This window comes from Eptatretus burgeri, chromosome 17 (assembly GCF_056783735.1).
Source record: "Eptatretus burgeri isolate ZD-2024b chromosome 17, Ebu_testis_v1, whole genome shotgun sequence".
Lineage (NCBI taxonomy): Eukaryota > Metazoa > Chordata > Myxini > Myxiniformes > Myxinidae > Eptatretus > Eptatretus burgeri.
In genome coordinates, this window is record NC_140977.1 from 14103396 (window position 1) to 14247574 (window position 144179).

At 40.6% G+C, this 144179-nt stretch overlaps 3 protein-coding genes and 1 pseudogene across 7 annotated transcripts in view; all 4 read left to right on the forward strand.

Annotated features, from left to right (window-relative positions):
* The first annotated feature begins 4914 nt into the window (after positions 1-4914).
* LOC147009361 (uncharacterized) lies at positions 4915-49850 on the forward strand. Its single transcript, XM_085862185.1, has 4 exons — positions 4915-5079; positions 8363-8501; positions 41305-41387; positions 49590-49850. The coding sequence occupies exons 2-4, from the start codon at positions 8399-8401 to the stop codon at positions 49707-49709; spliced, it is 306 nt and encodes a 101-aa protein (XP_085718311.1). The 5' UTR covers positions 4915-5079; positions 8363-8398; the 3' UTR covers positions 49710-49850.
* Positions 49851-55349: 5499 nt separating this feature from the next.
* On the forward strand, positions 55350-56872 carry LOC147009362 (uncharacterized; annotated as a pseudogene).
* Positions 56873-70568: 13696 nt separating this feature from the next.
* Positions 70569-90911, forward strand: LOC147009363 (uncharacterized). Of its 3 annotated transcripts, none has more exons than XM_085861861.1 (3): positions 70569-70699; positions 72626-72764; positions 88854-90911. In XM_085861861.1, the coding sequence occupies exons 2-3, from the start codon at positions 72662-72664 to the stop codon at positions 90749-90751; spliced, it is 2001 nt and encodes a 666-aa protein (XP_085717987.1). In that variant the 5' UTR covers positions 70569-70699; positions 72626-72661; the 3' UTR covers positions 90752-90911. The 3 variants fall into 3 exon arrangements, with proteins under 3 accessions (XP_085717987.1, XP_085717988.1, XP_085717989.1); XM_085861862.1 differs by lacking the exon at positions 70569-70699 and adding an exon at positions 70733-71054; XM_085861863.1 differs by lacking the exon at positions 70569-70699 and adding an exon at positions 77616-77711 and having other exon boundaries at positions 72634-72764.
* Positions 90912-124019: 33108 nt separating this feature from the next.
* Positions 124020-144179, forward strand: part of LOC147009364 (uncharacterized) — a 23232-nt gene continuing 3072 nt past the window's right edge. The window contains exons 1-3 of one of the 3 annotated variants that reach the window (XR_015052853.1): positions 124031-124404; positions 125920-126058; positions 131601-132278. Coding sequence is in view for 2 of the 3 variants with exons in the window: in XM_085862123.1 (XP_085718249.1) it covers positions 124248-124289; positions 125920-126058 (181 nt within the window). In the remaining variant the exon portion in view is untranslated. Of the gene's footprint in view, positions 124405-124468; positions 124694-125919; positions 126059-131600; positions 132279-144179 lie in introns of those variants that run through there. The other 2 variants (XM_085862123.1, XM_085862124.1) reach the window with 2 other exon arrangements.

Here is a 144179-nt window from a genome sequence, read left to right on the forward strand (position 1 = left end):
AGCTACAGCAACTCCTTGGGTGTGGTAACCATCAGATCGACCAGACCAATAGTAGGTGTAGCCACCCACCATTATCTCGCCGCCATCCGGTCTCCGAACCTCAGAGAGAGCTGCAATCCCGATATCCAAACGCTTGAGCTCAGATGATAACAGAGACAGGTGATCATCCTCTCTTCGGGATAGGACATTCCAGGCACCCACCCGAAGGGACCACCTCAGGTTAACCCAAGGAGACCGCCGTCTGGTGGACGACACCTCAGCACCACTCCGACACACTCTCCCGCAATCTGACCCAGGGATGTTACCCCGTGGTTTCCCTCCTATCATCAAAGATTGGGGTCCCGAAGGCTTTGCCCCAATTCCGTCATCCGGTGAGCTGCCCTGCGAAGGGAAGCTGCACAGGAGGTACTCCCACGGAGTGGGTTTTCAGATTTTTTTGCGTTTTTGCGTTTTGCGGAATGAAGGGTTTTACGGTGGCCGGAGTGCAAATCCTGCCACCAACCTCCTAATAAGAATTGACCCAACTGCAGGAGGACGTCCGCAAACACAGTTGGGCACTAGATATGGATGGCCGTTGGCTCACAAGGAGCTCCTCCTCCCTTTGACAGGTTTTGTTTTTAATCCTGCTTGGTGTCCATATCCAAACACCCTCTGATGCCCTGAGGGTAGTTCCCATTCAATGCCCTTTAATGATCCTTGATCCCCTTCCGCCCAAAGGGCGGAGGAGCTCCTTGTGAGCCAACGGCCATCCATATCTAGTGCCCAACTGTGTCTGCGGACGTCCTCCTGCAGTTGGGTTACTTCTTATTAGGAGGTTGGTGGCAGGATTTGCACTCCAGCCACCGTAAAACACTTCATTCCGCAAAACGCAAAAACGCTAAAAAATCTGAAAACCCACTCCGTGGGAGTACCTCCTGTGCAGCTTCCCTTCGCAGGGCAGCTCACCGGATGATGGGATTGGGGCAAAGTCTTCGGGACCCCCAATCTTTGATAGGAGGGAAACCACGGGTAACATCCCTGGGTCAGATTGCGGGAGAGTGTGTCGGAGTGGTGTTGAGGTGTCGCCCACCAGACGGCGGTCTCCTTGGGTTAACTCTGAGGCGGTCACTTCGGGTGGGTGCCTGAATGTCCTATCCCTAAGAGAGGATGATCACCTGTCTCTGTTATCATCTGAGCTCAAGCGTTTGGACATCGGGATTGCAGCTCTCTCTGAGGTTCGGAGACCGGATTGCGGCGAGATAATGGTGGGTGGTTACACCTACTATTGGTCTGGTCGCTCTGATGGTTACCATACCCAAGGAGTTGCTGTAGCTGTGTCCAATAAGCTGACCCCAATGATAATTGAGGTAACACCGGTCAACGAGCGTATTATGAGATTAAGGATCTGGCTACTCCTTAGGTGTCATTTCCCTGGTCTCTATTTATGCTCCGACTGAGGCGAGTGATCTTACCGTGAAGGATGCATTCTACGCCACACTCGAGTCTGTGGTTGATCAGTGCCCCAGACGAGATACACTTCTAGTCTTGGGGGATTTCAATGCATCGACTGGAACTGATAGGGATGGTTATGAGGTGTGTGTTGGTCCCCATGGGTCAGGAACTATGAACCAGAATAGCACTAAGTTCCTTGACTTTGCAAGAAGTCATGGACTTAGGGTGGCTGGTTCATGAGCCAGCGTCACAAGCTCATCGCTGGACTTGGTATTCCAACGCTGGCGGTGTGGCAAAGGAGATTGACCATGTCCTCATTGACGGTCGTTGGAGGATGATCCAGAACTGCAGGGTCTACCGGAGTGCTCAGTTCCTCAATACTGACCACAGGCTTGTTGTAGCAACTCTAAAGCTGCACCTTAAATCCTGGAGAATGGTACCATCCCAGCCTAGGCTGGATGTTGCCAAGCTCAGGGATGAGAGAGTAGCTGAGGAGTTTGCGAACAGGCTGAGTGGACACTTGGGGGGTCTGGGTGCTTTGGGGTCCTGAAGAGTTGTGGAGCACTCTTCAAGACCACCGTCCTGATGTTGCCGGTGGATGCCTTGGAGTTCACCGCAGGGCAAAGAAGAATTTTGTCTCTCAAGGGACACTGGATACCATTGACCAGAGTCGCAGGGCCAGGCTGAATGGCAGAGCTGAGCTGTTCAGGGAGCTGAGGCGTAAACTGCGTGCACTGAGGGTGGACAAGGAGGCCTATGTGCGAGGAATCTGTGAGGGGGTAGAGCATCACCTGTGGACAGGTGATTCTCGTCCCGCTTACAGGGGAATTCGCGCATTACGCTCATCCAAGCCCATCCCTCGGAGCACTGCAGTTCGAGCAGAGAGTGGTAGGCTCCTGACAGAGCAGTCTGGAGTGCAGGCTCCGCTGGGCCGGTTACTTTGAGCGGTTGTACCAGGCTGATCCCCAACTGTCGAGTTGGACGCCACGGGTGTTACAATCCCTGTTGCTGACCCTCGAATCAACTGTGGTCCACCATCGCTTGTGGAAACACGGGCTGCGGTGAACCAGTTGAAACGGGGCAAAGCTCCAGGGATCTGTGGCATCCATGCTGAACTTCTCAAGGCTGGTGGAAATGCTGCACTGCTGCCGTTGCATGCAGTTTTGTGCTCTGCCTGGAACACAGGCATCATCCCAACTGACTGGAAGAGGGGCCTTGTTGTCCCTCTCTGGAAAGGGAAGGGTGATCGCCAAGACTGCAACAACTACCGAGGGGTGACGCTGCTCTCAGTGCCGGGCAAGGTCTTTGCTCGGATAATTTCTTGATAGGGTTCGCCACCATCTGCTTGAGCACCAGCGTCCAGAGCAGTCAGGCTTTACACCAAAGAGGTCAACGATTGACCGTATCCTTGCTCTTCGTGTCCTCACTGAACGCAGACGAGAGTTTCGCAGGGGCTGCTTGCAGCCTATGTTGATCTCTGTAAAGCGGCTCGATTCAGTGAATCGGGATGTCCTCTGGAGGATTCTTGGTCTTCGTGGGGTGCCACCGAAACTGATCGATCTGATGTCTGAACTCTACTCTGGTACTGAGAGTGCTGTGAAGTGTGGTGGTACCGCCTCTGACTTATTTCCAGTTGTTACTGGAGTTCGTCAGGGATGTGTACTTGCCCCCACACTTTTCAGCACTTGTAGGGAGTGGATTTTTGGGAGGATGTCGGAGAGAGATCAAGTTGCGGTGCATCGTTTGGCAATGTCAAGATCTCGGACCTTGATTTTGCAGATGATGCAGTCATCTTTGCGGAGACTTTAGACATCCTCTTGGGGGCCCTCGAGGTGCTGAATGAGGAGTCGGAGCCGTTGGGATTACGGATTTCTTGGGTCAAAACAAAGATCCAGGCTTTCGGTGACATCTTGGATGCTGCTGTCCTGTCTGTGTCTGTTTGTGGTGAGGATGTTGAGGTCGTGGATAGATTCACTTACCTTGGCAGTGATATTCATGTCTCCGCAGGTTGTGAGCCGGAGGTCAATAGACGTCTGGGTCGGGCCTGGGGAGTCATGGATTCACTGGATCATGGGGTGTGGCGCTGCCGGTACCTGTGCGGGAGGACGAAAGTCCGAGTCTTCAGGTCCTTGGTGCTTCCAGTCTTGCTCTCTGGATGCGAAACTTGGACTGTGACCAAGGATCTGAGACGGAGAATTAATTCCTTTGGTACCAGGTCTCTTCGAGAATCCTTGGTTATCGCTGGTCAGATTTTGTGTCCAACGAGCGGTTGCTGAGAGAGACTCGGATGATATTTGTTACCTGCATAGTCCGTGAGCGTCAGCTGCGGCTGTATGGACATGTGGCTCGTTTTCCTGACGCTGATCCTGCTCACCAGATTCTCTCAGCGAGGGAGTCTCATGAGTGGAGGAGGCCAGTGGGCCGACCACGTGCCTCATGGTTGCAGCAGGTTGACCATCATCTCAAGGAGATGGGGATGGGCCTGGCATCTGCCTGGGGGATGGCCAGACGGAGGCCCCTGGAGTACCGGCGGAAAGTGGACGCAGCGACGCGCTGTTCTGGCACATGCTCCCATACCTGACCTGACCTGACCTTCCCAGTCACCCATGCTCTTCTCATCTTCTCTGTCTGGGCGCTCATGGTCTCTCTTCTTTGGTACATCTGCATTGTATGACAAAGCTTCCACCTTGTCATCACTTAAAACTGACTTTGCACTTTCTCCTGGTGACACAGATGAACACTCCGTTGGTTCTAACGAAGCAGTCCTTGCTTCACCGCTTGGCAAAGCTATAGGGATTGAATACGCTTTGATGGTAGGGATAGGGAGATCATCTGTTTGAGCTGCTGCGGTTGAACTGTGCTCGACTTCGCTGTCTACATCTACTGTGGACGTTGTGGCAGCACTCGAGACCTTGGTCAGTGCAGGTAATGCCTTCGTCACTTGTAAGACCGGTACACTTCTGCCTGTCTGTCACAACAAGAAGGGGTTCGAGAGTGTCTTTTGATGCTTGAGTGGTGGTTCTTTCATGCAGAACTGCTGCCTTTGACGCATCAATCATTGAGTTTGATGAATCCTTATTTAAATTGTTGTTGGTTTGTCTGGATGTCCTGTGTTAGCGACAGACGTCTCAATCTCATTTAACTCTGACAGGTCAGGAGAAGCCACAGAATCATTCTTCTTTTCCATACCAGGCTTGTTCATGAATGATCCATCTTTCTGTGCACTCCTCAACAGGTCTTTGAGTGCCATCTGGCAGAAAAAAAATTTCCCATGATATACAAGTCCTTGGCGGCAAAAAATAGAATTGTGGTAATTCCAACAAAAGCACTACGACTACGACTACGACTACGACTACGACCTTTCTGTGGCTTCCCTTGTATTACCAAGGGGGTGTATCTTCTAGCTTGGCTTGTCGAACCTTCTTTTTCCTCGTTTTCTGCACCGTTAGATTTTTTGTGTAGAATGATTTTAATAAAATTATCGGCTGATAATACACGTTAGTGGGGATGAGATAACGATCGGGAGGGATTCGAGACATGTGATGTATAAAAGGTTTAGTGAAGAAGAAGAAGAGTCGTGTGTGTACGAAGTGTGGATCCGTGTTCCCGGGACTCGCGCAGAGAACGAAACATTTCCTGAAGCGAGTTGTGAGTGGAGGAAGTTTTGTTTTGTGAACATTTCTGGTTTTTAAACATCTTCGTGAGTAACAGGAAATTAGTGGTACAGATTATAACATGTTTCTTCGCTAAATGTCAGCGATCACCAAGGGTAACCACGTGCACAATGGGGGATTCGCACCCTATTCTTGACATCCAAATGTTGAAGATTCGGCGTCACTTAACAGCACCGCCGTCTCCGGGGTTATAACGCCGGCTGGTTCGGCACAGGTTTCGGGTCACGCGCCTCGAATCGCGATACCAAAGTACACCTGGGCCGTACCAGTTGGGGAAATAGACCCCGGCTACAGACTGGGTTTGTCAGAGACCGAGCGTAGTCTGCCAGTCCGTGGCCCGTCTGGTTTTATATACAAATCGAACAATTGTTCCTCAGCGCGGCACGAATAAACTCAAGGCGCAACTTTCATACGAATCAGCCAGATTTATTGGGGACACATCAGGGAACACGACACAAGCAAAGCATTCACGAACGTTATAATTTATCTCTAACCCGCTCTTAACTAAGGAGCTGCGGTTTCGGGTTTTGAAGGGTGCCCTAGCGAAATAAACCTTAGACAACATGCAGACAAGAAACGGAGTACTTGGTGATGCCTCATGGACGAGAGAAAAAGTGTCGAAGGCACGGATGTGGCTCGTGAGAAGCCGATGTCAACGGATTCGAGCACCCAAGCTTGAGCACGCAGCGTTGCAAGATGGTGCTCGTTCTCTTATCGGCACCGCTTGCGCACCAGCATCGGCGTGTCCGGCCCCCGTAAGGTTGACAGCACAAGAGCGAAAGATCCACGGTGTGCTCCAGCTGGTTTTTCACAACGTCCAGCATACAAATCTAGGCCTGGCCTGCTCACCAGATTAGGGCAAATCGGGGTGTTGGGCTCCGCAGGTGGATCGACGGGATGGAAAAACGTGTCGACCCATGCCGGGAGCAAAGACAGTCAGAGGCTCCGTGGTTGGATTCAGGATAAACCTGGGGACGACCTGCACGCTGGGTCCATCGCCGATCAAGTCACTCCTCATCAAGCAGATCACAGACTCGACACTGGGCAGTTGCTCTCGAAGCAGATCGCAGACTCCACACAAGTCGTTTCTTCCTTGCCTTCCCGGGGCTCACTCTCCTGGACCGCCTCCGGGGACACGCGATTGGTCCATCCCTCGAGTCCGCAGCCGCTCTCCACCAATGGGCTGCCGACACGCCTCCCCGACTGACACTAGCAGCCTCTCATCCAGCAGAAGGAAGACTGACCTCATGCAGTTCCTCCCTTGCCTTGTTTGGGGCTCCTCTTCTGGACCGCCTCCGGGGACACGCGATTGGTCCATCCCTCGAGTCCGCAGCCGCTCTCCACCAATGGGCTGCCGACATGCCTCGCCGACCGACACTCTCAGATCGCTGGGCGGGGCTAGCCAGAAGGAGGGAAGGAAAAAGAAGCAAGGCGCCTCTCGGTACACCACCACTGCACGAACAATGGACAGCGTGCTACACCTCCCGGCCCACATGCGATGTCCGATTACCAAACAACCTGGCTAAACATGCATTTAAGGGGGGATCTGGGCTAATCCTATATTTAATAACCCACTAAGGGCCCATTTCCACAACAGTATTAACACATCCTCTGTCCTTGTATGTAAGGCCTTCTCACCATAGAATGTCTACATTTCCCTGTGCTTGCCAAACGAATAGCAGGGTTTGACATTTGGTTGTGTACGTGTGGTGTGTGTGCGTGTGTCTGCATTTTAAAAATTCATTTTCTTGGCAACCGTGGGTCTGATTGATTTTTACCAAATTGATTTTACCTGATTGATTTTACATGATTTTAGATTTAACCTGATTTTACCAAAATCTGATTGATTTTACAAAATTTTACCAAAGAAGTGCCGCTGCCTGTGGATTTTTTTATTCATAATTATGACGTCATAGGTCACGTGGTATGGACGCCATCTTGGAAAAATGTTCCACCTCGATATCTCCCGAACCGCTCAATGGAAAAAAATTGAAACATGGCTCATTGCAAGTACTCCCAATGGGGAATAACATATGTTGATGATGATGCCATTGGTGCCTTAATTGTGACCATAATTTGACAAGTACAACGCTTGATCTGATCCGAATGAAAAAAAATATTTACTTCTGCAACTTAGTCCGATGGACACAAAATTTTCAGAATATGAGCGGCTCCTCCTGAAGAATTTTTTGAAATAATTATGACGTCATAAGTCACGTGGTACAGATGCCATCTTGGAAAATTGAAAAAAAGTTCAACCTTCATCTCCAAAACTGCTCCATGGAAAAAATTGAAACTTCGCTTATTGTCAAGTACTCCCCTTGGGTAATAATACATGTTAATGATGTCATCAGTACCTTAATTATGACGTCATAATTCGACAGGTAAAACGCTTGATTCGATCAGTATGAATTTTATTTTTCTGCAATTATTGGTCCGATTGACGTGAAATGTTCACCATAGGAGCACCTCCTCCTGCAAAATATGTTAATGATAATTATGACATCTTAGCTCACTTGGTACAGGTGTCATCTTGGAAAAACTTCGCACCTCCATATCTCTGAAATCACTTCATGGAAAAAAAATTGACACCTTGCTCATTGTCAACTACTCCCCATGTGGAATAAGATATGTTAATAAAGATGTCATCATTGCCTTCATTATGACATCATCATTTGACAAGTACAACACTTACCCAATGATTATGAATTTGTTTTCTCAGCAACTGTTGGGCTGATGCACACAAAATTTTCACCATTGGAGCGCCGACTCCTGTAAAATATTTTAATGATAATCATGATGTCATGGTTCATGTGGTACAGGTGGCGTTTTGGAAAAAAACAAAAAAACGTTGCACTTCTATATCTCCAAAACCATTAACTGTGCTGGGTAAGTATTCTATGAATACCATCTAGTTCAAATACTGCTGAACAGGCTCAGATTTTATATCAATATCAAAACATTTGTACATTTTATATGTAGCCAAATCAAAATTTGCAACATGGAATACAATTACAGTATTGGCTGAAGAACCTGCAACATGGACAATTTATTTTTGCGGGGGGGTGTCAAAAGGTGCGCATTTGTGTGAGATGCTGTAACTGATTTAGACAAAGGATAAGGTTTCAAGTGCAGCGGAAGTTCACATGTAGTTACTGTGTGGGATCAAGGTACTCATGGTGGAGCAAACATCCTGAAGAGTGGTATGTTTACTGTACTCTCTCGTTGGCTGATGGACGAATTCCTGTCGTGTGCAGCTGGAATCAGAACAGCCGACTGTGCTCGGGTGTGAAATGAAGGTTGAAGAGCTGGAAGGATTTCCTGATATTCTACAGATAAAAATTGAGGATGAGTATTCCTTTTGTCTGGAAGAGGAGGAAAGTGACCAGCTGAATGGTGAGTTATATGATCTTCACTTCTTTACTTTGTTTAATTTAAAATGTTTTATTATTTTTGTACAAATATGATAGAGGCTCATGAAATACCAAGAGCTGAATGGAAAGGGGGAAACAACAACAGCAGAGTGGAAGGACACGTCGGTGTGAACAAGATGCACACAAGTTGAATAAAACACCAGAAGAAGAGGAAGTTGAATGCTTGGAGGAAAGACAAAAATAACAAAACAACCACCAAACAAATGTAAAGAGGTGAGGGAGAAGGGGAAAAATCAGAATGACTGGAAAAAGGGATTGTTTTGGAATGAAATCCCTTTTTCCAAATGAGATTTGCCAGAATTGAAGGACATGTTCCACGTCTTTTATCAGCTTGTGATTCCATCAATGTCTGAAATGAGGGAAGAGGCTGTGACTTTTCTCTCTGAAAGATGCCATGGTGGAGGGTGAAGACATCAGCAAACAGATAATGAGGATTTTCTGGAGAGTCAGAGAGAATGTTGGTGAAGAATCGGACTGGGCCCAACACACTGTCTTGGGGCACTCCAGCCTTGACAGAGAGAGGAGTTAAAGCATTCTGTCGGGAGGCACGTGTTTGCTACGAGAGTTGAGGAAGTCAGTAAGCTCTGTGCGGAGGTGGTCTTGGATTCCATAGGTGGAGAGTTTGAAGAGCAATGTGGTGTGCCAGGCTGGGTATGAAGTTCGAGATATGTCTCGAGAGATGGCCATGATCTCTTGTGTGACATTGAGGACCTCCATCCTGAGTAATTGCCTTGTGTTGGCTTCATGGCTAGAGTGGTGGACTTGGGATCCTTGGGTCCTGAGTTCAAATCCTGCTTGGCTGTTGAATTGATACCAGGTGGGGTTGACAGCCTGTCATCCTTCTGAAGTCGTCAAAACGAGTACCAAATTGCTGGTATCCTTTGTCGGAGTGGCGACCTGTCCAGGGTTGTGCCCAATAGCCAAGAAGATTGCTTAGGCAGCACCAACACTCTGTACAGAGTAAGGTCCCAATGGATGGAGCCTGATTTGGGAGAGCAGAAGCAGCGTGTCCAGGTTCGAGGGACCCAGTGTGAATCTGAACTTTTAAACGAGTGACTCTGTATTTTGAGCCATGGGTCTATCCTCCAGTGAAAGAGAATTTATCTCTTGAGGTCAACTGCACACGATGAAACGGCGACGTGGTGTGGAATTAGTAAAACCGTTGCATGACGGTGGATTATTCAGGCATGCACATTCGCCTCTGCTCGGGGTCTTGGAGACAATTGGTCTCCGGTGCTCTCATGCTGTTGTTTGGGAGTCCGAGTCCATTACAATTCACTTGTGTTAAAAGCCCAAATAACATCTCTCACCTCTCATTGGAGGAAACACCCAATTGGCTCACACCTTGGCAATGATTCCCAGCTGCCACTCGGATGAGATAGTTAATCAACACTCGACTATTCTAGTCAAAGAAAGCTGAATAAAGCAACCAAGATATGCCACACAAGATATGTCCTTTGCTGTTTCCAGCTCTACCTGAACTCTTCAACAGCTACAGCCATATTGAGGGAGCAAAAGTATGAAAACTCCAATGTTCCAACCTCACCTCAGCCGCTGAACTGGTTTCATTACTTATTGGTGAATCATCAACAACAGCGTAGATGGAACGCTGGTTCTTTGGAGGAACTCAGGAACTTCAATTTTTGTTTCGTGTGCAACACTTGGCTCTTGGTTTGCAGCATTGTTGAATGTCTGGGTTTGTTCCTGATGCAGGTTTGATTCGGATTATAAAAAAAAATTGCTTATGGTTGTGGGATAAACTCGCCGACTCTTTGTGAAAAAACACCATGGGATCATAAAGTGTCCATTAACTAATGCCAGCCAGGGTTCGAAATTCGGGTTGGCCCCGGTGCCAATGTCCACCAAAGGCTTCGTCAGGCCACAAAAACCTCCAGCCGAGGTGGCCCACCTGGCCACTTGTATCAAAATCCTCAAGATATGCAATGCTTACTTATGAGAGGTGTCTTGTATTTCCCACTCTTCGGCCATGCACTGGCTTGCTCCAACAATACAGAATTGAACTTTGATATGGAAGCAAGGCCGCACTTGCAGCGTGCACGCATCACATTGTTGGCCGCATGTGGTGCAACTGCGCAATGAACAGCGATTATAAGCAGGGATTCATCCAATATTTTAAAATTTGATTCTCCACTGAGTATCTGGAGAAATGGTTTTGTACGAACGAAAAACACGAGCTGTAACAACCACCTCTTCTTCCTCTTTGCTCATTTGTTCTCCTATTTTGTTATTTTTGTTCAATCTTACAAGTTATGATGTCATAGTTTATAAACTTGATTTTGTACACTTAAATTTTGAAATCCGAGTATATCAGTTTGCTTAATGACCATGGAGAGCATTACTTACCGACATGAGTTGAGAAAACCTTCCATCACAAGCCTCTGTTGTGGTATTCGTCCAATTTTGAACTGTCTTAGCATTTTTGCAGTACAAATTTAGTTTTGTGTTTTGTGTTGTTTTTTTTTCACCGTGCATGAGCGCCTGTGTGCCAGTTATGTGAACCCATGGATACAGTGAAAGAAATCATTGTATCGTGCATGACTTCTTCGTAGCTGTCTAATTATAGTAGAGATTGGAATGACCCATTTAATCACATGGTGCTGAGACTCCATCTCAGAGAAGACGTGGACTGAGGTTTCCATCATATGGTGTTACTTACAAAATGTATCGAACCTGAAAAAGAAACTAGCAGAAAAAAGGGAGTGGGTCAAACAGGAATACAAACTTGAGAAATGGATGAGGAAGTCTCGACCGGATTGGGGGCGTTCCATGTCAAGTGTACACATTTTTCAGCGAAATTTTGACACATCATCTCAGATTTCACTCCGTTTTTTGTGCACGTGTTTGTATCCACAGTAAAACATTATGTATCAATTTTCAGACCTGGGGGCCCATCGGGGCCCATTTTAAGCCCCCCCCCCAATTTGGGTGCTCCCGGTTGACCCACAATCTTCCAGTGGCCATATCACAGGTTGTAGTGGTCAGATTTGGATGATCTTGGTGTCAAAATGCTCGTAAAAGCGAGATCTTTCGAATCGCGTAAAGTAAAATCACTCCGAAAGAGTAATTCAAAAAGTTATAGTTTGGGGCGCCCTTTTACCTTGGTCCCCCACTCCCCCCCCAGCGAAAACGATGATCCCAATTTTTTTGTGTGAGAATACCCCTTCATATACTCCAACACCTCAGCATAAATGAAAACGGGATCTCAATGGGTTCAAGTGTGATGATGGTTTTATTGTTCGGGGTCCACATATCACTAATTCTTGATTCGACATTGGGCGACGTTTGCCATCATCGTTCCAATGACATCACCTGCTGGCAGGCGACTTTATGTCTGAAATTGACAATCATTATCTCTGGACTATTATATATATATATATATATATATATATATATATATGTATATATATATATATATGTATATATATATATATATATATATATATATATATATATATATATATATATTAGTGTGGTCCAAAAACAGCAAAAAAAAAAAAATTCAGATGTCTCCCCAAGCCTTAAAGTATTCCACAATGATTCAATAACGCGCATAAAAAAATTAAGTTGGTCAGAGTTGATTTAGAGGTCGCTCCATATGATGACTTTTAGTTTCATGAGTTGGTTACATTACGGTATGGTAAGGTACGATTATGGGTACTTCTGGATGTCCGAGGTGGAAATGGAGTGCATTTTCGAACTCTATGGGGTCGATTTACTCTAGGAAATGACTGCACCGATCTTGAATTCACTACCATTTCGAAAATATGACCTAAAACAAGATTTATCATTACTGGAGTTGAGTAACTAATCCTACTCATTTCGATATTTTCTCATCTATAATGAATTTGTTGTCCGTCTCAACATTTCTTTGAGTAAATCGACCCCACTGAGTTCGAAAATGCAGTCATTTTTCACCTAGAAAGTACAGAAGTACACGTAATCGTATCTGACCATACCCTAATTTTTCAATCAATGGAATTACAAACTATTAGAATATTCGTCTCATTTTACCAAATACCACTATCATCTCCGCCTCTATTGCTGTTTTTTCTAGCCGGTCCAACATCCAGTGTTTTAGATTCAATGATTCACAAAAAATATGTTAGTTATTGATTTAGTTATTATTATATCAAATTAGGGTATGGTTCGATTCACTCTATGAGTGCATAGAGTTCGAAAATGCACTCCATTTCCACCTCGGACATCCAGAAGTACCCGTAACCGTACCTGACCATACCCTAATTTATTCAAGTCATGAGACTAAAAGTCGTCATATGGAGCGACCTCTAAATCACCTCTGATGAAGCTAAAAAAATTATGCGCGTTATATGATCATATTAGAATAATTTTAAGCTTGTGGAGCAACATTCTATTTTTTCGACTTTTTTGGACCACCCTAATATATATATATATATATATATATATATATATATATATATATATATATATATATAAATATATATATATATATATATATATATATATATATATATATATATATATATATATATTGTTGTAGGTTTCCGCCGCGTTCGGTGTGTGGATGACCGTTTTAGCCAAATTGCGGTCACGCGCCCACCGAAGGCCACAATCCAGTCGTGGCTTTCCGGACCAACCCTGGAATCCAGCCACGGATGCCTTAACGCATCATAAGCTAGTCAATTATTCTGTCCACGCGCTACAGGGTCAATCGCCGAATTGTCGATATACCTAACTATTCGCGTGGACAGAAATACCGAGAGTTTATACCTCGATGGGACCTGTATGAAAACGAGCCGCTTAAGCATGCTCGTTCTATGTGCGAAGCCAAGCGGTTTTAATTCGCCGAATCCCGTCGGACCAGATTATCACGTTTGTCGGCCTTAATAGCCAGTTGACATCCCGAGCGCATCGTGGCGGTCAATGGCAGAAAGTGAGCAGGTTGACATTCAAACAATGGGGCATTTATTTTCAGTAGGCATGCAGTCAATGAATGGGGGAATGGGGACGAGACAGGAGCAAAGCCTACAGCCGATGCCTATTCAATCATGTACACAATCATGCACTTAATCAGTTCAACTTAGGAAGACAAAGCGCCACAGACTTTCATCCAAAACCAAAGAAAAGAATAGGGCTCGTGAGCCTTTATTTCAAACTCGGAGGCCTGGTTGACCGAGGGACTTCAAGAGGCTGGGCAGGTTACCTGGCTGCCCCTGGTGGCGACTCGATGGTCTTTGGATCGGCGACCCTTGGTGTCTCTGTTCGGTCTAGTGCGTCGCGAACATGCCAGTCCCTTGGGCGGCTTGACGAGCAGCTTGAACGGCTGCTTGGTCGGCCTCGGTGGCCCGGCTTCGGTGTGGCCCATTTCTGGCGAGCCTGGCTGGCGACGCTTTGGAGGAGCGAACGGGTCTCTTGCTCTTTCAGAGTTTATGCTCCTTTAGACCCTGTTCACTCCTCAGCGTCGCGCACGGTACCAGGGCCGTCTGCCCGGACCCCCATGCTCCGCCGCTGCTGCTAGCTCCGACGACTCCAAGCTCCGATGCTGCCACTCCCACCAGCCCCGACTCCCGACTTCTGATCTCCACCGGTGAACAAGCCATGAACAACGACGAACAACAACAAACAACCCTGAGTTCCGCCCTTATATCGGCCAGTTCCTTGATCTTTCACCCGAGGCCAGGCTCCGCCCACTGTTCGCCTCCGACCTGTCACCCCTGGTGAGCCTCACCCCCAAACCCCAAGTTTGTCGTCACGCGTGGGTTTCGCGGAAGTCGCTCTGTGATCCAGTTATGCAAATTAGGTTCGCGCCTCGGCGCACAATGGCGGCTTGAGCAGTGGTGGCGGTGGGGAGCGTTGCTTGTCGATGGTGAGGAGTTTTTGTCAGATCTTTCGAAATTAAAGACAGAGAAAGAATAACGGCTACCTCAAAGATTCACAGCCCGGCACACGAATAATACCCTTTACACATCGGTGGGGGAATCTAACCTGAAAAACGTACTTATCGAGATAACTGATCTTCGGGGAACCTGAATGGTGTTCTGTGAATTTCCACCACCGTAACTATATATATATATATATATATATATATATATATATATATATATATATATATATATATATATATATATATATATATATATATATATATATATATATATATATATATATATATATATATATATTTATATACAGTATATTGCATCATTTGCGAAAAATTATTCTGCCTATTGTGTCTATTGATTTTTAAGTGTACATTTTTTGTTTCACCATCATCGAATTAAGTTATAAATAGGCTAATCTCCGTTTTTGCATATTTTGCAGTAAGCATGGCGACTGAACAGTGGAAGGAGTTCCGAAAATAATGTTGCGAGACGTTCAGCTGCCATAAAACGAAACAACGCAAAGATCTTCGCAATGTGTCAAATGATATGTTGATGAAATTTTCTTCAAAGGTGAAAAAGATGACAGAATTTGTACTTCGTGCAGAAAAAAACTTTCTCAGTTGTCACTAGAGCGTATTGAAGAATCATCTTCGACCAGTTCGAAATTATCATCAGAAGATACTATCGAAGGCATTGCAGAATCTATTTCGACAGATATTACGAGGAGGTTTTTCAGCGAGAAGCAGAAGTTGACCTATTAAACCAGTCGTTATCGATGATAGGCGAAAGCCCATTCGACAAACGAAAGGCGGAAAGGAACCCAGGGTACGTTCCTGAAAAGCGAAGTAAAGTGGAAGATTCTGTGCGAAAGAAATTAGAACTTGTTGCTGGACCAAGCACTGCGGAGAAAACACAAAATACAGCATCAAAATGTGATGAAAACTGCATGCCAGAGGTGGTCAAAAGCCTGAAAGAAAAAATATGTTGTTTCGAGCCGTTCAGAATATTTGCTCGGAATATGAGCATCAGAGGGATGATGACTGAATTCAGTTGCTCCCAAAGAATGGCTGTGCAAGCGAAAAATTTAGAGAACGAAAATGGTATGCTATCATCTCCAAATCTCAAACAGGGTAAAATATTGCCTGACGAAGTGAAATCCGCCGTAACCGAATTTTACCGAAGTGATGAAGTCAGCCGAATAATGCCGGGGGAAAAAGGACTGTGTGGTGGTCAGGAATGAACATGGAAAAGACAAAATTCAAAAGCGCCTGGTGCTGAACAATCTCAAGTAACTGTTTCAGAAATTCAAAGAGAAGAACCCTGGCTTGAAAGTTGGATTCGCGAAGTTCGCCGTGCTCCGTCCCTCGGAGTGTGTCCTGGCGGTTTCAGGTGGTACACACAGTGTATGTGTATGTACGATACATCAAAATGTGAAACTCGTGATGTTTGGTTCCAAAATGCCATAGATAGCCGAACTTCCTTGCTATCATCATGTGATGGCATGCATAGTTTGTAACCCAGCACAACCGGCATGTTATTTAAGAACTTGTGAAAGTTGCCCATCAATTGAAGACTTCAAAACTGAGCTACTGAGTGCTTATGAACGAGAGGATATTGATGAAATTCAATTTAAACGGTGGACATCCACCGACAGATCTGAACTGAGCTCCATAGACCTCCCTTTGGAATAATTCATTAATCAATTCTGTGAACGCGCGGTGAAAGTAGTGAGACACGACTTCATTGCCAAGGCTCAATCTCAGTTTCTGAAAAATAAGAAAGACGAAATCAGTGAAGGAGAATTTGTCATTATTGGAGACTTCTCAGAGAACTATTCGTTTGTCGTACAGGATGCGGCCCAAGGATTCCATTGGAACCGCTCTCAAGCGACAATTCACCCCTGGCTTTACTATACTAGTTCAAATCGGACGAGAGCAAATTAAACCACGATTCGTTCACGATTATATCAGAATGCAATACTCATGACGTTGTCTCAGTCCACCTCTTCCAAAGAATGCTCATTGAACACTTGAAATCTAGCTTTGGAAATGTAAAGAAACTTTCCTATTTCTCAGATGGTTGTGCTGGCCAATATAAGAATTGCAAAGCCTTCATAAACCTATGTCGTCACAAATCAGAGTATGCTATTGACGCCGAATGGCATTTTTTTGCCACAAGTCATGGCAAGGGCCCTTCAGATGGTGTGGGAGGTACAGTCAAACGAGAAGGAACATGTGAGAGCCTCCGTAGACCTTACGACTCAACTTATTTCTCCAAAAGATCTTTTTGCCTTTGCTGAAAAATGGTTTGAATGAAATGAAGTTCGGTTGCGGGATCCAAGAGGCGTACGATGAGGAAGAACGAAATCTGGAAGAAAGCGGCCAAAACCATAGCTGGAACTCAAAAACTTCATGCTTTCATCCATATTTCTGAAACTGCTCTTCAGGTACGCTAATTCAGCCTTAGCGAGGAACACCGTATCGAGTCAGCTGTTTCAAAATCTACACCAACTTTTAATGGGAAACTCTCAGGTTATGTCACAGTGCACTATGATGGAAAATGGTGGCTTGCCTGCATCATGGAAGCCTTTCAGGACACTCATGAAGTGAAAGTGAATTTTCTTCATCCAAACGGGCCCACAAATATTTTCTTTTTTCCTGACATTGAAGATCACTGCATTTTAGACATTTCTGATATACTTCTTTCCGTAGAACCAAAAACTGCTGCAGGTAGAACCTACACAATCAGTAAAAAAGAAACACAGCTGTCAAATAAAACATTGGTGGGCAAAAAATCTTGACTATAATATGCGAGGAAAAACTCTGACTCATACTAGTATCGCTTCCAGTTCCTGCATGTGCATGTGGAAAATTTATGTACAATATACTGATATGTGTGTTGGAAATCTTGTGTTCAAATATTGTTCTATGTATTGTGGCGTTTTGTGTGTCCAGCACCCGAGTCCCCGAACAATAAAACCATCATCACACTTGAACCCATTGAGATCCCATTTTCATTTATGCTGAGGTGTTGTTGTATATGAAGGGGTATTCTCACACAAAAAAATTGGGACCATCGGTTTGGCTGGGAAGCGGGGGCCCAAGGTCAAAGGGTACCCCAAACCATAACTTTTTGAATTACTGTTTCGGAGTGATTTTACTTTATGCGATTCGAAAGATCTCGCTTTTACGAGCATTTTGATACCATGATCAGCCAAATCAGACCACGACAACCTGTGATATGGCCTCTGGAAGATTGTGGGGCAGCCGGGGGCACCTAAATTTGGGGGGCCCCTAAAATGGGCCCCGATGGGCCCACAGGACTAAAAGTTGGTATTTTGAATTTTTTCACCCAAGTGAATAAATGACCAACATATGGGGAGAAAATGAGGTATTAGTGTCGGGAGGGTGTGTACACTCGACATGGAATGCCCCATTGGGAGAGAGCGAGAATTTTGACTTTTGAGACAAAAAAACAAGTCACATGTTTGATCACAGTTGTGGTTAATTTGCCAATCAATGCAGGTTTGGGAGAAAACTTTCTCTATTTTGGGTTCTCTATATTTTTCTTGGCTTCTCTCTTTTGTTTGTTGTGATTTTTGCGAGTTGTGAAATTCCCACTGAAGTTGTGGTCGCGTCAGAAGCATCTTGTAACATCGAGGCAGTTTCTTCTGACCGTTATGCTTAGATATCGTAATCCTTTGATACGACATTGTTCCCGTGGGGAAATGTTTTATTTTCTCTCTTTGTGGAAGAACTTGAGTTGATGATTTAATGCAACATTTATTACCCTCACCAAACGAGAGGATATTGCAATTTGTGTCTGTCTCTCTGTCTGTGTCTCTGTCTGTCTGTCTGTTTTTGTTTGTCCGCACAGAACTTTTGTGTTTTTCTCCACAACCACTTGTCGGATTGAGACTAAATTTTCACCATATGTGCGACTACTCAGGTGGAATGTTCTCATGATAATTATGATGTCATAGGTCATGTGGTGTGGCAGCTAGATTGGAAGAATGGAAAAACTTTGTACCTCTGCATCCATGAAACCGCACCAAGGAAAGAATTGAGACTTAACACCTCGCAAGTACTCATGGGGAATGAGTATGACGTCATAGGTGCCTTGGTTATGACATCATAATTGCATACGGAGAATGCTACATCCAATCAGGATGAAAATTTTTGAGGGTCATCTCGGGATAAAATGGTCCACACAAACCTTTTTGATGACATCATTGGTCATGTGATTTGGCAGCCATATTGTTCAATAAAAAGATTTTTAAACCTTCAAAAATCTTTGAAAGAGCTGAACAGGTCGAGGCGAAACATTTCACAAATGACCGCCTTTCCATGAGGAGCAAAAGTTTCACAAATATGATATCATAGGTCACATAGTTTGGCAGCAATATTGGATTTCCCCTAAAACATAAAATTCTTCTCCAGAAGGGCTGGACAGATCGAGGGGAAACTTCACACAAATGCTCCCCAAGGCATACTTGTACAAATTTGGTAAGGAATAATTGAAAATTCGCCTGGTTTGACAGCCATATTGGATTTAAGAAAAATATTGAATGATGTTTTCTCTGGAACCACGATATCATTTGACGTGAAACTTCAAAATTATGATGTAGTTTTGATGGGGAATACATGTTTTAACTTTCAACTTAATCGGACACATGTTCTGGCAGCCAAAATGATTTAATTTTTTTGAGCTGTGTTATTTTGGGGGTTTTTGATTAAAAAAAATTATATTATTATTTTTTGAATAAGGCTGATTTGGCTGTGCTTGGATGGGTTTGAGGGTAGAGGAGTAGCAGCTGAAATGAGAATCCTATCCAGGTTCCTCCTGATGACTTCATCATTGTTTTTGCTTTTTGGGGTTCCTTCTGATTACTCCAATGCAGGACTGTACCTAGTTGGTGTTCCATTTGATTTGAATTTAGTTTATTTCAATCCAATTCTAAATTCAATTCAATAATACCAAAAAACATCATGGGTCAGGGTCAAGTGTCAGATCAAAGCGGGTTTGCATCAAAGCGGGACGTCTTGTTACCCGGTCATCACTGCCAGCAGTTATAAAGTGCTATTTCTAATTATGTCTCTTATTAATTACGACACACACTAATACATGAAGGCCACACAAAATACACCACACAAAACAAGTCCTGGTGAGGTGGGTCTGCAATCTCTGATTGCTCTTTTTCTTGTTGAGCTATTTTAATGGTATTGAATTCACAATATTGCCAATTGTATGTGACACAAGACTGCCTGCATTTAATAAAAGTTACTTTTTCCAGATTTATTTGTGAAAGTGGAAGTTAAAACCGACCATCACATTAATGTCAACCTTGTCAGGTCAGGTCAAGTATGGGCGCATGCACCGGAGCAGCGCGTCACTTCGTCCACTTACCGCCGGTACTTCAGCGGCCGTCATCTGGCCAACCCCCAGACAGATGCCTGGCCCATCCCCTATCTCCTTTAGATGCTGATCAATCTGCTGCAACCATGAGGCACATGGTCGGCCCATTGGCCTTCTCCACTCACGAGGCTCCCTCACTGAGAGAATCGGGTGAGTGGGATCAGCGTCAGGAAAATGAGCCACATGTCCATACAGCCAAAGCTGACGCTCACGGACGATGCAGGTAGCAATTCTCATTTGAGTCTCTCTCAGCAACCGCTCGTTGGATACAGAGTCCGATAGCCAAGGATTCTGCGAAGAGACCCGGCACCAAAGGAATTAAGTCTCCGTCTCAGATTCCTGGTCAGAGTCCAATTCTCACATCCATATATCAAGACTGGAAGCACCAAGGACCTGAAGACTTGGACTTTCATCCTCAGGTACTGGCAGTGCCACACACCATGATCCGGTGGATCCATGACTCCCCAGGCCTGAGGCAGATGTGTGTTGACCTCTGGCTCACAGCCAGCAGAGACATGAATATCACTGCCAAGATAAGTGAATCTCTCCGTGACCTCAACATCCTCAGCACAAACAGGTACGGACAAGATAGCAGCATCCCAGATGTCATTGAAAGCCTGGATATTATATTTAACCCAGGAAACACGTGATCCCTGTGGCTCCGACTCCATTCAGCACTTCTTGGGCCTCCAAAAGGATATCTTGTGTCTCCACAAAGATGACTGCAACATCTGCGACATCAAGGACAGATATCTTGACATTCCCAAACAATACACCGCAACTTGATCTCTCCGACATCCTCCCCAGAATCCAGTCCATACAAGTGCTGAAGATTGTGGGGGTCAGTACACACCCCCTGACGAACTCCAGTAACAACCGGAAATAAGTCAGAGATGGTATCACCACATCTCACAGCACTCTGTCCCAGAGTTTCATTCAGACATCAGATTGATCAGTTTTGGTGGCACCCCATGAAGACCAAGAATCCTCCAGAGGTCATCCCGATTCACTGAATTCAAACACTTTACAGAGATCAACATAGGCTGTAAGCAGCCCCTGCCGAAACTCTCATCTGCGTTCGGTGCGGACTCCCAAGAGCAAGGATACCGTCAATCGTTGACCTCTTTGGTGTACAACCAGACTGCTCTGGATAGTGGTGCTCAAGCAGATGGTGTTGAACCCTATCAAGAATTATCCGGGCAAAGACTTTTTCTGGCACTGAGAGCAGCGTCACCCCTCGGTCGATAATGCGGTCTTAGCGATCACCCTTCCCTTTCCAGAGAGGGATAAGGCCCGTCTTATCTTCCAGTCAGTTGGAATGATGCCTGTGTTCCAGGCAGAGCACAGAACTGCATGCAACGTCACGGGTACAGCATTTTCTCCTGCCTTGAGAAGTTCAGCATGGATACAATAGATCCCAGGAGCTTTTTCCCATTTCAACCAGTTCACCACTCTGTGTTTCCCCAAACTAAGGTGGACCACAGTTGATTGGAGGGTCAGCAATAGCGATAGTAACACCCCTGACATTCAACTTGACAGCTGGTGGATCAGCCTGGCACAGCCGCGGAAAGTAACCGGTCCAGCGGGCCTTCACTTCGGATTCCTCTGTCAAGAGCCCACCACCCTCTGCTCTCACTGCAGTACACCGAGGGATGGGCTTGGAGGAACGCAATGTGCGAATTCCTCTAAGTCGGATGAGAATCACTTGACCACAGGTGATGCTCTACCCCCTCACAGATTCCTCACACATTCGCTTCCTGTCCACCCTAAGTGCACGTGTAGTTTTACGCCTCAGCTCCCTGATCAGCTCAGCTTTGCCATTCAGCCTGGCCCTGTGTTTCTGGTCATTGGCATCCAGTGTCCCTTGAGAGACAAAATTCCTTTTTCGCCCCATGTTCCAAGACATCGACCGGCAACATCAAGGATGGTAGTCTTGAAGGCACTCCACAACTCTTCAGGATCCGTCAACGCATGCAGACCTCCCAAATCCCCACTCAGCCTGTTTGCAAACTCCATTCTCATCCTTGAGCTTGCCAACATCTAGCTGAGGCTGGAATGGTACCATTCTCCTAGATTTACGCTGCAACTTCAGAGTTGCTGCAACAAGCCTGTGGTCAGTATTGAGGTACTGAGCACTCCAGTAGACACTGCAATTCTGGATCATCCTCCAGAAACCATCAACGAGCACATCGTCAATCTCCTTTGCTACATCGCCAGTGTTGTGGATTTTTTAAACCCACCTTGTTGTGATCGTTGTCCTCCTGAAGGATTCTTCCTGGCCGATTGTGGAATCCTATTTGACTTCAGACAGAGTTTAACGTTTGTCCGATTTAGTTATAAAATCCTGCATAAACCCCATAACACTGAAAACCGATGTCCACACAAGTCCTTCCTTGTGAAACAATTTATTTTCTAATTATACACCATACACTTTTCACCCTCATACAATGAACTAAAGAATCCCCATTGATTGCAATATTCTTTATCTTCCGTTTCATTTATTCTTACTTTAGTTAACAGTTAGACCAACCCGATTCAATTCACTTCCTCATTACATCAGAGAGTTTTATTCTAACTTGGTACTTGGTCAGTTCCAAGGAGCACAAGCCACTGAGATTGTAATACTTTCTCAGTTACTTGCACTGAAACAATTTTACATTTCAAAGCATTTTATACTTTCATGAGAGAGTGGTGGGGGCTATTCAACCCAGACTGCAGACGTGTCCTTTAGACGAAAAGCCACGTCGTATATTTCTAAGCAAATGTTCGTTTGTTATCAGCTCGGTCACTCTGCTCCAGAACAACACATTTCTTAACATTTAGGGCAAAAGTCTTTTGGCCAGAAATGACAGCCAATTCAACTTGCAGCATAAAAGTTACATTTCTAAAACTCCATTTGTTACAATTTAGAATACATTAACATAAATTTTTACCCCACACTCCCCCGTTTTTTTTTAAAGAAAATTTGGATAATTTTTCTTGCACATGATTACCATGTCCCATTCCTTAAGGAGAAAAGATTTCCATTACTCAAGTTCAATCAACAATGGCCAGTGAGTGCTCATATCAGAAAATGAGTGAGTTTCCATTTAATTTATGGCCTGTTCATCAGCATGTGTCACACATTGAAAGCATGCTACCCGAAGTCAGAAGATAAACAGGTCAGGGTGTGGATAGAGCAGCACCCAACAGGAAACACAATCGAAGCACTCCTTGAGCTGAGGAGAAAGTAGATGTGGGCAAGTACAAGCTTGGGCCGGACACTGGGTTGAAGGAGACGAAAAGGAATACATGTTGTAAACGACTCGCAGTGTGGAACTCCAGGCCTGTCGTACATTGAAGCAACCACAGCAAGTTCATGATGTATTTGCAGAGCGGCAATCGAGAGTGTGGCTGAGAACATTCCTCCACGCAGGCACCACACAACGCCGACGTTAAGACTTTGCTCAACCTCTTCCGCAGTGGGTTTTTTCTTTCTTTTCCCACATTGCTCCATCTTATCTCCTCAGGAAGGGGCATGATCACGTGTTGAATGCTCAATCACCCAAATCTGGGTTCTCCCATCGTCCAATCTTTGTGTGGAAGTTCTTTCCAAGCTTCATTTAGACAAAATCGTACATTTCTGAAAAGACTGCTTTCAACACTCCGAAACAAACAAAGCATCACTTAAACACTAATCAATAAACGTCATGGGCACAGGTATTTCAATAAGACTAACAAAGGTTCTTAAAGAAGCAATTAACTTGCATTATATGTCATATCAATATTTTAATCCCTTTCCTTGTTATTTCCCAAAACAACATGCTAAAATATACAGAAATCCCAGTTGTACGTATGCTCAAAACATCCTTCTCATTTTCTATTTCCATTGACATTTTAAATCTCTGACATTTCTCCATCTGTCCACTTCTCTCTCACCAAAACAGAAAACATGCTGTCATTTTTCCAACTCACATACACAAACCATCTATCACTTCCTCCGACATTCTCAATTACGAATCCATTTTCCTTTATCAAAACAAATAAATCATTTTAAACAGTTGTACAAAAATTGTCAAATCACTTGTCAAATCTGTCATCACGTGAATATCATTTAAATTGCAGCTCAAACACTCTGTCTACACATGCAGCTACACCCTCCCCAAACTTTATCCCAGTTTTGGAGAAAGCATCTTAAACTTCAGACTAATAAACATCCAAACTCTCTTAAACAACTTTTTGGTCAAAACAATCAAATATTTCCTTTTAAAATCCATAATTGAAAAATTAAATCTTCAGCGTCTATCCAATTAAATCATGAATTTACCTTGACTGAATCGATCAAAGGGTTACTCTGGGTTGTTTGCCATTGCCTTCCCAGCACAAGTTCAGGTAACCTCAACATTCGCAGACGAATAAAACTATTTCAACGTCCATCCGAGGGAATCATCAATTATCTGTGAATTGCCCCACGTGCTAAACATCATCAAATCAATTTTAAATCATTCCAAATCATGTTTCTACATTTAAATCACATCTTTTAAGTACAATGGTTACAACTCAGATCAAATCTTCGAAACATTTCTGACACGTCCTCAGAGCTTGCCCAGCACTTAAACCTGCCGGGTTGTGCAATTACAAATCATCACAATGCCAGCGCGAGCTCAACTCCCAAGACTTCACCTTCCGAATACAGTATATCCACATTCACAATTGTTATTTCACAATTTATTCAAAATCCCTATGGTTTTTTAAAAAAAATAAAACTTCAACACTTTTTCCTAAATGGACTTCACTTTAAAGAGATTCAATAGAGAGGGTGCACTACAAACACCAAGGAACAAGGAACAGGAAGTTCTCTCCACATCTTGTGGGAAGAAAAAGAAAAACTCTGGGACAGGCAAAACCCACAGTTCAGCATTACTCTGTCATGGCTTCAACACACACACTAACGAGCATTGCATCTTATTTTAAAGTCATTGCCAACTTCATGCACACTTCGACAAATAGCCGCCATCCTCTTGAATCTGCATATGAATCGAATTTCACACTTAAAGCAAAGACTCGAACACAGACTAAGTGGAAAGACATGCCACCCCCCACAGATCCAGTGGAGGGGGGGGGTGTCTCACACAGTGCAGCTTGTGACCTTCGTGTGAAACCACAATGCCAAGAATGCATAACATGCCATTTCAAACAGACCCACAGCTCAACTCAGCACGAGTTCGTCCTCAGACTGTCTTGCTGAGGTGGTTTTAATTATTTAATTTATTTTATGAATGTCCATCTCTTCACGTTCTATTTGTTGCAATATTATTATTTCTAACAAGACATTCATATATCACATCGTCCAGAAATCTTTATTCTCCAGCGAGCTCACAATTGCATCCAATTCCAATTGAATTGAATTCACACACACAACTGCGACCTTCACGCGTTATCAGCACCAAACCATGGACATCCAGGCTGTTTTATTTCGACTCTCTGCCTGATATTTCTTCCTTTGTTGTTAAAATATCGTCAAAATCCCAACAGAACACGTTTCATTGCAGTTAATATTGGACTCGCACAAGTTTCATTTTTTACTCTCAGCAACACATGCAAATCACCCGCTACGCACCCAGCTGGTCAATAATCTCCTGCATCCTACAAAATTTACAGTCGACTTTCCCACATTTGGGGAAATCGCAGGGGTCACCATTCCCGCCTGAAGTGCAATGGGTAGGCCTTGCCCTGAGAATACCGCCTTACTTAACCGATGGGATATCTCTCCAATCAGGAATCAATGCAAACATATATCTCATGCGTCCTATGCGTGGTCTGTGCCATGTCACTTCGTCATGCTTATTTCATCTGACTCCTCCTCTTCTCCAGCACTTTTCTAAAACAACTACAGTACTTATCGTTTACTTTAAAACGGAATCTCTCCGCCGGATCCTCTTCTTTCTCTCAATAAAATTATCTGACAATGAACTTTTCTTTGTTCGAAATGCGTTACCTGCTGAGAGCGCTCTCCCTTACCTTCGCTCAAGCACTTGTCGTTCCTCCAGGCACTGCCTCTGGCAGATTAAGCACCTCCGGTCACGAGCACTGCACCAACATCGGTTCGAATCCGAGTCACCAGGCGCCAACTGTTGTTGATTTTTAAAACCCACCTTGTGATCGTTGTCCTCCTGAAGGATTCTTCCTGGCCGATTGTGGAATCCTATTTGACTTCAGACAGAGTTTAACATTTTTCCGATTTGGTAATAAAATCCTGCATAAAACCCCTTAACACTGAAAACCGATGTCCACACAAGTCCTTCCTTGTGAAACAATTTATTTTCTAATAATACACCATACACTTTTCACCCTCATACAATGAACTAAAGAATCCCCATTGATTGCAATATTCTTTATCTTCTATTTCATTTATTCTTACTTTAGTTAACAGTTAGACCAACCCGATTCAATTCACTTCCTCATTACATCAGAGAGTTTTATTCTAACTTGGTACTTGGTCAGTTCCAAGGAGCACAAGTCACTTAGATTCTAATACTTTCTCAGGTACTTGCACTGAAACAATTTTACATTTCAAAGTATTTTATACTTTCATGAGAGAGTGGTGGGGGCTATTCAACCCAGACTGCAGACGTATCCTTCAGACGAAAAGCCACTTCGTACATTTCTAAGCAAACGTTCGTTTGTTATCAGCTCGGTCACTCTGCTCCAGAACAACACATTTCTTAACATTTAGGGCAAAAGTCTTTTGGCCAGAAATGACAGCCAATTCAACTTGCAGCATAAAAGTTACATTTCCAAAACTCCATTTGTTACAATCTAGAATACATTAATATAAATTTTTCCCCCACACCAGCGTTGGAAAATCAAGTCCAGTGATGAGCCTATGGGTGCTGACACCATGAACCAGCCACCCTAAGTCCATGACTTCTTTCAAAGTCAAGGAACTTGGTGCTATTCTGGTTCACAGTTCCAAACCCATGTGGACCAACACATGTCTCATAACCATCCCTATCAGTTCCAGTCGATGCAATGAAATCCCCCAAGATGAGAAGTGTATCTCGCCTGGGGTAATAATCAACCACAGACCCGAGCGTGGTTTAGAATGCGTCCTTCACGGTGAGATCACTCGCCTCAGTCGGAGCATATACAGAGACCAGGGAAATGACACCCAAGGAGTGGTGAATCCTTCGTCTCATAATATGCTCATTGACCGGTGTTACCTCAATTATCATTGGAGTCAGCTTATTGGACACAGCTGCAGCAACTCCTTGGGCATGGTAACCATCAGAGCGACCAGACCAATAGTAGGTGTAGCCAGCCACCATGATCTCGCCGAATTCCTGTCTCCGAACCTCAGAGAGTGCTGCAATACCGATGTCCAAAGCTTGAGCTCAGATGATAACAGAGACAGTTGATCATCCTCTCTTAGGGATAGGACATTCCAGGCACCCACCCGAAGAGCCACAGGTTAACCCAAGGAGACCTCTGTCTGGTGGACGACACCTCAGCACCACCCCGACACATATGCCTGCAATCTGACCCGAGAAGGTTTCCCCATGGGTTCCCTCCTCTCATCAAAGATTGGGGAACCCGAAGGCTTTGCCCCAACCCTGTCATCCAGTGAGTTGCCCTGTAAAGGACAGCTGCACAGGAAGTACTCCCACAGAGTGGGTTTTCAGGTTTTTTTCTTAATGCTTTTAGTATGTTTTGTGCAATGAATGGTTTTTACGGTGGTCAGAGTGCAAATCCTGCCACCAACCTACTAACATAAAGATTACCCAACTGCAGGAGAACGTCCACAGACGCAGTTAGGCACTCGATATGGATGGCCATTGGCTCGTAAGGAGCTCCTCCGCCCTTTGACAGGTTTTGTTTTTCATCCTGCTGGGTGTCTTCCTTTCGCCCATATTATACGCCCTCCTTACCAAGATATCATATGCCCTCCTTTCCAAGAAACTAGTTGGGGGAGCCATGGTTTAGTCGCCGACAACCCGACCATGGAACAGGTTAGTGCAGATTTACATGGTACCAATAGCAAGTCAGAGATCTAATCTGACCTGATCTGACAATGTCAGTCTGGACACAGGAGAACCCAATGACTCTAAAGCTTCTTTCTTCAAGAGACATCTCCACGAAGGCTTCTGTCAATGCCTCGACATGTTGTTTCAGACATTTTGATGATGCACTCTGTTGTGAAGACAAAAAGAAAAACCTAAAGTTTTGATTTCATTGCTTTGAGAAATAACCACGATGGGAGATTAACTTCTCAAACATCCATTGTCCCTTTCATCATTTGGTGAAATTAATTAGCCAACAATAATTTACCTTGTTTTATCCTGTTATCTTATATTTGACCGATCGTCAATTCTAATTGGGCTTTAATTGGATACTTTTTGTTGATTTATTTACATATTTACATATGAACTTGTCTCGTGGAAGAGTGGGGGTGACAGAAAAAAAGGCAACAAATTGACAAACAATTTTGGATCTCATCAACTTACAGCATATTTTGACTTCATTTTTGCAATCTTGGTATTTGGTCATTTTCTTGATTTATGCGTTGTTTCGGCAAAAAATAGTTGTGTGTGCGTGTGTGTGCGTGTGCGTGTGTGCGTGTGTGTGTGTGCGTGTGTGTGTGTGTGTGTGTGTGTGTGTGTGTGTGTGTGTGTGTGTGTGTGTGTGCATGTGTGTGTGTGCGCGTGTGTGTGTGTGTGTGTGTGTGTGTGTGTGTGTGTGTGTGTGTGTGTGTGTGTGTGATTCATGAAGCATAACTCTCTCTTTTCTCTTTTCTCTTCTCTTCTGTCTTTTCTCTTCTCTTTTCTCTCTCTTTTTTCTCTCTCTTCTCTTCTATTTTCTCTCTGTCTTCTCTCTTCCCCTCCCTTGCCCCCTCTTGCCCTCTCTTGCCCTCTCTTGCCCTCTCTTGCCCTCTCTTGCCCTCTCTTGCCCTCTCCTTGCCCTCTCCTTGCCCTCCCTCTCTCTTCCCCTTCAGCAAAGCGATAATGGTATGTGTATATCAAGAAAGATGGACAAAGAGACAAAAAGAGAATGGATTTAGAAATAGAGGAATTACAAATTCATTTCATTTACAGAATTACAGAGGGGATTGAATTGCATAGATTCGCAGGAAATAATAAATTACAAAGAAGAATGACATAATTGACCTTTCTCGTGGTTTTAATCTCTTTTTTCTCACATTTCATAACTTAACGGTTGCAGTGGTAGTCGAGAGGGAGGGGTGGGATGAAGTAGGGGAATGAGTGTGGTGGGAGTCCAGAGGGGTTGGGGTGGGAGGAGGGTCCCCCTTTTCCCAGCAACGCTGACTACCTTTCCTCATGTTAAATGAGGTGGTGAGTAGGGTGAATATACTGATTCTGGCTCACTTTTCCCCATGTAAGTGAATGGGGGTATTTTCAGCGATTCATATTTTTTCCCTCAAAAATAAATCCCCTTTTTAGCCCAAGGTATATTTATTTGTCTCCCCTTTTAACCTTGGGGCACTCTATTCAAATAACCAATGCAATAAGATAAAGATTTGTTCAAGTAGCAAAGTCGTAATGTGATTTGTTAAAGGTGATTCTGAAGAAATATCTCAAACATGTAAGCCGAGGGACACTCTTTTTCAAATAACCAATGCATATTGTTTAGCTCACTCATTGAACCTATAAAGATTTGTTCATTCTCAAATTCCTTCAATAGTTTCATTTTCTTTGCACAATAATCCCCATCTAAAATATTTAAAAATAAAACATTTCAATCTTTATATTTTTCAAGATACCCCTTTTGTGTCGTTATGAAATGATAAACTTCTCTTAATGATCTCATCTGACCACCTCCTGAGTTGCATATCATTTTGAGATTGTAGTAAATTATTTTTCCATTGTTCAATTGATAACCATCAAATTTTTCAGTCCATTCAAGGATATTTATTATTTCTTTACATCCTCGAACTTATACTACGAGTTTTTATATTGATTCGCTTATTTGTTTTATCTACCTTTGTTTTAGTTATTTTTTCAAGAAGACTTATTTGATATTTTTCACATTCATTATGTTTTCCATTTATATACCAAGACTGAGATTTTCTCCACTCTTTAGTTTGATTAATACTTGGTTCGACCATTTATATATTGTGAAAAAGAAGGCGGTAGCCCTTAAAAACCCTAACCCATATTGTATTCTATATACTCTATGATTAAATATTCACTCTATCATACAATATCCATGTGGAACACAATCTATTCCATTATCTAAAAGAAATTTCTTATCATCAAAGGCTCTTAATACCTTTTTATTTACTTCTTCACTATATATCTTATGTTTATAACTTCTTATTATATTCATTTTCCTATATTCTTCTTTCTTATTCATCAAACAATTATAATAATTTCGAAAAGTTATTGATTTCTTTATTACATATTTCTTTATTCCCTTTAACCTTTTATCAATCTGATCACCATACTTAAAAGCATATGTCTTTGCTCTCAATCCAATAAACTCACTCATTACTTTTCCACCCAACTCATCCTTAAACTTACCAATAACCTTTTCATTCTTTTTTGAAAATAACTCACTCTTCTTACTAAAATTACTTGTATCATATACTCCAATATTTTTCTTCATATCTTTATAAACATCATCAGTTTTTATATCTGGGATAAAACTATCAGTGTCCATATACAACAATGAAACATTTTCACCATACTCTTTCTTTAAGCCATTATACAAACAATCATACATCAATATCTTTGATAAATCAAGAACTGCTATTCCAATATAAATTGGTCTATCCATTACAATACTTTCCTTTTTCATATGAATAGCAGAAAAGTTCTCTGAAAAAACCTCTTCTCTCTCAAAACTTGGTTTATTTATCAATCGAGAAGCTTCTTACCAAGATGTTGCGAATCTCATGTTTTGTCTGTTTTTTTTTTTTTTTTCATAGTCTTTTTCTTTCAACATTTTTCATAGTCTTTCCAAATACAGCATTATTCATTAATTTATAAAAGTCCCCTTCAAATTTTACTTTTGCATTTGCTCTCATATCTGTATTGAATTGAATATACTTCTCCATCCAAGGACTTTGTTTTAATTTTTAAACTCTATCAATTTTAGCTACTCTCAACCCAGCAGATAAATATTGTCTCAAGTTCCTTTGATGCAAAACATATCCCTCTTTATCATAGAATGTTGTTAATAACTTATCTGTTGATTTACCTTTAATATTAAAACTTTTATGATAATCACTTAACCATTCTTTCTTTGGGGGTTCTTTCTCACATGCAAAAGGAAGGTCTTTATGCTTATTATGAAGATCACTCGGGTACCTCAAATCAACTTCAAAATAATAACCTTCTTCTTCCTCATTCAATTCCTCTTGAGAATAAATAACAATATTCATTAAAGCCTTTTCATAATCCTTTTCTTCCACCCACTCTCATTTACCATAAGGCAGAGATTGAGACATTGCCCATCTATACAAATTATTAGCATCAAAATACATCAAATAATTACGATCTTTTTCACTCTCATAATTTGGAAGATATTTATTATTTGCTTTAGCATATCTTTTTGAACATACTTGTGATATTCCACCTCTCTTAGACTTCTCAATCATCAAAAGCATATCTACATCACTGATTAAATCTATATCTTGTTTTGTCATTTTCAATATTGCACTCCAAGCTAAACCCGTAGCTGTGAAATAGTGGGCAGGATCTTATCCATCACAATTTTTATTTTGACAGAGTGATCTTAAAGCTTCAAACACATCCTCTCCTCTTCTTCTTCTTTTGGCTGGTCCCGTTAGGGGTCGCCACAGCGGATCATCCGTATGATCCACATAGTGATTTGGCACATGTTTTACGCCGGATGCCCTTCCTGACGCAACCCTGGTCGCCTCTTACGACACAGGGATAGGGTACACCTATTTAACCGGGGTATACACCGGCCCAGTACACTGGTACTCATTTCGCCGACCTCGGAAGGATGACAGGCTGAGTCAACCCCCTGGTGTATTAATTCAGTGGCCCAACGGGGCTTGAACTCAGGACCTTTTGGATCCCAAGCCGCTGCCCTAACCACTGCGCCAACACCAGGCTCTAAAGCTTCAAACACATCAGCTAACAATAAAACATCTGTTTTTAGATACAAATCATGATATTCTCCAAGGTTCTTTATCTTAAATATTTTCCAAATCTCTTGTGCGTGTTTATATTCCTTATCACTTATCTCTTCTTCATAAAGGTCATTATAGAAACTTTATTTTGAAGGAAGTTGTGTTTCTTTAAATCTCATAAATGAATCCAAAAATCATAAGGATAAATTCCCTTACTTGTAAGAATTTTCTCTTTACTTTGAATTTCATTCCTTGTTTGAATTTCCTCTCTAGTTAGAATTCCTTCTTTAATCAGAATTTCATCTATAATCAGAATTTCCTCTTTTGTTAGAATTTCATTCATTGTTCGAATTTTCTTTATAATTAGAATTTCATCTTCAGGTAGAATTTCTTCATTAATTTCCTCATTAATTAGAATTTCCTCTTTACTTTGCATTCTCTCTTTAATCTGAATTTCCTCTTCAGTTAGAATTTCCTCTTTTGGAAAGAATGAATTAAGATTTGGAAAAGAGCCCGTGAAGCTGAGATTTGATGCAAGATTGGCTAGTGGTGTTCCCATAAACTTGTAAGAATCTAGAAACCGAATACGAGTGAAAGGTTTTGTGAATATCATTTTTGTAAATGAAATATACTTTTGACTTGTGTTTGTTATAGCAGAAATATTCCCTGGTGTTTTTGAAAGTTCATTTAAAAATAGATGTGTATCATAGTTGGCGCTGTTGTGAAGAAAGACTGGAATAAAAGAAGGTAATTTATACTTAAGAATGGGACCTCTATATTTATATAATGAGTTTATACTTAAGAATGTTTATACTTAAGAATACTTAAGAATGTTTATACTTAAGAATGTTTATACTTAAACAATAAGAATGTTTATACTTAAGAGTTTATACTAAAGAATTTATATAATGAGTTTATACTTAAGAATGGGACCTCTATAATTTCCGGGACCTCTATATTTACCAGTAAGATGACAGTGATCCCTAACTTTCGACTCCTCAATTTCCTCCTCACAAATATGACAGAAATTGTTCTTTCTAAATTATAATTTTTCTTATTCGGTTAATTCCATCGGTTCATTTGTTTCTTTCATTAATTTAGTTCGTCTTATACAATCCTTTTCTAATTGTTTTACAAACTCTTGTGAAGCTTTTTTTCCACTATAATATTCAAGTTTATTATACTTTTCTCCAACAGATGATTTGATCGAATTACAGAAACCACAAGGAATATGTTTTTGATATTTATTTGTATGTGATTCTTTTGGATTAGGAGAAGCAGTATTTATCTTTTTTTAGGATACATTCAAAATCAGCATATATCACAAATGGGTGCATGATAGATTTATTATAATCTTCAAAAGAAATCTTTTCACCAGGTTTAGGCATTGTAATTACAGCTGATTTATGATTACTACAATATTTTGAATGTTGTTCTAATCGTTCTTTTGTATGAAATGAATTAAGACATCGCTTACAAGGATATATTTTGTTTGCTGTTCTGAATACCTGAGAAGAGATTAATCTAGATAAATTATTGATGTATGTATAATGTGACTTGTTTCCAACACTAAAATATAAAAGATCAATGTGTGTTTCTTCATTTTTATAGTTGTTTGAAATTTTTAATACCTGAACTTTATTCTCTCGAGTTAATCCATATACATTAATAGAAAGATTATTCTTTTTCTCAAATTTAGGAATATCTGTTGGTGGCATTGTGAATTTAAAATGTTTAATGTCCAAGGTATTCTCATATTTCATATATTGTTTTACTCTTTCTGAATTACATTTTGGTGGATGAAAGTGAGCAAGAACAGACCAGAGAAAACATTTATTCCCATTCTTCTTAATATTAACAACGACCTTCTTTTGTTTTATTTCTTTTGGTAATTCAAAATAAGAAGAAGCTTTAAGAGGGTTTGATTTTAGAATGTGTATATCTAAAAATATGATTTTTAAAATATTAAATCCACTTCCTGCCACTGTATTATCAATATCCTCCTCTTGTCTTGATAGTTCTTCATAAACCCCACTATTCAAAAAATCTTGAAATGATGTTATAAAATGAAGATCTGTTCTCATTTGAAGAGTTTGTTCTTCATCTTGTCTTTTCATATTCATTTTCACTCCCAGATAAAACTTTAAAGTTTTCATTTCTTTTAATGTCTTTTTAATAACTTTTTCAACATCAGGTTTCACTATTTCAATTGATTCAGCTATTGATGATGGACCGAGTTCTCCAAATTGAAAAATCCTTATTTTTAAATGCCCTTTAAATGCCCTATCAGTGTTTTCAATAAAATAGTCTCCCTTTACTTTAAACTCATTTTTCTTGTGTTTTTGTGATTGAAGGTGATTCTTAGAACTACTTTTCAAAACATCCTTTGAGCAGATATCATAATGTTTTCTTTCTAACTCAAGAGGAGATATTTGTTTGAAAACATTGAATATGTGTTTGTTGGTTTGAAGGTGTTTTTTATAATATTTATATTCGTGATTACAAATATCGCAGGACGTTGTATTCACCATATTTAGATAATAAAACTTTGCTTAAACTAAAATTTTCTTGATGAAAATTTTGTTTAATTTAAAGGTGAATCTGTGCTTAAAACCATTTTATCCTCCAACTTTTTTCACTTAATAAATACAATGTTTCAAGATACAAAAGACAAGTTTCAATCAATCTCTTCATTTGTAAAAGATACTGAGAAATATGTCAAGGATGTAAAATTGAACAAAGATAAATATAACAACTATTGGATAAAAACAATTATGGTGGATAAGATGAGTTCTTCAATTTCCTTCAGTGGAAGGGCTTTTAGTATATCTGGAAGAACATCAATTAAGGTATCTCGAACAAAAGTTTCTCCTCTCCTTCTGGCAAAATATTCAACATGAGAAAAAGCAATGAAACAAGAAAAAGTATCAAAAAATAAAAACCTTATGGATGAAGCTTTAGAAAGAAAAGATAAGACCATCTGTAATATGCAAGGAGAAATTTGTATTTTTTTCAACAACCCTAAAGAAATAAATCCTCATGAAATAAAGGATGTTTATATAACAGGTGAAATGACATTTCGTTCAATTGCAGTTAAGGATCATTTTAAAATTACCTTTAACATAAAAAAATGTAGCAGTTGAATCTGTTTATTAAAAAAAGTATATAGATATCGATGGTAATGTTTTTTTCTCCGAATTAAATATGAGTCAATATTCAACTGAAGATTTTGAAGATTATGAGAGTGTCGAAGATGATATCGAAGATGAATTTCACTTTACGTAAAGTTTTACTTTATAAATATGAATAGTTTACTCGATTTTGAGCCTCTTGAATTCTCCGATTCTCCATATGACAAATTTGAGAATTGTCCTGCGTGTGAAAGACGGGAATTAAACACAGAGTCAAAAGCCTCTAAACAATGTATATTTTGTGATTATCTTCTAATTAATGATAATAAAAAATTTAAAAAGGAAAATAATTCTTTTAGATTTACACCAAAAATGAATTACTTCACAAGATTGATTTGAGAAGTGAATGTAAAGTATGAGGGTGATAACACACCTTTCCTTACAAGGGAAGAAACTGAATGTATTAGAGAAATGTTCAAAGGATTGTTGTTATATATTATTCATGGATGTGATTTTCAGGGAAATATCAACACAAGATATTGCATAAATAAAATAATGGATTATCTTGAAATTAAACCTGAACTTAGGATAAAATATAGAGTTTCTAAAAAAGCCAAAATAACTTAAATAACCTGTTTTCCAATTATATAAATGAATGATTTTTTTTACCCATTTGGGAAAATAAGATAAAATTTAACAATCATAAAAATCTTCCAAATTCATAAAGGTGTCTCATAGTTGGTTCAAGTGGATGTGGAAAAACCTGCTTACTTTTGAAGATGCTCCTGACTCCCAACTTGTTAGATTATGATAATTTAATAATTTTCACAAAGTCGAGTTTTCAACCAGAGTATCAACTACTCTCACAAGGTTTTAATGCTGGTCTTCAAAAAGAAGATATAATCGGTTTATTAAAACTTCAAAAAACCTAAATGATTATAACATTGAAGATATAATTGAACTATTTTGTGATACACAGAGATGTAAAAAGAAATCAAAACCGATAACTTGTATTCTTAGTGATAATGCGGATGATATACCGTCTCCCCAAGACTTGAATAAATCAAAAAAGAACCTCGTTATCTTTGATGATTGTGTTAATGAGAGAAACCAAACGGTAATGGACAGCTACTACACAAGAGGGAGACATTCTTCTTGTAGTTGTATTTATCTTAGTCAATCGTACTTTCAACTTCCTCGTCGTTCCATCAGAAACAATGCTAATACTTTTATTTTATTCAAGTTAAATTCAATAGATATAAACAATTTTTGGAGAGACAATTGTTCTACATTATGTCATAAAAAGGAATTTGGGGATTACTTGAAACACACGACTGAAAAATATAAATGTATTGTTGTAAAACAAGATGAGATATTAAATGATATTTTTCAACAAATAAATGGATGTGAAAGAAAGAGCAAGAAGATTTGGAGAACATCAAGAGTTGGTTTCAAAAGTTGTAAAACAACAGGAAGACAGAAAGAAGAAACGCAGACAAAAACTAACGGGTAAAGAAGCATTTCAAAGAAAACAAGAAAAAAATTTTAAAACCACCTTTAAGAACTTCCCAAGAAAAAATTATAAATGTTCCCACAGTTCCCACAATAAAATATACTCTAAGAAAGCTCCAAATGTTAAAAGATTTCAGTCAAATGACAGAGGAAGAATTAGAGCATATAGGAGATTTAGAATATGATGATGAAGGATTATTTCAACAACTGGAAGAGATGAATCGACCCCCTGATTATATTGTGAATGCTCTTCAAAACAATGAATATTCAGCGGATTCAAAAACCAAAGCAGGGCTCATTCCAACAGAACAATCAGCAATATTTCATCTTGTTCAAGAAAAGGTATTGATATTTAATGATGAATTAAGGTTGTTGAGTTCTGCTCAACCCCCTGTCAAACTAACTCCGAGATTAATGTTTCTTCTCACAAAAGATGGAAGACAAGGTTCAACTGTGAGGGATGAATCAAAGTGTATTGATAAACCATTGGATATGAAAAATAATGATGATAAAGTAAATATTGATCTGCTGAACTCTGTTCCTATGTGCCTATGTGCGAGGAATCTGTGAGGGGGTAGAGCATCACCTGTGGACAGATGATTCTCGTCCCGCTTACAGGGGAATTTGTGCATTACGTTCATCCAAGCCCATCCCTCGGAGCACTACAGTTCGAGCAGAGAGTGGTAGGCTCTTGACAGAGGAGTCTGAAGTGAAGGCCCGCTGGGCCGGTTACTTTGAGCGGTTATACCAGGCTGATCCCCCAACTGTCGAGTTGGACGTCAAGGGTGTTACAATCCCTGTTGCTGACCCTCAAATCAACTGTGGTCCGCCTACGCTTGTGGAAACACGGGCTGCGGTGAACCAGTTGAAACGGGGCAAAGCTCCAGGGATCTGTGGCATCCATGCCGAACTTCTCAAGGCTGGTGGAAATGCTGCACTCGTGTCGTTGCATGCAGTTTTGTGCTCTGCGTGGAACACAGGCATCATCCCAACTGACTGGAAGAGGGGCCTTGTTGTCCCTCTCTGGAAAGGGAAGGGTGATCGCCAAGACTGCAACAACTACCGAGGGGTGACGCTGCTCTCAGTGCCGGGCAAGGTCTTTGCTCTGATAATTCTCGATAGGGTTCGCCACCATCTGCTTGAGCACCAGCGTCCAGAGCAGTCAGGCTTTACACCAAAGAGGTCAATGATTGACCGTATCCTTGCACTTCGTGTCCTCACCGAACGCAGACGAGAGTTTCGGCAGGGGCTGCTTGCAGCCTATGTTGATCTCTGTAAAGCGTTCGATTCAGTGAATCGGGATGTCCTCTGGAGGATTCTTGGTCTTCGTGGGGTGCCACCAAAACTGATCGATCTGATGTCTGAACTCTACTCTGGTACTGAGAGTGCTGTGAAGTGTGGTGGTACCATCTCTGACTTATTTCCAGTTGTTACTGGAGTTCGTCAGGGATGTGTACTTGCCCCCACACTTTTCAGCACTTGTATGGACTGGATTCTAGGGAGGATGTCGGAGAGATCAAGTTGCGGTGCGTCATTTGGGAATGTCAAGATCTCGGACCTTGACTTTGCAGATGATGCAGTCATCTTTGCGGAGACTTTAGACATCCTCTTGGGGGCCCTCGAGGTGCTGAATGAGGAGTCGGAGCCGTTGGGATTACGGGTTTCTTGGGTCAAAACTAAGATCCAGGCTTTCGGTGACATCTTGGATGCTGCTGTCCTGTCTGTGTCTGTTTGTGGTAAGGATGTTGAGGTCGTGGAGAGATTCACTTACCTTGGCAGTGATATTCATGTCTCTGCTGGCTGCGAGTCAGAGGTCAATAGACGTCTGGGTCAGGCCTGGGGAGTCATGGATTCACTGGATCATGGGGTGTGGCGCTGCCGGTACCTGTGCGGGAGGACGAAAGTCCGAGTCTTTAGGTCCTTGGTACTTCCAGTCTTGCTCTATGGGTGCGAGACTTGGACTCTGACCAAGGATCTGAGATGGAGACTTAATTCCTTTGGTACCAGGTCTCTTTGGAGAATCCTTGGCTATCGCTGGTTGGATTTTGTGTCCAACGAGCGGTTGCTGAGAGAGACTCGGATGAGATTTGTTACTTGCATAGTCCGTGAGCGTCAGTTGCGGCTGTATGGACATGTGGCTCATTTTCCTGACTCTGATCCTGCTCACCAGATTCTCTCAGCGAGGGAGTCTCATGAGTGGAGGAGGCCAGTGGGTCGACCACGTGCCTCATGGTTGCAACAGGTTGACCATCATCTCAAGGAGATGGGGATGGGCCTGGCATCTGCCTGGGGGATGGCAAGACGGAGGCCCCTGGAGTACCGGCGGAAAGTGGACGCAGCGACGTGCTGTTCTGGCACATGCTCCCATACTTGACCTGACCTGAACTCTGTTCATTTTCGGGTTAGTCTTTCTGGTAAACGTAGCAAGAATGAGAAGGAGAAACACATTATTCAGGCTTTAAGTATCCTTGGTTCAGGTCTTAGTTTTCTTCCAAATGACCCATCACAATTAGTTAATAGACTGTTATTGTTGTTAGGCAGTAAGAAGGCTGGAAATAACAATTGTTTAAATGAAGCATCAGCCATTTTAGACCAGTTGATGAACATGAAAATAATTAATGAATATCAATATAAAGACATTTTATCTCATATTAAATAAGATGAGAAGCACAATCCTGAGTTTTAATTTCACAACAAGCGACCACACATCTTCATTCCCATACCCACTACAACTTGACACAATAAAAGAATATGAGGCATCTTTATTGTCCATGGAAACTTATAATACCTTATTTAATATAACCGAGAAAATGACAAGTTTAGTTATAATCCGGGAAGTGGATACAAAACGATAACAGTTTCACCTGGAGCATACGAGATTTATCAAATATCTTCCGAAATTGCTCGTCTTATGAAAGAACAGGGTAATGAACCAAAAAATATTGTTATAGATATTCAAAAACATACTTCAAAATCAACGATTAAACTTAAAAATAACTACAAGGTTGATTTCACAATTGATAATTCATTCAGAGAGTTATTGGGTTTCTCCTCAAAAAAGATTGAAACTAATGGGACGTTTTACAGTGATAATGTCATTCAAATATCCTCAGGAATAAATTCGGTGTTAATTCACTGTGATTTGATTGATGGTGCTTATAATGATGGAATAAAAACAAATACAATATTTTCATTCAGCGCATACTCAACCCCAATTGGTTGTAAATTCAATATGGAAGCCAAAAATTTGGTTTGTCTCCCTGTGTCAGGAAAAAAACAATACACAGAGTCAATTTTAGGATAACCGACCAAGATAATCGTATGATTTCTTTTAATGGAGAAGTTATATCCATCAGAATTCACCTCCGTGAAGTTTTCCAATAAGTAAATACGATGGTTATTGTGATGAAACACAGGTTGGGAAAATGTAAAATAATTACAGGGGATGGGATGTTCCTTTCCCCATACTACAAGGGCGAAAGTATTTATCTTGGTAGAGGATACTATAAACCTACGAGACAAAGGGGTGTCGGACATCAATTTAGAGGAGATGGGATAATTGATACTCTAATGGGTATCGATTCAACTATTCTTAAACATACAGACCTAATTGGTTCAACTGCTTCTGCTGTGGGAAATGTAGCAGGTGCTATAAAGAGTATAAAAGATGCCCAAAAGGAATCTTATAAATTACAAGCAATAAAATAAATTAAGAAAGGCAAAACCCAGTTGTCTCCCCAATAACGACAGAAAATAATTCGAATACTTAGATCATCTTTTTTCCGAAATAAATACAAGTATGGAAGCAATTGATAGTATCTATGATTTGGATGATACTATTATTATCTCAAACTCCACTAAAATAGAAGATTACTTCAAGGCAAATGCAAAAACTGGAACAGACTGGAATGCAAATAGTACAAAAAGTTTTGAAATTAATAATCAACTAACCTATTTGAATCTATCCGAAAGTTTCTTGTTGTGTAAATTTACATTCACTAAGGCTGGGAATAACACAAACGCAACACTCGTAAATGATTTCTTCTGGAAAATGTTTGATAGTGTTCGTTTGTACATTGGAACACAAGAAGTTGAAGTGGTTGATTATGTCTCTGCTGTATCTGAAATGATGAAATTTACACTATATTCATTCGGTGATAGAATGGGAAAGGGGTCTGTCGAAGGTTTCATTCCTGATATGTCACCAGGAACAAACACAGACCCTGGATATAATCAAAGGAAAGGAATGTATAATGATGATACAAAAGCAGGTAATAGTTTTACTGTGGCAGTTCCTCTTTAAGGTATATTTGGATTTTGTGATCATGATAAAGTTCTGTATGGTCTTAAAATTAGATTTCAACTACAAAGGAGTGATAATGAAAATAGATTACTTTTTGGTGTTGCTAGTGCTTTTGGTGATCAGAATAAATTTGTAATTGATGAAATGAGTTGGTATATTAGTGAATATACTCCTAATCTTAAAACAGAAGAGATGTTGAATAGAAGACTTAACTCAAAGAAACCACTCGGTGTATCATACCTCAAACGAAGATGTCAACACGTTATACTCAACCAAACCACTTACACGTGGAATTTGGGTGTTCTGGAATGGAAAGCCACGATATCTGTGGATCATTTTAAAAAAGCCAGATTGTGATACTGCGACTGATAAGAATAATGCATTGAGTGATAATGCTAAGGTGAAACAACTTCGTGTTTCTCCAGATGGACCATTTTACCCACGAGATGGATTGGAAATTAATTGGGAAAATTATGATTTTGCTGAAGCATACAAGTCTTACCAAAAGGTGTGTGAAAGTAATGGAAATAAAGAACCTATTTTGGATATGACAGCCTTTAAAAGTTTGTATACAATCTATGCGTTTGACCTGAGTGCTCAAAAGGAAACTATAAAGTCTAATCGTGTGGATGCTTCCCTGCACATTGAAAGAGGAGAGAGTGAAGAAGTTGATACATATTGTTTGCTTTTGGAAGAAACAGAATTGCAGATTAATACAGATAATGGTGTTATGATTAGTCTCACATTCTTTTTTGTTCAATACATGAGTGGCAAAGTACCAACTGGGGTATATGTTAATCAAATCAATCTTCATAAACTATCATCTTGTGTTCAAAATCAAAATAATTGATGTTTTGTTGTGTTCAACAAAGTTGTGTTCAAAATAATACAATTCAGAGAAAAGGAGCAGTAAGAATTGATGTTTTGCTCAGAAGAGAACAGATTAAAATCTTGAATTATACTGGCTCACTTCAAATTAAAATGACAAAACCATTGTTGAAAAAATATTCAACAAGAGAGAAGAGTGGAGGATTTCTCCCATTTCTAATTCCTTTATTTGCTGGTTTAAGTGCGGTTGGAGCATTGACGGGTGGTATTTCAACAGCGGTGAAAACCGCCAACGAAAGGAAGGCTCAACTCTGGGCTCAAAAAGAATTGGAAAGACATAACAAAGAGTTGGAGGAACAAATTAGTGGAAGTGGTGTCATTGTAGATTTTGCTGAAAAACTTGAAGGTCTGCCAGATAAAGCGAGATTGTTAGTTGGAGATATGCTTTCTTCCATTGCACGAGCAGGTGTAAAATTAACGAAAAGAGGTAATGGATTATATCTTTCTAATAAATAAATGAGCATTGATGAGTGGTTGAAAGAATTTGGAAAGAATACAACATCAAATTTACAACTTGTCAAATATTGCAAGAAATTTAAAATTCATAATGTGGTTATTTGTATGAGAGATGAATTAACAAACGTGCCTAAACATACAAAGAATATTATTATGAACTTAGAAGATAATAAGGGGAACGGTTCTCATTGGGTTTGTATTTTTAATAGTCAAGATAAATATTATTTTGATAGTTTCGGTCTTCCACCACCTGTTGAAGTCATAAAATTCTTACAGAATGGTGTTTATCAAACCTTTCCAGTCGAAGAATTAGATTCCAAGTGTTGTGGTCAATGATGTCTGTATGTGTTATTTCAACTCAACAAAAATAAATAATTTAATGACATTATTTTTTATCTAATATAAATGACTTATGTTGGTAAAGATGGTTCTATCTTTGGTGTATCCCAAGAACTGGATATTGATTTATCAAATTATTACACAAAGGCACAGGCTGAACGACATAAATATAATATAACCAAAAATATTAATATGAAAAATGCTTATAAATTAAAAAAATTATCCAACCCCGACTGATGCGAATGACTTGGTGAGATTAAGTGATTTATCACAATATATATCCTGAAATAAAACGGCCGTGTATTCCAAAGATACAGAAGTGTTGATTTTATCTCCAGGTCATACAGAATTCACAGGTCGAATTAAAATAAATTTTCATAAAGAAGGGCGTATCGTTTGTATGAGAATCGAACAATGGGGGTATAATTGGTCATTTAAAATTGACCTAAAAGACCTGGAACAATTAAATCAGTCTCGTAAGGAAGAATATTATCCACTTGGTATAGAGAATGAGTTTTGTGGAGCCACCATTAGTAAACAACAAATAAAAGAATTTAATAAGGGTAAATATAACAATGGTTTTGCCCTCGTTTATATCATGAAAACAGAAAAAAACAGGATTGTCTATAATAAGTAGGGAAATACAAAATGATTTAACTATGGGAAGATGGGGAGGTGTTTCGTGTCATAATATTATTCTAATACATAAATGAAGGCAAGAAGGCTTCAAGAAAATTATCATTTCTGTGTCCAAGCATACCTTCAAGAAAAGGGTATTCGGTATTTTAATAAATATGTTCTACAACATAGGAATGAGGTATTTTCAATAAAAGATTGGCATTATGCTGATGTTGATAAACCGACAACTTTGGATTTAATTAGAATGTTAAATAATGAAAAAATTATAAAGTTCAGAAAACGAAAGGCTCTTTTAGAAATTCAAAAGAAATTTTATTGGTTTCCTGTTGTAAAAAAAATTATTTTGGATACAGGAATAACAAGAAATCCCGATGAATATATGTATGATATTCTATGGGGTGTAAGTGATTCAAGGATAATAAGGGACGAGGAAGTTGAAGAGAGAGAAGAGGAGGAAAAGGAGAAGAGAGAGAAGGAGTGGGAGAAGAAAGAGAAGAGAGAGAAGAGAGAGAAGGATGAAAGAGAGGAGAGGGAGGAAAGAGTGAGAATGAATAAATATGAAAATATGGAAACCAGTGAGATTACAAAAATATTGGTGGCATTACAGAAAATAACTCAACCCACCGAGGAGGAAAACAAAGAATTGACAAGTCTATTAGCAGTATTTTCGACGAGACCGTTGACATCGTTTTCAAGGAGAGGATATTGATGTTAATTAAAGTTTTTTTTTATTTTTTCTTAAATAAATGGAGGAGAGAGTGAAGAAATTTCTACTGATTCTTTATGTTTTAAAAATTAAGATTCAAATGTGCATGTTGGAAACTAAAAAGGTTTTTGCACTCTGTCAGACTTTTTCTCATAAATACATGAGTTATTGTCTCAAATGTAAAAAGAAAACTAATACTAAAAATATCTCATATTTTAAAAGTAAAAATAACAGGGTAATACAAAAAGGTATATGTTCGGTGTGTGGTTCAAAAAAAACCCAATTTATCTCCAAACACAAACTCTGAGGAGATATCCAAGAGTTTTTATCAGGAAGTAAATTTACAACTACTGGAATACCAGGGGAATTACATCTACCAGGGTATTCTTTCTGTGGTCCAGGCACAAACTTGGATAAAAGATTAGATGAGGCAGACAATCCTAAACCATGGAGCAAACCCATCAATAGGGTTGATGAAGTGTGCATGAGGCACGATATTGATTATGGGAATACCACAACGTTGGAAGAAAAACATGAAGCTGATAGAGAAATGTTGTATAATTTGTCTCTGATACAAAATCCAACCTTGAAAGAAAAAGTTGATAGGTTCATTGTGAAGAAGATGATCAGTGCTAAATTGAAACTTGGACTTGGAAATTCAGAAAACTTATTGGCTCTAATGATGTCATTAACACTGAAGAGCAATTAGCTGATGAATTACATAAACCAATATTCACAAAGTTTCAGAGAAGGAAAGTTTATTCCAAGGAAGTTGATTTTTCTGGTCCGCTGATTTGATTGAACTCAATAATGATAAGGGGTACAAGTATGCTTTAACCGTTATTGATTTGAAGAGTAGATACGCATGGGTTGTCCCTTTAAAAAATAAAACAGGTAATACTCTTATGTTAGCCTTTCAACAGATATTTAATTAAAGTTAGAGAAAACCTAGAAAATTGTGGACTGATGAGGGTAGAGAGTTTTATAACAAGACATTTATGAATTTTCTAAAAAATAAGAGTATTACATTATACAGTACCTTTAATGAAGGGAAGGCCGTTGTTGTTGAACGTTTTAATCGTACCTTAAAAGAGAGACTATATAAAAAATTCACACAACTCGGTTCACAACAATGGTCATCTTTTATTCAGGATATTGTGGATAAGTATAATAACACGATTCACACATCAACAAATATGAAACCATCAGAAACATTTACAAAATTAAAACATGAAAAAGAGATTAATGTCAGAAAACCTAAGTTCAATGTTGGTGATATCGTAAGAATATATAGGTGGAAATCTCATTTTGAAAAAGGTTATATTAAACGATGGACGAACGAACTTTTAAAAATTGTTTATGTAATATATATATATATATATATATATATATATATATATATATATATATATATATATATATATATATATATATATATATATATGGTTCCTTGGACTTATAAGATATATGATTTCGAAGGGGAAGAGATTTTAGGTTCATTTTAATCACAGGAATTACAAAAGACAAAGATAAATTGAATTTTTTTGACTCTGCCCACACAAACCCCACCCACATAAACCCCACCTCACACAAGCTCCACACAAACCCCACCCCACACAAACCCCACACAAGCTCCACCCACATAAACCCTGCCCACACAAACCCCACCCACATAAACCCCACCTCACACAAGCTCCACACAAACCCCACCCCACACAAACCCCACACAAGCTCCAGACACAAGCTCCACCCACATAAACCCTGCCCACACAAACCCCACCCACATAAACCCCACCCCACACAAACCTCCACACAAACCTCACACAAACCCCAACACGCACAAACCCCCCACAAGCTCCACACAAAAACTCCACCCCACACAAGCTCCACACACACAAACCCCCCACAAGCTCCATCCACATTCATTATATTCACATAATTAGTGATTAGTTAATTAGTTCCCCACACACAACATGTTTATTTAATTAAAAAATTCTCCACCCATCCACACAAGTTCCACCCATCACCCATCCACCCATCTCTCCACCCATCCATTTATCCACACAAATCTCATCCACATAAGCCTCATCCACATAAACCCCTCCCACATAAACCCTGCCCACACAAACCCCACTGAAGCCCCCACCCACATAAACCCTGCCCAGACAAATCCCACCGAAGCCCCCACCCACATAAATGCCTCCCACACAAGCCCCACCCACATAAACGCCTCCCACACAAGCCCCACCCACATAAACCCCACCGAAGCCCCCACCCACATAAACCCCACCCACACAAGCCCCTCCCACACAAGCCCCTCCCAGACAAGCCCCACCCCCCTCATCCCCCCCGTGCACCCCCACCTTTGACCCACCACCTCCCTCATCCCACCCCTACCCTTCCCCACACATACGGGGAGGGAGGGGGTGGGATGAGGGGGTGATGGGTCGTTGGGGGAGCGCACCTACCCCCCCTCCCTCTCCTCTTCATGTCTTGATTCTTTTTTTGTAATTCAAACTCAAGTAATTGTAGACAAAACAAATATAATTAATCAAAATTGAAAATATTAAATATTCATTTGTGAGAATGTATTATCTTTCCCAGCAATCTTCTTCAGATGTCTTGTGATTTCAAAACTCAGACACCATATTCTGTTTTGAAACAAAAAGTGGATAATAATTAGGTTTTATAAAGATAATTACAAGGTAATATTAATAAGCCTGGTGTTGGTTCTAAGTTCAAGCCTCATTCACCACTAAATTAACACACCAGGAGGCCGACTCAGCCTGTCATCCTTCCAAGGCCAATAAAATGAATTCCAGTGTACTGGCATAACCGCGTCCAAACTAATGATGCAACCAACATAAGGCTACATTCCAAAGAGAGAGTGATATTAATAAAAGAATAAATAAACAAATAACTAAACAATAATTCAGAAACATTTACCTCCAGAAAATCATGTGTTGTACCACATTGCTTCAACAGCTTATGTTGTGTGATCGAGCTGAAAAAAAATAAAATAATGAGTCAAAGGTATAGATGGAGTGACAGACAGAGAGAGGTAGGTCGAAAGACAGACAGAGAGACAGAGAGAGATACAAAGAGACAGACAGGGAGAGATGGAGAGAGACAAACAGACAGGGACAGACGCGTGCGCACGCACGCACACACACACACACACACACACACACACACACACACACACACACACACACACACACACACACACACACACACACACACACACGTCTCACCGTTGGTTTAATTCTTTCGAGATCAGAGGCGTGATAAGACTTCGTACCAGTCATTAAAAATGTTTTTCAATTCTCTTCTAAGATCATTGACGTCTTCAATAAGAGCATTAATTTCATGCACCTCATCGTGATATGTAAACTCCACTTCTTCCAAGGACCTGCCAGGAAAAAAAAATATATCAGGATAATCACGATTTAATTTATAATCAATTGCTTCATCGTTCAAAGAGGAACTCATACACAAGTTTACCAACTTTGTTGTGAGCTGTTTTCTTCGTCGGAAGAAAGAGAGTCCATGTCTCAGTTTTTTACCATTGGTACAAGGTGGCAAAAAGATCAGAGGCTGTGATAAGACTTCCTCTTCAATAAGAGCATTAATTTCATGCACCTCGTCGTGATATGTAAAACTGCTCTTCTTCCAAGGACCTGCCAGGAAAAAAAATTTATATCAGAATTATCACAATTTAATTTATAATCAATTGCTTCATCGTTAAAAGAGGAACCCATACACAAGTTTACCAACTTTGTGGTGAGCTGTTTTGTTCGTCGGAAGAAAGATCGTTCATGTCTCAGTTGTAAAAATGAAATCCCGTCTGGCAGAAACTTTGTCTGGCGAATCACTGATACGGCAACGATGAGGAGATTGCTTAATCATTGGGTGTGGCCACAGGAAATGACACTTCGGACGAGACAGCTTGGAAAATAATTGGGCGATATTTTCTCAGAGTATGAATCATTTTCAAAACATAATTAAAATGCCCTTGAATGATTTTCATTGAACTTATGTTTAAAAGCCTGTTAGTGTTCCGATTTAAAATATAAACATGAGGCCTTGTCTCTCACAGAATAGTTCCTATTTTTTCACAGCATGACTGTCCAAAAACACTTCTCATTTTCACGGCACGAACTGAAAACATTTGAAACAAAACTTGTTTATGGCGTGGTTTATGCAAAAAAATGATATGCAACTCAGGAGGTGGTCAGATGAGATCATTAAGAGAAGTATATCCTTTCATAATGGCACAAAAGGGGTATCTTGAAAAATATAAAGATTCAAATGTTTTACTTTTAACTATTTTAGATGGGGATTATTGTGCAAAGAAAATTAAACTTTTGAAGGAATTTGAGAATGAACAAATCTTTATAAGTTCAATGAGTGAGCTAAACAATATGCATTGGTTATTTGAAAAAGAGTGTCCCGAGGCTGACATGTTTCAGATATTTCTTCAGAATCACCTTTAACAAATCACATTACTACTTTGCTACTTGAACAAATCTTTATCTTATTGCATTGGTTATTTGAATAGAGTGCCCAAAGGTTAAAAGGGGAGACAAATAAATATACTTTGGGCTAAAAAGGGGGTTTATTTTTTAGGGAAAAAAATATGAATCGCTGAAAATCCCCCATGCACTTACATGGGGAAAAGTGAGCCAGAATCAGTATACTCACCCTACTGTGGTGTATCAGGGTGGTAGTGTCGAGGCAGTTTTGGCCACCTTGAGACAGAACTTTTAGTTCAGTGTAAGCTGTTTGTTCAGTAACAAATAAAGACAAGCTTGTGCATAAGGAAGCTTAGCTTGGAGCGGTCGCCAGCAAAAATTTAATTTTACAAAGAGTACATTGAGTATACATGTGATCTTATCAGGGTGTGGTTAATACATCAAAGGAAATTAACAGATGGAACTTTATAAGGTTAAAATCACAAACGCAGGATGAGCTTGCTTCTCGGTGCTTGCTCCAGATTGTCTGGGTGAGTGGAGGAAAGAGGATGTGATTTCTTGCCCTTGCCATCTGGGCCAGCGAATCACTAGATAAGGTTTTACAAGGTCTTTTACGACTACTAAAGAATGTGTACAATGCCTCCCGACTCGCTTTCCCAGCATATATTTGTTAAATTCTTTCTTAAAGCACTAACGAAAGCAAATTGGCATATTAACTCATTATAAGTTCAATGAACAATTCAGTTTCCCAAAGTACATAAGATAATACAACGTCGATAGCACGACAGTTCCAGTTTTTTATTTGTTTTTTTTCATCAATCTTTAACATCACCTTTTTATTAATATTGAAGTATATATTTGAAGACTACTTGGGGTATTGTTTTCAATTAATTGTCTCATAAATTAAAGCAGTTTGTTTCACCCACATTTACAAAAGCTGTCAATTTAAAGGAACAAACACGTGGCTCATCATTGATAAATGGATGAATTAACCCTAAATTATGAATATCATGAGAAGAACCCAAACGTGAACACAGAATAATGTATATTTACATCAAGAATATTTTTTTTACTTTTCTGCAATACAACAAATACATGTGCAAATACAGTTGTACATGTTTGGGTACGTTTGTCAGAATAATATTACAAGTATTGTACAGAATCTGATTTTTTTTTTTTTTGAGGTAATGTGATGTTACATTTACAGGTGGATCCATTGAATCTCCAAGAGAGACTGCAGCGACTTGTGGGAACAGCTCAGACACACACCCGCAAGACCCGCCAACTGAAGCGAGCAAGAGTCCTTTTTACAAACAAGACAAACTGAATAATGAAATGTTTGCAGAGAATAATTTTCACCTGCCACACAAAGGAAAGAAAGCTCAACAAATTTATGGAAAATCGTTCACTCAGTCGTCCACCCAAAAATCACATGTGATAAGTGACACTGGAGAATGCCCACACAAATGCACAATTTGTGGAAAATCCTTCATTTATTCATTTCACCTTAAATCACACATGATGACTCACAACGCAGAACGCCCACACAGGTGCACAATTTGTGGAAAATCCTTCATTTATTCATTTCACCTTAAATCACACATGATGATTCACAACGCAGAACGCCCACACAGATGCACAATTTGTGGAAAATCCTTCATTTATTCATCTCACCTTAAATCACACATGATTATTCACAATGCAGAACGCCAATTCAAATGTACAAGTTGTGGAAAATCTTTCATTCGTTCATCTGACCTTAAAACACACATGATGATTCACAATGGAGAACGCCAATTCAAATGTACAAGTTGTGAAAAATCTTTTATTCGTTCATCCCACCTTAAAAGGCACATGATGATTCACAATGGAGAATTCCCACACAAATGCACAAGTTGTGGAAAATCATATATTTGTTCATTCGACCTTGAAACACACATGAAGATTCACAATCGAGAACGCCCACACAAATGCACAATTTGTGGAAAATCTTTTATTCGTTCATCCCACCTTAAAACACACATGAAGTTTCACAATGGAGAACGCCCATTCAGATGTACAAATTGTGGAAAATCTTTTATTCTTTCATCCCACCTTAAAACACACATGAAGATTCACAATCGAGAACGCCCACACAAATGCACAATTTGTGGAAAATCTTTTATTCGTTCATCCCACCTTAAAACACACATGATGTTTCACAATGGAGAACGCCCACACAAATGCACAAGTTGTGGAAAATCTTATATTTTTTCATCCCACCTTAAAACACACATGATGATTCACAATCGTGAATGCCCGTACAAATGCTCAAGTTGTGGAAAATGTTTTATTTGTTCATCCGATCTTAAAACACACATGATGATTCACAATGGAGAACGCCCGTACAAATGCACAGTTTGTGGAAAATCTTTTTTTTGTTCATCCTACCTTAAAAGGCACATGAAGATTCACAACGGTGAACGCCCGTACAAATGCACAATTTGTGGAAAATCTTTTATTCGATCATCCTACCTTAACAGGCACATGAAGATTCGCAATGGTGAACACCCGTACAAATGCACAATTTGTGGAAAATGTTTTATTCGTTCATCCGACCTTAAAACACACATGATTATTCACAATGGAGAATGCCCGTACAAATGCACCGTTTGTGGAAAAAAAATTTAATCAGTCATGTCGCCTTAAAACACACATGGTGATTCACAATGGAGAACGCCCGTACAAATGCACAGTTTGTGGAAAATCTTTTATTCGGTCATCAAGCCTTAAAAGGCACATGATTATTCACAAAAAACTAATCAATTGGTTTATTAACTACATTATGTTTGGTGGGGTCAGCCAATCTTTATTCGCATGAAATCTCGTGATAAATTCCATTGATTAGTTGTTTTTTGGGGGTCAAAATAGCGGTTCTTAAGAAAGCAAAGTTTGATGTTCATTAATTTTATCCCTCTTCGAGAGATGAATACAGATTTGTTCAAAATAAAGACCGTGCTGTTTATTCTCTATGTTGTGAAGTGTTGTTTTCCACACATCACGAATCCAATGACATTTTCAAACTAGAGGGGGAGCACTCGGTAGAGTGCAAAACCTCCGCCGCCAATACTGCTGGGTCACTTAAGTGAACCTGATATCCTGTTCATTGTAGGTCAAAACGGATCAGACTCTACTGAACCACGATTGAATAAACTAAACTAGATTGACGCGCGTGTAGAAATGCCTCCAAAAAAATCGAATTTTTTTTGAAAATTTTTTTTTGAAATTTTCCAAGTTTTTTTTTCTCTAACAAATTTTTTTTTTTTTGGTTGGAAATCACTTAAAACATGTAGAAATGCAAAAACAAAAATTCAAATATTTTTTCAAAATGGCCGCCATTGCGGCCATATTGGACTTTGGAACAAGTCCAAAATCTAATGGTATGATCCTTGGACCATACCTAATCCCCCCACCAAGTTTCGTCGAAATCCGTCGAGGAGTTTTTCCGTAATACTGTTCACAAACAAACAAACAAACAGACAGGGGTGAAAACAGTAACCTCCGTCCATCTTCGATGGCGGAGGTTAATAAAGCACGATAAACACTTCAAGGACGAGGCAGACAAGGAGGAGTCAATTAAACTGGCCATTGCGATGCACAGAAAGCAAAGCAGTGTCTTTACGAATGTTTGTGTCAGTAAAAATCAAGCTCCAGAGGAAAGTTACAAAATCGTAAAATGTGTTGCAAAACATGGAAAGACATTTCCAGACCGGGAATGAAAAAAAGAGGATTTCTCAGCTGTTCAGATGTTTTGTTCAACGATTTGCACAGTGAACACACGATCTTCTTCAGAATTAAAGACGTATCTATGTCTGCCAGAGCAGCGGAGAAACACATAAGCTAAATGGTAGAAAACGTCAGCAAATAACAGATGGTGGCATTAACAGATGCAATGGTATTTCGTGTCGCAATTGAAAGTGATGACATAAATAACTTACCATGGCCAACGATGTTGTGAGGTTCTGTGACTCAAACAAAGTTTGAGAAGAGGTATGCTGCCTAATACTCATGCATGGCACAGCAACAGGGGGATGTATTGTTGTGGGCCGGGTATCGGCGGCGAGCATGACCGCTAGATGCAGCAGTAGAGTCGGCTCCACCGAACACCCGGAATCCAGATCGTACCTTCCCGATAACCCCGAAGGTACGGGTCCCTTACAGGACCGTGAATCGTCAATAATCAACCGCGTGGGACAGGGTTATTTGCCAATTTCAAAATACCTGGAGGCCCACATGGCGAGCTTTCGAGGAATTCCCACCCTCGACGGAGCTCGAACGGGATGAGCCGTCACCGTGCTCGACCCATGCGTAACCCGAGCGAATGGTTACAGATGTCCCGTCGGTCCAAATGCACCACTACGGCAGCAACGGCCTTTTTAATTCCCCAACACGCTCCGTGCTAAGCCAATGAAAGAAACACAGAAACGAGCTGAAACATTCAACAAAATGGATATTTATTTACAATGGGGGGGGGGGGAGGGAACACACAAGAGCAGAGTTAAACCGACTATGCAATGCAAATAATGTACAGCAAAAGCACTTAACAATTCCTACTTATAGACAGGGCCCACGGACACACACACACGCACACGCAATTCCCCAAAAGAAGATGGACCTCAATGGTCTTTATTGAAGGCCTCCAGCTCAAGGACAGGTGAGCTGGAGACCAGAGCCTGTGCTTGCACCTGTCCACCTCGTGTGGTCTTCGGCGATCCGGCTCGGCGGGACTCGAACCCACAACACGATGCCGCTCCAAGCACCAGGTACCTCGCTCTCCAACTGGACACGCACCAATCGACCAAGGCCAAGGAGAAGATCAGAGGCGATGATGATCCAGCTCGGCGGGACTCGAATCCGCAACACGATTATGATGACCACCACTACGACTACCACGACCCTTCTCCTTCTACCCAGCCTGGGGTTCCTTTTTATTCCTTTTCCCCCCGGGGTGAGGAAATCGCCGTCTGAGGCGCTCTCTACCCTCATTTGACGGGGCGTCATGGGAAAGTCACCCTCTGAAGGAATGTCAACCCTCATTGGCCGAGGTGTCGTGGGAAAGCCGCTCACTGAAGGAATGTCAACCCTCATTGGCCAAAGTGTTGTGGGAAAGTTGCCCTCTGTACGTGATTGTACAAGGGGCACGCCCCTGCCTTTCTGGGCGGAGTCCCGTTCTGAGGCGATGGAAATCTCCGCCCACGTACGTGGCTGGACACACGTAGGCAATGGCGTTGGTGTAAGGAAGCGAGGTGAAGGCGTGTTGTTGTAAACAAATCTCCACAGCGCACACATGTAATTCCCGTTAGACACAGGTAGGGGGACCCTATCTATAAACACATACTTACCAATATAAATGTTCTATAAGGACCTGAATGTTGAGTGCAGTAAGCTTCCAAATCCGTAACTCTACCCCTCCCCCTTTTTACAGACTCGTCCCGAGTCGTCAAATTTTTGTGTGACCAGCATGTGTAAGTTCTCCCCTAGTACGATTTACCTACGGATCCCTGAGTGCGACATTTTTTTCATACATGTCCCAAAAATAAATAACCTTGTGCGCTGTGTAATAGTGCGCTATGATATGTAATTTCGTAGGATTTTTGTGCCAAAATTGATTTTTTTTGCAGTTTTGTCAACTATATGGGGTAAATTAACAGAAAAATTCGGGGTTGGATTTTTTCGTGAACTTTTAGGGTATTTGGAGCGGCCATTTAGGGGGTGACCCCCCAAATATTGCTTGGCCTATATCTTCGCTACTAGACATGCTAACTTCATAATCTTGGTGTCTCGGATAGGGTTTATGAGGGCTCTGAGTTCAATTATGATGGTTATGAGGTCAAGGTCATAGGTCCAAGGTCACCACAGGTCATAAATGGCCTCAAACGGTCAATTAGCCAAAATAATTGAACTATATCTTGTAGTACCACTTTATATATCGGTTTTTGTGGGTGTGGAATTCAATGGTGACATTCTTTTTTTATTGGAGGTCATGATCACGGTATAAAAGTCATGGTCAAGGTCATTTGGGTGGGCAATTGTAATGTATTTCAAGGAATATATATGAAACTCTCTGGGTATACCCATAATTATAATGATAAGTTTAATATCATTAATCAAGTATGATAAGGTACTTACAGATCATATTTGTTTATGGAAATAAATTCCAATTAACAGAACCAAATTGTCATTTCCCCCTAAAAAAGCAGTATCGAATTACATTTCCATTAAAACTTCCTTTAGGATAAATTTCTGTTCATCAAACATAACATTTAACTTTACCATTATAAACTTTCAAATCAAATGATTAAGGATCTACGTATTGTGTTGATCAATAAAAAAATAGTCATTATACATGTATCTTGATGTGTTAGGTCCCTTATGGGACACCATGTATTTCTGGGGAGTTCCCCATTGAACCATGCTGGTGCCAAATCCATCATGCCATGTTTTGGAAAATAACTAGAGAAAAGTGGCTCTCTTGAGAGGTATGTATGCTAAAACTTCCACCTATATCATAATGTAATACCATAGTCTCTAAATTATTATGTTATTTGGTCAAATATTCTATTTAAATTTATACTTTCATTATATTAACTAGTTTGTGTATGGTGGCCTATAAGTGCCATACATTTCTGACTAAAATTATAGCATTAAAACAGAATGATACATATATTCAAGTCCAATGAAAATAACATTCTATGTAATGTAATATTAAGGTAGACTATGATTATATGATATCAAATAATAATAAAAAATGCAAAAAGGCATTCTTAGTTAAAAATTATCAAATCTGTATTGGCAGAATAACTGAATATGAACCTAGTGGTCTGTACATCTTGCCCATTATTTTCTTCTTTATTTTCAGGTGTTTCTCTGTATCACTGTGAACGTGCCCATGCAGTCAAGCTCTGAACACTTTAACCTACTTGAAAAAATGTCCCAACAAAAAGCTGCAGAAGTGAGGACTTGCTTCATTTGCAAGGAGGGAGACTATCAATAAGAAACTTGTTGATAAACATGATATATCACTCGTGAAAGATCTAAAAGAAAAGGTGGTGGAGCAGGCTAATCTAGGTGATGTGAACCTCAAATCACTGGCAGATCATTTCATTCGCCTGTCTGAGTCAGATTTACATAATGTCTGTTATCACAGCGAGTGTTGCAAACCTCTTGCAAACAAGGCCAACTTAGAGATGTGTAGAAAACGTGCTCTTCCCCAAACACCAACTCTTTCTGATGCATCCTCTATCTCTGATGTATTGCCAGTGATTCCAAAATGTGAAAGGCCATCAAAGACAGATAAATCTGAGGCAGCAAGGCCTCTTAAGGCAGAAAGGTGCTAAAGTGCTTCCGAAGGAAAAGAAATGTATATTCTATACATGTTCTTTTTGTCCAAAATCATTACAAGGGCTGCACAGAGTAGTATCAGATCCTATGGGTCAAAGGTTTAGAGAAATCAAAGGGGCTACTGATGATGACTTAGTCAGATTGAGTCTCGCTGAACTGTCAGATCCTGGAGATGCAGCAGCATTAGAGAAACACTATCGTCGAGACTGTCTTAGGTTTGCAGACAGACGTTGCAAGGAACTTGGAGATAGCGATGCATATAGACATGTGAGAAATGTGTGTGATGCTGAATTTGTTGTGTATGTGAGAGATTCCCTAAGTGTCGATGGCTGTGTCCTTAGCATGACTGAGTTAAATGACTTTTATCTTGATCTGTTGAAGGAGAAGAAAATTCATGAGTAGAGAAGTGACAATCACAAGAAGCACTTGAAGGAGTTGATTGAACAGCATGTGCCAGATGTTGAATTTGTTGAGCCTCCAAATCGTAGGCAGAGTCACAGAGTTATGAGGAAGAAGTCAGTGGGCCAAGCTGTTGAGTTTGCAACTGCAGACATAGATGCATGGGTTATAGATCTATCTTGTGCCCTGAGGAAAGAGGTTATCGGTGCAAGAGATTGGAAATTCACAGGTGACTTCAATGACTTTAAAAAACCCCCCTATGCTAGAGTTTGTAAAAAACGCATATCATGTATGGCTCTGAAGCTAGAAGAATCTCAGGACAGCGTGAAGCAGAGGTGAAGAAGAATGTTGATGTTGTATGCCAGCTGATTGTGCAGAGCTCAAGAAGTCAGAAACAAGTCAAGTTGAAGACTTCTCATGAGTTCAAAAAGACAGTGGAGACTACAATATCAATAGGCCAGTGGTAAACCTCAATAAAGGGCTATATTTTAGGAGTTTAATCAACCGGCTTGACACAAAGCTACAACAGGTCTCATATGAAAGATGGTGATCTCAGTAACACATTTAGCCCTGTTGTCCTCATATTTTCGTGTGCGGTCCATGAAAAATATTCACATTTGAAGGATACACCCGTCTGAATATTTGGACCATTTCAGAAAATCACATAATTTCCCATAAACTACAAGACAACTTCAAGACATAAACCACAAGGCATTGTTGGCCTAATGAGAAAGGAGTCTGCACCACCTCGGTGGACAATCACACGACAAAGCTTGGGAGAATATGCATCTGCCATACGATCCAGAAGTGGGACCGTCCACAATGACGACATGGGTCATGAACAAATGCGCCCTGCAGCTCTGAACCGTGATGAACAGCATGTACAGCGATTGATTTGTCATGTCGAAGACAATGTGACACATCCGTTCCGGACCACTGATCATCCAGATGAACATCTTGTGAATATATCAAGTGGTGTCATCGCTTGCAAGGATATTCGGAAGTCCTTGTTGTCTGTCCACGACCTGGGGAAAAGACAGATGGAAGAGTACATCACATAATCTCTTTGCACTGGGGGAGGGGGGGGGGAGGGCAGAGAAGCATGTACCAGCCAATCCCCAAATCCAAACTCAAAACGTTTTCGATTTCCAAAAAGAAAACAAAAATCCTGATTTTGGGTCAGAAAGCATTGGTTGCAATCAACCGGGAAATGGTTTTCCGCCGTGCTTTGCTATTGACTCAAGTCCGCCCTGACCTGAACATGAAGCACGTCCTGAGCTATCCCATTACATCTGTTCCGCCATCTATCTTTCATGAAGATGGCGCTCCACGGAAGAACACCAAAGCAGAACTGGGTCATATTCTCGAGGGTCTAGTCGATGAAGAGCACGAAAACACTGCCAGTGATAATCAACATCGCAACGTGTACATCAGGGATGCTATGGCTGAACTCCATATCCTGGGTGGAAATGGTGGTACGTTTGGTAACTTGGCGCAGTGTTACCTAAACCAGTTGCTTCATTGCATCAAAACACACCACACCCTCATCGACGTTTTCGACCAATATGATGATGTCAATTCTGTGAAGATAGAGGAAAGAATGAGATGCCTTGCTGTTGCTGGTGGATCCCGAAGCTACCAAGTCATTGCTGGATGCCCAGTACCACAATGGACGAAATTTATGGCTCTATCATCAAACAAATCCACCCTGACACACTTCATCTGTAGTCACGTCACGCAACATACACCAGCAGCAAAAGAACTTTCAGATCACCAAGAAAAGCGGATCTATTTGGCTGGTGGCTTCTCTGATTGTTCGCTTACAGCATGCCTTTCATCTGCAGGAATGTATCATGACAGTCAACTCGCATCAATGCAGGAAGAGGCAGATTCTCGGATATTTCTTCATGTGAAGCATGCCAATGATGAGTTCAGACGTAACAATGTGCGTGGGTCCATTACAATCAAATCAGCAGACACTGATGTGCTTGTCTTAGCAGTCCACTACTTTCCACAGTTGCGGGACACTGCCGAAATATGGATAGGGAAAAGAACATCAGCAGGATGCAAGCTTATCCCGGTCCATCAGATATGTTACAGCTTGCTTCCAGAAATGTGTACCCGGCTTCCTGCGTTTCATGCCCTGACAGGATGTGACTCTGTATCAGCATTCTTCGGCTATGGTAAAAAGAAAGCATGGAAAGCTATGAAGACACTGCATCTTCAGAATAATGGTCCACACCTCGAAGCCCTCGCCACTGACGATCTCCAGGAGGCAGTGGCTGCTTCAAGACATTTAGTCTTGGCGATGACCACCACGACGACGACCACGACCCCTTTTTCACCAAGACCATGACCACCACCTTTTTTTCACCACCACTATGACGACCACGACCCTTCTCCTTCTACCCAGCCTGGGGTTCCTTTTTATTCTACCTAGCCTGGAGCGCCGTCTGAGGGGCTCTCCACCCTCATTGGACGGGGCGTCATGGGAAAGTCAACTGAAGGAATGTCAACCCTCATTGGCCGAAGTTTCATGGGTAAGCCGCCCTCTGTGCATGATTAGACAAGGTGCGCGCCCCAGCCTTTCTGGACGGAGTCCCGACCTGAGGCGATGGAAATCTCCGCCCACGTACGTGGCTGGACACGCGTAGGTAATGGTGTCGGTGTGAGGAAGCGAGGTGAAGGCGTGTTGTTGTAAACGAATCTCCGCAGCGCACACATGTAATTCCCGTTAGGCACAGGTAGGGGATCCTATCTATAAACATACACCAATATAACTGTTCTATGGGGACCTGAATGTTGAGTACAGTAAGCTTCCAAATCCGTAACAGTATTGTGAAGACGTTTGTTAATCATTTTGAGGAAAGAGGAATTGACATCAGAAACATGTTTCTGTGAAAACATATGGCACCCCTGTTGGAGTCAGAAAACAGAAGGGATTTGTTCAGGTCATTGAGGATCGAATTGGTCACTCAACGGTAAATTTTCATTGTATTATTAATCAGGAAAATCTTTGTGCCAAGAGCTCAATAATGTGATGACTGCAGTGGTGAATATAATGAATTTTCATGTTGCTCGATCTGCCTTGATGCACATAAAATTTCAAGTTCTGCTTGATGAGGTATACATACAACGATATTCCGTTTAACAGCAATGTCTGTTGGCTGAGCCGTGGAAGGTTTTGGCCTGCTTTGTGAACTGCATCGATACAATCAACATCTTTTTGTAAGAAAAAGGTCAAAATGATCCCGACCTGGATTATAACAAATAGGTCGTGCAACTAATGTTTCTCACTGATATCATTGCAGATCTCAGCAAACTCAGCCTCCATCTGCAGGGTGCAAGCCAAACTGTTATGGATCTTTTTGAAACGTGGAAAGAATTTCTTGCGGAACTTACCGGTTTTTTCTCAGGATATTGACACCTCCACTTTCCGCTATTTCCAACATCTTAAAAAAACTATCGACACATTGTACCATCGGTGTGGACGAGATTGCTGTGTGTGTGTGTGTGTGTGTGTGTGTGTGTGTGTGTGTGTGTGTGTGTGTGTGTGTGTGTGTGTGTGTGTGTGTGTGTGTGTGTGTGTGTGTGTGTGTTTTGTTATGTCTGGCTTTCTTCTTGCGATTATGGTGCAGTAATTGGTCTTTATTTTGATGAGGATGTTATTTCATTTCATTAGAAGGTTGCAGCGATGTTATCTTTTATATAAAAGTGAAAAAGACATTCTTTGGTTGTTTGGTTATGATGCTACTCATCTGAGCTCCCAAGGTAAATCACGAAGAAACTTAGTGGGATCACATCAATTACCATAATACACCTTACTAGTGGTTTTGAACTCATTTTTCTCACATTTCATAACTTACCGGTTGCAGTGGGAGTCGAGAGGGAGGGGTGGGAGAATGTGTGTGGTGGGAGGCCAGAGGGGTTGGGTTGGGAGGAGGGTCCCCCTTTTAATTTAATGTTAATACATCAAAATAAATTAACTGAACAAAGAGAGGCTTTTTGAAACAACAGCAGATGGAACTTTATAAGGTTAAAATCACAAACACAGGATGAAAAGCGGTCTCTTATCGGTGCTGGCTCCAGATTGTCTGGATGAGGGGAGGAAAGAAGATGTGATTTCTTGTCCTTGCCATCTGGGCCAGCGAATCAATAGATAAGGTTTTACAAGGTCTTTTACGACTACTAAGGAATGTGTACAATGCTTCCCTACTAGCTTTCCCAGCATATATTTATTAAATTCTTTGTTAAAGCACGAACTAAAGCAAATTGGCATTTTACCAAATTATAAATTAAATAAACAACTCAGTTTCCCACAGTACATAAGATAATACTGTGACTAATCTGGCAGCCATGAGCACTCAACATTCAGGTCCTTATCAAACAGTTATATCGGTAAGTGTGTGTTTATAGTTAGGGCCCCCCCACCTGTGTCTCATGGGAATTACATGTGTGCGCTGCGGAGTTTCTTTTACAACAAACCTCCTTCACTTCGCTTCGCACATCGCGCCATTGCCCACGTGCGTTCGACCACGTACGTGGGCGGACATTTCCATCGCCTCAGATCGGGACTCCGCCCAGGAAGGCAGGGGCATGCCCCTTGTCCAATCATGCCACAGAGGGCGACTTTCCCACGACACGCCGGCCAATGAGGGTTGAGATGGCTACAGAAGGTGACTTTTCCACGACACGCAAGCCAATGAGGGTTGAGATGGCCAGAGAAGGTGACTTTCCCACGACACGCTGGCCAATGAGGGTTGAGATGGAGGCAGAGGGTGACTTTCCCATGACACGCCGGCAAATGAGGATTGAGATGGCCACAGAGAGCAACGTTCCCATGACGCCCCATCCAATGAGGGTGGAGATCACCTCAGACAGCGATTTTCTCACCCCGGAGGAAAAAGGAATATAAAGGAACGCCAGGCTGGGAGCGTTTGTGGTTGTCGTCGTCGTCTTGGTCGTCGACGTGGTCAGTGTGATCGTCTTGGGGGTCGTGGGTCTTGTTGCTGGCTGGTTTGTCTGGTACTGGGTCATCTATTATTGTAAATAAATCCCCTATTGTTGAATTTACCAGCTCGTTTCTGTATTTCTTTTATTGGCTTAGCACGATGCGTGTTGTGAAATTTGGAGACGGTAAATTGTGCAATCGGCCCCGTGGGAATCGGTAACCATCCGCTCGGGTTATGCATGGTTCGAGCACGGTAACGGCTCGTTCGCTTGAGGCCTGCCGAGGGTGTGGTTCCCCGGTAGTTGGACCGCGTGGGTATCTAGGTAATTTGAAGTTTGGCAAAATAACCCTATCCCACGCGGTGCATTTATTGGCGATTCACGGTCCTGTAAAGGAACCATGACCTTTCGGAGTTATTTGAAAGGTACGACCTCGATCCCAGCTGTTCGGTGGAGCAGACTCTACTGCTCCATCTAGCCGTCGTGCTCGCCACCGAGACCCGGCCCCACAACAATACAACGTCGATAGCATGACAGTTCCAGATTTTTTGGGGGGTTTTTTTCAACAATCTTTAACATCATCTTTTTATTAATATTATTAATCATGGTAGAGAAGAGCTTTAATTCATGTCAAACATGTATAAGAGAGAGAGAGAGAGAGAGAGAGAGAGAGAGAGAGAGAGAGAGAGAGAGAGAGAGAGAGAGAGAGAGAGAGAGAGAGAGAGAGGGGTAAGAGAGAGAGGTAAGAGAGAGAGGTAAGAGAGAGAGGTAAGAGAGAGAGGTAAGAGAGAGAGGTAAGAGAGAGAGAGGCAAAGAGAGAGAGAGAGAGAGAGAGAGAGAGAGAGAGAGAGAGAGAGAGAGAACCCAGGAGAGGGGCGAGAGAGGGGCAAGAGAGAGGGGCAAGAGAGAGGGGCAAGAGAGAGAGAGAGAGAGAGAGAGAGAGAGAGAGAGAGAGAGAGAGAGAGAGAGAGAGAGAGAGAGAGAGAGAGAGAGAGAGAGAGAGAGAGAGAGAGAGAGAGAGAGAGAGAGAGAGAGAGAGAGAAAAAGAATGAATACCCACAATAGTCCAGCTCAATCTAACTATCCCTCACTTGGCAATTTGGCTTGCCTTATATACAATTTGCCCTGCCCCTCTTTTGGGACCATCTGTTTTGATCTTCCATTCGCAGGAAGATCTGTTTTTGGTCATTTTCGGGTAAGAAAACCTAGGGTGACAGGAAGATTATTATCACAGCATTTCTCTGCTCAACAGTAAAGCCAGATATTCAGCTTGGTAGGCAGGAAAGATAATGAATGCTTGTGGCCTTTAACAGGTTACTTTCGACTGTTTAAAAAGTAATTCTGCCAAGAATGGCTGTTTTCAGTGTTGGGAGATGTTCAATATCTCCACAATCGCTCCTCTTTTCCTTTGAAACATTTGAGTAAAAGAAATAAAACAGCTACACAATAATTTTGAGAGATGGAGCATCCATGGATCAGCAGGACTGCAGGCAGCAGTCTTCTTTGAAGGTGGTCCACTCTTATAGTCAACTCCAAGTGGCCCATGATGGTTTGGAGGTTCCCTCTGCACCTTCTAGCCTGGAAAGAGACCCCTACCTACCTCCCAACCGGCCCACCGACACCCAATCCCTCTGTAGAATAGTGGATACATTTCAGCAATTCTAAATTAAGCATAGGTTATGAGGAAGCAGAGTTACTTTCTAAAGCCACTCACACAAGGTTCTTTATGCACAATAGACAAAAATAAATTTTAACTAACTACAGTGTTCTTTATGAACAACAACTAAGAATATAATTTGGCTAACTACTGTGTTCTTTATGAACAACAAATAAGAATATAATTTTTTACTAACTGCAAGCCAGAGTAAAAATAAGAAAGTACAAAATCCCAATATTTGCCAACAAGGCAATGTTTAGATAGTATTTCTTCCGATCCTCTCCATTGGCGCAAGCAATTCGAGACACTCATCCAATGTGAGTTTGAGCACTGGGTTCTTTATGAACGACAAGGAATTCTTTAAACAGTTGTTGTCAATCCTAAAAGCACGAGTGTCTGTACTTTCATATTTCCCCAAAAAATAATACCACCATCATGGTGTCTCGACTAAATTTTAAACTAGGTTCTTCATTTTCTGGGTTTTCTGGGTCTTCAGAGATGGTTGGTCCAGGAAAACTTCATGCACCACCATTGTCGTCACTGTGGTAAATTTTCTCTCACACACGCACGCACGCACGCACGCACGCACGCACGCACGCACGCACGCACGCACGCACGCACACACACACACACACACACACCGATCATTACTTTTATGCATGCCATGATGACAATAACACTGAATATCATAAGGCCAACGATCAATATGTGGAATATCCATGTTCGCCATCCACCAAACACTTCCATTACCCATGATCTGAACCCTTCTTCCTTAAAATAGTCATGGTACTCTGCAGCTACCTTCCTTATGTGTTCCGCGAGGTCACAGAAATATACCATTTAATGATGTCTGGGATTCCGCAAGATTATATATTCGTATCCTTATATCTATCCTTGTCCCAGTTACCCCTTCATGTAACAATATGCTTTGTTTCAGGTGTACAGTTCATTTTGTCCCCTTCATCCCGTGTCACACGAGATGTATAATTGTACATTATATAAGGGCCCTATGTCTTTTCCCATATACGCCTTCCTCATGCAATTGATCCCAATGTTTACCTTTTTCATCCCTGCGTACCCTGTCACAACCCCATTCCTTGTTTCCCCTACTATTAACCTTCCAAATTTGCCCAAAATGTTGATAAATGTATTTTTTTTTTTTTTTTTTTTTTTGTATACCTTGGTCGAGGCTCGTATGAGAGCTAACACACAACTCACAGCAAGGAGGCATGAGACAAGAGGGGTGGGAGTGGAAGGGACAAAACATTGGGGAACAGACACAGGTGAACTGTGGAAGGGAGAGGGATGGGGATGGGACGGGGAACATGGCGAGGAGAAGATGGACATTACAGGGACTTTCAGGAAGGAAAGCAGGAGAATTGAAGGAAGTGGGCATGGGTGGATTATCGGGGGTAGAAAAGATCGAGGATTTGGATGGGGGAAGATAAGAGGTGGTGGTGAACAGCTGTTTTGAAAGCCTGGAGGGAAGAATGGGAAAGAATAGAGTGAGGAAGTTTATTCCAAAGGCGGGAAAAAGAGGAATGAAAGAGTGAAGATGAGCAGTGATTCGTGATTTTGGTAGTTTTACCAGAAGGGGGTTGTTGGCGGACCTTGAGCGCCCTGTGGAAATGTGGTTGGGACAAATCGCAGAGAGAGCAGGGGGCAAGGCTGGAGAGGAGTCGGTAGAAGACAGAAAGACCACCTGACCAACCTGCGGTGATTGAGTGAGAGGCCCAAAGACTCAGCTTCATTGCGGGAGATGCCAATGATCTTAAAAGCCCTGGTTTCGACAGCGTGAAGTCGAGAAAGGTGGGAGGCAGGAGCACCAGCCCAGAGGGGAGAGCAGTACTCCATCAGGCTACGGACAAAAGCTTTGTAAGTAGTCAGGAGCTCAAGAGGGCCGAGGAAGGACTTTGCAGGACGGAGGATTCCCAGTCGGCGACTGGCTTTTGAGGCAAGGTTGGAAATGTGACTTTCCCAGGAAAGGTCATGGCAGATAGTGAGACCCAGAAGCTTGAAAGAAAAGACTTCTTCCAGAGGATTGTTGAGAAAGTGGATGGGGGGGGTTTTGTAAACGGTCCTTTCGAAGAGACATAGTGAGAGTGTGAGATTTGTGTGGATTGAAAGACATGTTCCACGTGTTGGACCAGTTTGTGATTTTATCCAGATCTGCAGTGAGCGAAGAAGCTGCTGCTTGCCGGTCTGAGGGATGACAGATGGTACGGCAGAGGGTGGAGTCGTCGGCAAAGAGAAATAGAGGATTTTCCAGAGAGTCCGAGAGATCATTGATGAAAACCAGAAAAAGAACAGGGCCCAGAACGCTACCTTGAGGAACTCCAGCCTGCACAGGAAGAGGGGATGAAAGAACTCCATTTAGGGCCACACGTTGACTGCGACAGGAGAGGAAGTCTGCGAGCCATGAGTGGAGATGGCCTTGAATACCATGGGAAGAGAGTTTGGTGAGTAGGGCAGGGTGCCAGACTGTGTCAAAAGCACGTGATATGTCCAGGGATACGGCTCGGATTTCCTGTCTGGCATTGAGGACCTCCATCCATTGATGGGAGAGCAGTAGTAGCAGCACATCCAGGGTAGAGTGACCTGGTCTGAAACCAAATTGATGATTGGAAATCAAGCCATTGGAGAAGAGGAAGGATTTCATGTCTGGAAGCAATGATGGATTCCATAACCTTGCTGATGATTGGGAGAAGGCTGATTGGTCTGTAGTTACAGGGATCTGTTTTTGCACCTTTTATGCAGGGCAGTGATGTTAGCAGATTTCCAAGCAGATGGCAGATGACCTTGGGAAAATGAGAGGGTGAATAGAACAGAGAGAGGGTGAGCAAGAGCAGAAGAGCAGGCTTTGAGGACACGTGGGCTGATGCCGTCTGGACCGGTTGCAGAATCTGACTCGAGGTTTGAAAGCAAGCTCTCCACCTTGTCAGGAGAAAAGGATACAGAGTCCAGGGACAGTTGGGTGCGACTGGGTAAAAGGGGTAGAGATAGTGATGGGTTTGGGACACAAGATTTAGCTGCAAACACCGAGTTTAGACATTCAGCTTTATCACGTGTGGAATCAGCAGTGCGGCCATTTGAGGTAAGGGAGGGGATGGAGGGGGAACATACACCAGAAACAGATTTGATTAAACGCCACCAGGATTTTGAGGAGGGAGAGAGGTCTGAGAGTTCAGACTTGAGATGAGAAAGATGTTGTTTTCTGGCTCTCCTGAGGGTAGATACACACTTGTTCCGAGCTTTGTGGAAAGAACTGAGATTGCCCTCAGTTGGGTTTGCTTTCCATGAGGCAAAGGCAAGTTGTTTCAGGACAACTGCCTCGCCACAAGCTTCAGTAAACCAAGGGCGGGAGGAAGGGTAAGACAACTGAACACGAGAGGGGATAAATCTGTGCATGAGGGAGAGCAAGTTTCTTTGAAAGAATTCCCAGGATGAGTTGATGTTTGAGAAAGTAGTGATAGGAGACCAGTCTGTAAGTTTGATGGCTGCTCGGAGACCCTGCCAGTCGGCTTGAGTGAAATGCCAGACTCGACGGCGGTGTGAGGTGGTTCTCTGATGACAGCCAGAGAGATGTCCACTTTAACAAGGACGTGGTCAGAAGAACCAATTGGAGCGAAGGAAGAGCAGCAGATATTGTCAGGGAAATTTGTCAAAATCAGATCCAGAAGAGATGGAGTACCATTGGTTGAGATCCGGGTCGGGAAGTTGACCGATTGAGTCAGTCCCAATGAGTCACAGAAAGCTTTTGCTGACGTCCCATGGCAGGTGAGAGAGGTACCCACACCTGGCCAACTGGCGTGATGACAATTGAAGTCGCCACATAAGAGGAAGAGAGAGTTTGGATGAGAAGATAGAAGATGGTCCATGTTTTCGGAGAGTGAGGTGTAGATGGAGTCATCACTGTTCGGTGGACGGTACAGTACACATATAAACATGAGGTGGGAGTGGAGGGGAAGCTGAAGCCAGAGGTATTCCTGGGGGTGTGGGGGAGTGAGAGCAGTGCAGGGAGAGTGAGGAATAGAGTCTTTGATGAAGAGAGCAACACCTCCACCAGGGACGAGGCTCAGGTCTGTCATACCGTAAGAGGGAGTAACCAGGGAGAGATACTTGGGAGTCAGACACGTCTTGGGAGAGGAAAGTTTCTGTTAGGCAGATAATGTCTGGTTTGTCAGTGGCAACCTGCATGGAAAGATCTGAAAGGTTTGAGCGAAGGCCCCGGATATTTGAGGTCCACACTTTTAATGAAGAGGGTAGGGGAGGAGGCTTTGGGTGCAGGAGGTGGAGGGGGCGGGGGAGGGTAGGGACGAGGGACGAGGGGGGAGGTAAGGAGGGTTGCTGAAGGAGTGTGGGGTATTGCAGAATAGCGAGGGGGAGGGGGCCGAATGAGGAGGGAGAAAAGGCTCTGTGGTGCTGGGAGAGAGGGGACAAGAGACAAGGAAGATGGCAGTTGAGGATTTGAGGAGGGGCAGGGAAGAGATGGACCTGCGAGGGCAGTGGAGGGAGGCAGGTTGGTGGATGAGAGGGGGGGCAAGTTACAGAAGGAAGAGTGGGGGGGATGAAAGGGGGGAGGAAGGGGAGGGGGGAATTTTTGAAAGAGGTGAGAGGGAGGCTTGGAGGGAGAAGAGTGGGATGGTTGCTTTGAGAGTGAGAGTGAGGGGTGAGGGGGTGAGTTGGCACTGAAGTTGGAAAAAAAGAATGGTTGATGGAAAGCGAGCATCCATGGCAAACTGTGGTTTTTAAAAGTTTTAGGTCAGAGATGCGATTTAACACAATTCTTGATGGATGCAATGAAGGCGAATTCAGAGCATGGAGAGAAGAAGCGCTGTAATAGTTGGATTTTTTAGGCAAGGAATGAAGGAGAGGTCGAAATGAGAGCAGTCTGTTAAAATAGCAGAAGAGAAGTGCATTGTGAAACAGTAAAGAGTACCACATGTGTGAGAGAGGAAGATGAAGCATTATAAGATCGTTTTTGTTGTTAATATTAATGTATGAAAGAGTTCAACAGATTAGGTCATGGAAGTGTAAAAAAAAAAAAGAAATCGAGGAAGACGAGGAGGAAGTTAAGAGGAAGAAGAAGTAGCAGAATCGGGAGAAGGTTGTTGTTGTTATTGTTGGGTTTTTTTTTTTTTTTTTTTTTTTTTTTTTTTTTTTGAGATAAGAAAGAGATTAGTTGGGAGAATGGGGGATGTTTGGAAAGTGGGGAGGATAAAAATTGAAGGTAATGGGGAGGATAGAAATTGAAGGTAATGGGGAGAAAAAACAAACAAACAAACAAAAAAAAACGATCGAACACCGAGTGGAACCGGTAGGCCTCAAACCTAGGACTAGGCCTCAAACACCAAGTAAGAACGTCGACAAAAATACTCACAAAATAGCACGATTTTTGAAACAAAACCGAACTAGGAACACACATTAACATGTAGGTGAGAAAATTAAACAGTTAAAACGGGACAAATAACAACCGGAACTTAACTTTGAGAATGTCAGCAGGGAGCCCCGAAGGAGACCTCTTGCCGCTCAAAACCGGAACCGGAAGTCAATTGGTCTGGAGCGGTGTGACCTGAGCTGATAACAGCGAACCTTTGCCTCTAAATGTACGAAGTGGCTTCTCTTCTAAAGGACACGTCTGCAGTCTGGGTTGAATAGCCCCAACCACTCTCCCATGAAAGTATAAAATGCTTTGAAATGTAAAATTGTTTCAGTGCAAGTACCTGAGGAAGTATTAGAATCTCAGTGGCTTGTGCTCCTTGGAACTGACCAAGTACCAACTTAGAATAAAACTCTCTGATGTAATGAGGAAGTGAATTGAATCAGGTTGGTCTAACTGTTAACTAAAGTAAGAATAATTGAAACAGAAGATAAAGAATATTGCAATCAATGGGGATTCTTTAGTTCATTGTACGAGGGTGAGAAGTGTATGGTGGATAATTAGAATAATAAATTGTTTCACAAGGAAGGACTTGTGTGGACAACGGTTCAGTGTCAATGGGTTTTATGCAGGATTTTATAACCAAATCGGACAAACGTTAAACTCTGTCTGAAGTCAAATAGGATTCCACAATCGGCCAGGTAGAATCCTTCAACGATCACAATGGGGTGGGTTAAAAAAATCCACATCAGTACTTTGTAATATCTCTCCACAAGGTACTTTGTAGTATCTCTCCACAAGGTACATTGAAGTATTTCTCTACAAGGTACTTTGTAGTATTTCTCCAAAGGTACTTTGTAGTATTTCTCCACAAGGCACTTTGTAGTATTTCTCCAAAGGTACTTTGTAGTATCTCTCCACAAGGTACTTTGTAGTATCTCTCCACAAGGTACTTTGAAGTATCTCTCCACAAGGTACTTTGTGGTATTTCTCCACAAGGTACTTTGTAATATCTCTCCACAAGATACTTTGAGTATCTCTCCACAAGGTACTTTGTAGTATCTCTCCACAAGGTACTTTGTAGTATCTCTCCACAAGGTACATTGAAGTATTTCTCTACAAGGTACTTTGTAGTATTTCTCCACAAGGTACTTTGAAGTATTTCTCTACAAGGTACTTTGTAGTATTTCTCTACAAGGTACTTTGTAGTATCTCTCCAAAAGGTACTTTGTAGTATTTCTCTACAAGGTACATTGAAGTATTTCTCCACAAGGTACTTTGAAGTATTTCTCCACAAGGTACTTTGTAGTATTTCTCCACAAGGTACTTTGTAGTATCTCTCCACAAGGTACTTTGTAGTATCTCTCCACAAGGTACGTTGTAATATCTCTCCACAAGGTTCTTTGTAATATTTCTCCACAAGGTACTTTGTAGTATCTCTCCACAAGGTACTTTGTAATATTTCTCCACAAGGTACTTGGAAGTATTTGTCTACAAGGTACTTTGTAGTATCTCTCCACAAGGCACTTTCTCGTATCTCTTCACAAGGTACTTTGTAGTATCTCTCCACAAGGTACTTTGTAGTATTTCTCCACAAGGTACTTTGTAATCTCTCTCCACAAGGTACTTTGTAGTATTTCTGCAAAGGTACTTTGTAGTATTTCTCCACAAGGCACTTTGTAGTATTTCTCCACAAGGCACTTTGTAGTATTTCTCCAAAGGTACTTTGTAGTATCTCTCCACAAGATACTTTGAGTATCCCTCCACAAGGTACTTTGTGGTATCTCTCCAAAAGGTACTTTGTGGTATCTCTCCAAAAGGTACTTTGTAGTATCTCTCCACAAGGTACTTTGTGGTATCTCTCCACAAGGTACTTTGTAGTATCTCTCCACAAGGTACTTTGTGGTATTTCTCCACAAGGTACTTTGGTCTAATTCATGTAAATGTGTTATTTTGGTCATTTGTTTTTTCTTCCCCTCCCTTTCTCTGAAAATGTTCAACTTGACCGACTGCAGTCCTGACCGTGTTCTTGCAGGGGTGAGGAGAGTGAGCCACATTAAATCGAATTGTGTTAATTCCAACAAAAGCACGACACCGACGACTAATACTGCTGCTAATACTACTACTACTACTACTACTACTACTACTACTACTACTACTACTACTACTACTACTACTACTATTACCAATACTCCTACTACTACTACTACTACTACTACTACTACTACTACTACTACTACTACTACTACTACTACTACTACTACTACTACGACCTTTGTGTGGCTCCCAATAAATTACCAAGGGAGTGTATCTACTAGCTTGGCTTGTCGAATCTTCTTTTTCCTCGTTATTTGCACCTTTTGATATTTTTGTGTAGAATAATTTTAATAAGATTCTCGGCTGATAATACACGTCAGTGGGGATGAGATAACGATGGAGAGGGATTCGGGACATGTGACGTATAATTAGAGAATAAGAAGAAGAAGAAGAGTCGTGAGGATCCTTGTTCTCGGGACTCGAACAGAGAACGAAACATTTCCCGAAGCGAGTTGTGAGTCGAGGAAGTTTTGTGTTGTGAACATTTCTGGTTTTTAAACATCTTCGTGAGTAACATTAAACTAGTGTTACAGATTATAACATGTTTCTTCGCGAGATATCAGCGATCACCAAGGGTAACCACGTGACGTGACCCGCGATGTTCATGTTTTTCGGACCGTTAAGTGACCAGTGGAGGTTTTAGTCATTTGTGGACCTCATGGATCACAATGGTGGATCAGTGTAGGCCCTGTCGTTATATTAAACTTCGCAATTTAGTGTTTATGTGTCTCTGTGTGTCTGTGGTCGATGTGTTCGGAAGTTAATTATCAAATCTCAACCAAACCCGTCAGGACGAATCGTGTGAGAAGGTAAAGGGTGGATCTACTTTGTTATCCTCACACTCACACCCTCACCCCTCACCCTCACCCCTCACCCTCACCCTCACCATCTCACCATCTCACCCTCACCATCTCACCCTCACTCCTCCCCTCACATATACATATATATATATATATATATATATATATATATATATATATATATATATATATATGTCATGTTTTTCTTGAGTTCCCATGTTCCTTTTGTGCTTTGTTTAATACCACTCACAACAATATCCATTTGTATTAACACATCCTCTGTCCTTGTATGTAAGACCTCACCAAACAATGTCTACATTTCCCTGTGCTTACCAAACGAAAAGCAACGTTTGACATTTGGTTGTGTACGTATGTGGGTGTGTGGGTGTGTCTACATTTAAAAAATTCATTTTCTTGGCAACTGTTGGTCTGATTGACGCAAAATTTAACCAGAGGAGTGTCTCTGCCTGAAGAATTTTTTTGAAATAATTATGACATCATAGGTCACATGGTACAGGTGCCATCTTGGAAAAATCGAAAAAAGTTACACCTTCATCTCCAAAACTGCTCCATGGAAAAAAATTGAAACTTCGCTAATTGTCAAGTACACCCCTTGGGGAATAAGACGTGTTAATGATGTCATCAGTACCTCAATTATGACGTCATAATTCGACAGGTGCAATGCTTTATTCGATCAGTATGAATTTTATTTCTCTGCAATTATTGGTCCGATTGACATGAAATTTTCACCATAGGAGCACCTCCTCCTGTAGAATATATTAATGATAAATATGACATCTTATATCACTTGGTACAGGTGACATCTTCGAAAAACTTCGCACCTCCACATCTCTGAAATCACTCCATGGGAAAAAAATTGACACCTTGCTCATTGTCAACTACTCCCCATGTGGAATAAGATGTATTAATGAAGATGTATTCAGTGCCTTCATTACGACATAATTCGACAAGTACAACACTTATCCAATGATTATGAATTTGTTTTCTCAGCAACTATTGGTCTGATGGACACAAAATTTTCACCAGAGGATCGGCTCCTCCTGTAAAATATTTTAATGGTAATCATGATGTCATAGGTCATGTGGTACAGGTGGCGTTTTGGAAAAAAACAAAAAAACGTTGCACCTCTATATCTCCAAAACCGTTAACTGTGCTGGGTCAGTATTCTATGAATACCATCTAGTTCAAATACTGCTGAACAGGCTCAGATTTTATATCAATATCAAAACATTTGTACGTTTTATATGTCACAAAATCAAAATTTACATCAACATGGAATACAATGACAGTATTGGCTGAAGATCCTGCAACATGGACAATTTTTTTTTGAGGGGGTGGTGTCAAAAGGTGCGTGTTTGTGTGAGATGCTGTAACTGATTTAGACAAAGGATAAGGTCTCAAGTACAGCGGTAGTTCACATGTAGGTACTGTGTGGGATCAAGGTACTCATGGTGGAGCAAACATCAGGAGGAATGGTATGTTTACTACCTCTTTAGAGGTTCACCCACCGTGTACTGTACTCTCTCGTTCGCTGATTTACGGATTCCTGTCGTGTGCAGCCGGAATCGGAACAGCCGACTGTGCTCGGGTGTGAAATGAAGGTTGAAGAGCTGGAAGGATTTCCTGACATTCTACAGATAAAAATTGAGGATGAGTATTCCTTTGGTCTGGAAGAGGAGGAAAGTGACCAGCTGAATGGTGAGTTAGATGATCTTCACTTCTGATGGGATCTGTGCTTGTTTCGTTAAAAATGTTTTATTATTTTTGTACATACATGATTGAGGCTCGTGAAATACCAAGAGAAATATGGAAAAGGGGAAACAACAACAGCAGAGTAGAACGACACATCGGTGTGAACAAGATGCACACAAGTTGAATGAAATATCAGAACAAGAGGAAGTTTAAAGGTGAGATGAAACAGGAAAGTTACAAAACAACCAACTAACACATGTAAAGAGGTGAGGGAGAAGGGGAAAAAATCAGAATGACCAGAAAAAGGGATTGTTTTGGAATGCAATCCCTTTTTTCCAAGTGATATTTGCCAGAATTGAAGGACATGTTCCACATCTTTTAGCAGCTTGTGATTCCATCAATGTCTGAAGAGAGGGAGGAGGCTGCTACTTTTCTCTCTGAAAGCTGCCACGGTAGAGGGTGAAGTCATCAGCAAACAGACAATGAGGATTTTCGAGAGATTCAGAGAGAATGTTGGTGAAGAATAGGACTGGGCCCAACACACTGCCTTGGGGCACTCCAGCCTTGACAGAGAGGAGTTAAAGGATTCTGTCGGGAGGCGCGTGTTTGCTACGAGAGTAGAGGAAGTCTGTAAGCCGTGTGTGGAGGTGGCCTTGGATTCCATAGTCTGAGAGTTTGAAGAGCAAAGTGGTATGTCAGGCTGGGTATGAAGCTCGAGATATGTCTCGAGAAATGGCCATGATCTCTTGTGTGACATTGAGAACCTCCATCCTGAGTTATTGCCTTGTGTTCGCTTCATGGCTGGAGTGGTGGGCTTGGGATCCTTGGGTCCTGAGTTCAAATCCTACTTGGCTGTTGAATTGATACCAGGTGGTATTGACAGCCTGTCATCCTTCTAAGGTCGGCAAAACGAGTCCCAGCATGCTGGTATCCTTCGTCGGAGTGGCGACCTGTCCAGGGTTGTGCCCAATAGCCAAGAAGATTGCTTAGGCAACACCAACACTCTGTACAGAGTAAGGTCCCAAAGGATGGAGCCTGAGTTGGGAGAGCAGAGGCAGCATGTTCAAGTTCGAGTAACCCAGTCTGAATCTGAACTTTCAAGCGAGTTGCTCTGTATTTTGAGCCATGGGTCGATCCTCCAGTGAAAGACAATTTGTCTCGTGAGGTCAACTGCACACGCTGGAACGGCCATGTGGTGTGGAATTAGTAAAACCGTAGCATGATGGTGGATTATTCAGGCATGCACATTCACCTCTGCTCAGTGTCTTGGGAGACAATTGCTCTCCGGTGCTCTCATGCTGTTGTTTGGGAGTCCAAGTCCATTACAATTCACTTGTGTGAAAAGCCCAAATAACATCTCTCACCTGTCAATGGAGGAAACGCCAAATTGTCTCACACTTTGCAATCATTCCCAGCTGCAAATATCATGATATAGTTCGTCAACACTCGGCTATTCTAGTCAAAGAAAGCCGAATAAAGCAACCAAGATATGCCACACAAGATAAGTCCTTTGCTATTTCCAGCTCTATCTGAACTCTTCAACAGCTACAGCCATTTTGAGGGAGCAGAAGTATGAAAACTCCAATGCTACAACCTCATCTCAGCCGCTGGACTGGTTTCATTACTTATTGGTGAATCGTCAACAACAGCGTAGATGGAACGCTGGTTCTTTGGAGGAACTCAGGAACTTCAATCTTCGTTTTGTGTGCAACACTTGGCTCTTGGTTTGCAGCATTGTTGAATGTCTGGGTTTGTTCCTGATGCAGGTTTGATTAGGATTTAAAAAAAAATTTCTTCTGGTTCGGGGATAAACTCGCCGACTTTGTCAAAGACACCATGGGATCATAAAAGTCCATTAACTAATGCTAGCCAGGGTTTGAAATATGTGTTGGCCCCGGTGCCAATGTCCACCAAAAGCTTTGTCGGTCCACAAAAACCTCCAGCTGCGATGGCCCACGTGGCCACTTGTATCAAAATCTTCAAGATATGCAATGCTTACTTTTGAGAGGTGTGGTGTATTTCCCACTCTTCGGCCACGCACTGGCTTGCTCCAACAATACAGAATGGAACTTTGATATAGAAGCAAGGCCGCACTTGCAGCGTGCACGCATCACATTGTTGGCCGCATGTGGTGCAACTGTGCAATGAACAGCAATGAAAAGCAGGGATTCATCCAATTTTTTAAAATTTGATTCTCCACTGAGTATCTGCAGAAATAGTTTTCTACGAACGAAAAACACTAGCTGAGAAAACCACCTCTTCTTCCTCTTTGCTCATTTGTTCTCCTATTTTGTTATTTTTGTTAAATCTTACAAGTTATGATGTCATAATTTATAAACTTGATTTTGTACACTTAAATTTTGAAACCCGAGTATATCAGTTTGCTCAATGACCATGGAGAGCATTACTTACCGACATGAGTTGAGAAAACCTTGCATCACAAGCCTCTTTTGTGGTAGAAGTACACTTTTGAACTGTCTTTGCATTTTTTGAAGTACAAATTTTTTTTTTTTTTTTTTCACCGTGCATGAGCCCCTGTGTACCAGTTATCTGAACCCATGGATATCGTGTCAGAAATCATTGTATCGTGCATGACTTCTTCTGAGCTGACTTATTATAGGAGAGACTGGAATGACCCATTTGATCAATGGTGCTGAGACTCCATCTCAGAGAAGACGTGGACTGAGGTTTCCATCATGTGGCGTTATTCACAAAATGTATCGAACCTGAAAAAGAAACGAGCAGAGAATAGGGAGTGGGTCAAACAGGAATACAAACTTGGGAAATGGATGAGGAAGTCTCGACCGGATTGGGAGAGAGTGAGAATTTCTGTGGCTTGGTTCAGGAAGATTGGGACGTGATGTTCTTCAAGGTGCGCAGGGAGGATTTGGGAGGATCGGAGGAAGGAAACAAAATGTGTTTCACCCCGGGTGCACCAACTTCAAGAAGTGTAATGTACAAAAGCATCAGGAAATTGAAAATCACCAGCACGCAATGGCAAAGAAGAAAACTGGGGAGGCAGAACCTGGAACATCGGAAGCAGGAAAAATGACAACGAAAATGAATGAACGAACAAACAGTGCATCAACTGAAGCATCGACTCAAAAACGCTCATTAATTATTATTAATTAGGGTAGATTATTAATTAGCAGACTGTGGTGTTCTGTCATTACGAGTTATGAGGTTGCTGGTGTGAAAAGCACTGAAATTTGATCGATATGTTGTGTAAAATAGTAATTTAAACATGTATAGTGATCTTTCTGAACTCATTCACTCATCCAATATGATGTGGGCCACCAAAATATCTCTTAATGTGGCCTGGTGGAGCAAAAAAAAATTCAGCGTGACCACTGCTATCAGATGGGACACTTCATATTCATCCAATGGGCGGCAAAGGATGCACAGATGAATTCACTGCATGTGAAAACCAGGATGGCAGTTAATAGTGAGTCTAGGTTTGAACTGAGACGAGGTAGCACAAGGATGTGTGTACATACTTCCCGGGTATCTTGCAGGTTTAGTACTTCAATTCAATTTCTCAACAGATGATTTTTCCAAACCCACTCCTGTTCTTTTCTCCACTTGCTGACTTTTGATCCTTTCCATTCCCATTATCATATGGTCACATGTCTAAGCTTTAGTTTATTCCTTCCATTCTCTGAATTTGCAAATCTGTTAATGTGCCACTCTTTCTCATTTGGTTTTCCATGATGGTTGACTTTTGAGACAAAAACACAAGTCACATGTTTGATCATAGTTGTGGTTAATTTGCTAATCAATGCAGGCTTGGGAGAAAACTTTGTCTATTTTGGGTTCTCTACATTTTTCTTGGCTTCTCTCTTTTGTTTGTTGTGATTTTTGCTCGTGGTGAAATTCCCACTGAAGTTGTGGTCATGTAAGAAGCATCTTGTAACATCGAGGCAGTTTCTTTTGACCATAATGCTTTGCTATCGTAATCCTTTGATACGACGTTGTTCCTGTGGGGAAATGTTTTATTTTCTCTCTTTGTGGAAGAACTTTAGTTGATGATTTAATTCAATATTTATTATCATGGAGAGCATTACTTTCCCTCGCCTTGACAGAGAGAGCAGTTAAAGGATTCTGTCGGGAGGCACGTGTTTGCTACGAGAGTAGAGGAAGTCAGTCAGCTCTGTGTGGAGGTGGCCTTGGATTCCATCGGCAGAGAGTTTGAAGAGCAATGTGGTGTGCCAGGCTGGGTATGAAGCTCAAGATATGTCTCGAGAGATGGCCATGATCTCTTGTGTGACATTGAGGACCTCCATCCTGAGTTATTGCCTTGTGTTCGCCTCATGGCGAGAGTGGTGGGCTTGGGATCCTTCAGTGCTGAGTTCAAATCCTGCTTGGCTGTTGAATTGATACCAGTGGTATTGACAGCCTGTCATCCTGAGGTCGGCAAAATGAGTACCAGCATGCTGGTATCCTTCGTTGGAGTGGCGACCTGTCCTGGGTTGTGCCCAATAGCCAAGAAGACTGCTTCGGCAGCACCAACACTCTGTACAGAGTAATGTCCCAATGGATGGAGCCTGAATTGGGAGAGCAGAAGCAGCATGTTCAGGTTCGAGTGACCCAGTCTGAATCTGAACTTTCAAACGAGTTGCTCTGTATTTTGAGCCATGGGTCTATCTTCCAGTGAAAGACAATTTATCTCCAAACGAGAGGATATTGCAATTTGTGTCTGTCTCTGTCTGTGTTTCTTTCTGTGTGTCTGTCTGTTTTTGTTTGTCTGCACACAACGTTCGTGCTTTTCTCCGCAACCACTTGGCGGATTGAGACTTAATTTTCACCATATGTGCGACTGCTCAGGTAGACTGTCTCATGATAATTATGATGTCATAGGCCACGTGGTGTGGCAACTCGATTGGAAAAATGGAAAAAACTTTGAACCTCTGCATCTATGAAAATGCACCAAGGAAAGAATTGACTTGACACCTCGTAAGTACTCATGGGGAACGATTATGACATCATAGTTGCCTTTGTTATGACATCATAATTGCAAATGGGCGTTCCATGTCAAGTGCACACATTTTTCAGTGAAATTTTGACAAATCGGCTCAGTTTTCACTCTTTTTGTTGTGCAAGTGTTTGTATCCAGGGTAAAACATTATGTGTCAATTTTCAGACCTGGGGGCCCATCGGGGCCCATTTTATCCCCCCCCCCCCAATTTGGGTGCTCCCGGTTGACCCACAATCATCCAGTGGCCCTATCACAGGTTGTAGTGATCCGATTTGGATGATCTTGGTGTCAAAATGTTCGTAAAAGTGAGATCTTTCGAATCGCTTAAAGTAAAATCACTTTTTTACACTTTTATAAAAAGAAAAAATCACTCAAACAGTATTTCAAAAAGTTATAGTTTGGGGCGCCCTTTGACCTTGGGCCCCCGCCCCCCAGCCAAACCGATAATCCCAATATATATATATATATATATATATATATATATATATATATATATATATATATATATATTTTTTTTTTTTTTTTTTTTTTTGTGTGAGAATACCCCTTCATATACTCCAACACCTCAGCATAAATGAAAATGGGATCTCAATGCGTTCAAATGTGATGATGGTTTTATTGTTCGGGGTCCACATATCACTAATTCTTGATTCGACATTGGGCGACGTTTTCCGCCATCGTTCCAATGACGTCACCTGCTGGCAGGCGACTTTATGTCTGAAATTGACAATCATCATCTCTGGACTATTATATATATATATATATATATATATATATATATATATATATATATATATATATATATATATATATATATATATATATATATATATATATATAATGTGTGTGTACGTACAGTGGGGAGAACAAGTATTTGTTGCACTGCCGATTTTGCAGGTTTTCCCACTTACAAAGCACGAAGAGGTCTGTAATTTTTATCATAGGTACACTTCAACTGTGAAAGACTGAATCTAAAACAAAATTCCTGAAAATCACATTGTATGATTTTTAAATAATTAATTTGCATTTTATTGCATGAAATAAGTATTTGATCACCTACCAACCAGTCAGAATTCCAGCTCTCACAGACCTGTTAGTTTTGACTTTAAGAAGCCCTCCCATTCTCCACTCATTACCTGTATTAACTGCACCTGTTTGAACTCGTTACCTGCATAAAGGACAGCTGTCCACACTCAATCAATCAGACTCCCACGTATCCACAATGGGCAAGACCAGAGAGCTGTCTCAGAACATCAGGGACAAAATTGTAGACTTGCACAAGTCTGGGATGGTCTACAGGACAATAGGCAAGCAGCTTGGCGAGAAGGCAACAACTGTTGGCGCAATTATTAGAAAATGGAAGATGTTCAAGATAACAGTCAATCTCCCTCGGTCTGGGGCTCCATGCAAGATCTCACCTCGTGGAGCCTCAATGATCATGAGAAAGGTGAGGGATCAGCCCAGAACGACACGGCAGGACCTGGTCAATGACCTGAAGAGAGCTGGGACCACAGTATCAAAAAAAACCATAAGTAAGACACTACGACGTCATGGATTAAAATCCTGCAGCGCACGCAAGGCCCATCTGCTCAAGCCAGCGCATGTCCAGGCCCGTCTGAAGTTTGCCAATGACCATCTGGATGATCCAGAGGAGGAATGGGAGAAGGTCATGTGGTCTGATGAGACCAATATAGAGCTTTTTGGTTTAAACTCCACTCGCCGTGTTTGGAGGAAGAAGAAGGATGAGTACAACCCCAAGAACACCATCCCAACCGTGAAGCATGGAGGTGGAAACATCATTCTTTGGAGATGCTTTTCTGCAAAGGGGACAGGACGACTGCACCGTATTGAGGGGAGGATGGATGGGGCCATGTATCGCGAATTCTTGGCCAACAACCTCCTTCCCTCAACAAGAGCATTGAAGATGGGGCGTGGCTGGGTCTTCCAGCATGACAACGACCTGAAACACACAGCCATGGCAAAGAAGGAGTGGCTCCGCAAGAAGCATCTCAAGGTCATGGAGTGGCCTCGCCAGTCTCCAGACCTGAACCCAATAGAATATCTTTGGAGGGAGCTGAATGTCTGTGTTGCCCAGCGACATCCCCGAAACCTGAAGGATCTGGAGAAGATCTGTATGGAGGAGTGGGCCAAAATCCCTGCTGCAGTCTGTGCAAACCTGGTGAAGAACTACAGGAAACGTCTGATCTCTGTAATTGCAAACAAAGGTTTCTGTACCAAATATTAAGTTCTGTTTTTCTGATTTATCAAATACTTATTTTATGCAATAAAATGCAAATTAATTATTTAAAAATCATACAATGTGATTTTCAGGATTTTTGTTTTAGATTCTGTCTTTCACAGTTGAAGTGTACCTATGATAAAAATTACAGACCTCTACGTGCTTTGTAAGTTGGAAAACCTGCAAAATCGGCAGTTTATCAAATACTTGTTCTCCCCACTGTGTGTGTGTGTGTGTGTGTGTGTGTGTTTATATGTTTATATATATATATATATATATATATATATATATATATATATATATATATATATATATATATATATATATATATAATCATTTGCGAAAAATTATTCTGCCTATTGTGTCTATTGATTTTTAAGTGCACATTTTTTTTTTGTATAACCATCATCAAATTAAGATAGAAATGGGCTAATCTTAGTTTTTGCATATTTTGCAATAAGCAGGGCGAATGAAGACCGAAAGGAGTTCCGAAAATACTGTTGCGATCCGTTCAGCTGCCATAAAACGAAACAATGAAAAGATCTTCGCAATGTGTCAAATGATATGTTGATGAAATTTTCTTCAAAGGTGAAAAAAGATGACTGACTTTGTACTTCATGCAGAAAAAAACTTTCTCAGTTGTCACCAGAGCGTATTGAAGAATCATCTTCGACCAGTTCGAAATTATCATCAGAAGGTACTATTGAAGGCATTGCAGAATCTATTTCGACAGATGAGGACGAGGAGGTTTTGGAGCGAGAAGCAGAAGTTGACCTATTAAACTAGTCGTTATCGATGATAGGCGAAAGCCCATTCGACAAACGAAAGGCGGAAAGGCATCCAGGGTACGTTTCTGAAAAGCGAAGTAAAGTGGAAGATTCTGTGCGAAAGAAATTAGAACTGATTGCTGGACCAAGCACTGCGGAGAAAACACAAAATACAGCGTCAAAATGTGATGAGAACTGCATGCCAGAGGTGATCAAAAGCCTGAAAGAAAAAATCGTTGTTTCGAGCCGTTCAGAGCAAATACGTATACTGACAATATTTGCTTGGAATATGAGCATCAGAGGGATGATGAGTAAATTCAGTTGCTCCCAAAGAATGGCTGTGCAAGCCAAAAATTTAGAGAAAGAAAATGGTCTGCTATCGTCTCCAAATCCCAAACAGGGTAAAATATTGCCTGACGAAGTGAAATCCGCCGTAACCGAATTTTACTGAAGTGATGAAGGCAGTCGAATAATGCCGGGGAAAAAAGGACTGTGTGGTGGTCAGGATTGAACACGGAAAAGACGAAATTCAAAAGTGCCTGGTGCTGAACAATCTCAACGAACTGTTTCAGAAATTCAAAGAGAAGAACTCTGGCTTGAAAGTTGTATTCGCGAAGTTCGCTATGCTCCGTCCCTCGGAGTGTGTCCTGGCCAGTTCAGGCAGTATGGTTCAGGCGGTTCAACTCATGATGTTTGGTTCCAAAATGCCACAGATAGCCAAACTTCCTTACTGTCATCATGTGATAGCACGCATTGTTTGTAACCCAGCACAACCGGCATGTTATTTCAGAACTTGTGAAAGTTGCCCATCAATTGAAGACTTCAAAACTGTGCTACTGAGTGCTTATGAACTTGAGGATATTGATGAAATTCAGTTTAAACAGGGACATCCACCGACAGATCTGAACTGAGCTCCATGGTCCTGCCTTTGGAAGAATTCATTAATCAATTCTGTGAACGCGCGATGAAATTAGTGAGACATGACTTCATTGCCAAGGCCCAATCTCAGTTTCTGAAAAATAAGAAAGATGAAATCGGTGAAGGAGAATTTGTCATTATTGGAGACTTCTCAGAGAACTATTCGTTTGTCGTACAGGATGTGGCCCAAGGATTCCATTGGAACTGCTCTCAAGCGACAATTCACCCCTGGGTTTACTATTTCAAATCGGTTGATGGCAAATTAAACCACGATTCGTTCATGATTATATCAGAATGCAATACTCACGACGTTGTCTCAGTCCAACCCTTCCTAACAATGCTCATTGAACACTTGAAATCTAGCTTTGGAAATGTAAAGAAACTTTACTATTTCTCAGATGGTTGCGCTGGCCAATATAAGAATTGCAAAGTCTTCATAAACCTATGTCGTCACAAATCAGAGTATGGTATTGATGCGGAATGGAATTTTTTGCCACAAGTCATGGCAAGGGCCCTTGAGATGGCGTGGGAGGTACAGTCAAACGAGAAGTAACACGTGAGAGCCTGCATAGACCTTTCGACAGTCAAATTATTTCTCCAAAAGATCTTTTCGCATTTGCTGAAAATGGTTTGAATGAAATGAAGTTCGGTTACGGGATCCAAGAGGCGTATGACGAGTTTGAATGAAATCTGGAAGAATGGTTAAAAACGGCCAAAACCATAGCTGTAACTCAAAAACTTCATGCTTTCATCCCTATTTCTGAAACTGCTTTCAAGTACGCGAATTCAGCCTTAGCGAGGAACACCGCATCGAGTCAGCTATTTCAAAATCTACACCAACTTTTTACGGGAAACTCTCAGGTTATGTCACAGTGCACTATGATGGAAAATGGTGGCTTGCCTGCATTTTGGAAGCCTTTCAGGACACTCATGAAGTGAAAGTGAATTTTCTTCATCCAGACGGTCCTGCAAATAGTTTCTTTTTTCCTGACATTGAAGATCACTGCATTTTAGACATTTCTGATGTACTTCTTTCCGTAGAACCAAAAACTGCTGCAGGTACAACCGACACAATCAGTAAAAAAGAAACACAGCTGTCAAATAAAACATTGGTTGGCAAAAAATCTTGACTATAATATGCTGGGAAAAAACTCTTACTTGTACTAGTATCGCTTCCAGTTCCGGCATGTGGAAATTTTATGTACAATATACTGATATAGTGTGTTGGAAATTTGTGTTCAAATATTGTGCTATGTATTGTGGCGTATTGTGTGTCCAGCACCCGAGTCCCCGAACAATAAAACCATCATCACACTTGAACCCATTGAGATCCCATTTTCATTTATGCTGAGGTGTTGGAGTGTATGAAAGGGTATTCTCACACGAAAAAATCTGGACCATCGGTTTGGCTGGGGAGCGGGGGCCCAAGGTCAAAGGGCGCCCAAAACTATAACTTTTTGAATTACTGTTTCGGAGTGATTTTACTTTACGCGATTCAAAAGATCTCGCTTTTACGAGCATTTTGATACCAAGATCAGCCAAGTGGACCACTACAACCTGTGATATGGCCTCTGGAAGATTGTGGGGCAGCTGGGGGCGCCCAAATTTGGGGGGGCCCCTAGAATGGGCCCCGATGGGCCCACAGGTCTAAAAGTTGGTATTTTGAGTTTTTTTTCACCCAAGTGAATAAATGACCAACATATGGGGAGAAAATGAGGTATTAGTCGGGAGGGTGTGTACACTTGACATGGAATGCCTCATATGGAGAATGTTACATCCAATCAGGATGAAAATTTTTGAGGGTCATCTCGGGATAAAATGGTCCACACAAACTTTTTTAATGACATCATCGGTCATGTGATTTGGCAGCCATATTGTTTGAAAAAACAATGTTTTTAAAACCTTCAAAAATCTTTCAAAGAGCTGAACAGGTCGAGGGTTAGGGTTAGAAACATTTCACAAATGACTGCCTTTCCATGAGGAGCAAAAGTTTCACAAATATGATGTCATAGGTCACATGGTTTGGCAGCAATATTGGATTTACCCGAAAACATAAAATTCTTCTCCAGAAGGGCTGGACAGATCGAGGGGAAACTTCACACAAATGCTCCCCAAGGCATGCTTGTACAAATTTGGAAAGGAAAAATTGAAGAGTCACATGGTTTGACAGCCATATTGGATATAAGACAAATATTAAATCATGTTTTCTCTGGAACCACGATATCAATTGATGTGAAACTTCAAAATTATGATGTAGTAGTGATAGGGAGTACATGCTTTAAATTTCAACTTGATCAGGCACATTATCTGGCAGCCAAAATTATTTAATTTTTTTGAGTTGGGTTATTTTGGGGTTTTTTGATTGAAAAAAAAATTATTATTATTTTTTGAATAAGGCTCATTTGGCTCTGCTTGGATGGGTTTGAGGGAAGAGGAGCAGCAGCTGAAATGAGAATCCTATCCAGGTTCCTCCTGATTACTTCATCATAGTTTTTGCCTGTTTGGGTTCCGTCTGATTACTCCAATGCAGGACTGTACCTATTTGGTCTTCCATTTGATTTGGATTTAATTTATTTTAATCCCATTCTAAATTCAATACAATAATAACAAAAAAGCATCATGGGTCGGTGTCAAGTGTCAGATCAAAGTGGGTTTGCATCAAAGCGGGACGTCTTGGTACCCGGTCATCACTGCCAGCAGTTATAAAGTGCTATTTCTAATTATGTCTCATTAATTACGACACACACCAATACATGAAGGCCACACAAAATGCACCACACAAAACAAGTTCTGGTGAGGTGGGTCTGCAATCTCTGATTGCTCTTTTTCTTGTTTAGCTATTTTAATAGTATTGAATACACAATATTGCCAATCGTATGTGACACAAGACTGCCTGCATTTAATAAAAGTTTCATTTTCCAGATTTATTTGTGAAAGTGAAAGTGGAAGTGAAAACCGACCATGACATTAATGTCAATCTAGTCAGGTCAGTTCAGGTCAGGTATGGGCGCATGCACCGGAGCAGCGCATCGCTGTGTCCACTTTCCGCCGGTACTCCAGGGGCCTCTGTCTGACCATCCCCCAGGCAGATGCCAGGCCCATCCCCATCTCCTTGAGATGATGGTCAACCTGCTGCAACCATGAGGCATGTGGTCGGCCCACTGGCCTCCTCCACTCATGAGACTCCCTCACTGAGAGAATCTGGTGAGCAGGATCAGCGTCAGGAAAACGAGCCACATGTCCAGACAGCCGCAACTGACGCTCACGGACTATGCAGGTAACAAATGTCATCCGAGTCTCTCTCAGCAACCGCTCGTTGGATACAGAGTCCGACGAGCGATAGCCAAGGATTCTCTGAAGAGACCTGATACCAAAGGAATTAAGTCTCCGTCTCAGATCCCTGGTCAGAGTCCAAGTCTCACATCCATAGATCAAGACTGGAAGCACCAATGACCTGAAGACTTGGACTTTCATCCTCAGGTACTGGCAGTGCCACACCCCATGATCTGGTGGATCCATGACTCCCAGGCCTGACCCAGATGTGTGATGACCTCTGGCTCACAGCCACCAGAGACCTGAATATCACTACCAATATAAGTGAATCTCTCCGTGACCTCAACATCCTCACCACAAACTGGTACGGACAAGATAGCAGTATCTAAGATGTCATTGAAAGGCTGGATATTAGATTTGACCCAGGAAACACATAATCCCTGTGGCTCCAACTCCATTCAGCACTTTGAGGGCCCCCAAAAGGACATCTTGTGTCTCCACAAAGATGACTGCATCATCTGTGAAATCAAGGTCAGAGATCTTGACGTTCCCAAACAATGCACCGCAACTTGATCTCTCCGACATCCTCCCCAGAATCCAGTCCATACAAATGCTGAAAATTGTGGGGGCCAGTGCACACCCCCTGACGAACTCCAGTAACAACTGGAAATAAGTCAGAGATGGTATCACCACATCTCACAGCACTCTCAGTCCCAGAGTTTCCTTCAGACATCAGATTTATCAGTTTTGGTGGCACCCCATGAAGACCAAGAATCCTCCAGAGGGTCATCTGATTCAGTAAATCCAAACACTTTACAGAGATCAACATATGCTGCAAGCAGCCCCTGCCGAAACTCTCATCTGCATTTGGTGAGGACCCCGAAGAGCAAGGATACCGTCAATCATTGACCTCTTTGGTGTAAAACTTGACTGCTCTAGACGGTGGTACTCAAGCAGATGGTGGTGAACCCTATCAAGAATTATCCGGTCAAAGACCTTGTCCGGCACTGAGAGCAGCGTCACCCCTCGGTCGATGTTGCCGTCTTGGCGATCACCCTTCCCTTTCCAGAGAGGGCCAAAGCCCCTCTTCCAGTCAGTTGGAATGATGCCTGTGCTCCAGGCAGAGCACAGACTTGCATGCAACGACACGGGTACAGCATTTTCACTAGCCTTGATAAGTTCAGCATGTATACCACAGATCCCAGGAGCTTTATCCCATTTCAACCGGATCACCACTCTGTGCTTCCACAAATGAAGGTGGACCACAGTTGACTGGAGGATCAGCAATAGGGATAGTAACACCCCTGACAATCAACTTTACAGCTGGCGGTTCAGCCTGGCACAGCCGCTGAAAGTAACCGGCCCAGCAGGCCTTCACTTCGGACTCCTCTGTCAAGAGCCCACCACCCTCTGCTCCAACTGCAGTTCACCGAGGGATGGGCTTGGACGAACGCAATGCGTGAATTCCCCTGTAAGTAGGATGACAATCACTTGACCACAGGTGATGCTCTAACCCCTCACAGATTCCTCACACATAGGCCTCCTTGTCCACCCGAAGTGCACGTGTAGTTTTATGCCTTAGCTCCCTGAACAGCTCAGCTTTGCCATTCAGCCTGGCCCTGTGACTGGTCAATGGTATCCAGTGTCCCTTGAGAGACAAAATTCCTTTTTTGCCTGATGGTCAGTTCCAAGACATCTACCGGCAACATCAAGGATGGTGGTCTTGAAGGTACTCCACAACTCTTCAGGATCCGTCAACGCATGCAGACCTCCCAAATCCCCACTAAGCCTGTTCGCAAACTCCTCGGCTACAATTCCAATTGGTCTTTAATTGGACACTCTTTGTTGATTTATTAACCTCCGCCATTGAAGATGGACAGAGGTTACTGTTTTCACCCCTGTCTGTTTGTGAATAGTATTACGGAAAAAACTCCTGGACGGATTTCGACGAAACTTGGTGGGGGGATTAGGTATGGTCCAAGGATCATGCCAGTAGATTTTGGACTTGGTCCAAAAAAATAAAAAAAAATTTTCAAAAAAATTTCGATTTTATTTGAAAAATGTTTGAATTTTATTTTTGCATTTCTACATGTTTTAAGTGATTTCCAACCCCCCCCAAAAAAAAATTGTTAGAGAAAAAAAAACAAATTTTGCAACTTTTTTTTCAAAAGAAATTCGATTTTTTTTTTGGCATTTCTGCATGAGCGTCGATCTTGTTTAGTTTATTCAATCGTGGTGCAGTTGAGTCTGATCCATTTTGACCTTCAATGAATAGGATATCAGGTTCACTTAAGTGACCCAGCAGTATTGGCGGTGGAGGTTTTGCACTCTACCGAGTGCTCCCCCTCTAGTTTTACATTTTTACTTATGAACTTGTCTCGTTGAAGAGTGGGTGTGACAGAAAAAAATGGCAACAAATTGACAAACAATTTTGGATCTCTTCAACTTCCAAGATATTTTCACTTCATTTTTGCAATCTTGGTATTTGGTCATTTTCTTGGTGTGTGTGTGTGTGTGTGTGTTTTGTTCATGAAGCAGAACTCTCTTACTCTTCTCTTCTCTTTTCTCTCCCTTCTCTTCTATTTTCTCTCTCTTTCTTCCTCTCCCTCTCTTCCCCTCTCACTTTAAATATCCCCTTCAGCAAAGTGATGATGGTATGTATATTTCAAGAAAGATGGACAAAGAGAAAGGAAAACAAATTCATTTGAATTACAGAGGAGATTGAATTTCAATGATTCGCAGGAAATAATAAATTACATAGAAGAATTACATAATACACCTTTCTAGTGGTTTTAAACACATTTTTTTTCACATTTCATGACTTACCGGTTGCAGTGGGAGTCGAGAGGAAGGGGTGGGAAGAAGTAGGGGAATGGGTGTGGTGGGAGTCCAGAGGGGTTGGGGTGGGGTCCTCCTTTTCCCAGCAACGCTGGGTACCTTTGCTCATGTTAAATAAGGTGGTGTATTAGGGTGGTACTGTCGAGGAAGTTTCGGCCACCTCGAGACAGAACTTTTAGTTCAGTTTAAGCTGTTTGTTCCGTAACAAATAAAAGACAAGCTTGTGCATAAGGAAGCTTAGCTTGGAGTGGTCGCAAGCAAAAACTTAATTTTACAAAGAGTACATTGAGTATATATGTGATCTCACCAGGGCGTGGTTAATAATTCAAAGGAAATTAAAAGATGGAACTTTATAAGGTTAAAATCACAAACACAGGATGAGCTTGCTTATCGGTGCTTGCTCCAGATTGCCTGGGTGAGTGGAGGAAAGAGGATGTGATTTCTTGCCCTTGCCATCTGGGCCTGTGAATCAATAGATAAGGTTTTACAAGGTCTTTTACGACAACTGAGGAATGTGTACAATGCCTCCCGACCCGCTTTCCCAGCATATATGTGTTAAATTCTTTCTTAAAGCACTAACGAAAGCAAATTGGTATATTAACTCATTATAAATTCAATGAATAATTCAGTTTCCCACAGTACATAAGATAATACAACGTCGATAGCACGACAGTTCCAGATTTTTTTGTTTTCTTTCAACAATCTTTAACATCACCTTTTTATTAATATATTATTCATATTTGAAGACTACTTGGGGTATTGTTTTCAATGAATTGTCGAATAAATTAAAGCAGTTTGTTTCACCCACATTTACAAAAGCTGTCAATTTACAGGAACAAACACGTGGCTCATCATTGATAATTGGATGAATTAACCCTAAAGTATGAATATCATGGGAAGAACCCAAACTTAAACACAGAATAATGTATATTTACATCAAGAATATTTTTTTTACTTTACTGCAATACAAAAAATAGGTGTAAAAAAAACAGTTGTACATGTTTGGGTACGTTTCTCAGAATAATATTCCAAGTATTGTACAGAATCTGATTTTTTTTATAGTTAATGTGATGTTACATTTACAGGTGGATCCATTGAATCTACAAGAGAGACTGCAGCGACTTGTCAGAACAGCTCAGACACACACCCGCAAGACCCGCCAACTGAAGCGAGCAAGAGGAGTTTTTACAAACAAGACAAACCGAATAATGAAATGTTTGCGGAGAATAATTTTCACAAGTCTCACAAAGGAAAGAAAGCTGATCAAACTTATGGAAAATCGTTCACTCAGTCGTCGACCCGAAAATCGCATGTGATAATTGATACTGGAGAACACCCACACAAATGCACAATTTGTGGAAAATCCTTCATTTATTCATGTCACCTGAAAACACACATGATGATTCACAATGGAGAACGCCCATTCAAATGTTCAAGTTGTGGAAAATCTTTTATTCGTTCATCTCAACTTAAAACACACATGATGATTCACAATGTTGAACGCCCGTACAAATGCACAATTTGTGTAAAATCATTCGTTTATTCATCTCACCTTAAAACACACATGATGATTCACAATGGTGAACGCCCATTCAATTGTACAAGTTGTGGAAAATCTTTTATTCGTTCATCTCAACTTAAAACACACATGATGATTCACAATGTTGAACGCCCGTACAAATGTACAAGTTGTGTAAAATCATTCATTTATTCATCTCTCCTTAAAACACACATGATGATTCACAATGGAGAACGCCCATACAAATGCACAATTTGTGTGAAATCATTTGTTTATTCATCTCACCTTAAAACACACATGATGATTCACAATGAAGAACGCCCATTCAAATGTTCAAGTTGTGGAAAATCTTTTATTCGTTCATCTCAACTTAAAACACACATGATGATTCACAATGTTGAACGCCCGTACAAATGCACAATTTGTGTAAAATCATTCGTTTGTTCATCTCACCTTAAAACACACATGATGATTCACAATGGAGAACGCCCATTCAAATGTACAAGTTGTGGAAAATCTTTTATTCGTTCAACCGACCTTAAAACTCACATGATGATTCACAATGGAGAACGCCCATACAAATGCACAAATTGTGGAAAATCTTTTATTCGTTCATCTGACCTTAAAACACACATGAATATTCACAATGGAGAACGCCTGTACAAATGCACAGTTTGTACAAAATCTTTTAACTGGTCATCCAGCCTTAAAACACATATGAAGATTCACAATGGAGAACCCCCATACAAATGCACAGTTTGTGGAAAATCTTTTATTCGTTCATCCGACCTTAAAACTCACATGATGATTCACAATGGAGAACGCCCGTACAAATGCACAGTTTGTGGAAAATCTTTTATTCGTTCGTCTGACCTTAAAACACACATTAAGATTCACAATGCAGAACGCCCGTACAAATGCACAGTTTGTGGAAAATCTTTTATTCGTTCATCCGACCTTAAAACACACATGATGATTCACAATGATGATCGCCCATACAAATGCACAGTTTGTGGAAAAAAATTTAATCTGTCATGTCACCTTAAAACACACATGATGATTCACAATGGAGAACGCCCGTACGAATGCACAAGTTGTGGAAAATCTTTTATTCGTTCATTTGACCTTAAAACACACATGATGATTCACAATGGTGAACGCCCATACAAATGCACAAGTTGTGGAAAATCTTTTATTCGTTCAACCGACCTGAAAACGCACATGAGGATTCACAATGGAGAACGCCCATACAAATGCACCGTTTGTGGAAAAAATTTTAATCACCCATGTCGCCTTAAAACACACATGATGATTCACAATGGAGAACGCCCGTACAAATGCACAGTTTGTGGAAAATCTTTTATTCGTTCAGTCAGCCTTAAATTGCACATGATGATTCACAAAAAGCTACGATTCAATTGGTTTATTAACTCCATAACGTTTGGTGGGGTCAGCCAATCTTGATTCTCAGGAAATCTCGTGATAAATTCCACTGATAAGGTGTTTTTTGGGGGGCAAAATAGTGGTTCTTCAGAAAGCAAAGTTTGATGTTCACTAATTTTATCCCTCCTCAAGAGATGAAAACAGATTTGTTCAAAATAAAGACCGTGCTGTTTCTGCTCTATGTTGTGAAGTGTTGTTTGCCACACATCACGTATCCAATCACATTTTCAAACAAAGCACGATAAACACTTCAAGGACGAAGCGGACAAGGAGGAGTCAATTAAACTGGCCATTGCGACACACAGAAAGCAAAGCAGTGTCTTTGCAAATGTTTGTGTCAGTAAAAATGACCCACAGAGGAAAGTTACAAAATCGTAAAATGTGTTGCAAAACATGGAAAGACATTTCCAGACCGGGAATGTATAAAAGGATTTCTCAGCTGTTCAGATGTTTTGTTCAACGGTTTGCACAGTGAACACATGATCTTCTTCAGAATTAAAGACGTATCTTTGTCTGACAGATCAGTGGAGAAACACATTAGTGAAATGGCAGAAAACGTCAACAAATAACAGATGGTGACATTAACAGATGCAATGGTATTCCATGTCTCACTGAAAAGTGATGTAAATAACTGTCAAATTACAAAAGCTGTCAATTTACAGGAACAAACACGTGGCTCATCACTGATAATTGGATGAATTAACACTAAATTATGAATATCATGGGAAAAACCCAAACTTGAACACAGAATAATCTATATTTCTGTGAAGAATTTTTTATTTTTATTTTCTGCACAACAACAAATACATGTGCAAAGACAGCTTATGTTTGGGTCCGTTTTTCAGAATAATATGACGAGTACTGCACAGAATATGTTTTTTTCACAGGTCATGTGATGTTCCATTTACGGGTGGTTCCATTGAATCTACATGAGACTGCAGAGACTTGTAGGAACAGCTCAGACACACACCTGCAGGACCTTTCAACTGAAATGAGCAAGAGGACTTTTCACAAACAAGACAAACCAAATAATGAAATGTTTGCAGAGAATAATTTTCACAAGTCCCTCGAAGGAAAGAAAGCTGAACAAACTTATGGAAAATCGTTCACTCAGTCGTCCACCCTAAAATCCCACGTGATAATTAATACTGGAGAACGCCCACACAAATGCACAATTTGTGGAAAATCCTTCATTTATTCGTCTCACCTAAAAACACACATGATGATTCACAATGGAGAATGCCCATTCAAATGCATAGTTTGTGGAAAAATTTTTTAATGAGTCACGTCACCTGAAACACACATGAAGATTCACAATGATGAGCACCCATACAAGTACACAAGTTGTGGAAAATCTTTAAAACAGTCATCCAACCTTAAAACACACTTGATCAGACATAATGGGGAATGCCCACAAAATGTACAAATGGTGATGGTCGGAGCAACATGATTGATAAAGAAAACCTTCAGTGAGTATTTAAAAAGCATTCCAGGGAATATCACTACAAATGAGCTACAAGTGGAGGATGTCAGAGGTTCAGTGAAGATTTTGAAAAGAACCCTTGGAAAGAGGATTTGAGAACGAAGTTTCACGGTTTGGTTCATGAATCATGAGTCTTTACCAAAAAAGGAGGTGGAGATTTTTACGTCTGGGAGAACCCCATCGCACCTTCTGAAACCCGCAAATGGACATCATCATCAACGACACACACACACACACACACACACACACACACACACACACACACACACACACACACACACACACACACACACACACACACACACACACACACGCGCACACACACACACACACACACACACACACACACACACACACACACACACACACACACACACACACAGGATTAATGGGGCCTCTGAGGCATCCATGCAAATGAAACGGGGAAAACTCTCTGAATCAACCACGAAAAAGCCCAAAACAGGAGACTGATTCCTCCCCCTCCCATACAAATGAATGGGGAAACCTTTCAAGGCCCATCAGGTCAAAAGAGGATAATGATTTTCTCCCTCCCCCCCCCCCTTTCTGACTCTGACTCAAGGCCCATCAGGTTAAAAGAGGAGACTGATCTCTGCCCCATTGAGCAAATGTTAAACTGAGACTTACTGATTAAAGCACTTTTTTTTCCTTTTTAGGTCATCTCTTCGAGCATGACCTAATAACATGGGTGTAGATGTCCTTCGATCCGTCCGTCCGTCTGTTGCGAAAATGACGATTTTCAAATTCTATCTTCACGCCATTTCGCAAGCGATCTTGAATTTGATTGTGGCATATGAATCTTTGGGACAATATCTAAATTTTGATCGGGCCGGATTTTCGATATTCGCTTTCGTTTTCGTGTCACGTGACTTCAAAGTTGGCAAAAAATGCGAAAATGACGATTTTCAAAATCTATCTCCTCCTACATTTCTCAAGCGATCTTGAATTTGATTGTGGCATATGAATCTATGGGACAATATCTAAATTTTGTCAGGCTGGATTTTCGATATTCACTTTAGTTTTCGCATCACTTGACTTCAAAATTTGCAAAAACTGCCCTACCTTCAGGAGGCTATATATTTTCTCGCAGAGATGACCGTCACTCCCGCATGGGGGTAATTTTATATTTTCACTCCACTCAGAGTGATCCAATAAATATTTGTCCATGTTCTATTCGAGGTAATAAATTAATTTTCCGATTACATTCATCACCATCGAGTATATTCACGAATATTATTGCTCGTTCAAAACTTTGTCTATTAATTAACTTTGAAGCCTGTTTCCAAGATGTAGAAAGTCTTATGGTTTGTCAATTCCTCACATTTTCCATTGTCTTTCCAAATACATCATTATTCATTAATTTATAAAAGTCCTTCTCAAAATCTGTTTTTGCTTCTGTTCTCCTTTTTGTGTTAAAATCAATGTATTTATTTAACCAATGGCAGTTTAAATTTCAAAATTCGATGAATTTTTCTCACTTTCAACCCAGCAGATAAATATTGTCTCAAGTTCCTTTGATGTAAAACATAACTTTCTTTATCACTTAATGTTGTAAGTAGTTTTTCTGGAGATTTACCTTTTATATTAAATGACTGTTGGTAATCACTTAACCATTCTTTTCTTGGACTTTCTTTATCAGGGGCATAAGGTTGGACTTTATGTTTGTTATGAAGTTCTTCTGGGTATTTTAAATCAAGCTCAAAATAATATCCAACTTCAGCTTCATCCAATTCTTTTTGAGAGGAGATTACAATGTCAAGTAAAACTTTTTCATAATGTGTTTCATTAACCCATTTAAGTTTTCCATATGGTAAAGATTGAGACATAGCCCACCCATACAAATTGTTAGCATCATAACACATCAGGTAAGAGTTGTCCTTATTCTTATTATAATCACGAAGATATTTGATATATATATATATATAAATATAAATAAAAATATATATATATAAATATATACATATATATATATATATATATATATATATATATATATATATATATATATATATATATATATATATATATATATATATATCTTCTCAAATGAATCCATATAGTCATACGGATATATTCCCTTTTGTGAAAAGAGATCAATCTCTTCTTGATTTGAGAAATATGATTTAAGACTCGGGAAGTTTTTTCTTATTTGATACTAAGTTAGAAAATGGACTTGCCATAAACTTGTATGTGTCAAGAAATCTGATATGGGTTATGGGGGATGTATGAATTGTTTTTGTGAATAAGATGTATTTTTGATCTGTGTTAGGAATGGTAGAAATATCTCCAGATGTCTTTGAAAGTTCATTTATAAATAGATGTGTGTCATAGTGAGTATTGTGAAGAAAGACAGGAATAAAATTTGGAGGCTTGTAATTAAGATTACATCGGGAATGAGCTGGGCCTCTATATTTACCAGTAAGATGACAGTGATCCCTAACCTTGGCCTCTCCCTCAATTTTCTCCTCACAAATATGACAGATACTGTTCTTTCTAAATTCCTTTTTCCCTCCCTTTGTTAATGACATTGGTTTATAGGTTTTCACCATTATTTCTCTTAGTCTCACACAGTCTTTTTCCAATCGTCTTACAAACTCCTCTAAGGCATCTTCTCTATAAAGTTCTAACTTGTATTCATCACCAACAGCTGATTTGATATAATAACAGAAACCACAAGGAATATGTTTTTGATATTTATTTGTGGATGATTTATTTGGATTTGGAGAAACAGTATCTATCTTTTCAAGTATCCTTTCAAAATCAGCATATATCACAAAAGGATGTTTTAGAGATTTGTTAAAATCTTTGAATGGTATGTTTGAACCTGCTATTGGTAAATTGATTACGGTTGATTTATGATTACTACAATATTTTGAATGTTGATTTAATCATTCTTTTCCGTGAAAGGAGTTGAGACATCTCTTACAAGGATACATTTTACATTTTCTCTTATATAGTTGTGATTTGGTTTATCTTGAGAATTTTTTGATGAAAGCATAATGTGATTTTTCCTTTGAAGTAAAGTAGAAAAGGTCAATATGTGTTTCATCATTTTTATAGTTGTTTGAAATTTTTAATATCTGAACTTGGTTTGTATCCGTTCATCCATATACATTAACAGATAGATTATTCATTTTCTCAAATTTAGGAATATCTCTCAATGACATTGGAAACTTTAAATCTTTAACATTTAATGTATTCTCATATTTCTTATAATGTTCAACCCTTTCAGGATTCCATTGTGGAGAATGTATGTGAGCAAGAACAGACCATAGAAAACATTTATTATCTTTGTTTTGAATATTAACAACCGCTTTCTTAAGTTTTATCTCTTTTGGTAAATCAGTATAAGAAGAAGCTTGAAGAGGATCTGATTTTAAGATGTGTATATCTAAAAAGATTATTTTTGTAATAGTAAATCCACTACCTACTACAGTGTTATCAACATCTTGTTCTTGTCTCTGGAGATCATCTTAAACATCACATCTTACAAAATCTTGAAATGATGAGATAAAGTGACAGTTTGCCCTCATATAGGGAGTAGTTTCATCGTCTTGTCTTACCATTTTCAATTTTACTCCCATATAAAACTTAAAAGTTTTCATTTCACTTAATGTGTTTTTAATTATAGTTTCATTACTTTGTTTAACCATATCAACAGTTTCCATGATTGAAGATGGTCCAGGGTCTGGAAAACGAAACAATCTTATTTTTATGTGTCCTTTAAATGCCCCATCAGTGTTTTCAATGAAGAATTTAGCTTCCCTTTCTTCATTGTTCTTGTGTTTGCAGTATTGAAGGTGTTTATTATCAAAAAAATACAGAATACCATTATCACATCTATCACAATGTTTTGTTTCTTGGTCAAGTGGAGATATTTGTCTGAAAAGATTGAATGTGTTTGTTGGTTTGAAGGTGTTTTTTATAATATTTATATTCATGATTACAAACGTTGTAGTCACCATATTTATATAATAAAACTGCTCAAAATGAAATGTTCTTGATAAAAATTTCGTTTCATTTATAGGTGAATCTGTGCTTAAAACCATTTTATCCTCCAACTTTTTTCACTTAATAAATACAATGTAGAAAGACACAAAATACAAGTTTCAATCAAACTCATCATTTGTAAAAGATACTGAGAAATATGTCAAGGATGTAAAATTGAACAAAGATAAATATAACAACTATTGGATAAAAACAATTATGGTGAATAATGTGAGTTCTTCAATTTCCTTCAGTGGAAGGGCTTTTAGTATATCTGGAAGAACATCAATTAAAGTATCTCTAACAAAAGTTTCTCCTCTCCTTCTGGTAATATTGTTGCAGAAATGTCCCTAATTGGAATACTAAATATAGGATTAGCTCAGATCCCCCATTAAATGCCTGTTTAGCTCGGTTGTGTGGTAAAAGGAACATTATATGTGTGTCGGGAGGTTGTTGTTTTATTGTTTTTGCGGTGGTGGAGGACCGAGAGATCCCTCTTATTCCCACCCCATCCTGGGATAGGCCTCTCCCAGTCAGCTGAGGGGGTGTGGCCTGGAGAGAGGGTATGGCTAGAGGGAGGAAGTGACGCGAAGGGGAGGGTTTTTGTTCGGCTTCGCCGAGAGAGGCGTGCTCGTGGAACGAAAGAGAAACGAAAGGAAAAAGGAGCTCTCAGTTTGGAAAACTGCAGTCGCTGAGAGAAGGCGTCCTCGTGTGTCGAAGGAGCGAACGGGAGAGCAAGCAAGGACCTCGTGAACAACTTCAGTTTGGCAGTTTGGAAAACTGTAGTCAGTTGAGAGGCGTGCTTGTGGAACGAGAGAGAAAGACTGCCGTATGATGGCAAAACCTAGCAAGTCCGGTTTTGGTCAAATTTGAGTGAGAACCATATCTGGACTTATGAGGTTTTTCCTGTCCTCCAAGTGTACTTAAATTAAATATAGCATGAGCATTCACTTCGATAATGTTATGGCAAAACCTAGCAAGTTCACAGTTACCCTACCAATGACGCCAATGTTTTTCCTTGATAACTCAAATTGTCTGGAGCCAGACTTGCTAGGTTTTGCCATCACACGGCAGAAGAGTGTTGTGTGTGAAGAACAGTCGCTCTCGAGAGGGTGCTCGTGTTTCGAAGTGAGCGAACATAAGAGAGGCTGCCTACACGTCGAATCGGCGATCGACTCTAAGGAAAGAAAAGGTGATTCGACAGAGAGAGGAACTGAGAGGATGAAGTGGAAGTCGGGCTTCGAGGCGGGAAGGCAGGAGAGGAGACGCCGGAGCCTCTGACGGGCCCTGCTCACACCAATGGCTCGAGACGTTTGCCGATCCGCTTGCCGGAGCCCGGCTCCTCGATTTGGGCCTTGTCTGGAGAACAGGCCAGGCCTGGATTTGTTTGCTGGACCTTGAGAGAGATTGGCTGAGGCCCATCGTTGATCTGGCGGACTTGTGCCATCGACATTGCGCGGGGCCGGAACGCGCTGAGGAGAGTATGTGCACGCGGTGCCTTGAGAAGGAAGAGTACGGCGCCGTCATTTTTGCTACGCGGCGTGGTTTGAGCTGGGAGTTTGAATCCGTGGACATCCGTTTGTTACGAGCGACATTCGTGCTTTTGACACTGTCCTCTCGTCCATTAAACCTCACCAAGTACTCTGTCTTGTCTTGCATGCATGCTGTCTGTCTTTGTCTGCATGTGTTGTATAAGGCATATTTCGGTAGCGATCCCCTCAAAACCTGTAGTCCGTGGTTCCCTAGTTAAGAACGGGTTGAGGTTTGCTCATAAACCCATTGTCGTGAATTTTGCTTGTGTTGTGATCCTCAATGTTCCCCAATAAATCTGGTTAATTCGTATGAAGTTGACGCTATGGATTAATTTGTGTCGCGTCGAGGAACGATCCATTCGATTGGCAAATAAAACCAAAATGGTTACAGACTGGCAGAAAATGCTCGGCATCTGACACAACCAGTCTGTAACCAGGGGTTCTATTTCCCCAACTGGCAAGGTACAAGGATTACATTGGTATCGCGATTGAAGGCGCGTGACCCGAGGCTTGTGCTGAGCCGGCCGGCGTTATAAACCCTCGAGACGGTGGTGGTGAGGGTGGCGCCTAGGACCGGGTGAGAATCCTGCCACCCCAGATCCGCAACAATATATTCAAAACTAGAAAAAGCAATGAAACAAGAAAAAGTATCAAAAATAGAAACCTTATGGATGAAGCTTAAGAAAGAAAAGATAAGACCATCTGTAATATGCAAGGAGAAATTTGTATTTTTTTCATCAACCCTAAAGATATAAATCTTGATGAAATAAAGGATATTAATATATCAGGTGAAATGACATTTCGTTCAATAGTAGTTCAGGATCATTTTAAAATTACCTTTAATATAAAAAAAGGAGTACTTGAATCTGTTAATGAAAAAAAGTATATAGATATCGATGGTAATGTTTTTTCTACTAATTAAATACGAGTCTTTATTCAACTGAAGATTATGAGAGTGATTATGATACCACCGAGAGTTTGTGTTCAAATGACAGTTATGATACTGAGAGTTTGTGTTCAAACGATAGTTATGAAAGTAGTTTTATAGATGATTGTGAAAGTACCGAAGATGAATTTTAATTTGAGTAAAGTTTTACTTTATAAATATGAATAATTCACTAGATTTTGAGCCTCTTGAATTCCCTGATTCTCCATATGACAAATTTGAGAATTGTCCTGCATGTGATAGAGTGGGATTAAACACAGACTCAACAGCCTATAAACAATGTATATTCTGTGATTATCTTCCAACTAATGATAATAAAAAATATAAACAGGAAAATAATTCTTTTAGATTTACACCAAAAATGAATTACTTTACAAGATTGATTAGAGAAATGAATGTAAAGTAGGAGGGTGATAACACACCTTTCCTTACAAGGGAAGAAACTGAACCAGGTCTGTAGTCAGGGCTCAGTATTAAGGGGGGCATATGAACTGGATGGGGGGGGGGCACAATTATTACATTTAATATTTTTGATAACCCGGTATGCTATTGTATTCAAGCAGCATTGACACATCTATACTGAGGTTGCCGTCGCATACTAACCAAATTGATCTCAGCTAGATTTAATATGTTCCGATGTTTTTGGCCTAAAATTATTCGAATGCAGGAGAGCCGCAACAAACTGGCACATTCACAATGCAGATATTCAATGATTAGACAATTGGCACCAATCCAGGTGCACTTATATAAGGTGTTGTCAAGAATTGGCATTAGAAAATTAATATACCAGAGATACAATGACTAAACGGGGAGGTTGGCACCGGAATCAGTGCACTTTCAAATAAGATACAGTCGGCTATGACCTGCGATCATCATGTTAAACTATCAACAGCAAATACGACCAGCCTGAAGATACCACAAGGTCCGCATTTAAAGCAGTCAATTACACAGAGGTAAGGTTATGCACAAAGCACTTGATATGTGATATGCAAAGCACCAAACACAACATTTAACTTAAACATCAGAAGTACAAAGAAGCCTACCACGGCGGGTGCTGACCACAACCACACTGCAACCACAACCACACATGCATCACCAGCAGTCACACACACAATCTGAACTCCTCGTATAGTGTTTATACCACTGTACTCGCTGTCAGAAGAGCTGCAGGCGACGTGTCTCGGTGTGGAATCTTCTGAGGACCTTCTCCTTCCATTCATTCAGGCATTTACGTGTGAGGTCTCTCTCGAAGGCCAGCTGTACCAGTTGTGCCTTGCGTGCATGGCACATGGACCGTTGATGGTCAGTGAAGACATTCTTCAATGTTGAGAATGAGTTTTCACACATGGCAGTGGACGTACCAAATGTTAGTCCAAGTCTCATAGCAGTCACTACACTTGGCATGGCTTCCAGCGTTTTGTGGTATGTTGAGAGGAGTTTTTGTGTTGTCCATCTCTCGTTTGGCTGCTTTTCTGTCTGTGTGCGAATAAACTGCTTTGCAACCACACACTCTGTTTCATTGATGGTTGACTTTGTTAATGTCATGATGTGCTGGAGCAAGTGGGGATCCAAAAACGTGCCATTTTCGGGATTCAAGGCAGCGAGTGAACGGGCGAGTTGTGTGTTACGCTCACTGAAGCGCTGAGCGATCTCTCCAAGCACAGTGTCAATTGCGCTGTAAAAAAAACCCTCTGCAGTTCTGTCTTGTCATTGTCGTTGTTTTGTCCTGTAGTCTCCAAAACTACAAACTGTTCCAAGTTATTATGCATTGTGCGTCTCCGTTTTGGTGGTGCAGCTGTAGAAGTGTGAGAATCGTTGGCCTTGTTCCACAGATCAGTGAACTCATCCTCAGAGCGGAGTTTCTTCACGCACTGTGAAGCACTCGCCACCAGTTCCAACCCCATCAGCACGTCCATGTCTTCTGCCTGCAAGAGTCTGTTAGGGCCTTCTAACAACATCAGCAGTTTTTGTACAAAGATAGCAATGAACATGAAGGCAGGCCCAGAGACTTCCCGCAAAAGCCCAATAGCCTCCATCCTCATCTCTGCACCGTATGCGCGCTCTGCTTCAATCTCAGACAGTAAGGATGTGATATCCTTAAAATATCCTATGATCACAGACACGGTGGCTAAATGTCCCGTCCACCTTGATCAAGAAGTCTTTTTAACCACTCACCTTTATACTGTGCAGTAACAGTGGGCTTTCTGAAGAATTTGTACAGGCAACAACAAACCTCGAGGAAATCAGTGACAGCTTTCTCTGCTGCCAGTGCGTGGATAACTACCAGATGAAGTTGGTGATTTAAGCAGTGCACATAGGGAATTTCTCTTTCCAATATCTCTTGCAACAACTTTTGCACCCCACCGTGCTTCCCAGCCATTACCGAAGCCCCGTCGTACACCTGACTTAATATTTTTGACGTGTCAAGTCCTGTTTTTGTCAGCTCTGCAATTATTAGGTCTGTCAATGTTTTTGCATCTCCAGCGTCGGCTGTAGCTATTGTGAGTAGACGCTCTGTTGCTTCATTTGATGCCGATACAAAGCGAATGATGATTGATATGTTCTCACATTCAGTGGGGTCCCTCGTCCCATCCACCTTGATGGTAAACCACGATGTGCCTACTTCTTCCACGATGGCATCCGTCACAACATTACTCAATGTGCAGATCAGTTCATTCTGCATTTCCGGACTAGTATAGCTTGCATTTCGTGGGATATGCTTTATTATTTAGGCTAGCTCGGTGTCTTTTTTGAGTGTGTAGTTTAAAAGCAAGAGAAAGAGCCCACTGTGCCCATCTGACATATCCTCAAAATTATCAAGGCTCCCTCAAAAAGGTATCTAATTTTTGGCGAGAAATCCCACAACATCTATAAGAGCAGACACGTAGTACCGGTTTCTATTTAGCTGGTCAGCATTGAGGAGTGTGGAAATCTCCTTACCACAATCGATGCGCCTCTCATTCTCCTTCCACCTCAAAACACAAGTTAAATGTTCCTTTGAAGTTGCGTTTTTGTGGAACCCCCTGTCTTTCTCAACGGCATGTTTCCAATTCCGGTAGCCTCGCACTGTGAAAGTAGACTCCACTGGGCCACGTGCGGTGTTAAACTTCCTACATGGATAGCAGAATGCTGCATCTGTCTGCATACTGTATTCCAGCCATTCATTCGTCTGGTACCATGAGGACACAAACGAGCGATCTTGTTCTGCAACAGATGGCCAGGGTACCACTGTAGAACAACTTGATTCGGTCTCTCACTTCCAAAATCATCGGGAAGCGGCTTGACAGTCACACCCGATCCCGAGGCTGCCGCCGAGCGTGGCAACTCGGCTGCCTGCGCTGGGGCTCCAGCCGCAGGGCTGACGTTGCTGGCTTGGCCAGGTTGGCCAGCTTCTGTCGGTATTTCATCGACATGATCGTCTTCTCCTCCTCCTCCTCCTCCTCCTCCTCCTCCTCCTCCAAATCCTCCCACAACATGTCTTTCATCATCTTTATTTTCGTCGGTTGCATTTTTTCCTTTTCTGAGCCATTTTCGTATATCCATCATCCACGTCTTTTTCTCCTGCTGCGAGCTCGCGCTCTCCACGATTCGTCCCTCGTGACTCGTGTCACTAATCTCACGACTCGCGAGATTTGACGGTTGATGGTTTTATTTATTAAATGATGCATCCATCAAAAACATGTTTTATCTGCATAATTTCAAATGTAAGCACGATTGCAAACACACATTTTAAATTTTTATTATAAAATTACTTTTGTAAGATGGAGGGTTGACGGGTTGTGAAGGTCACGTGGTGCACGTGCACTTCATCTTTAATTATGTAAATTTATGTCTTTTCCTAAATCATATTATCATATTATGACTATATTACATTTATACCTAATTTACAACCAATCAGGTAACCTGCTCAATAGGGCCTCCATATCGAATACGCTGATTGGCTATTCCTTAAAACTAAATGATCTATGATAAATATAACCACCCACAACTTCAACACGAGGTCTTGCGGCTGTCTGTCGTCTTGGCTGCTGGCGTTGGTGCTTGCGTTATTATCTTTTATCTTGTGGGCTTGGACTGTATTGTCTTGCCAATTGCTTTTGGAGATGCGCTGGCAAGCGCACACTTATCTCTTGACTGTTATTCAATGAGGGATATTATTAAAGAACAGTTTATCCAAGAACACCTTATTATTCACCACGTTGAACATCTGGAATAAGGGTTTTCGTTCACACAGGTGAACTCTTAAACAGCAAGGAGTTCACAGTGGGCGCTCATCCTTAAACACTAAGTTGTTCACAGGGTGCAACAGGGCATAAATGGGTGGCGTACAAGTTGGGGGGGGGCACCAGATGCGCCATGGGGGGCATTGCACCCAAATGCCCCCCCCCCAGCGACGGGCCTGAACTGAACGTATTAGAGAAATGTTCAAAGGATTGTTGTTATATATTATTCACGATTATCATTTTCAGGGACATATCAACACAAGATATTGCATAAACAAAATAATGGATTATGTTGAAATTAAACCCGAACTAAGGTTAAAATATAGAGTTTCTAAAAAAGCCAATAAGAAATGAAATAACCTGTTTTCCAAATATATAAATGAATGATTTTTTACCCATTTGGGAAAATAAGATAAAATTTAACAATCATAAAAATCTTCCAAATTCATTAAGATGTCTCATAGTTGGTTCAAGCGGATGTGGAAAAACCTGCTTACTTTTGAAGATGCTCCTGACTCCCAACTTTTTAGATTATGATAATTTAATAATTTTCACAAAGTCGAGTTTTCAACCTGAGTATCAACTACTCTCACAAAGATTTAATGCTGGTCTTCAAAAAGAAGATATAATCAGTTTATTTAAACTTCAAAACAATCTAAATGATTATAACATTGAAGATATAATACAAATATTTTGTGATACACAGAGATATAAAAAGAAAGCAAAACCGATAACTTGTATTCTTAGTGATAATACGGATGATATACCGTCTCCCCAAGATTTGGATAAATCTAAAAAGAACCTCATTATCTTTGATGATTGTGTTAATGAGAGAAACCAAACGGTAATGGACAGCTACTACACAAGTGGGAGACATTCTTCTTGTAATTGTATTTAACTTAGTCAATCATACTTTCAACATTCCTTGTCATTCCATCAGAAACAATGCTAATACTTTTATTTTATTCAAGTTAAATTCAACGGATATAAACAATTTTTGGAGAGGTAATTGTTCTACATTATGTAGTAAAAAGGAATTTGGGGATTATATGAAGCACACGACTAAAAAATATAAATATATTGTTGTGAAACAAGATGAGATATTAAGGGATATATATATTTTTTATAAACAATGACATATATAAATGACAACTATTATAATTATAAATCTTGTGGGTAAATCTGCTTCTGGAAAAAACTTTCATAAATCAAGGTTCTTGTATAGTACAAATGAGAATATTGTAAATTTACTTAAAAAACACCCCGTGATACGCATTGTATCAACAACAACGAGAGCAATAAGACCTGGAGAAGTAAAAGGTGAAGATTATCACGATATTTCAGTGGAGGAACATGTGTGATTGAGGAATGAAGGTCAAATATTTGAGGAGGTTTCTCTTGGTACAACAAAATATTCACATTGTAAGAGTGAGTAAAAGGAACTAAAATCTGGTGGTCTTGGGATATTAGAAACTAATCCAGAAGGAACTAGAACGGGCACTCGTAGAGCGCATACCTTCGCCGCAGCCACTAGTTACCTTTGTATTAAGTTGTCCACAACGCATCTCAATACAAATATGCATTTCGTGACCCCAATGACCTTTGACCCACAACCGCTACCTCGGGTGACAATAGTACTATACCTTGTGTCATTTCAGAAGATGGGGAATTGAACACTGAACAATTTGGAGTTAATTTGATGTAAATCGGAAACATATTAACCGTTTTCATCATGAAAAAACGATGTTGACCTTTTTGTGACCTTGACCTTTGATCCGATCACTCCCAAAATCTAATGGATTTGTTCTTTCATGATGCCAAACAAATCCAAAACAATTAAAGCCTCTCTGCGTTTTGTTTTTTTTGCGTTAAGTTGTCCACAACGCTTTCCGATATAAATGTGAATTTGTGTGACCCCCTTGACCTTTGACCCCCAACCACTGCCTTGGGCGACAAAAGTACGATACCATGTGTCATATTAGAGGATGGGGAATTTAATTTTGAATATTTTGGAGTTAATTTGCTGTAAATCAAAACAAAATTGACAATTTAATCGCGAAAAAACGATTTTGACCTTTTTGTGACCTTGACCTTGACCTTTGATCCGATCGCTCCCAAAATCTAATCGATTTGTCCTCTCGTGATGCAAAACACATCCACAAAATTTCATGACAATCTGCGAAGTGGTTTTTGTGTAATGTTGTCCACAACGCTTCCCAATCAAAAACTCCATTTTGGTGACCCCCTTGACCTTTGACTTCCACAGACTAACTAGGGTTGCAAACACTATACCATACGCTATATCAGTGGATCGGGATTTGAATACTGAACATTTTGGACTTAATTTGATGTAAATCGGAACAAAATTGACACTTTAATCGCAAAAAAACGATTTGACCTTTTTGTGACCTTGACCTTGACCTTTGATCCGATCGCTCCCAAAAAGCTTCGCCTGGCGTCCTTGAGTAACTGCACATCATCTCTGAAAATTTCATGCAAATCGGTCTAGCAGTTTTTGCGCAATGTTGTCCGCACACATATTTACCAATAAATAAATACACAGGGGTCAATACAATACCTTCGTCAAACAAAGTTTGCGAAGGTAATGAGACAAATTATTAAACATCTGAGCGGGGTTAAGATTTTAACATTCGGTTTTGATGTTGATGAAGAAACTCAACGCAGACGTATGAAAAGCAGAAATGCAAGTATTAGTGAAGAAAAAATTACAACTCGTCTTCATGTTAAGGCCCAGTCACACCTTGACGTTTTAGCCAGCTTATGCCGATTTTTTGAAAATTTGTCTAAAACGCTGGTACACGTCGAATACGTTATGGGTAAGTTTTGATAACATTGAGAGCACACTGAAAAACACTGCCATATGTCGTACGCTGGCTTTAAACGTTGTACTTTTCGGTTGTCCTCAAATTTTCCATGCTTGAAATTTTAAGACTTATGCCAGCGTATGACTCACACGTTCCGCATAACGCTGGCCATAAGTTGTAGGCACGTCATGCGATCGTTGACACACATCGACACACGTTACTTGTAAGTTACTCAAAAGGCGAAACACGTCGAGGTAATGTTTAGCGTACCCGAAACTTATTTCTAACCTATGAGTAACGTGTTGTACTCACGTTACGCGATCGGTGAAACACATCGACACACGTTACTTGTAAGGTGCTCATAAGTCGAAACACATCAAGGTAATGGTTAGCGTCAGTGTTCCAGACTCCCTGTTTTTTTTTTCTTCCTTCTTTCGGTATGATGGTTATTTTGACACTTTTTATTTTGACAGTCTGGAACACTGATGCTAACAATTACCTTGATGTGTTTCGACTTATGAGTACCTTTCAAGTAACGTGTGTCGATGTGTGTCAACGATCGCATATCGTGCGTACAACTTATTCCCATCGCATGCGGAGCGTATGTCATACGGCAAGTACGTCGTAAAATTTTCCACATGTTTAAAATTACAAGACGTACTCCATTTAATACGACGTATGATAGCGTACTTTAGCGTTTTATTCACGCATACCAAACTTACCCATACCGTATTCGACGTGCGCCAGCGTTTTAGACGCATTTTTCAGAGGTTGGCATACGCTGGCAAGATCGCCAAGGTGTGACTGCGATGTTGACACTTCCATTTCTGCGGCGGTTATGATTTGAATCGTTGTGCAGCAGCCTTTTCATAACCTACGCCACGTCATCGTCGGCGATGCGTGCAGCGCGCTATGCCTAAGTTAGACTATCATTGGGCATAGGTTGTGAAGGCCGACAACAGGTTCAGCATTCGTTGGTATAAGTTATCTATAACACAACGAAATGTTCTGTGTCTGTTACTAATACGTTATGCATAAGACCAAGTCGTTATGTATCCGTCCGAATCTTTAAAAAAAAACGTCAAAAGTTCAACGTAAGCCAGCGTTTTACATACATTTTAATACGTTGCCATTGCTGGCTAAAACGTCAAGGTGTGACTGGGCCTTTAATAAAGAATTTGATGAAATATTTAAAGAAAAGGATTTATTTTAACACATCAACTTGAATGATGAAGAAAAGCAAAATTTCCCTGTTGATCTTTACAATGCATTAAATGATATTTTCCAAACAATAAATGGATGCGAAAGAAAGAGCAAGAAGATTTATGGAACATCAAGAGTTGGTTTCAAAAGTTGTAAAACAACAGGAAGACATAAAGAAGAAACGCAGACAGAAACTAACGGGCGAAGAAGCATTTGAAAGAAAACAAGAGAAATTTTTTAAACCACTTTTAAAAACTTCCCAAAGAAAAATTGTAGATCTTTCCACAGTTCACACAATAGAATATAGTCCTAAAAACTTCGAATGTTAAAAGATTTCAGTCAAATGACGGAGGAAGAATTAGAGTATATAGGAGAATTAGAATATGATGATGAAGGATTATTTCAACAACTGGAAGAGATTAATCAACCCCCTGATTATATTGTGAATGCTGTTCAAAACAATGAATATTCAGCGGAATCAAAAACCAAAGCAGGACTCATTCCAACAGAACAACCAGCAATATTTCATCGTGTTCAAGAAAAGGTATTGATATTTAATGATGAATTAAGGTTCTTGAGTTCTGCTGAACCCCCTGTTAAATTAACCCCCAGATTAATGTTTCTTCTCACAAAAGATGGAAGACAAGCTTCAACTGTGAGGGATGAATCAAAGTATTTTGATAAACCATTGGATATGAAAAATAATGATGATAGAGTATATATTGATCTGCTGGACTCTGTTAATTATAGGGTTAGTCTTTCTGGTAAAAGTCGGAAGAATGAGAAGGAGAAACACCTTATTCAGGCTTCAAGTATCCTTGGTTCAGGTGTTAGTTTTCTTCCAAATGACCCATCACAATTAGTTAATTAGGGTACCCTGTCATTCTGACAGGGAACCCTATTGTTTTTCTTCTGTTTATTTCCTTATTTTTTATTATTTATATTTTTCCGCCGGCAATTTTGCTGGTTCTTTCGCTTTAAAAATCATTTTCTCAGGAATGGTAAGTCCGATCGACACGAAATTTTCACCATAGTATGTATCTTTTTTGATAGCAAACTTAAGTGGTAATTGTGACGTCATAGGTCACGTGGTATGGGCGCCATCTTGAAAAAACCGAAAAACTTTGGACCTCTGTATCTCTGAAACTTTCTCAGGTAAAAATGTTTTCACTTCATACATTTGAATAAGCTCCTCAATGGGAACAGGGGTGATTTTTCGTGAGGTCATCAATCAAGAGGTGTGCCGGTCAAAATTCGTTAGGTACAACGCTGCATCGGAAAAATCTGAAATTTCTTGAGCCTCATCTGCAGAAGAATTCACCATAGAAAAAATATATTATGACGTCATAGGTCACTTGGTTCGGCAGCCATCTTGTTTTGGGAATTTTTTAAAAAAAAATCTTCTCCAGAACGGCTAAACAGATTGAGGCGAAACTTTACACACACATTCCACATGAGGTCCTTTATCAAGTTTGTTAATTTCTAATTGATTGGTCATACGGTTTGGCGGCCATCTTGAATTTACCCAAAACCTTCAAACATCTTTTCCAGAACAGCTCGTCAGATCAAGGGGAAACCACAAACCTATTGGCCACCAGTAGGGAATATAAGTTTGTCAATTTCTAATTGATAGGTCACATGGTTTGACAGCCATGTTGGATTCATGAAAAATATTAAATAATGTTTTCTCTGGAATCACATAACCTATCGAAGCGAAAATTTGCAACTATCATCCTCCATGATGTCTGCATTCACAGTAAAAATTATGACGTCACAAGTCACATGGTTTGGCAGCCATCTTGGATAGAAAAACTGACCTTATCCGATTTATACGAAACTTCACAGACTTGTTAGGGTCCCCGATGGGAAGCTGAATATAAATTTATGATGTTATAGGTCACATGGTTTGGCAGCCATCTTGGATTGAAAATGAATAAATTTTAAAAATCTTCTTCTCCAGAACGGCAAATTGAGACGAAACTTTACACATATATTCTCCATGTGGTGCTTTCTCAAGTTTGTTAATTTCTTCTTGATCGGTCACATGGTTTGGTGGCCATCTTGAATTTACCCTAAAACCTTCAAACATCTCCAGAACGGCTGATCTAATCAAGGGGAAACTTCACACACGTATTGCATATGAGTAGGGAATACAAGTTTGTTAATTTCTAATTGATAGGTCACATCGTTTGGCAGCCATGTTGGATTTAAGGAAAATATTAAATAATGCTTTCTCTGGAACGGCTTAACCTATCGAAGCGAAAATTTGCAACTGTCATCCCCCATGATGTCTGCATACATGGTATAAATTATGACATCACAAGTCACATAGTTGGGCGGCCATCTTGGATAGAAAAACGAACCTTTTCTGATTAACACGAAACTTCACAGACATGTTCCACGACACAGTTGAAAGCAGAATCTCAATTTTTTGTCATCTCATGTATCTCATGTTGTATCAAGGGCCAAGGTCTGGGTAGTGCACATGAGTAGTGAATATAACTTTGTTAATTTCGAATTGATAGGTCACATCATTTGGCAGCCATGTTGGATTTAAGGAAAATATTAAATAATGCTTTCTCTGGAACCGCTTAACCTATCAAAGAGAAAATTTGCAAATGCCATCTTCCATCAATTCTGCATACATGGTAAAAATTATTACGTCACAAGTCACATGGTTTGGCGGCCATGTTGGATTTAAGAAAAATATTAAATAATGTTTTCTCTGGAACAGCTTAACCTATCGAAGTGAAAATTTGCAACTGTCATCCCCCATGATGTCTGCATACATGGTATAAATTATGACATCACAAGTCACATAGTTGGGTGGCCATCTTGGATAGAAAAATGCACCTTTTCCGATTAACACAAAACTTCAGACATGTTCCACGACACAGTTGAAAGCAGAATATAAATTTTTTTGTCATCTCATGTATCTCATGTTGTATCAAGGGCCGAGGTCTGGGTAGTGCACACGAGTGGTGAATATAACTTTGTTAATTTCTAATTGATAGGTCACATGGTTTGGCGGCCATGTTGGATTCAAGAATTATATTAAATAATGTTTTCTCTGGAACCACATAACCTATCTAAGCGAAACTTGGCCAATATAATCTACCCCCATGCCTGCATGCACGTTAAAAATTATGATGTCACATGTCACATGGTTTGGCGGCTGTCTTGGATAGAATAATGCACTTTGTCCGATAAAGAAGAAACTTCGAAAATGTGTTCCACTACACGATTGGAAGCAGAATTTAAATTTATGATGTCATAGATCACATGGTTCGTCTGCCATCTTGGATTGAAAATTAATAAATTTTTAAAATCTTCTTCTCCAGAACAGCCAGACAGATTGAGGCAAAAATTCACACAAACTTTCCGCAAGACATCCTTTCACAAGTTTGTTAATTTCTAATTGATAGGTCACATGGTTTGGCAGCCATGTTGGACTCAAGAATTATATTAAATAATGTTTTCTCTGGAACCACATAACCTATCGAAGCAAGACTTGGCTAATATAATCTAGCCCCATGCCTGCACATATGTTTACAAGGACAAATGTGTCCAAGAGCTGCATCCTAAAGGTTTTGTCTTCACCAGAAGAGGAAGAACAAGAACTTAAGAAGAAGAAGAACAAGAACTTAAGAAGAAGAAGAAGAAGAAGAAAAAAAACAACTTCCGATATTTCATCACATGCCTTGATGGAGCCAATAGCGAGACCAGTCATGGACGTGCGTCGTTCATGACAAGAAAATAGTGTATTTACGAAATTACAATACATTAAATGGAATAATCTTTAAATAGTAATGTGAACTTTTCTTAACATTAAAGCAAATGTCCAAATATATTTAAAAGTTCATGATAGACACTCTCAAAAGGCACCCTCAATGCGAAGATGTGTACAAGTGTTTCGTATTTAAGGAGATACGGATCCTGTATATGAAATAGTCTAGTCCTAAAGGATCTGTCTTCACAAGAAGAAGAAGAAGAACAACAACAACAACAACAACACCGAGCTCTCTTAATTTTAATTTAGAAGAAGAGTAATAAAATGAAGAAGAGTAATAAAATGAGGAAGAAGAGTATAAAATGAAGAAGAAGAGTAATAAAAAGAAGAAGAAGAGTAATAAAATGGAGAAGAAGAGTAATAAAATGGAGAAGAAGAGTAATAAATGAAGAAGAAGAGAAAAAATGAAGAAGAGTAGAAATTGAACAAGCAGAGTAAATAATGAAGAAGACAAGTAAAAAATAATGAAGAAGTAGAGTAAAAAATAATGAAGAAGAAGAGTAAAAAATGAAGAAGAAGAAGAAGAAGAAGAGTAAATAATGAAGAAGAAGAAGAGTAAAAAATGAAGAAGAAGAAGAAGAGTAGAAGAATGAAGAAGAAGAAGAGTAAAAAATGAAGAAGAAGAAGAGTAAATAATGAAGAGGAAGAGAAAAATGAAGAAGAGTAAAAATTGAAGAAGAGAAAAATGAAGAAGAAGAGTAAATAATGAAGAAGAGTAAATAATGAAGAAGAAGAGTAATAAAATGAAGAAGAAGAGTAAAAAATAACGAAGAAGAAGAGTAAAAAATGAAGAATAATGAGAAGAAGAGTAAAAATGAAGAAGAAGAGTAAAAAATGAAGAAGATGAGTAAAAAAATGAAGAAGAGAAAAAATGAAGAAGAGTAAAAATTGAAGAGAAAAAATGAAGAAGAAGAGTAAATAATGAAGAACAAGAGTAAAAAATGAAGAAGAGTAAATAATGAAGAAGAAGAAGAGTAAAAAATGAATGAGAAGAAGAAGAGTTTAAAATAATGAAGAACAAGAGTAAAAAATGAAGAAGAAGAGTAAAATATGAAGAAGAAGAGTAAAAATGAAGAAGAGTAAAAATGAAGGAGAAGAGTAAAACAATGAAGAAGAAGAAGAGTAAAAAATGAAGAAAAGTAAAAAATGAAGAATAAGAGTAAAAAATGAAGAAGAATAAGAGTAAATAATGAAGTGCTAAAATTAGACATGCTAAAAATTATGATGTCGTCACATTGTGTGGCAGCCATCTTGGATAGAACAACACACCTTTTCCGATTAACACTAAACTTAACAGACGTGTTCCAACACACGGTTTGAAGCAGAATATAAATTTGTGATGTCATAGGTCACATGGTTCGTCAGCCCTCTTGGATTGAAAATTAATAAATTTTTTTAGTCTTCTTCTCCAGAACAGCCAGACAGATCGAGGCAAAAATTCACACACACTTTCCCCAAGACATCCTTTCACAAGTTTTTTAATTTCTAATCGATAGGTCACACGGTTTGGCAGCCACGTCGAATTTACCCTAAAACCCTCAAACAGCTTCTTCTCCAGAACGGCCGGTCAGATCGAGGGGAAACTTCACGTACGTATCGCACCCGAGTGGTGAATATAAGTTTGTTAATTTCTAACCGATAGGTCACACGGTTCGGCAGCCACGTCGGATGCAAGAACAACATTAAATATCGTTTTCTCCGGAACCGCTCATCCTATCGTCGCGAAACTTTGCGACCGTCGTTTAAGTCTCACGTCGTATCAAAGACATCGTTTACGGGTAACCGGTCATCACTGCCAGCAGTTATAAAGTGGAAGTTCTAGTTGACTGTTATTGTTGTTAGGTATTAAGAAGGCTGGAAATAACAATTGTTATAATGAAGCATCAGCCATTTTAGACGAGTTGATGAACATGAAAATAAGTAATAAATACTAATACAAAGACATTTTATCTCATATTAAATAAGATGAGAAGCACAATCCTGAGTTTTAATTTCACAACAGGTGACCACACATCTTCATTCCCAGACCCACTATAACTTGACACATCAACCGAATATGAGGCGTCTTTATTATCCATGGAAACTTATAATACCTTATTTAATATAACCGAGAAAAATGACAAGTTTAGTTATAATCCCGGAAGTGGATACAAAACGATAACAGTTTCACCCGGAGCATAAGAGATTTCTCAAATATCTTCGGAAATTGTTCGTCTTATGAAAGAACAGGGTGATGAACCAAAAATTATTGTTATAGATATTCAAAAACATACTTCAAAATCAACGATTAAACTTAAAAATAACTACAAGGTTGATTTCACAATTGATAATTCATTTAGAGAGTTATTGGGTTTCTCCTCAAAAAAGATTGAAACTAATGGGACGTTTTGCAGTGAAAATGTCATTAAAATATCCTCAGGAATAAATTGCAAGGATAAAATATCCTTGCACTTCGTGTCCTCACCGAACACAGACGAGAGTTTCGGCAGGGGCTGCTTGCAGCCTATGTTGATCTCTGTAAAGCGTTCGATTCAGTGAATCGGGATGTCCTCTGGAGGATTCTTGGTCTTCGTGGGGTGCCACCAAAACTGATCGATCTGATGTCTGAACTCTACTCTGGTACTGAGAGTGCTGTGAAGTGTGGTGGTACCATCTCTGACTTATTTCCAGTTGTTACTGGAGTTCGTCAGGGATGTGTACTTGCCCCCACACTTTTCAGCACTTGTATGGACTGGATTCTAGGGAGGATGTCGGAGAGATCAAGTTGCGGTGCGTCATTTGGGAATGTCAAGATCTCGGACCTTGACTTTGCAGATGATGCAGTCATCTTTGCGGAGACTTTAGACATCCTCTTGGGGGCCCTCGAGGTGCTGAATGAGGAGTCGGAGCCGTTGGGATTACGGGTTTCTTGGGTCAAAACTAAGATCCAGGCTTTCGGTGACATCTTGGATGCTGCTGTCCTGTCTGTGTCTGTTTGTGGTGAGGATGTTGAGGTCGTGGAGAGATTCACTTACCTTGGCAGTGATATTCATGTCTCTGCTGGCTGCGAGTCAGAGGTCAATAGACGTCTGGGTCGGGCCTGGGGAGTCATGGATTCACTGGATCATGGGGTGTGGCGCTGCCGGTACCTGTGCGGGAGGACGAAAGTCCGAGTCTTCAGGTCCTTGGTACTTCCAGTCTTGCTCTATGGGTGCGAGACTTGGACTCTGACCAAGGATCTGAGACGGAGACTTAATTCCTTTGGTACCAGGTCTCTTCGGAGAATCCTTGGCTATCGTTGGTCGGATTTTGTGTCCCACGAGCGGTTGCTGAGAGAGACTCGGATGAGATTTGTTACCTGCATAGTCCGTGAGCGTCAGTTGCGGCTGTATGGACATGTGGCTCGTTTTCCTGACTCTGATCCTGCTCACCAGATTCTCTCAGCGAGGGAGTCTCATGAGTGGAGGAGGCCAGTGGGCCGACCACGTGCCTCATGGTTGCAACAGGTTGACCATCATCTCAAGGAGATGGGGATGGGCCTGGCATCTGCCTGGGGGATGGCCAGACGGAGGCCCCTGGAGTACCGGCGGAAAGTGGACGCAGCAACGTGCTGTTCTGGCACATGCTCCCATTCCTGACCTGACCTGAATAAATTTGGTATTAATTCACTGTGATTTGATTTATGGTGCTTATAATGATGGAATAAGAACAAATACAATATTTTCATTTAGAGCATACTCAACCCCAATTGGTTATAAATTCAATATGGAATCCAAAAATCTGGTTCATCTCCCTGTGTCAGGAAAAACCATACACAGAGTAAATTTTGGGATAACAGGCCAAGATAATCGTATGATTTCTTTTCATGGAGAAATTATATCCATCAGAATTCACCTACGTGAAGTTTCCAATAAATAAATACGATGGTTATTTTGAGGAAACACGAGTTGAGAAAATATAAAATAATTACAGGGGATGGGATGTTCCTTTCCCCATACTACAAGAGTGAAGGTATGTATCTTGGTAGAGGATACTATAAACCTAAGAGACAAAGGGGGTGTTGGACATCAATTTAGAGGAGATGGGATAATTGATACTGTAATGGGTATAGGTTCAACTATTCTTTAACATAAAGACCTAATTGGTTCAACTGCTTCTGCTGTGGGAAATAAATCGGATGCTATAAAGAGTATAAAAGATGCCCAAAAGGAATCGTATAAATTACAAGCAATAAAATAAATTAAGAAAGGCAAAACTCAGTTGTCTCCCCAAGAACGACAGAAAATATATCAAATACTTGGGTCAGGGTTCCAAAAGCTTTAACATCTTTTTTTCCTAAATAAATACAAGTATGGAAACAATTGATAGTATCTATGATTTGGATGATACCATTGTCATCTCAAACTCCACTTAAAAGAAGATTACGTCAAGGTAAATGCAATAACTGGAACAGACTGGAATGCAAATGGTACAAAAAGGTGTTTGGGTGTTCTGGAAGGAACGCCATGATATCTGTGGATCATTTTTTTTTAAAACCAGATGGTGATACTGCTCCTGAAAAGAATAATGCATTGAGTGATAATGCTAAGGTGAAACAACTTCGTGTTTCTCCAGATGGAACATTTTATCTACGAGATCGATTGGAAATTAATTGGGGAAAAAATGATTATGCTGAAGCATTCAAGTCTTACCAAAAGGTGTGTGAAAGTAATGGAAATAAAGAACATATTTTGGATATGACAGCATTTAAAAGTTTGTATACAATCTATGCATTTGACCTGAGTGCTCAAAAGGAAACTATAAAGTCCAATCGAGTGGATACTTCCCAATACGTTGAAAGAGGAGAGAGTGAAGAAGTTGAAACATATTGTTTGCTTTTGGCAGAAACAGAATTACAGATTAATACAGATAATGGTGTTATGAATAGTCTCACATAATTTTTTTTGTTAAATTAATGAGTGGTAAATTGTCAACTGGGGTATATGTTAATCAAATCAATCTTCATAAACTATCATCTTGTGTTCAAAATCAAAAGTCTTGTACGATTAACGTTAATACAATTCAGAGAAAAGGAGCAGTCAGAATTAATGTTTTGCTCACAAGAGAACAGGTTAAAATCTTGAACGATACTGGCTCACTTAAAATTAAAATGTCAAAACCAAAGTTGAAAAAATATTCAATAAGAGAGAAGAGTGGAGGATTTCTCCCATTTCCAATTCCTTTATTTGCTGGTTTAAGTGCCGCTGGAGCATTGACGGGTGTTATTTCAGCAGTGGTGAAAGCTTCCAACGAAAGGAACGCTCAACTCCGGGCTCAAAAATAATTGGAAAGACATTACAAAGATAATGGGAACGGTTCTCATTGGGTTTGTATTTTTAATAGTCAAGACAAATATTATTTTGATAATTTTGGTCTTCCACCACCTATTGAAGTCATAAAATTCTTACAGAATGGTGTTTATCAAACATTTCAAGTCCAATAATTAAATTCCAAGTGTTGTGGTCAATTATGTCTGTATGTGTTATTTCTTTCATGATATTTCTGTTATTTATTTTCGTAACATTATATATATATATATATATATATATATATATATATATATATATATATATATATATATATATATATATATATATATATATATATCATGTTTTTCTTGAGTACCTTGTTTCTTTTGTGCTTTGTTTAATACCACTCACAACAATATCGATTTGTATGAACACATCCTCTCTCCTTGTATGTGAGGCCTTCTCACCATAAAATGTCAAGAACTCAACAAAAATAAAAATTTTGTGACATTATTTTTAATCTAATATAAATGACTTAAGTTGGTAAAGATGGTTCTATCTTTCGTGTATCCCACGAACTGGATATTGATTTATCAAATTATTACACAAAGGCACAGGCTGAATGACAGAAATAAAGTATAACAAAAAATATTAATATGAAAAATGCTTATAAATTAATAAATTATCCAAGCCTGACTGACACGAATGACTTGGTGAGATTAAGTGATTTATCACAATATATATCCTTGAATAAAACGCCCGTGTATTCCAAAGATACAGAAGTGTTGATTTTATCTCCAGGTCATACAGAATTCACAGTTCCAATTGAAATAAATTTTTATAAAGAAGGGCGTATCGTTTGTATGAGAATAGAACGATGGGGGTATGTTTGAATGATTTAGGGTATAATTGGTCATTTAAAATTGACCTAGAAGAACTGGAACAATTAAATCAGTCTCGTAAGGAAGAATTATTATCCACTTGGTGCAGAGAATGAGTTTTGTGGAAGCACGATTAGTAAACAACAAATAAAAGAATTGAATAATGGTAAATATAACAATGTTTATGCCCTAGTTTATATCACGAAAACAGAAAAAGCAGGATTATTTACAATAAGTAAGGAAATACAAAATGATTTAACTATGGGAAGATGGGGAGGTTTGTCATGTCATAATATTATTCTGTCATATATTCCTAATTCATAAATGACAGCAAGAAAGCTTCAAGAAAATTATCATTTCTGTGTCCAAGCATACCATCAAGAAAAGGGTATTCGGTATTTTAATAAATATGTTCTTCAACATAAGAATGAGGTATTTTCATTAAAAAATTGGTTTTATACTGATGTTGATAAACCGGAAACTTTGGATTTCATTAAAATGTTAAATCATGAAAAAATTATAAAGTTCAGAAAACGTAAGGCTCTTTTAGAAATTCAGAAGAAATTTTATTGGTTTTCTGTTGTAAAAAAATTATTTTGGATACAGGAAGAACAAGAAATCCTGATGAATATATCTATGATATTCTATGGGATGTAAGTGATTCAAGGATAGTAAGGGACGAGTCAGGAGTTGAAGAAACTGAGGCAGAAGAAGAGAGAGAAGACGAGGAAGAGGAGAAGAGAGAGAGGAGGAGAGGGAGAAGAGAGAGAAGGAGGAAAGAGGAAAGCGAGAGTAGGAGGAGAGGGAGGAAAGAGAGAGAGAATAAATAAATATAAAAATATGGAAACCAGTGTAATTTAAAAAAGATTGGGGGTATTACAGAATATAAATGAATCTCAATGCACTGAGGAGGAAAACAAAGAATTGACAAGTCTTTTAGAAATATTTTCGACAAGACTATTTACCTCGTTTTCAGGGAGAATATATAAATGAGAAAGTGGAGATAAAGACGATATTATTGATGATGTTGGTGTGATTGACTTCAATTAAAGTTTTTTATTTTTTTTCTTAAATAAATGGAGGAGAGAGTGAAGACATTTCTAAGGATTCTTATGTTTTAAAAATTAATATTCAAATGTGCATGTTGGAAACTAAAAAGGTTTTCGCACTCTGTAGGAATTTTTCTCATAAATAAATGAGTTATTGTCTCAAATGTAAAAAGAAAACTAACACAAAAAATCTCATATTTTAAAATTAAAAATAACAGGGTTATACAAAAAGGTCTATGTTCGGTGTGTGGATCAAAAAAGAGTCAATTTATCTCCAAACAAACTCGGAGGAGATATCCAAAAGTTTTTATCAGGAAGTAAATTTACAACTTCTGGAATACCAGGGGAATTACATCTACCAGGGAATTCTTTCTGTGGTCCAGGCACAAACTTGGATAAAAGATTAGATGAGACAGACAATCCTAAACCATGGAGTAAACCCATCAATAGGGTTGATGAAGTGTGCATGAGGCACGATATTGATTATGGGAATACCACAACTTTGGAAGAAAAGCATGAAGCCGAGAATGAAATGTTGTATAATTTGTCTCTGATACAAAATCCATCCTTGAGAGAAAAAGTTGATAGGTTCATCGTGAAGAAGATGATCAGTACTAAATTGAAACTTGGACTTGGAAATTCAAAAAACTTATTGGCTCGAATGGTGTCATTAAGACTGAAGAACAATTTGTTGATGAATTACGTAAACCTATATTCACAAAGTTTCATAGAAGGAAGGTTTATTCCAAGGAAGTTGATTATATCTGGTCCTCTGATTTGATTGAACTCAATAATGATAAGGGGTACAAGTATGCTTTAACCATTATTGATTTGAGGAGTAGATATGCGTGGATTGGCCCTTTAAAAAATAAAACAGGTAATACTTTTATGTTAGCCTTTCAACAGATATTTAATAAAAGTAAGAGAAAACCTAAAAAATTGTGGACTGATGAGGGAAGAGAGTTCTATAATAAGATATTTATGAATTTTCTAAAAAATAACAGCATTACATTTTACAGTACCTTTAATGATGGAAAAGCGGTTGGTATTGTGCGCTTTAATCGCACTTTAAAAGAGAGACTATATAAAAAAAATTCACACAAGTCAGTTCTCAACAATGATCATCTTTTATTCAGAATATTGTTGATAAGTATAATGACACGATTCACACGTCAACGAATACGAAACCATAAGATACAGTTCCTTGGACTTATAAGGTATATGATTTGAAGGGGGAAGAGATTTTAGGTTTATTTTATTCACAGGAATTACAAAAGACAAAACTAAGCAGATAATACCCATGGGAGCAATAGATTGACGCTTCACTCCCCTCTACTATACACCTTTATAGACACTCGAGGACCAAGTCTGAGGTGTATAACAGGTGGCATCTGCTGAGGGTTAAATAAAAATAAAAATAAAAAATATATATATTGTTGCGGATTCGCGCCCGCCGGCGTGCGAGCGGCCACGTAACTCGAATCGCGGCACGTCGCCCACCGGACGGACAATCCCGTCGTGACCCTCTCGGATTAACGCCGGGAACTAGTCACGGGTGGGCCTTTCGGCCTCACCACGATCGTGCCAATCGCCCCCCCGTGTGGGATAGGGTTGTTCGCCAAATTCGACCTACCTCAGTACCCACACGGAGGGTAGACCGGGCGATCGCACCTCGCCGCTGGTCGACTTCGGACACGGGCCACTTAAAGCGACCCGTTCCGTACTATCGGGATAACCGAGCGGTGTTATCGTCAACCTCGACGATTCCGATTAATTATCGGGCGTATTTAGCCCACGACTAACCCTTTACGTGAAGTAAGATGGAGATTCAATTAGAGAAAAGACGAAGCGAAACGGGAAAACAGTTCAACATAAAGCACATTTATTCCGCGGCAAACGGAAAGCACACATATACAATCACAACAATTATGCACCAAAAGCAAATGTAAAAGTAACACGACAATTCTGCACAAAAAGCAAATGCAACAAAAGAGACACAATGCAGATCTACTACCGACTACGCGAGCACACGGCAACACTTACACAGTTTTACTTCACAGACGGCGCCGACAACACATATACTCCAAGCAAAAGAAAAAGGAAGGGGCCACCCTCAACGATAAGGGGGCAGACGGGCCTGGGGCCGAGACCGCGTCGAGCCTACCCGTCTGGTGATGAGCCGCAAAATGGCGGCGGCGCCCCGACTCCGCGGGCCTCGCTGGCACTGCCTGGAATGGGGTGGGAACGGGGCCCCCTTCTCACACTATCTCAGCGCGGGGGGAAACAGGGGGGGATTGTTGATGCTCGGGGGGGGGGGTGAGGATATCTGGCTGGCTTGGGTCCCGCGACCACGCCACTGCGACCTCGACCGCGTTACCGGCCTCCCCTCTCCGCAGCTCCCCGACTCTGACACGAGCGCCGACCTCCACGAAGATTATTGGCTTCTCCAGCCTCTCCGGACCCCGACAGACACTCTCTCGACTGATTTCGCCGCTGCCACAACTCTCCAACTCTTTCCTCTTCTCAACTCTTTACTCTTCCCAACTGCCTCCTCTTCTCAACTCCCTCCAACTGCCTCGATTCGCTCCGCGCTCGGTGCTTTATAGTCCGACAGGAGAAATCATATGCAGATTTTTGGATCAGGAATGGCTCGGGGGCGGAGCCACGCTCCCCATTGGACAGAGGAAAAGTGGGCGTGAATCATTCTTGATCCGCGAATCTGCATATAGCGATTATACTCCGACGCGCCTGGAGGCGGGGCCAAATCGCCCCACGCTCGCTGATAGGACGGAACAGAAGTGGGCGTGAATCATTCTTGATCCGATTTCTCGGAAAGGCTGGTGTTTTTGCACCCGCTGCTCGGTGCGCGCTCTGTACGAGTCCAGTATCGGTGCCCACAAGCGGCGCGGGAATGGCGGTGATGCGATGGTTGCGAGGGCGAGTTGTGACGGTAAAGGTCGTGGCTGTTGGCGTTGCTGTTGTTGTGAAGCGGCGTTGCGGTTGGTGGTTGGTGTGTGAAAGCGGTTGTGGAGAAGGTGGATGTTGTGAAGGCGGTTCTGGAGAAGGTGGCTGTGGTTGTCAAGATGCGGTTGGTGGTGGTTGTGGTGGTAGTAATGGCGGTTGGTCCAAAATAAAGATAGTAAAAGAAAAACGGCTATCTAAAAGGGTCGCAGCCCGAATGAATGACATTTATTCCCTCTAAACAACGGGTTTGGGCTAACTACACATATACTTACAGAGATATCTCACCTACGGGACCTGAATGGTGGTTTGCGAATTTCGTCAACCACAACAATATATATACATATATATATATATATATATATATATATATATATATATATATATATATATATATATATATATATATATATATGATGTGTTAAGGGGGACGTTCTTAGATCTGTGAACCCCAAACACAGAATCCTCAACTGAATAGTCAGTCAAGGCATAACTTTTTTTTGTTGGACAGAATCGACTGAGGCAAACTGAGTGGTAATATTTGCCTTCTGGGCCCTCAGCTGTTCTGATCTCTGACGAGGTGTTCGAAAACTTGTCACTTTGAATTGCCTTTCGCCGTCTTGCAGCATTTTTGGCTGTTTCCCAGTTGCTGGAATTAAAACACTTCAGGGCACGTTTCTTTTCTCCTCTTTCTTTGCAAATTATACAAACGGGGGCATCATTTGCCATGATCTGTAAATAAAAAAAGGGACAGAGACCAATGCATTATTTGCCACATTGTAACAAAAGACAGAAATGGTACGACTCCAGGAGGCAACTTTCAGGGTGAACTCAACATTTTCAAGCACTAGAGTTGACATTGTAATATTTCACGATAAAAACATGGGTATTTGTGATATTACCATGCAGTGTTTTTCATTTATTAATGAAAATGTCGTTTTCCGCAATGGCGTTGCAAACTGAGTGGGTGAACTAAACATTTACACGGAAAACTATACATTTTCTAGCAATAATGCGGATGTCAGTGAAATGATCGACCATGAAAACATAAGTGTAGACACCTTATTCGTTATATTATCATGCATATTTTTCCAGATATTGAGCAAAATACGTTTATCGGTAATGGCGTCACTAATTTAGTGATTTCGGGAAGAAAACCACTGGTCAGACCCGGCAGCAATGCATCTTTGTGATGTCGCTGCATGACCCCATCGACCCATGCGGTCAAACGTTCCGGCGCTTTTCTCTCGAATAAACCTTCTGGGCTCCTGGACTATAATGCACTCAATGAACAGGGACGAAGACTGAAGTGGGAACAACAGGTTTTATTCCGGACACGGGCACAACACAGCACAGAGCAGCACCACATTGGAACATGGGCGGGTCACGTGACTCTCTGTAACCACACCCCGTGCATCAGTGCCGGATTAACCACTAGGCTCGTGAGGCCCGGGCCTTGGCCTACAAAAGATATTTGGCCTACGAAAATTTCCGACGACTTTTTTCAGTCTTAATTATGTGACTAGACATGTGCAGGAAGGCTGAACACACCGTGAGTGAAAGCGGCTGGCACGCTGCCAGACACAGTGATCGTCGACAGCTAGCGTGGGAACCATGTGATCACATTACAACTCAGCCAATCACAGGCATCGCCGCTATCGTCTGGCTGATGGGTGTGGTAACCTTGGCACTGAGTATGAACACACTGGCACCCTCTTACTTTCCTGTGAGTTATCGAGCATCCTGACGCTTGCAGTTCTTCATTTTGCTCTTATCTGTCGTTTTTTATTCTTGACTATGGCCGACGGATATATTCGGCACCACGAAAGTGGTACTTGCAAACGCGACAAAAAGAAGGGGCATGAAACAGAAACAAAAAGACTGTATGGATCCATCTTAAAAAAATTTTCACCTCACCAGAGTCGAGATGAGCAAACGGAATGTGCGCATGCAGAATCTTCTGATGTCAATGTCGAGGGATCAAGACAAGTAATCTGGCACTGCATCACATTTCGAAAGCTGATGATACCAATACCATTGCATCAAGCAACGAGAGAAGCATTGAAACAACTGCAGCCAGTGCTGCGGCTCGTAGTTTCAATCCTGATCTTGCTGAATGGACTCTTTCCGCAGGACTGGTAGATAATTTCATCTAGAATCCTCCCTGCCAGGATAGGAACGAAAATGTTTCGTATACAGTCGATTTCTCCGAAGTGATCGCGTCATTTGCCAACCAAAAGGCACAAAAGAAGGTGTTTCAGCAGGGTGGAAATTGAATATACATTCATTCCTCCGAATTTGTTTTCTGTCTCGTTCGTTTCTCAATTTCGAAGCCGAATTGGATTTTACAGGCACTTGTATATTTGAAAGTCGGACAAATCGCCATTTGCCGCAGTCTGTTCCAATTAAATTTCATGTTCAAAATCGTCGTTTTGGTCACTCTTGAATTTGGCCCACGAAATCTCAAGGGCCTTGGCCTACGAAGACCTTAATCCGGCCCTGCCATGCACCCATGTAAGCATGTATTAGCATCAACGACTGATACATCACAGTGTTTATGTGTGTTTGGTTGGTATCACCATATATGGGTTATATAAAGTGGAAAGGAGCCCTCCCAGGTCTCAGTGCGTGTGTACGTGTCGTTGATTGGTATCTACATAACATGTGTGTTTCAGAATGTGGAATGGAGTCCTCCAAGGGGGTGGGATCAAGAATCCACCTTCATTTCGTTAAGGGGTCACGATTCACGGATCCACACTCCCCCTAATTCCCCCATCTCATCCTCTCTTCCTCGTCTCGTCTCGTCTCGTCTCGTCTCGTCTCGTCTCGTCTCGTCTCGTCTCGTCTCGTCTCGTCTCGTCTCGTCTCGTCTCGTCTCGTCTCGTCTCGTCTCTCTCTCTCTCCCCTACCACACTTTATTGACCCGTAAGCAAGACGATGGCTTGTATTTGCTGGAAATTATATCACAATGTGTTGGAAGTGCTTGAGGTTTAATGAGAAAGCAAGGACGATATCGTTGCAGTCAATGAGACACGGTGTCAGGAGGAAGCCCACAAATTTCAGGATATTCTCAATCTTCCTACAAAGAGCGAGCGATATTAAATTAAATTGCGGCAATTCGAACACGATGACGACGACGACGACGTCAGGTTGTCGTCTGTGCCGTTAAACTCTCAAAATACTACCGGGGGTGTATCTTTCAGCTTGACTTGTCGGACTTTCTTTTTCCTTGGTTTTTCACCGTTAGATATTTTTTGTGTGGAATGATTTTTAATAAGATTCTCAAGTGGAAGAAATGCTCTGGTAATTCAGGTTAGTGGGGATGAGATAATGATCGAGAGGGATTGGAGAGATGTTACGTAAAACAGGAAACAGAAGAGGAAGAGGAAGAGTTGTGTGTGCATCAAGCGTCGACCGGTGTTTTTGAGACACAAACAGGAAAAGAAACATTTCTTGAAGAGAGTTGTGAGGGGAGGAAGTGTGGTGAAGATTTCTTGTTCTTAAACCTCGTGAGTAGCAATAAATTAGTGATTATAACATGTTTGTTAACTCGATACCGGCGATTAGGGTAACCACGTGACGTGACCCACGATGTTTATGTTTTTTTTTCGGATCATCACGTGACCAATGACGGCTTCAGTCATTTGTGGACCTCATGCAACACAATGGTAGAACAGTTGAGGCCCTGTCGTTATTTAAACTACGCAATTTAGTGTTTGTGTGTCTGTGGTCGATGTGTTCGGTAGTTAATTATCAAATCTTAACCAAACTCGCCAGGGGGACGAATCGTGTGAGAAGGTAAAGGGTGGATCTACTTTATTACCCTCACATCCTCACACCCCACCCCTCCCCCATCCCCAGGGTTCGTAAGTTCCCATCGATGTAATTTCTGTCCCTATTTCCGTGTGATGAAAACAAAGTGAATCTTTAGTGATTTTTTAAAAATCATTTCCACCTTCTGTTGAACGATCTTTCCCCTTTCATCCCCGTTCAGTAATTACCTTTCATCTTCATCTGCTCCAACGGACTTTTGATTAAAAAAAAAAACCACAATGTTCCACCGTGGGACAGGTGGGTTCGTCCATTTACGAATGGGGGGTGTTTTGTTCATCGTACAATAAATCGTCGTGTGGATTTACTCAACAGTATCGATTTGTATTAACATAAACCGTTTTAAACATTTTATTCTCATTCTTGTGACATTTGTGTCCATTAAACGTAGTTATTATTACACTTAACCTTCTTCATCTACCAACCTCACCCCCTGATGTAATAATCTTGTCTCGTGAAGCAAGAGGAGAAAAGTTCCCCCACACCCTTTCATCACGTGATACATATACATTCACAACAATATCGATTTGTATGAACACATCCTCTGTCCTTGTATGTGAGGCCTTCTCACCATAGAATGTCTACATTTCCCTGCGCTTGCCAAACGAAAAGCAGGTTTGGCATTTGGTTGCGTACGTGAGGCGTGTGTCTACATTTTAAAAATTCATTTTTCTTGGCAACTGTTGGTCTGATTAACACAATTTTCACCATTGGAGCGCCTCCTCCTGTAAAATATTTTAATGATAATCATGATGTCATAGGTCATGTGGTACAGGCGTCGTCTTGGAAAAAAACAAAAAACATTGCACCTCTATATCTCCAAAACCGTTAACTGTGCTGGGAAGATATTCTATGAATACCATCTCGTTCCAAAACTGCTGAACAGGCTCAGATTTTATATCAATATCAAAACATTTGTACATTTTATATGTAGCCAAACCAAAATTTACATCAACATGGAATACAATGACAGTATTCAAGGTGCGCATTTGTGTGAGATGCTGTAACTGATTTAGACAAAGGATAAGGTCTCAAGTACAGAGGGAGTTTACATGTAGGTACTGTGTGGGATCAAGGTACTCATGGTGGAGCAAACATCAGGAAGAGTGGTATGTTTACTGCCTCTTTTAAGGTTCACCCACCATGTACTGTACTCTCTCATTGGCTGATTGAGGGATTCCTGTCGTGTGCAGCCGGAATCGGAACAGCCGACTGTGCTCGGGTGTGAAATGAAGGTTGAAGAGCTGGAAGGATTTCCTGACATTCTACAGATAAAAATTGAGGATGTGTACTCCTTTGGTCTGGAAGAGGAGGAAAGTGACCAGCTGAATGGTGAGTTATATGCTCTTCACTTTTGATGGGATCTGTATTGATTTAGTTTTAAATGTTTATTATTTTTGTACACACATGATAGAGGCTCGTGAAATACCAAGAGCAGAATGGAAAGGGGAAAACAACAACAGCAGAATAGAAGGACACATCGGTGTGAACAAGATACACACAAGTTGAATGAAACACCACAACAAGAGGAAGTTGAAAGCCGGGATGAAACGGAAAAGTATCAAAGCAACCACCGAACAAATGTAAAGAGGTGAGGGAGAAGGGAAAAAATCAGAATGACCAGAAAAAGGGATTGTTTTGGAATGCAATCCCTTTTTCCAAGGGAGATTTGCCAGAATTGAAGGACATGTTCAACATCTTTTAGCAGCTTGTGATTCCATCAATATCTGAAGAGAGGGAAGAGGCTGCTACTTTTCTCTCTGAAAGATGCCACGGGAGAGGTTGAAGTCATCAGCAAACAGATAATGAGGATTTTCTGGAGAGTCAGAGAGAATGTTGGTGAAGAATAGGACTGGGCCCAACACACTGCCTTGGGGCACTCCAGCCTTGACAGAGCGAGGAGTTAAAGGATTCTGTTGGGAGGCACGTGTTTGCTACGAGACTAGAGGAAGTCAGTAATCTCTGTATTGAGGTGGCCTTGGATTCCATAGGCAGAGAGTTTGAAGAGCAATGTGGTGTGCCAGGCTGGGTACGAAGCTCGAGATATGTCTTGAGAGATGGCCATGATCTCTTGTGTGACATTGAGGACCTCCATCCTGAGTTATTTCCTTGTGTTGGCTTCATGGCTGGTGTGGTGGGTTTGGGATCCTTGGGTCCTGATTTCAAATCCTGCTTAGCTGTTGAATTGATACCAGGTGGGGTTGACAGCCTGTCATCCTTCTGAAGTTGGCAAAATGAGTACCAGCTTGCTGGTATCATTCGTCAGAGTGGCGACCTGTCCAGAGTTGTGCCCAATAGCCAAGAAGACTGCTAAGGCAGCACCAACACTCTGTACAGAGTAAGGTCCCAATGGATGGAGCCTGAGTTGGGAGAGCAGAAGCAGCGTGTTCAGGTTTGCATGACCCAGTCTGAATCTGAACTTTTAAATGAGTTACTCTGTATTTTGAGCCATGGGTCTATCCTCCAGTGACCGACAATTCTCTCCTGAGGTCAACTGCACACGCTGAAACGGCCACATGGTGTGGAGTTCGTAAAACCGTAGCATGATGATAGATTGTTCAGGCATGCATATTCGCCTCTGCTCCGTGTCTTGGGAGACAATTGGTCTCCGGTGCTCTGATGCTGTTGTTTGGGAGTCCGAGTCCATTACAATTCACTTGTGTTAAAAGCCCAAATGACATCTCTCACCTGAGTAGATGATAAATGGGGCTTCTAAGGCGTCCATGCAAATGAATGGGGTAAAGGGGGAAAACTCTTTGAATTAACCCTGGAAAAACCCCAAACAGGAGACTAATTCCTCCCCCCCCCATAGAAATGCATAGGGGGAACTCTCTGACAATCCCTAAAAACCCCAAAACAGGAGAATGATTTTCTCCCTCTCCCATACAAGCTCATGTTAAATTGAAACTGTCTCAAGGTCCAAAAACCCCAAATAGGAGAATGATTTTCACCCCCCCCCCCTTTCTTCAAAGTCCCTGTCATATCCATCATTTTAACCTGCGTTCCCCACTCCATCCCTTTCCCTTCCACATATCTCCTCATGTCTCTGTTTCACACTGTTCCCCCCCCCCCCACCCTCTCTGATTCTCGGTCCATAGGGTCAAAAGAAGAGATCGATCTCTGCCCCATTACTTACCGATTTCCTTTTATATTTTCACTCCACTCAAAGAGTGATCCAATAGATATTTGTCCATGTTCTATTCGAGGTAATAAATTAATTTTCCGATTACATTCATCACCATCGAGTATATTGACAAATATTATTTTAGAACTTAGTTCTTGGTTTATGTGTCTTTGTTGAGCATAAATAAAATGATAAACTTCTCTCAATGTTCATGTTTCATTACCTCCTGATCCACATATCATTTTGAGATTGTCGTAAATTGTTTTTCCATTGTTCAATTGATAATAGCCTGGTGTTGGCTTAGTGGTTAGGGTGGTGGCTTGGGATCCCAGGATCCTGAGTTCAAACCCCGTTGGCTACTGAATTAACACCAGGGGGTTGACTCAGCCTGTCATCCATCTGAGGTCGGCGAAGTGAGTACCAGTGTACTGGTCCTGGTATATGCCCCGGTTAGAATAGGTGTACCATATCCCTGTGTGTCGTAAGAGGCGACCAGGGTTGGCGTCAGGAAGGGCATCCGGCCATAAAAAAACATTGCCTCAAGAAAAAGCCTAACCCCTGCACAGCAGGGAAAAATGGCTGTAAAAATGGTCATTTCATTGTTCAATTGATAACCATCAAAGTTTTCAGTCCATTCAAGGATATTAATTTTTCCTTTACATCCTCCAACTTATTTGTAATTAAATTTATCCACTTATTTGTTTTATCTACCTTTACCCCGGTTATTTCTTCAATAAGACTTATTTGATATTTTTCACATTCTTTATGTTTCCCATTTAAATACCAAGGCTGATTACATCTCCACTCATTGGTTTGGTTATTGCTTGGTTCTATCATTTATAAATCAGTAAAAAGACGCCCCTTAACACTTATACTTATAACCATAAGGGACACTCTTGATTCCATTCTCTGAAATATATCTTTTATCATCAAAAGCTCCTAATGCTTTCTTATTTATCTCTTCTGTATATAATTGATGTTTATAACTTCTTATTGTATTCATTTTTCTGTATTCTTCCTTCTTTAAGGTTAAACAGTTGTAATAATGTTGAAAGTTTATTGTTTCCTTGATTATATTTTTCTTTACTCCCTTTAGCTTCTTATCACACCTTTCAAAGTTATTATTATCAATATACGTAAAAGCATAAGACTTTGATCTCAAACCCACAAATTCACTCATGACCTTTCCACCCAACTCATCCTTAAACTTACCAATAACCTTTTTATTCTTTAATGAAAACAACATACTATCAGACTTATAATTACTTGTATCAATCATATCCTCATATACATCACTTGTCTTCATTTCTAATATAAACGATCTGTATCCATAAATAACAATAACACATTATCCTTATACTTTAACTTTAAATTATTATAGTAATAGTCATACATTAATGACTTTGACAAGTCAAGAATTGATGTTCCAAAATAAATAGGTTTATCCATTTCAATACTCCTCTTTTTTTCAAATGAATAGCACAAAAGTTCTCTGAAAACACCTGCGCTCGTTCAAAACTTGGTCTATTAATTAACTTTGAAGCCTATTTCCAAGTTGTAGAAATTCTTATGTTTTGTCGATTCCTAACATTTTCCGTAGTCTTTCCAAATACAGCATTATTCATTAATTTATAAAAGTCCTTCTCAAAATCTGTTTTTGCTTCTGTTCTCCTTTTTGTGTTAAAATCCATATATTTCTTTAACCAATGACTTTGTTTAAATTTCAAAATTCGATGAATTTTTCTCACTCTCAACCCAGCAGATAAATATTGTCTCAAGTTCCTTTGATGTAAAACATAACTTTCTTCATCATTTAATGTAAGTAGTTTTTCTGGAGATTTACCTTTGATATGAAATGACTGTTGGTAATCACTTAACCATTCTTTTCTTGGACTTTCTTCATCAGGGGCATAAGGTAGGTCTTTATGTTTGTTATGAAGTTCTTCTGGATATTTTAAATCAACCTCAAAATAATATCCAACTTTAGCTTCATCCAATTCTTTTTGAGAGGAGATTACAATGTCAAGTAAAACTTTTTCATAATGTTTTTGTTTAATCCACTTAAGTTTTCCAGAAGGTAAATATTGAGACATAGCCCACCCATACAAATTGTTAGCATCATAATACATCAGGTAAGAGTTGTCCTCATTCTTATTATAATCAGGAAGATATTTGTTATTTGCTTTAGCATATCTCTTGGAACATACTTGAGATATTCCTCCTCTTTTAGCCTTCTCTATCATTAAAAGCATATCTATATCACTGATTAATTCCAAATTTTGTTTTGTCATTTTTAACATAGAACTCCAAGACAAGCCCGGGGCTGTGTAATAGTGAATGGGGTCTAATCCATAAGAATTTTTATTATGACAGACTGTACTAAAAGTTTCAAACACATCAACCAATAACAATACATCAGTTTTAAGATACAAATCATGATATTCTCCAAGATTCTTTATATTAAACTTCTCCCAAACCTTTTTAGCTTGTGTATAATCTCTATCGGAAATATGAGTTTTATTTAACTTTCCATGGAGACTTTCCCTTGAAGGAAGTTGTGTTTTGTAAACTTCTCAAATGAATCCATATAGTCATACGGATATATTCCCTTTTGTGATAAGAGATCAATCTCTTCTTGATTTGAGAAATATGATGCAAGACTCGGGAAGTTTTTAATATTTGATACTAAGTTAGATAATGGACTTGACATAAACTTGTATGTGTCAAGAAATCTGATATGGGTTATGGGGGATGGATGAATTGTTTTTGTGAATGAGATGCATTTTTTATCTGTGTTAGGAATGGCAGAAATATCTGCAAATGTCTTTGAAAGTTCATTTATAAATAGATGTGTGTCATAGTGAGCGTTGTTGTGAAGAAAGACAGGAATAAAATTTGGAGGCTTGTAATTAAGATTACAATGGGAATGAGCTGGACCTCTATATTTACCAGTAAGATGATAGTGATCCCTAACCTTGGCCTCTCCCTCAATTTTCTCCTCACAAATATGACAGATACTGTTCTTTCTAAATTCCTTTTTCCCTCCCTTTGTTAATGACATTGGTTTATAGGTTTTCACCATTATTTCTCTTAGTCTCACACAGTCTTTTTCCAATCGTCTTACAAACTCCTCTAAGGCATCTTCTCTATAAAGTTCAAACTTGTATTCATCACCAACAGCTGATTTGATATAATAACAGAAACCACAAGGAGTATGTTTTTGATATTTATTTGTGGATGATTTATTTGGATTTGGAGAAGCAGTATCTATCTTTTCAAGTATCCTTTCAAAATCAGCATATATCACAAAAGGATGTTTTATAGATTTGTTAAAATCTTTGAATGATATGTTTGAACCTGCTTTTCGTAAATTGATTATGGTTGATTTTTGATTACTACAATATTTTGAATGTTGATTTAATCGTTCTTTTGTGTGAAAGGAGTTGAGATATCTCTTACAAGGATACGTTTTACATTTTCTCGTATATAGTTGTGATTTGGTTAATCTTGAGAAATTTTTGATGAAAGCATAATGTGATTTTTCCTTTGAAGTAAAGTAGAGAATGTCAATGTGTGTTTCATCATTTTTATAGTTGTTTGAATTTTTTAATATCTGAACTTTGTTTGTATCCGTTAATCCATATACATTAACAGATAGATTATTAATTTTCTCAAAATTAGGAATATCTCTCAATGGCATTGGAAACTTTAATGTATTCTTGTATTTCTTATAATGTTCAACTGTTTCAGGATTCCATTGTGGAGGATGTAAGTGAGCAAGAACAGACCACAGAAAACATTTATTATCTTTGTTTTGAATATTAACAACCACTTTCTTAAGTTTTATCTCTTTTGGTGAATCAATATAAGAAGAAGCTTGAAGAGGATCTGATTTTAAGATGTGTATATCTAAAAAGATTATTTTTGTAATCGCAAATCCACTACCGACTACAGTGTTATCAACATCTTGTTCTTGTCTCTGGAGTTCATTGTAAACATCACATCTTGAAATGATGAGATAAAGTGAGGGGTTGTTCTCATACAGGGAGTAGTTTCATCTTCTTGTCTTACCATTTTCAATTTTACTCCCATTTTAAACTTTAAAGTTTTCATTTCCCTTAATGTGTTTTTAATTGTAGTTTCAATCTTTGTTTAACCATATCAACAGCTTCCATGATTGAAGATGGTCCAGGGTCTTGAAAACGAAACAATCTTATTTTTATATGCCCTTGAAATGCCCCATCAGTATTTTCAATGGATACTTTAGCTTCCCTTTCTTCATTGTTCTTGTATTTGCGTGATTGAAGGTGTTTATTACAATTTTTTTTTAAAGAATATCATTATCACATCTATCACAATGTTTTGTTTCTTCGTCAAGGGGAGATATTTGTCTGAAAAGATTGAATGTGTGTTTGTTGGTTTGAAGATGTTATTTGTAATATTTATATTCATGATTACAAATATTGCAGTATGTTGTATTCATCATATTTATATGATAAAACTTTGCTTAAAATAAAATGTTCTTGATTAAAATTTCGTTTAATTTGTAGGTGAATCTGCGCTTAAAACCATTTTATCCTCCACCTTTTTTACTTTATAAATACAATGTATCAAGACACAAAAGACAAGTTTCAATCAATCTCTTCATTTGTAAAAGATACTGAGAAATATGTCAAGGATGTAAAATTGAACAAAGATAAATATAACACTATTCGATAAAAACGATTATGGTGAATAATATGAGTTCTTCAATTTCCTTCAGTGGAAGGGCTTTTCGTATTTCTGGAAGAACATTAATTAAAGTATTTCTTACAAAAGTTTCTCCTCTCCTTCTGGTAATATATTCCAAACTAGAAAAAACAATGAAACAAGAAAAAGTATCAAAAAATAAAAACCTTATGGATGAAGCTTTAGAAAGAAAAGATAAGACCATCTGTAATGTGCAAGAACAAATTTGTATTTTTTTCAACAACCCTAAAGATGTAAATCCTGATGAAATAAAGGATGTTAATATACCAGGTGAAATGACATTTCGTTCAATAGTAGTTAACGATCATTTTCAAATTACCTATAATATAAAAATATAGTCGAATGTTAATGAAAAAAGTACATCAATATCGATGGTAATGTTTTTTTTCTACTAATTAAATATGAGTCATTATTGAACTGAAGATTTTGAAGATTATGAGAGTGATTAAGATACCGAGAGTTTGTGGTCAAATGACAGTAATGATACTGAGAGTTTGTGTTCAAACGATAGTTATGAAAGTAGTTTTATAGATGACTGCGAAAGTACCGAAGATGATACCGAATATGAATTTTAGTTGAAGTAAAGTTTTACTTTATAAATATGATAGATTTTGAGCCTCTTGAATTCCCTGATTCTCCATATGACGAATTTGAGAATTGTTCTGCATGTGATAGAGTGGGATTAAACACACAGTCAAAAGCCTATAAACAATGCATATTCTGTGATTAACTTCTAATTAATGATAATAACAAATATAAAAAGGAAAATAATTATTTTAGATTTACACCAAAAATGAATTACTTTACAAGATTGATTCGAGAAGTGAATGTAAAGTATGAGGGTAATAACACACCTTTCCTTACAAGGGAAGAAACTGAATGTATTCGAGAAATGTTCAAAGGATTGTTGGATATTATTCACGATTGTCATTTTCAGGGAAATATGATCACAAGATATTATATAAATAAAATAATGGATTATCTTAAAATTAAACCCGAACTTATGTTAAATTATAGAGTTTCTAATGAAGCCAATAATAAATTAAATAACCTGTTTTCCAAATATATAAATGAATGATTTTTTACCCATTTGGGAAAATAAGATAAAATTTAACAACCATAAAAATCTTCCAATTTCATTAAGATGTCTCATAGTTGGTTCAAGCGGATGTGGGAAAAACCTGCTTACTTTTAAAGATCCTCCTTACTCCCAACTTTTACATTATGATAATTTACTAATTTTCACAAAGTCGAGTTTTCAACCTGAGTATCAACTACTCTCACAAGGTTTTAATGCTGGTCTTCAAAAAGAAGATATAATCGGTTTATTTAAACTTCAAAACAAACTAAATGATTACAACATTGAAGATATGATACAACTATTTTGTGATACACAGAGACATAAAAAGAAATCAAAACCGATAACTTGTATTCTTAGTGATAATACGGATGATATACCTTCTCCCCAAGATTTGGACAAATCAAAAAAGAATGTGGATCATCAAGGAAAACTCCATTTTTCCAATTTTTATGGGTTTCGGTTATAGATCTCACATAGTATAACTGTGGATCATCAAGGAAATCTCCATTTTTCAAAATTTCTGAAATTTGTGAGTCTTCTTGGTAAGACTTGTATTCTGGTTCATCAAGGTATAACATGTTCTGTGGGTATTTTCTTGATAACTCACAATGACTCATGACTCCATTCAGCACCTCGAGTGCCCCAAAAGGATATCTTGTGTCTCCACAAAGATGACTGCATCATCTGCGAAATCAAGGTCAGAGATCTTGACATTCCCAAACAATGCACCGCAACTTGATCTCTCCGACATCCTCCCCAGAATCCAGTCCATACAAGTGCTGAAAATTGTTGGGGCCAGTACACACCCCCTGACGAACTCCAGCAACAACTGGAAATAAGTCAGAGATGGTATTCCCACATCTCACAGCACTCTCAGTCCCAGAGTTTCGTTCAGACATCAGATTGATCAGTTTTGGTGGCACCCCATGAAGACCAAGAATCCTCCAGAGGTCATCCTGATTCACTGATTTCAACCACTTTACAGAGATCAACATAGGGTGCAAGCAGCCCCTGCCAAAACTCTCATATGCGTTTGGTGAGGACCCCCAAGAGCACGGATACCATCAATCGTTGACCTCTTTGGTGTAAAACCTGACTGCACTGGACAGTGGTGCTCAAGCAGTTGGTGGTGAACCTGATCAAGAATTATCCGGGCAAAGACGTTGTCCGGCACTGAGAGCAGCGTCACTCCTCGGGAGCTGTTGCGGTCTTGGCGATCACCCTTCCCTTTCCAGAGAGGGACAAGGCCCCTCTTCCACTCAATTGGAATGATGCCTGTGTTCCAGGCAGAGCACAGAACTGCATGCAACGACACGGGTACAGCATTTTCACTATCCTTGAGACGTTAGGGATAGAACGCCCATACATTTTCACTAGCCTTCACGAGCCTGGGATACCATAGATCTCAGGAGCTTTATCCCATTTCAACCGGTTCACCACTCTGTGATTCCCCAAACGAAGCTGGACCACAGTTGACTGGAGGGTCAGCAATAGGGATAGTAACACCCCTGACATTCAACTTGACAGTTGGTGGATCAGCCTGGTACAGCCGCTGAAAGTAACTGGCCCAGCGGGCCTTCACTTTGGACTCCTCTGTCAAGAGCTCACCACCCTCTGCTCTAACTGCAGTACACCGAGGGATGGGCTTATAGGAACGCAATGTGCAAATTGCCCTGTAAGTAGGATGAGAATCACTTGACCACAGGTGATGCTCTACCCCCTCACAGATTCATCACACATAGGCCTCCTTGTCCACCCAAAGTGCACGTGTAGTTTTACGCCTTAGCTCCCTGAACAGCTCAGCTTTGCCATTCAGCCTGGCCCTGTGACTCTGGTCAATGGTATCCAGTGTCCCTTGAGAGTCAAAATTCTTTTTTGCCCTTTGATCAGTTCCACGACATCTACCGGCAACATCAAAGATGGTGGGCTTGAAGGCACTCCACAACTCTTCAGGATCCGCCAACGCATGCAGACCCCCCAAATCCCCACTCAGCCTGTTCGCAAACTCCTCGACTACCTTCTCATCCTTGAGCTTGCCAACATCGAGCCTTGGCTGGGATGGTACCATTCTCCTCGATTTAATCTGCAACTTCATAGTTGCTACAACAAGCCTGTGGTCAGTATTGAGGAACTGAGCACCCCGGTAGACACTGCAGTTCTGGATCATCCTCCAGCAACCATCAACGAGCACATGGTCAGTCTCCTTTGCCACACTACTAGCGTTGGAATATCAAGTCCAGCAATTAGCCTATGGGTGCTGAAACCATGAACCAGCCTCCTACCCTAAGTCCATGACTTGTTTCAAAGTCAAGGAACTTGGTGCGATTCTGGTTCGCAATTCCAAACCCATGGGGACCAACTGATGTCTCATAACCATCCCTATCAGTTCCATTCTATGTATTGAAATCCCCCAAGACTAGAAGTGTATCTCGCCTGGGGCACTGATCAACCACAGACCCGAGCGTGGCATGGAATGCGTCCTTCACGGTGAGATCACTCTCCTCAGTCGCAGCATATCCAGAGACCAGGGAAATGACACCCAAGGAGTGATGAATCCTTGGTCTCATAATACTCTCGTTGACCGGTGTTACCTCAATTATCATTGGTGTCAGCTTATTGGACACAGCTACAGCAACTCCTTGGGCATGGTAACCATCAGAGTGACCAGACCAATAGTAGGTGTAGCCATCCACCATGATCTTGCTGCAATCCTGTCTCTGAACCTCAGAGTGCTGCAATACCAATGTCCAAACGCTTGAGCTCAGATGATAACAGAGACAGGTGATCATCCTCTTAGGGATCGGACATTCCAGGCACCCACCCGAAGAGCCACAGGTTAACCCAAGGAGTCCTCCGTCTGGTGGACGACACCTCAGCACCACCCCGACAGACACAGCCGCAATCTGACCATCATCAAAGACTGGGGGACCCAAAGGCTTTGCACCAATTCTGTCATCTGGTGACATGCCCTGTGAAGGGCAGCTGCACAGGAAGTACTCCCACAGAGTGGGGTTTCAGATGTTTTTTTAATGCTTTTAGTATGTTTTGTGGATTGAATGGTTTTTACGGTGGTCAGAGTGCAAATCCTGCCACCAACCTCCTCATATAAAGATTACCCAACTGCAGTAGAACGTCCACAGACACAGTTGAGCACGAGATATGGATGGCCATTGGCTCGTAAGGAGCTCCTCCACCCTTTGACAGGTTTTGTTTTTCATCCTGCTGGGTGTCCATATCATACACCCTCCTCACCAAGAAACGAGATGGGGGATACGGTTTAGTCACCGACAACCTGACCATGGAACAGGTTCGTGCAGATTTACATGATACCTATCGCAAGTCACAGATCTAATCTGACCTGACCTGACAATTTCAGTCTGGATACACGAGAACCCAATGATCTGAATCTTCTTTCTTCAAGAGACATCTCCATGAAGGTTTCTGGCAATGCCTCTACATGTTGTTTCAGACATTTTGATCATGTACTCGGTAGAGGAAGAACAAAGAAAAACCCAAAGTTTAATTGCATTGCTTTAAGAAATAACCATGATAGTAGATCAACTTCTCAAACATCCATTGTCCCTTTCATCATTCGGTGAAATAAAATAGACAACAATAATGTACCTTATTTTATCCTGTTATCCTAAATTTGACCAATCGTCAATTCGAATTGGGCTTTAATTGGACTCTTTTTGTTGATTTATTTTACATGTTTACATATGAACTTGTCTCGTAGAAGAGTGGGGGTGACAGAAAAAAATGGCAACAAATTGACAAACAATTTTGGATCTCTTCAACTTCCAGGATATTTTCACTTCATTTTTGCAATCTTGGTATTTGGTCATTGTCTTGATTTATGCGTTGTTTCGGCAAAAATTGTTGTGTGTGTGTGTTTTTTGTTCATGAAGCATAACTCTCTTCTGTTCTCTTCCCTTCTCTCTCTTCCTTTCCCTCCCTCTCTCTTCCTTTTGTCTCCCTCTCTCTTCCTTTCCCACCCTCTCTCTTCCTTTCCCTCCCTCATTCTTCCCCTCCCACCTTAAATATCCCTTTCAACAAAGCGATGATGGTATGTATATCTCAAGAAAGATGGACAAAGAGACAAAAAGAGAACGGATTTCGAAATAGAAGAATTACAAATTCAATTCAATTCAATTGCAGAATTTTACAGGGGATTGAATGAAATATAACATAATACATAGAATAATTACATAGATTCGCAGGAAATAATAAATTACGTAGAAGAATTACATAATACACCTTTCTCGTGGTGTTAAACTCATTTTTCTCACATTTCATAACTTACCGGTTGCAGTGGGAGTCGAGAGGGATGGGGTGGGAGGAGGTAGGGGAATGGGTGTGGTGGGAGTCCAGAGGGGTTGGGGTGGGAGGAGGGCCCCCCTTTTCCCAGCAACGCCGGGTACCTTTGCTAATGTTAAATAAGTTGGTGTATAAGGGTGGGACTGTCGAGGCAGTTTTGGCCACCTCGAGACTGAAAGAACTTTTACAGCAATGCCAACCCTCCCGATTTCATCGGGAGGCTTCCGAAAATTCACCCAAACTCCCGCCCTTACGATCACTATCCTTATCCTCCCGAAATTTTGATATTTTTGCACTGTTCACTCATCAGAATGTACTAGTATGAGAATTGAATGAAAAGCATCGTCTGCTACGTATAGCATGTGGTAACTCCATAACGTTCGCTGCTACCAAATTGTACGTAAAAAATTGCAAATTCAAATGAGGAGCAGCGAAACATTGGGTCTGGATCTCGCTTATGCGATCATGCACTGAGATTTAGTGCATGCGGTATGTGTGCAATACAGTGCATGCGGTATGTGTGCAATACAGTGCATGCGGTATGTATGCACAGTGTATATGCATGCGATACGCTCACTGCATGCAGCTGGGCCCCGTACCAGCCCGGCGGTCGCGACCACCGTGCGGTGTTTAATTTAACAGCCGCTAGAGTTCTACGAGTCGCGCTGCAGCTGTGGAACATCGACTTCGAAGTTACCGATGCTTCAAACCCTCGATGTTGATTACGGAATGGCAGAAAAAGAAGCTTACGAAGACCAAGAAATGGTCTCAGAAGTACAAGACCGAATACAGTCTCCAATACCCGTGTATTCGAAAGTCTGAAAGAGGAATTCATCATGCGTATTGTACAGTATGCAGCGTTGATATTTCAGTTGAGCACGGAGGTCGCGATGATATTCGGAAGCACGTTGGAAACAAACGGCACACAGACATTGCAAAGGAGAGATCTTCGAGCACGAGTACCGGTACACTTCTGAATTATTTCACCAAACAAGGGACAAGCGAGGAAGAGGATGTTACCCGAGCGGAACTTCTCTTTAGTGGATTTATTGTGGAACATAACTTGCCCATATCAGTCTCAGATCATGCTGGACCTCTATTTCAAAAGATGTTTCCAGATTCAAAAGTTGCTTCAAAGTATGGATGTGCAAGAACAAAAACTTGCAAGATGTGCAAGATGTGCAAGAACAAAAAAAAAAAAAAAAAAAAAAACAAGAACAAAAAGCAAGAAAAAAAAAAAAAAAAAAAAACAAGAACAAAGAAGAAAAAAAGAACACTGGTCAACAATTTTTTACTTTCTGAATGTTGTCTAGATTTCTACAAGTGAATTAGGGTATTCTGGCACTGCTGAATCAGGAAATGGCATCCGTTTCTCTCCATCAGGTCAGGTTTTTGTGCTAAGTTTATTTGAAAAAATCAGATCTTGTGACAAAATCAATTACATTTTTGTGGCATTATCAGCTGATTTTTGTCAACACATATCATCCTAAACATGTTTTTAAGAAAAAAAATGTTTTGCCAACAACATTTATTGATTACATGATAGAAACATCGATTACTGTCATCTGAATGGTGGGCATTGATAAAGGTAAGTACAAGTAAATTGCATGTTGCGTCACCACTGTTCAAACTTCAGGGCTTGAACTTCCGTTTCTTCGAACTCCTGGAATGTTCAGCGGCAGGGAGGTCTCTCTTCAGATTCCAACAGTAGTCAGCCATCATGACTGCGTCCCAGCGACCCTGATACCTGGTCTCCATCTCCTTCATGTCCTGATGGAATCTCTCCCCTGCTCGTCACTCATTGAACCCAGGTTCTCAGGAAACCGGTTCATATGTGAAAATAGGTAGTGCATCTTGATGCTCATGTTGCAGCCCAGGTTTCTGAAAGCAGTCAGCATGTTGTTGACAAGTTCTGCGTAGTTTCTGGCCTTATTGTTGCCAAGAAAGTTCTTCACTACCAAAACAAATGTCTTCCACGCTTCCAGTTCCACTTCGTTCATTGAGTTTTTGAACTCTGGATCTCTGATGAGCTGACGGATCTGAGAACCATCAAAGATGCCAGCTTTCAACTTCTCCATGGTCAATCCTGGAAAAGCCTGGCACAAGTAAGTGAAGCAGTCACCATCTTTGTCCAGAGCCTTGGTGAACTGCTTGATTAAGCCGAGCTTGATGTGCAGCGGTGGGAAGAGTATTCTGTCTCTGTCCACCAGAGGGTCGTTGATGACGTTCCTTTCTTTGCATGGCACCAATTCCTCCCACACAGGCCAGTCCTTCTTCGTGTAATGCTGAGCACGGTCCCTACTATCCCACATGCACAGAAAACATGGGTACTTGGTGAAGCCAGACTGTTGTCCCAACAAAAGTTCACCATCTTCAGGTCAACACAAATAAACCACTTAAGCTGATCATAACCAATTTTCTCCAGCACGTACTTCACCGCTTCATACTTCTCCTTCAGTGTAGTCGAGTGAGCGATGGGTACAGAGGCAAAATGGTTGCCGTTGTGTAGCAGAACACATTTCAGTGATCGCTTGCTGCTGTCAATGAACAGTCTCCAATCTTTGGGTTCGTACTGTGGCACTCCAAGCTTGAGCAGAAGCGCATGTCATAAATTGGCGCATGTAGGTATTGTACATTCTTCAGAGTTCGTTATTTCAAGAAATACAACTTTTTTGTATCACATTATTACAAAATCTGCCCCATTAACTTTAGTTTTGATCCACGAACTTTATGCTTTGCCTCACCAATTTTTGGAAGATTTTGAGGTTTTATGACTTCAAACTGATCCCTTTTCGACATAATCACCCAGAACTATCGTACCTGAATACTTCTTGTCATATTATTTCCAATTAAAACAATTATTTGACATGATATTTTACCCCCACCAACTTCTTCTAAAATGCTCCACACATGCGTACATGTGAACAAAAATGTAAAAAACGACATGTGGCCATATCTCAAAAACTTGACCTGATTGAACAAAACTAATGTGAGTTTTGGATTCAGCGCATCAGATTCGTCCTAAATCAGCTTAAAAAATGCAGACAACAAATTTGTTGTTGACCAGTGTAATTGGTGAGTTGTCAAATGTTACTGCTTCATCTATTGCCGATATTGCTAGACTCGCTCCATTTAGCCTAGCTCCAGACGGTAGCAATGACAGTGGTGAGGCCCAGCTATATCCTGTCCTGATTTCGTACCATGACAACAGTGCTGGGATTGTGAAGCAAGGTTTGCTAAGTTTGCCTGCGTGCAAACAAGATTCCACTGGAGAAAACATTTTCAAACTGCTTGATCATGAGTTCAGTGACAGGAAAATTCCGTGGGAAAGTTGTGTTTCCTTTTGTGCTGATAATGCCTCTGTCATGGTGGGCAAGCACAAAGGAGTCGCTGCTTATATCCACAAACAAAATCCAGAGTGCTACATCATGGGATGCCCTTGCCATATGATGCACAATACGGCCAAGAACGCGGCTCAGGCCTTACCCATTGAATTAGATGACTTTCTCATCGATATTTACTACTACTTGGACAAAAGTAGTAAACGCGTCAAAGGAGTGAAAGCACTGCAAGAACTCTGTGATGCCCCGACACACAAGATTCTGAAGCATGTCGCAACAAGGTGGCTGTCCCTTGGTCAGTGCCTAGACAGGCTGATTGAACAGTGGGAGCCACTTCGCCTTCTTCAAAGAAGAAGTACGAAGAAAAATGCAACCAACTGTAGCCAAGACTCTAACAACGAGCAAGAAGGACGGCACTGTATCTACTGCCAGTACTGGCACTGCAGGATCAAGCACTAGTGGAGCAGCATTCACCACTACCACTGCAGTATCTGCTGCGAAGAAGACAGCAGGGACAGCACCAAAACCAATGCTGAGAGCAGGTAGCATCACCGGCCCTTCATCACGTTCATCTACAAAGCAGATCCCTTCAGAGTCGAGAAAGACTGTGATAGTCCCATCTACAGGCAAAGAAGGACCCAAGTTAAGTTCTGCTTTTGCCAAATCACTTGATAGAAGCTCAGCAAAACCTTCGAATCAGAGGTCTTCTTCCTTGGCTGCACCTACCTCAAGCTCTCTCCTCAAACGTAAAATTGGATCTGGTACTACGAGTCTGACCTCTTCTGCTGGCAGTAAACGCAAGTGTGATCGCCCTGCGGCTAAGTGTACTACGAGTTCTACAACTAAAAGCGCATCTTCCTCAAACACTGTGCAGGAATCTAGAGAAAAACGTGTCAACAGGATGTTCTTGTCTCCACAAACAAAACTCTATTGTTTCTTCCTTCGATATGCTAACAAGCTTTTTGAGAAGGGAATCTTCTGCTCCAAAGAGGCGAGACCCTGTATTCATCTCCTGCACGGAGAATTGAATGGTCTTCTGAAAGATATCTTCGTACGGTTTTTGGAAACCATCGGTGTCATCGGTTGCTCTGGTAAATGTACCCTTCTCTGACAGAAATCATCAGAAGAATGATGAGGACCTCATGATTGGGAACGATGCCAAACTGTATATAAGGGAACAAAGGAGTCTCCAAGAAATCCACCTTCACTCTGAGTGAGTCAGACATCCAAGGTTTCTTCAGTGCAGTTCGCTCATATTATGTGAAAGCCTGCAATTATATCTTCAAAACCTGGCCGCTAGATGATGAATTAGCCAAGCATGCTCAGGTGCTGGATGTTAAGCTACACCAAGAAGTGGGGTTTGACTGTGTGGAGTTTTTCATCAAGAAATTCCCCTGTCTGTTTAGTGGCGGTGATAGTGACATAGACAGTCTTGAGAGTGAATTCGCTCACTACCAAGCAGACGCCTCCATAGCTACAATTGCTACTGAGACAGTGAGAGTGGATGAGCAGTGGCATCGGATTTCACAGCTCACAGATCCCTGCACTGGTGCCAAGAAGTATCCTAATTTGAGCAAAGTGATGAAGGGAATCTTGGTCATTGCTCATTCGAACGCATCATGTGAGCGGGCACTCAGTCTTGTACGGAAGAATCATTCTGAATTTCGTCCCAATTTGAGTGTCAAAACCCTGGAAGCTCTCTTAATTGAAAAACTAGCTCATAGCACCCCCTTGCTACCAGAGAGAATACAGCAAAGACATAATCAGAAGGGCTAAAAGAGCCACACAGCTGTCACTCAGCAAAGCTGCCATGGAAAAAGCAAGCAGCAGTAGTACCAGCCAGTAAGGTAAGAAAAATATTGCTTCTTTTGTGCTTTTTGTTAATCTTTGATTGTCCCCTAACTTACTAATATTAACATACATGTAACATTAAAAAGTGCACAATTTTCCCCTTTTTTTGTTCAAAAAGTGGGAATTCTTAACATGTTAAATGCTCCAAAATAGGGCTCAGAGGGCACGAGAGAGCGTCTAGAACCCCAGAGCTTCCAGGGCCCGAAGGCGGGCCCTGGACCCCGCCGCAAGGGTCGAGCACTCCGCGCTCGAGATGTGCGCTTTGCGCACATTATTTGGTGTCGGTTGAAAATCCTCCCTAATTCTGATTTCCAAAAGTTGGCATCTCTGCTTTTAGTTCAGTTTAAGCTGTTTGTTCATTAACAAATAAGAGGCAAGCTTGTGCACATGGAAGCTAAGCTTGGAGCGATGTCGTAAGCAAAAAGTTAATTTTACAAAGAGTACATTGAGTATACTACTACGTGCCCATACGTGCATGGCCGTATGTGGAAAAAAAAAACTTTCAAACCACGAGCCACAAACAACGAAACAGGCCGTTCCTTCGCTCTTGCGTACCCATACCTGCATGGCGGTATGTGCGTGCCCGTACGTGCAAACCCCTCCAAAAAAACAAACAAACAAAAAAAACTTTCAATCCGCGAGCCAGAAGCAACCACACAAGCCGTTCCTTCGCTCTCGTAAACGACGACTGGATTGGGGCATTGTGTTTATCTATAAATGCGCATAAGAAATAGAGAAATTATTAGAATACATTGTCATCACTATCCGGAAGTGGTGTGTGCCCGTACGGAATGTTCACATGCATTCCACGAATTATCGCTTGCATTGAAGTAACAACTCCTGTGATACTTACACACACATTTAATTAAAATCCAATTTAAAATTAAGTTTACGTCCCTGTCTTTGCTTGCCATGACATTCGCTGCCATTGACGATTGCCACTCCTACGCCATGGTAACTAAGGCACCGATCCCCATCGTTACCGGCATG

Bases quoted from the DNA above. Each gene is read 5' to 3' on its own strand.
- LOC147009363 (XM_085861861.1), top strand. From the start codon at position 72,662: ATGAAGGTTGAAGAGCTGGAAGGATTTCCTGACATTCTACAGATAAAA. The intron at 72,765-88,853 runs GTGAGTTAGATG...TTACATTTACAG, and splicing joins GGAAAGTGACCAGCTGAATG to GTGGATCCATTGAATCTACA.
- LOC147009361 (XM_085862185.1), top strand. From the start codon at position 8,399: ATGAAGGTTGAAGAGCTGGAAGGATTTCCTGATATTCTACAGATAAAA. The intron at 8,502-41,304 runs GTGAGTTATATG...GTGTTTCTCCAG, and splicing joins GGAAAGTGACCAGCTGAATG to ATGGACCATTTTACCCACGA. The intron at 41,388-49,589 runs GTGTGTGAAAGT...TTACATTTACAG, and splicing joins CATACAAGTCTTACCAAAAG to GTGGATCCATTGAATCTCCA.